The following is a 144,179-nucleotide window of genomic DNA, read 5'->3' on the forward strand; positions in this document are numbered from 1 at the left end:
CAGCACATTTGGAAAGCAGTGAAATGATCGGACAAAGTCAGCATGGATTTGTGAAAGGAAAATCATGTCTGATGAATCTCATAGAATTTTTTGATGATGTAACTAGTAGAGTGGATAGGGGAGAACCAGTGGATGTGGTATATTTGGATTTTCAAAAGGCTTTTGACAAGGTCCCACACAGGAGATTGGTGTGCAAACTTAAAGCACATGGTATTGGGGGTATGGTATTGATGTGGATAGAGAATTGGCTGGCAGACAGGAAGCAAAGATTGGGAATAAACGGGACCTTTTCAGAATGGCAGGCAGTGACTAGTGGGGTACCACAAGGCTCAGTGCTGGGACCCCAGTTGTTTACAATATATATTAATGATTTAGACGAGGAAATTAAATGCAGCATCTCCAAGTTTGCGGATGACACAAAGCTGGGTGGCAGTGTTAGCTGTGAGGAGGATGCTAAGAGGATGCAGGGTGACTTGGATAGGTTGGGTGAGTGGGCAAATTCATGGCAGATGCAATTTAATGTGGATAAATGTGAGGTTATCCACTTTGGTGGCAAGAACAGGAAAACAGATTATTATCTGAATGGTGGCCCGATTAGGAAAAGGGGAGGTGCAACGAGACCTGGGTGTCATTGTACACCAGTCATTGAAAGTGGGCATGCAGGTACAGCAGGTGGTGAAAAAGGCAAATGGTATGCTGGCATTCAAAGCAAGAGGATTCGAGTACAGGAGCAGGGAGGTACTACTGCAGTTGTACAAGGCCTTGGTGAGACCACACCTGGAGCATTGTGTGCAGTTTTGTCCCCTAATCTGAGGAAAGACATTCTTGCCATAGAGGGAGTATAAAGAAGGTTCACCAGATTGATTCTTGGGATGGCAGGACTTTCATATGAAGAAAGACTGGATCGACTAGGCTTATACTCACTGGAATTTAGAAGATTGAGGGGGGATCTTATTGAAACATACAAAATTCTAAAGGGATTGGACAGGCTAGATGCGGGAAGATTGTTCCCAATGTTGGGGAAGTCCAGAACGAGGGGTCACAGTTTAAGGATAAAGGTGAAGCCTTTTAGGACTGAGATAAGGAAAAACTTTTTCACACAGAGAGTGGTGAATCTGTGGAATTCTCTAGCACAGAAAACAGTTGAGGCCAGTTCATTGGCTATATTTAAGAGGGAGTTAGATATGGCCCTTGTGGCTAAAGGGATCAGGGGGTATGGAGAGAAGGTAGGTACAGGGTTCTGAGTTGGATGATCAGCCATGATCATACTGAACGTCGGTGCAGGCTCGATGGGCCAAATGGCCTACTCCTGCACCTATTTTCTATGTTTCTATGTTTCTAAGCGGCCTCATGTGTGGCTACTTATCAAAGGCCTTCTGAAAATCTAAGTACACCACATCTACTGCAAACAATAGGAATTCTGCAGATGCTGGAAATTCAAGCAACACACATAAAAGTTGCTGGTGAACGCAGCAGGCCAGGCAGCATCTCTAGGAAGAGGTGCAGTCGACGTTTCAGGCTGAGACCCTTCGTCAGGACTAACTGAAGGAAGAGTGAGTAAGGGATTTGAAAGTTGGAGGGGGAGGGGGAGATCCAAAATGATAGGAGAAGACAGGAGGGGGAGGGATGGAGCCAAGAGCTGGACAGGTGATAGGTAAAAGGGGATACGAGAGGATCATGGGACAGGAGGTCCAGGAAGAAAGACGGGGGGGGGGGAACCTAGAGGATGGGCAAGGGGTATATTTAGAGGGACAGAGGGAGAAAAAGGAGAGTGAGAGAAAGAATGTGTGTATAAAAATAAGTAACAGATGGGGTACGAGGGGGAGGTGGGGCATCAGCGGAAGTTAGAGAAGTCGGTGTTCATGCCATCAGGTTGGAGGCTACCCAGACGGAATATAAGGTGTTGTTCCTCCAACCTGAGTGTGACTTCATCTTTACCGTAGAGGAGGCCGTGGATAGACATGTCAGAATGGGAATGGGATGTGGAATTAAACTGTGTGGCCACTGGGAGATCCTGCTTTCTCTGGCGGACAGAGGGTAGATGTTCAGCTACAGTAGATTGTACAGTAGGGGGTGGTGTGGCCCTGTGTATGAGAAATAATATTAAATCATTTGAAAGGGATGACATAGGATCAGAAGTTGTAGACCCTATATGGGTTGAGTTAAGAAATGACAAGGGTAAAAGGACCCTAATGGCAGTTGTATACAGGCCTCCAAACAGCAGCTGGGATGTGGATTACAAATTACAGCAGGAGATAGAAAAGGCGTGTCAGAAGGGCGAAGTCATGATAATCGTTGGGGATTTTAACATGAAAGTGGATTGGGAAAACCAGGCCAGTACTGGTCCTCAAGAGAGAGAATTTTTAGAATGTCTAAAGGATGGAACATAGAACATAGAATAGTACAGCACAGTACAGGACCTTCGGCCCACAATGTTGTGCCGACCCTCAAACCCTGCCTCCCATATAAGACCCCACCTTAAATTCCTCCATATATCTGTCTAGTAGTCTCTTAAACTTCACTAGTGTATCTGCCTCCACCACTGACTCAGGCAGTGCATTCCACGCACCAACCACTCTCTGAGTAAAAAACCTTCCTCTAATATCCCCCTTGAACTTCCCACCCCTTACATTAAAGCCATGTCCTCTTGTATTGAGCAGTGGTGCCCTGGGGAAGAGGCGCTGGGTATCCACTCTATCTATTCCTCTTATTATCTTGTACACCTCTATCATGTCTCCTCTCATCCTCCTTCTCTCCAAAGAGTAAAGCCCTAGCTCCCTTCGTCTCTGATCATAATGCATACTCTCTAAACCAGGCAGCATCCTGGCAAATCTCCTCTGTACCCTTTCCAATGCTTCCACATCCTTCCTATAGTGAGGCGACCAGAACTGGACACAGTACTCCAAGTGTGGCCTAACGAGAGTTTTATAGAGCTGCATCATTACATCGCGACTTTTAAACTCTATACCTCGACTTATGAAAGCTAACACCCCATAAGCTTTCTTAACTACCCTATCCACCTGTGAGGCAACTTTCAGGGATCTGTGGACGTGTACCCTGAGATCCCTCTGCTCCTCCACACTACCAAGTATCCTGCCATTTACTTTGTACTCTGCCTTGGAGTTTGTCCTTCCAAAGTGTACCACCTCACACTTCTCCGGGTTGAACTCCATCTGCCACTTCTCAGCCCACTCCTGCATCCTATCAATGTCTCTCTGCAATCTTTGACAATCCTCTACACTATCTACAACACCACCAACCTTTGTGTCGTCTGCAAACTTGCCAACCCACCCTTCTACCCCCACATCCAGGTCGTTAATAAAAATCACAAAAAGTAGAGGTTCCAGAACAGATCTTTGTGGGACACCACTAGTCACAATCCTCCACTCTGAATGTATTCCCTCCACCACCACCCTCTGCCTTCTGCAGGCAAGCCAATTCTGAATCCACCTGGCCAAACTTCCCTGGATCCCACGCCTTCTGACTTTCTGAATAAGCCTACCATGTGGAACCTTGCCAAATGCCTTACTAAAATCCATATAGATCACATCCACTGCACTACCCTCATCTATATGCCTGGTCACCTCCTCAAAGAACTCTATCAGGCTTGTTAGACACGATCTGCCCTTCACAAAGCCATGCTGACTGTCCTTGATCAGGCCATGATTCTCTAAATGCCTGTAGATCCTATCTCTAAGAATCTTTTCCAACAGCTTTCCTATACAGACTCACTGGTCTATAATTACCCGGACTATCCCTACTACCTTTTTTGAACAAGGGGACAACATTCGCCTCCCTCCAATCCTCCGGTACCATTCCCGAGGACAACGAGGACATACAGATCCTAGCCAGAGGCTCAGCAATCTCTTCTCTCGCCTCGTGGAGCAGCCTGGGGAATATTTCATTAGGCCCCGTGGACTTATCGGTCCTAATGTGTTTTAACAACTCCAACACCTCCTCTCCCTTAATGTCAACATGCTCCAGAACATCAACCTCACTTATATTGTCCTCACCATCATCAAGTTCCCTCTCATTGGTGAATACCGAAGAGAAGTATTCATTGAGGACCTCGCTCACTTCCACAGCCTTGAGGCACATCTTCCCACTTTTATCTCTAATCGGTCCTACCTTCACTCCTGTCATCCTTTTTTTCTTTACATAACTGAAGAATGCCTTGGGGTTTTACTTTACCCTACTTGCCAAGGCCTTCTCATGCCCCCTTCTTGCTCTTCTCAGCCCCTTCTTAAGCTCCTTTCTTGCTTCCCTATATTCCTCAATAGACCCATCTGATCCTTGCCTCCTAAACCTCATGTATGCTGCCTTCTTCCACCTGACTAGATTTTCCACCTCACTTGTCACCCATGGTTCCTTCATCCTACCATTCTTTATCTTCCTCACTGGGACAAATTTATCCCTAACATCCTGCAAGAGATCTCTAAACATCGACCACATGTCCATACTGCAAAAACATCATCCCAATTCACATCCGCAAGTTCTAGCGTTATAGCCTCATAATTTGCCTTTCCTCAATTAAAAATTTTCCTGTCCTCTCTGATTCTATCCTTTTCCATGATAATGCTGAAGGCCAGGGAGCGGTGGTCACTGTCCCCCAGATGCTCACCCACTGAGCGATGTGTGACCTGACCTGGTTCATTACCTAGTACTAGATTTAGTATGGCATTCCCTCTGGTCGGCCATACTGTGACAGGAATCAGTCCTGGACACACTTAACAAACTCTGCCCCATCTAAACCCTTTGAACTAATCAGGTGCCAATCAATTTTAGGGAAGTTAAAGTCACCCATGATAACAACCCTGTTATTTTTGCACCTTTCCAAAATCTGACTTCCAATCTGCTCCTCTGTATCTCTGCTGCTACCAGGGGGTCTATAGAATACCCCCAGTAGAGTGACTGCTCCCTTCCAGTTCCTGACTTCCACCCATACTGATTCAAAAGAGGATCCTGCTACATTACCCACCCTTTCTGTAGCTGTAATAGTATCCCTGACCAGTAATGCCACCCTTCATCCCCTTTTTCTGCCTTCTCTATCCCTTTTACAGCACTGAAATCCAGGAATATTGAGAATTCATTTCTGCCCTGGTGCCAGCCAAGTCTCTGTAATGGCCACTGCATCATAATTCCATGTATATATCCAAGCTCTCAGTTCATCACCTTTGTTCCTGATGCTTCTTGCATTGAGGTACACACATTTCAGCCCTTCTACCTTACTGTCTTTACACCATTTATTCTGCTTCTCTTTCCTCAAAGCCTCTCTGTATGTTAGATCTGGCTTTACCCCATGCACTTCTTTCACTGCTCTATCGCTCTGGGTCCCATCCCCCTCGCAAGTTAGTTTAAACCCTCCCGAACCATGCTAGCAAACCTACCTGCAAGGATATTGCTCCCCCTCGAGTTCAGGTGCAACCCATCCAATCTGTACAGGTCCCACCTTCCCCAGAAGAGATCCCAATGATCTAAAAATCTAAAACCCTGCTCCCTGCACCAACTCCTCAGCCATGCATTCAACTGCCATCTCCTCCAATTCTTACCATCTCTGTCACATAGCACTGGCAGCAATCCTGAGAACGTCACCCTTGAGGTCCTGTTCTTCAGCCTTCTGCCTAGTTCCCGAAACTCACACTTCAGGACCTCATCCCTCTTCCTGCCTATGTCGTTGGTCCCAACATGTATCAACGACCTGCTTCTGACAGCCTAGGTGTGACTTCTTTTTTAGAACAGCTTGCTGTTGAGCCCACTAAAGGATCAGCTGTGCTGGATTGGGTATTGTGCAATGATCCAGAGGTGATAAGAGAGTTTAAGGTTAAGGATCCCTTCGGGAACAGTGGTCACACTATAACTGAGTTCACTTTGAAATTTGAGAAGGAGAAACTAAATTCCAATGTGTCGGTATTTCAGTGGAATAAAGGAAATTACAACGGCATGAGAGGGGAACTAGCCAAGGTTGACTGGAAGGAGACATTTGCAGGAAAGACAGAAGAGCAGCAATGGCCGAAGTTTCTGCAAAAAATGAGGGAAATGCAAGACAGATATATTCCAAATGGAAAGAAATTTTTGAATGGAAGAAGGACACTACCATGGCTGACAAGTGAAGTCAGAGCAAAAGTAAAAGCAAAAGAGAGGGCATACAAGGAAGCCAAACGTGAATTATGAAAGGAAGCTGGCGACTAATATTAAAGAAGATACTGAAAGCTTTTTTAAGTAAATAAAGGGTAAAAGTGAGTTGAGAGTAGATGTAGGACCAATAGAAAATGATGCTGGAGATATTGTAATGAGACACAGAGACGGCAGTGGAACTGAATGTGTATTTTACGTCAGTACTCACAGTGGAGACATCTTCAGTATACAAGCGAGTCAGGGAAGTGAAGTATGTGCAGTGAAAATTACAACTGAGAAGGTGCTCAGGAAACTTAATGGTCTGAAGGCGGATAAATCTCCTGGACCTGATGGAATATACCCTCAGGTTTTGAAGGAAGTAGCTGGAGAGATTTTGGAGGCATTAACAATGATCTTTCAAGAATCGATAGATTCTGGCATTGTACCGGATGACTGGAACATTGCAAATGTTACTCCGCCATTTAAGAATGGTGGGAGGCAGCAGAAAGGAATCTATAGACCTGTTAGCCTGATATCAGTGGTTGGGAAGTTGTTGGAATAAATTGTTAGGGATGAGATTATGGAGTACCTGGAGGCACATGACAAGATAGGCCAAAGCCAGCATGGTTTCCTGAAAGAAAAATCCTGCCTGACTAACCTACTGCAATTCTTTGAGGAAATTACAAGCAGGGTAACCTCCAGGTTGAGTTGATGGTGAAGAAGGTGAATGCAATGTTGGCATTCATTTCTAGAGGTATAGAATAAAAGAGGAGGGATGTGATGTTGAGGCTCTATAAGGCACCCGTGTGACCACACTTGTGTGCAGTTTTGGGCTCCTTATTTTAGAAAGGCTATGCTGACCTTGGAGAGGGTTCAGAGAAGGTTCACAAAAATTATTCCAGGAATGAAAAGGTTATCATATGAGGAATGTCTGGCAGCTCTTGGGCTGTACTCCCCGGAGTTCAGGAGAATGAGGGAGGATCTCATAAAAACATTCTGAAGGTTAAAAGGCCCGAACAGATTAGATACGGCAAAGTTATTTCCCATGGTAGCAGGGAGTCTAGGACAAGAGGGCATGACTTCAGGAGTGAAGGACGTCCTTTTAGAACAGAGATGCGGAGAAATTTCTTTAGTCAGAGGCGGTAAATCTGTGGAATTTGTTGCCACGAGTGGCTGTGGAGGCCAGGTCATTAGGTGTATTTAAGGTAGAGATAGATAGGTTCTTGATTAGCCAGGGCATCAAAGGGTATGGGGAGAAGGCAGGGGAGTGGGGATGACTGGAAGAATTGGATCAGCCCATGATTGAATGGCGGAGCAGACTCGATGGGCCAAATGGCCTACTTCTGCTGCTATATCTTATGGTCTTATATTTAAAACTTTCCTAGTGAAAGGTGAGTTACCAGAGGATTGGAGGATAGCTCATGTTGTTCTGCTGTTTAAGAAAGGATCTAAACAGAAACCAGGGAATTATAGACCAGTGAGCCTGACAACAGTGGGAAAGTTATTGGAAGGTATTTTAAGGGACCGGATATATGAGCAGTTGGATACACAAAGACTGATTAAGGATAGTCAGCATGTCTTTGGTGATGGTAAATCATGTCTAAAAAATTTAATAGAGATTTTTGAGGAAATTACCAGTAAAGTTATGAAGGTAAGGCAGTGGATGTTGTCTACATGGCCTTTGGCAATGTCTGCATGGGAGGTTGGTCAAGAAGGTTCAGTGGCTTGGCATTCAAGATGAGGTAGTAAATTGGATTAGACATTGGCTTTGTGCGAGAAGCCAGAGAGTGGTAATAGATGGTAGCCGCTTTGGCCGGAGGCCTGTGATTAGTGGAGTTCCACAGGGATTGTGCTGGGTTGCGACAGTTGTTGTTTGTCTTCTATGATCTGGATGATAATGTGGTTAATTGGATCAGCAAATTTATGGATGACACCAAGATTATGTGTGTAGTGGACAACCAGGAAGTCTATCATGGGATCTGGATCAGCTGTAAAAATGGGCTGAAAAATGGCTGATGGAGTTTAATGCAAACAAATGTGAGGTTTTGCACTTCAGTAGGACCAACCAGAGTAGATCTTACACAGTGAACGGTAGGGCACTGAGTAATGATGTAGAACAAAGGGATATGGGAATACAGGTGGTGTCACAGGCAGGTAGGGTCGTAAAGAAAACTAATGGCACCTTGGCTTTTGTAAATCAAAATATGGAAGTCTGGAGATTGGATGTTATGTTGAGGTTGTATAAGACGTTGGTGAGGCCTAATATGGAGTTTTGTGTGCAGTTTTGGTCACCTACCTAAAGGAAAGATGAAAATAAGTTTACCTGGTTTACTTTTGGAGCCTTTTTTAAACAACGGAACAACATGAGCTACCCTCTAATCCTCCGGCACTGTACCTGTGACTAAGGACATTTTAAATATTTCTGCCAGGCGCCCGTAATTTCTACACTAGTCTCTCTCAAAGTCTGAGGAAGTATCATGTCATGCCCGGGGGATTTATCTACCTTTATTCGCTGTAAGGCAGCAAGCACCTCCTCCTCTTTAATCTCTATATGTTCCATGACACTACTGCTCGTTTCCCTTCCTTCCATATACACTATGCCAGTTTCCTGAGTAAATGCTGATGCAAAAAAACTGTTTAAGATCTCCCCCATCTCGTGAGGCTCCACACATAGACGACCACCCTGAGCTTCTAGGGGACCAATTTTGTCCCTTACTATCCTTTTACACACAATCACTACAACTTGTCCCTGTAGGTTGTCCCCACCAACAGTATCCAAAACAGTATACTTATTGATGATGGGAACGGCCACAGGGGTGCTCTGCTCTTTCTGTCTATTCCCCTTCCCTCTCCTGATAGTCACCCAGCTATCTGCCTCCTGACTCTTAGGTGTGACTGTCTCCCTGAAACTCCTCTCTATTTCTGCCTCTGCCTCACGAATGATCCGAAGTTCATCCAGCTCCAGCTCCAGTTCCCTAACTCGGTTTGTCAGGAGCTGCGGCTGGATGCACCTTTTACAGGTGTAGTCATCAGGGACAATTGTGCTGTCCCTGACTTCCCACATACTGCATACGGAGCATTCGACTGCCCTAACTGCTGCCTCTATTACCTACTCCTAAGTTAATTAAATTAATTAAAGGAACTTACCCAGTCTTACCTCACTGGGAGCAAGCTCGTCCTCAGCCGCTGCTCGCCAAAGCCTCAAAGCTCTAGTCCTACCCTGAGCCACACATGCACTGGCTGCTCCTGCTTCTTCTTCATCTTGTTTTACAGCGGTTGGCACCCAGCTTAATGGTGCTTTACCGCTACCTTCTGCTTCAGAGTGTACAATAGAATTACATTCTAAATCCCTTCACCAAATCACTCACACACACCCACACACATACCCTAACCTACACTTTATCAAATTTCAAATCTCTTACTAGCTCTTCTTTCAGTTAGTCCTGACGAAGGGTCTCGGCCCGAAACGTCGACTGTACCTCTTCCTGGAGATGCTGCCTGGCCTGCTGCGTTCACCAGCAACTTTGATGTGTGTTACTTGAAATTCCAGCATCTGCAGATTTCCTCGTGTTTACACTTTATCCTCCCATCTTTGGCCATCCTAGTACCCTATTGCTGCTTATCCATCATATCCTACCCCAGTATCCCTTAAGAAAGCTAAAAATACCCTGACCTGTGCTCTGTCACCCATGCCCAGCAACCCTTTGAATGTGAATTCCTGCATCCTCAACTCCCTTAATTTATTTCTCATCATCTCTCTCTGTATCCCATACTTCCTGCAACACAAAACTACATGTTCTACTGACTCCTCTTCCTGACATTCCTCACACAATCCTGTCTGGTGTTTCCCTATCACTTTCAATGTTTTGTTTAATGCACTGTGCCCCAGCCTTAACCTAGTCCACACAATTTCCTCTCTTCTGTTTCCATTACCTACCCTAGTAACTGCAACACTCTTTTGTATTTGATATAAATGCCTCCCTTTCCCCTCCCTGTCCCATCTTTCTTGCCACATTTGGTTGATTTTTTTCCCCAGATTACTCACTTAACCTCTGCTTTACTGATACTAATGTGCATTTCTATATTTTCTTTCTTTAACGCCCTCTTTGCCAACTCATCCACCCTCTCATTCCCCTTCACCCCTACATGTGCTGGAACCCATGGAAATTTTACCTGACCTCCCTGATTTGCAATTCTTGTGACTGACTGAAGGACTTCATAAAGTACATCTTGTCGACTGCTTGAGTGAAAAGATCTTAAACTTGCTAGAATGGAGGATGAATCTGAGCATATCAACACTTTGACTTGTCTAGCTTTCTCCACCCATCGCAACGCAACCAACACTGCCAGCATCTCCACTGTATACGCTCTGAATTTTTTTCAATGATTTTAAGTTCCCTGGCCCCCTCTGCTTTATTTTCACCATGGATGTCCAGTCCCTATATACCTCCATACCCCAGCAGGAAGGTCTCAAAGCTGTCTGCTTCTTTTTGGATTCCGGGCCTAACCAGTTCCTCTCTACCATCACTCTGCTCCATCTAGCGAAATTAGTCCTTACTCTTAATAATTTCTCCTTTGGCTCCTCCCAATTCCTCCAAACTAAAGGTGTAGCCATGGGCACCCGTATGGGTCCCAGCTATGCCTGCCTTTTTGTTGGCTTTGTGGAACAATCCATATTCCAAGCCTATACTAGTACCTGTTCCCCATTTTTCCTTTGCTACATCGACGACTGCATTGGCACTGCTTCCTGCACTAATGCTGAGCTCGTTGACTTCATTAATTTTGTCTCCAACTTTCACCCTGCCCTCAAGTTTACCTGGTCCATTTCTGACACCTTCCTCCCTTTTCTTGATCTTTCTGTCTCTATCTCTGGAGACAGCTTATCTACTGATGTCTACTATAAGCCTACAGACTCTCACAGCTACCTGGACTATTCCTCTTCCCACCCTGTCTCTTGCAAAAATGCCATCCCCTTCTCGCAATTCCTCTGTCTCCGCCGCATCTGCTTTCAGGATGAGGCTTTTCATTCCAGGACGAAGGAGATGTCCTCCTTTTTTAAAGAAAGGGGCTTCCCATCCTCCACCATCAACTCTGTTCTCAAACGCATCTCTCCCATTTCACTCACATCTGCCCTCACCCCATCCTCCTGCCACCCCACTAGGAATAGGGTTCCCTTTGTCCTCAACTACCACCCCACCAACCTCCGGGTCCAACATATAATTCTCCGTAACTTCCGCCACCTCCAACAGGATCCACTAAGCACATCTTTCCCTCCCCCCCCCCACCGCTTTCTGCAGGGATCGCTCTCTACGCGACTCCCTTGTCCATTCGTCCCCCCCATCCCTCCCCACCGATCTCCCTTCTGGCACTTATCCTTGTAAGCGGAACAAGTGCTACACATGCCCTTACACTTCCTCCCTTACCACCATTCAGGGCCCCAAACAGTCCTTCCAGGTGAGGCGATACTTCACCTGTGAGTCGGCTGGGGTGATATACTGCGTCTGGTGCTCCCGATGCATCCTTCTATATATTGGCAAGACATGACACAGGCTGGGAGACCATTTCGCTGAACACCTACGTTCTGTCCGCCAGAGAAAGCAGGATCTCCCAGTGGCCACACATTTTAATTCCACATCCCATTCCCATTCTGATATGCCTATCCATGGCCTCCTCTACTGTCAAGATGAAGCCACACTCAGGTTGGAGGAACAACACCTTATATTCCGTCTGGGTAGCCTCCAACCTGATGGCATGAACATTGACTTCTCTAACTTCCGTTAATGCTCTACCTCCCCTTCGTACCCTATCTGTTATTTATTTATTATTTTCCCTTTTTTTCTCTCCCTCTGCCCCTCTCACTATAACTCCCTGCCCATCCTCAGGGCTTCCCCCCCTTTCTTTTTCCCTAGGCCTCCCATCCCATGATCCTCTCCCTTCTCCAGCCTCGTATCCGTTTTGCCAATCAACTATCCAGCTCTTAGCTCCATCCCTCCCCCTGCTGTCTTCTCCTATCATTTCAGATCTCCCCCTCCCACTTTCAAATCTCTTACTATCTCTTCTTTCAGTTAGTCCTGACGAAGGGTCTCGGCCCGAAACGTCGACTGTACCTCTTCATATAGATGCTGCCTGACCTGCTGCGTTCACCAGCATTTTTATGTGTGTTGCTTGAATTTCCAGCATCTGCAGATTTCCTTGTGTTTGCGTATACACCCCTAACTTATTAGATGTTCTTCTGCTGATTCCAATTTCTTTTGCTGGTATAGCCACACCAAACCCTGTCACTCCTGTTTCAGGTTCCTTAGCATCATCCGTATAAATCTGAGTATAATCACTATACTTTTTCCATCACATGACAGTTAAATGCACTAACCAAATCAGTTTTATATTTTCCTTTCCTTTTCACCTCTAACAAATGCCAGTCTATGTCAGGCCATACAAGCTTCCATGGAGCTACAACTGGATAAACTACTGAAGGACTTATCGTTAGATCAAACACTCCACATTCTTTAGCAATATCATTCCCTACCCGACTAAAGGTATCCCTCTGAAACCTCCCATTTTCCCAGCACTCCTGCAACACTCGTTTAGCAGCGTGAGAATCATTGTGCCCCTGCAAGTTAGTCCAGTAGTTTGCCATCAGTTGCATCGTTCTTAGTTCCAAAGGCATTATTCCCATTTCTACCTGTAGGGCTGATACTGGTGACGTTTTAAAAGCTCCACTGCACACTCTCAAGGCCTGAGCCTGAATCACATCCAGTTTCCTTATAAGAGACCTAGCTGCTGATCCATATGCTATATTTCCATAGTCCAACACAGATCTTACTAAAGCCACATACATTCTCTTCAACGCTGAACAACTTGCTCCCCATTCCCTACCAGTCAAACATCTCATCACATTTATTACTTTTTTACATTTCTCCTCAATTTTCCAGATATGGTCTGCCCGTGTTAATCGTGAATCAAATATAACTCCCAGAAATTTAAATGATCCAACCCTTTCTAATTCAATCCCATACATCCTTAACTTCTTCCCTACCTCAATTCTTTTCCTGGTGAAAAATACAGTTTGAATTTTTTCCACTGAAAATCTACATTCCCAGTCATAACCACCACTCCTTGTAGTTTCCTGATTATATGCTTCATGTTCCTGCCTCTTTTCCACAAGTCCCCATCATCCGCAAACAGTGACCTACCTATATCCATTGGTACCTTTGTGAAGACATCATTGATCATAATGATGAAAAGTAACGGACTAATCACATTACCTTGAGGTGTGCCATTTCCCACTATGTACTGATTTGATAATTCAGATCCAATCCGAACTTGAATTTTTCTACCAAACAAAAAATCTTTTATCAAATTAAAAACTCTCCCACCTACACCTATCTTTTGCAGATTAGTTTACAATCCTTCCTTCCACATCATCTCCTGGGCTTTTCTATGTCAAAAAACACTGCAACTACTGACTCTTTATTTGCCTGGGCCTTTCTTATTTCAGTCTCTAACCTTATCACTGAGTCCATGGAATTCCTTCCCTTCCTAAAACCACTCTGATAACTTGCCAGCATTCCCCTATTCTCAAGCTCATACAATAGCTTTTCTGTTATCATCCTTTCCATTATCTGACATACATAGATAAGTCTCCTGGACCAGATGAGGTGCACCCACAGGTTCTAAAGGAAGTGGCTTTGGAGATTGTGCAGGCATTGGAAATGATCTTCCAGGAATTAATAGACTCTGGCATGGTTCCAGAGGACTGGAAGGTTGCAAATGTAGTTCCGCCATTTAAGAAAGCAGGAAGGCAGCAAAAAGAAAATTACAGACCTATTAGTCTGACATCGGTAGTTGGAAAGTTGTTGTTCAAGGACAAAGTTATGAAATACCTCGAGGTGCATGACAAGATAGGCCCAAGCCAGCATGGTTTCCTGAAGGGAAGATCCTGCCTCACCAACCTATTGGAATTTTTTGAGGTAGTCTCAAATAAGATTGACAAGGGAGAGGCTGTGGATGTTGTGTATTTGGATTTTCAAAAGGCCTTCGATACGGTGCCGCAGAAGAGGCTGCTTAATAAGATGAGACCCATGGAATTACAGGAAAGATATTGGAATGGGTGGAGCATTGGCTGATAGGCAGAAAGCAAAGGGTGGGAATAAAGGGATCCTATTCTGATTGGTTGCCGGTTACTAGTGGTGTTCCACAGGGGTCAGTGTTGGGGCCGCTGCTTTTTACAATGTATATCAATGATTTGGATTATGGATTAAATGGTTTTGTAGCTAATTTTGCAGATGACACCAAGATAGGTGGAGGAGCAGGAAGTGTTGAAGAAACAGAAAGGTTGCAGAGAGACTTGGTCAGTTGAGGAGAGTGGGCAAAGAAATGGCAGATGAGATACAACGTTGAGAAATGTATGGTTGTACATTTTGGAGGAAGAAATAATCGGGCAGATTATTATTTAGATGGGGAGAAAATTCAAAAATTGGAAGTGCAAAGGGACTTGGGGGTCCTCCTGCAGGATACCTTAAACGTTAACTACCAGGTTGGATAGGTAGTAAGGAAAGCGAATGCTATGTTGGCATTCATCTCAAGAGGAATAGTGTTTAAGAGTAAGGAGGTGTTGATGAGGCTCTATGGGGCATTGGTGAGACCTCATTTGGAATACTGTGTGCAGTTTTGGGCCCCCTATCTTAGAAGGGTTGTACTGATGTTGGAGAGAGTTCAGAGAAGATTTACGAGGATGATTCCTGGAATACAGGGGCTAACATATGAGGATCGTTTGATGGCTCTTGAACTGTATTCATTAGAGTATAGAAGAATGAGAGGGGATCTCATAGAAACATTTCGAACGTTGAAAGGGTTGGACAGAGTAGATGTGGAAAGGCTGTTTCCCTTGGTGGGTGAGTCCAGGACAAGAGGCCACAGTCTTAGAATTAGAGGGTACCCATTCAAAACAGAGATGAGGAGAAATTTTTCTAGCCAGAGAGTCATGGATTTATGGAATTTATTGCCACATACGGCTGTGGAGGCCCGACCATTGAGGATGTTTCAGGAGGAGATTGATAGGTATCTAATTAGTCAGGTTATCAAGAGGTATGGGGGAAATGCTGGAAATTGGAACTAGATGGGAGAATAGTTTAGCTCATGGTGGAGTGGTGGAGCAGACTCGATGGGCTGAATAGCCTACTTCTGCTCTTTCGTCTTGTGATCTTGTGATTTGGTGTTAATGCTATTGGTCTGTAGCTAGTGGATTTTGACGGATCCTTGCCAGGTTTCCTTATTGGAATTGCTACTGCTTCTTTCCATGCACTTGGTAATCTACCCTCCTCCCACACTCTGTTATAAAAATGCAGCAACTTCAAGAGCACTCCTTCTAGATTTTTTAGCATAACGTAGCATATCAGATCTTTCCCTGGGGAGGTTGGTCTCGATCTCTATATTGCTCTCACTATTTCTGTTAACGTAAATGGATCATCAATTACATCATCAGTTTCTTCCCTCCCGTTTAACACACCTGGGTGTTGGCGCATTATTCTTTCCCTTCTCCTTCTCCCTTCTTTAGACAAATTTTCTGAACCGTGTATCTGTACAAATGACTTGGCCATAATCTCAGCCTTATCCTTACTGTGACTGCTGTTTCCTCCTCAGATATTACTACTGGATATTCCTATTCCCTTCTATCTCCCCCCACCCTCTTAATCATTCCCCATACCTCTCCCACAGGTGTTGTCCTTCCTATTTTGTTGCAAAAACTCCTCCAACTTGCCCTTTTAGCTTGACATACAGTTCTTCTCACCACTGCCTGTGCTTTCTTATATTGAATCAAATGCTGCATATTATGGGTTCTTTTAACTAGCCTGAATGCTCCATTTCTGTTTTTTACAGCCTGACAACATTCCTCTGTCCACCATGGTACCAGTTTTCTATTCATCCTATTTTTACTCCTGGGTATAAATCCTTCTGCTGCCATAATAATTGCTGAAGTCACCTGACTGTTTAATTCATCTACATTTCCAGAAATATCAATCTTTGTCAATGCTTCTTCATTCAACTTCTGGAACTTACCCCAAACTGCTTTTCCAAACACCCACTTTGGGATTCCACCTGGTCTTATTTCAACTCTTTCATGCACTGAACATAAAACTGGGTAGTGATCACTGCCTACTGCTGAAGCAGTCCAAACTCCCCAGTTACTAACCCCAGCTAAGGTATTAGACACAAACATAATATCTAATACCGACTCAGTTCCTGTTGTTATGTTTATCCTTGTTCCTCTACCATCATTCATACACACCAAATCCCTTCCTTCCATCAAATCTTCAATTACCTTTCTATTTGAATCTGTAATTGGATCCCCCCATATTGTGCTGTGAGCATTGAAATCTGCACACCACACTACTTTATGTCTGCTTTGTCCTTGTATCCTTAATAGGCTGTCCAATTCCAACCTTTTACATGGATTGTAGTAGTTAATTATAACCACTCCCTCCCTTCTCTCCCACACTTCCACCACTATGTATTCCTGATCATCTCCCTTTCCCAGTACCCTATATGGCATACCTTGCTTGATTAACATAGCACAACCCCCTCCTCCCCCTAGATTTCTATCTTTCCTTGTCATTGTATACCCATATACCACAAAGTCTAAAGTTGGTTTCAACCAAGTTTCCTGAATACACACTACATCTGGTTTTACAACCGTTTCTTTAATAAAGTGCTTGAATTCTTGGCTATTGGCCAGTAAGCTCCTTGCATTCCATTGCAAAAGAATCACCATAATTAGTATTAACCAACACATGACACTTCCTGGCTTGACTGATTAGTGAGGTTCTCCCTCACTTCTTCCCATGTCAGTCCTACTAACCCTAAATGGTTCACTGCTGCTTTGACCACCGGCTGAATTTTGTCACTTTTTGACTTTACCTCAGCTGTATTATTAATCACTCCTGCAATGAATGTTACTAGAGCCTTTTTGTCTACATAAATCCTGTTATTTGTTCTTTGTTGCATCTCTCAGATCCCTATTACTCCCTGTTCATTAGGAGCATTACTCTGTTCTCTTGACATTCTTACAGCTTCTGCATAAGTGATCTTACTTTTCACTCTTATTTCTTGAATTTTATTCTCCCATCTCATAACCTCACACTCACTATATGCCAAATTATGAGCTCCTCCACAATTGCAGCATTTTGGTTGCACTCCTGTTCCGCACTTTCCATATTCATGATCACCCCCACATCTAGCACATCTCCTCTGCCTTTTACAGTTTTTAGCCACATGTCCAAACCTTTGACAATTATAACACCTCAATGGCTTTGGCACATACACCCTTACTGGGAAACTCATGAAACCTAGGAACACCTTCCTTGGCACTCTTTCTTCTTCAAATTCAATCAATACTGTTTCACTTTCCTTTTTCACTCCCTCCTTTGTTGTTTTCAGTCTTTGAACATTCATTACTTTTCCTCCTTTGATATTCCTCTTTAACTCCTCCATATTTATACTCATTGGTACCCCTGTGATCACTCCTTTACATCCACTACCATTTTGTGCTCCCACCCTCCCTGTGTATTCCACCTTGCATTTTCCTATCTCTTTTAGATTGAGTGCTTTCTCAAGTTGTTCCTCATTCGCACATCTTACCAATAGGTTGCCATCATTAAGGACTTTTGAAAATACTATTTCCCCTATCTTATTTGTCAGAGTTGTTGTTAGCACAAATGGGTTAATTTTCTTCATGTTTCCTTGAGCCTTCTCATTAAACCTAATTATGACAACACCTTCTCTCTGAACCTGTTCATATTCCTCACTTTCAGAGCTCTCTCCACTGTCATTTCTTATTCTTTTATTCCCTTTGTCTCAGTTTTGATTCATCCGTCCCCTCACTATCTCCTCATTCCTTTTATTTCTCCCTTCACAATAATCCATTTCTCCCCAGCTGCCTACCTCTGATCCTGAATCCCTATCCCACTCCTTCTCCACTCTTGCCCTTCACCTCACACGCACGCATCCGCTCCAGCCTCACCGCTGGCCTCCGGGCAACTCCCACTCTCACTCCTGGCTGCTCCTCTTCAGTTTCTCTTCCTTTTATTTGTCCCTGCCAATTACCTCAAGTACTCACTCCCTCTAATCAACAGATCAACACTCCGTTTAACCCTTCAGTTGCCCTCAATGCTCCTTTTAAAGCACACCCACCTCAGCTCCTCAGCTGCTTCCCAGCACTCAGCGCTCCCCTGAGCCCCCCACTACTACTCCTGCTGCGATGGTCCCGTGATCACACTGTCCCGAGTCCCCGCTCCGCGCTCCCTGCTCCCTTTTAAAGCACACCCACCTCAGCTGCTTCCCAGCACTCAGCGCTCCCCCGAGCCCCTCACTACTCCTCCTGCTGTGACAGCCCCGCGATCACACATTATGGCCCACTTAGTCTGACCTTAGTGGTTGGGAATGTGTTGGAGTCGATTAAGGATGTAGTTTCAGGGTATTTCGAGGCACATGAATGTAGTCAGCATGGTGTCATCAGGGGAATTCTTTGAAAAAATGACAAGCAGAATAGACAAAGGAGAATTGCTTGGTGTTGTGTAGTTGGATTTTCAGAAGGTCTTTGATAAGGTGCCACATATGAGGCTGCTTAACAAGCTATGAACCTATGGTATCACAGGAACGATACTAGCATGGATAGAACCTTGGCTGATTGGCAGGAAGCAAATAGTGGGAATATAGGGAGCCTTTTCTGCTTGGTTGCTGATGACTAGTAATGTTCCACTGGGGTTGTGTGGGGACCGATTCTTTTTACATTATATGTCAATGATTTGGATGATGGAGTTGATGGGTTTGTTGCAAAGTTTGCAGACAATATGAAGATAGGTGGTTTTGAGGAAGTTGATAGGCTACAGGAGGACTTAGGCAGATTAGGAGAATGGGCAAAGAAGTCGCAGATGGAATACAGTGCCAGGAATGGAGTACAGTGTTGGGAAGTGTATGGTCATACACTTTGATAGAAGAAATTAAAGGGTTGACTATTTTCCAAATGGAGACAAAATACAAAAATCTGAGGTGCAGTGGGACCTGGGTGTCCTCGTGCAGGATTCCCTAAAGGTTAATTTGCAGGTTGAGTCTGTGATGAGGAGGGCAAATGTGATGTTAGCATTCATTTCAAGAGGACTAGAATATAAAAGCAAGACTGTAATATTGAGACTTTATGAGGCATTGGTGAGGCCTCACTTGAAGTAGTATGAACTGTTTTGGGCATTTTATCTTAGAAAGGATGTGCTGACACTGGAGAGGGTTCAATGGCAGTTCATGAAAATGATTCAAGGATTAAATGGATTTTCATGTGAAGGGGGTTTGATGGCTCTGGGTTTGTATTCACTGGAAGTAAGAAGAATGAGGGGTGACCTAATTGAAACCTATCGAATGGTGAAAAGCCTTGATAGAGTAGATGTGGAGAGGATGTTTCCTATGGTGGGAGAGTCTAAGACCAGAGGACACAGCCTCAGAATAGAGGGGCATCCTTTTAGAACAGAGATGAGGAAGAATTTATTTAGCTGGAGAGTGGTTAATCTGTGAAACTCAATGCTACAGGCAGCTGAGGAGGCCATCTTTATATATATTTAAGGAAGACGTTGATTGATTCTTGATTGGTCAGGGTATGAAAGGGTGAGGGGAGAAGGCAGGAGATTGGGGCTAAAGGAAAAATAGATCAGCCATGATGAAATGGCAGAGCAGACTCGATGGGCCAAATGGCCTAATTCTGCTCCCATATCTTATGGTCTTACGGAGAATTTTGTGCTAGATATGGAGGCTAGTGCGGTGGTAGGTGCTCTCAAAGTTACTTGGTCCATTTCTAACATTTCCCTCCCCTTTCTTGACCTCTCTGTCTATGTCTCTGAACTAATGAGATGTCCTCATTCTTCAAAGTAAAAGGCTTTCCTTCCTCCAGCATCAACACCACCCTCAACTGCATTTCTTCCATTTCACGCACGTCTGCCCTCACCCCATCCTCCTGCTGCCACGCCAGTAATAGGGTTCCTCTTGTCCTCACCTACAACCCCCACTAGTTTCTGCGTCCAGCACACAATTCTTGGTAACCTCTGCCATCTCCAACGGGATCCTGCCATGAAGCACACCTTTTCCAGCCCACCACTTTCCACTTTGCGCAGGGATCACTCCTTACCTGACACCCTTGCCCATTAGGACCCACAGAGTTCCTCCAGTGTTCTTTGTGTTGCAGAGTAATAGAACACTACAGCTCAGAAACAAGCCCTTCAGCCTATCTAGTCCATGCCAATGATTGTTCTGCCTAGTTCCATCGATTCACACCTGGACCATATCCCTCCATACCCCTCCCATCCATGTACTCATCCAAATTTCTCTTGTCATCTAACCTGCATCCACCACTTCTGCTGGCACCTCATTTCTGAGTGACGTCCCCCTCATGTTTCACCCTTAACCTATGACCTCTAGTTCTGGTCTCACCCTCAGTGGAAAAGGCTGCTTTCCCCTTAAATATTATATCCTTTGCAAGAAGCATTCAGGCATCTTGTACAGAATTTTCTGAATGTTAATTACAGAAGCTAAGACGTTTGGTGACGGACAGCGGGTAATGCACAGTGACATCACTGGGGGTGGGGGGTGTTACAGAAGGATGCTGCTGGACAGTTGTTCTACGGAGATGGGAGGTATAGACAGCCTGTTACAGATTGGCCTGAGTTGGATTAGCGATTGCTCTTCATACTCGGGATACCAGCCGCACTTGGAATGATTTCTGTCCTTTGCCTCGTCGGGAATAAACTCTGGGAAGTCTGGAGTAGTGGAGGCAGCACAAGTGTCAGGTAGTTCTGGCCTCAGTATCAGGCCAGGACCGGCAGTCGACCCTGTGCCCAGGGTTCCCGGCCCACTGCCTTTCCCAGCTCTTAGCTGCTGGGCTCTCCTGGTGTTGTTCTTGTCTGGGATGGGCCTTCTCTTGAAATGTCCGCTCCGGAACACTAGAGGCCTCAAAGGCATGCTGCCTGGTGGACGACATCTCCTGGGGTTGGGGTCTGGCTCCACAAGCCGGAAGAAGGGCTTCACCCAACGCCTGCGAAACTGGCTTGGGTCCAACCTTTGCACCGAGGTGACGTTTCCAAGTTCATCGAAGGTCATGATGTTGTTGGATGGGAGGCGGCTGCGTTGAACCTTCATCGCATTCTGGAGGTACAGTGGCACCCAACGGGCCTCACAGGGAACCAGGGGAATCTCTTCGGAGGCTGGTGGTTGGACCAGGTCTGCTTCTCTCTCAAATAAAGGCTTGCTGATATTCCACACTTTCTGTGTGTTGTGAAGGTGTCTCATGGCCTTGAAGCCATAACTCTTCCTGATCGTGATGGCTTCTGGGGTCTGCTCAGGTTCCTAGGGTCAGAGAATATCAGGATTAGCAGCTGGACAAAGTCGTGACCTTCCTGGAACACTATCTTGCTCCAGGAAGGGTAACGATACTTTAGAGAGGATTCACTCAATCCTCCCTGAAGCAATAGAAACATAGAAACCCTACAGGCCAATACAGGCCCTTTGGCCCATAAAGTTGAGCCGAACAAGTCCCTGCCTTAGAAATTACTAGGCTTACCCATAGCCCTCTATTTTTCTAAGCTCCATGTACCTATCCAAAAGTCTCTTAAAAGACCCTATCGTATCCGCCTCCACCACCATTGCCGGCAGCCCATTCCACGCACTCACCACTCTCTGCGTAAAAAAACTTACCCCTGAGTTCTCCTCTGTACCTACTCCCCAGCACCTTAAACCCGTGCCCTCTTGCGGCACCATTTCAGACCTTGAAAAAAGTCTCTGACTATCCACATGATCAATGCCTCTCATCATCTTATACACCTCTATCAGGTCACCTCTTATCCTCCGTTGATCCAAGGAGAAAAGGCCAAGTTCACTCAACCTATTCTCATAAGGCATGCTCCCCAATCCAGGCAGAATCCTTGCAAATCTCCTCTGCACCCTTCCTATGGCTTCCATATCCTTCCTGTAGTGAGGCGACCAGAACTGAGCACAGTACTCCAAGTGGGGTCTGACCAGGGTCCTATATAGCTGCAAAATTACCTCTCGGCTCCTAAATTGAATTCCACGATTGATGAAGCCCAATGCACCAAACACCTTCTGAACTACAGAGTCAACCGGCGCAGCTGCTTTGAGCATCCTATGGACTCGGACCCCAAAATCCCTCTGATCCTCCACACTGCCAGGAGTCTTACCATTAATACTATATTCTGCCTTCATATTTGACCTACCAAAATGAACCACTTCACGCCTATCTGGGTTAAACTCCATCTGCCACTTCTCAGCCCAATTTTGCTTCCTATCAATGTCCCGCTGTAACCTCTGACAGCCTTCCACACTATCCACAACACCTCCAACCTTTGTGTCATCAGCAAACTTACTAACCCATCCCTCCACTTCCTCATCCAGTTCAATAATAAAAATAATGGAGTAAATGTCCAAGGACAGATCCCTGAGGCACACCACTGGTCACCGACCTCCATGCAGAATATGACCCATCTACAACCAATCTTTACTTTCTGTGGGCTAGCCAGTTCTGGATCCACAAAGCAATGTACCCTTGGATCCCATGCCTCCTTACTTTCTCAATAAGCCTTGCATGGGGTACCTTATCAAATGCCTTGCTGAAATCCCATATACACTACATCTACTGCTCTACCTTCATCAATGTGTTTAGTCACATCCTCAAAAAATTCATTCAGGCTCGTAAGGCACGACCTGCCCTTGACAAAGCCATGTTGACTATTCCTAATCATATTATACCTCTCCAAATGTTCATAAATCCTGCCTCTCAGGATCTTCTCCATCAACTTACCAACCACTGAGGTAAGACTCACTGGTCCATAATTTCCTGGGCTATCTCTACTCCCTTTCTTGAATAAAGGAACAACATTCGCAACCCTCCAATCCTCCAGAACCTCTCCTGTCCCCACTGATGATGCAAAGATCATCACCAGAGGCTCAGCAATCTCCTCCCTCGCCTCCCACAGTAGACTGGGGTACATCTCATCCGGTCCCGGCGACTTATCCAACTTGATGCTTTCCAAAAGCTCCAGCACATCCTCCTTCTTAATACCTACATGCTCAAGCTTTTCAGTCTGCTGCAAGTCATTACTACAATCACCAAGATCCTTTTCCATAGTGAATACTGAAGCAAAGTATTCATTAAGTACCTCTGCTATTTCCTCTGGTTCCATACACACTTTCCCAGTGTCACACTTGATAGGTCCTATTCTTTCACATCTTATCCTCTTGCTCTTCACACACTTGTAGAATGCCTTGGGGTTTTCCTTAATCTGGTCCTCCAAGGCCTTCTCATGGCCCCTTCCTGCTCTCCTATTTTCCTTCTTAAGCTCCTTCCTGTTAGCCTTATAATCTTCTAGATCTCTAACATTACCTAGCTCTTTGAACCTTTTGTAAGCTTTTCTTTTCTTCTTGACTAGATTTATTACAGCCTTTGTACACCACGGTTCCTGTTACCTAACATAACTTCCCTGTCTCATTGGAATGTATCTATGCAGAACTCCACACAAATATTCCCTGAACACTTGCCGCATTTCTTCTGTACTTTTCCCTGAGAACATCTGTTTCCAATTTCCTGCCTGATAGCCTTACTCCAATTAAATGCTTTTCTAACTTGTCTGTTCTTATCTCTCTCCAATGCTATTGTAAAGGAGAAAGAATTCTGATCACTATCTCCAAAATGCTCTCCCACTGAGAGATCTGACACCTGACCAGGTTCATTTCCCAATACCAAATCAAGTACAGTCTGTCCTCTTTAGGCTTATCTACATATTGTGTCAAGAAACCTCCCTGAACACATCTAACAAACTCCACCCCATCTAAACCCCTTGCTCTAGGGAGATGCCAATCGATATTTGGGAAAATAAAATCTCCCATCACGACAACTCTGATATTATTACACCTTTCCAGGATCTGTTTCCCTATCTGCTCCTCGATATCCCTTTTACTTTTGGGCGGCCTATAAAAAACACCCAGTAAAGTTATTGACCCCTTCCTGTTTCTAATTTCCACCCACAGAGACTCTGCAGACAATCCCTCCATGGCGTCCACCTTTTCTACAGCCGTGACACTATCTCTGATCAACAGTGCCACGCCCCCACCTCTTTTGCCTCCCTCCCTGTCCTTTCTGAAACATCTAAAACCTGGCATTTGAAGTAACCATTCCTGTGCCTGAGCCATCCAAGTCTCTGTAATGGGCACCACGTCGTACCTCCAAGTACTGATCCATGCTCTAAGCTCATCCGCTTTGTTCACAATACTCCTTGCGTTAAAATAGACACATCTCAAACCTTCGGTCTGAGCGGGTCCCTTCTCTATCACCTGCCTATACTCCCTCTTGAACTATCGATAAGCTTTCTCTATTTTTGAGCCAACCTCCTCTTCCCTAGTCTCTTCAGTTTGGTTCCTACCCCCAACAATTCTAGCTAAACTCTCCCCAGTAGCCTTAGCAAACCTCCCAGCCAGGATATTGGTCCCCCTGGGATTCGAGTGCAACTCATTCTTTTTGGAAAGGTAACACCTGCCCCAAAAGAGGTCCCCGCTCCAATCCCTCAGCCACACATTTATCCTCCACCTCATTCTATTCCTATTCTTACTGTCGCGTGGCACAGGCAATAATCCCGAGATGACTACCTTGTGGTCCTGCTTCTCAACTTCCTTCCTAACTCCCTGTAGTCTGTTTTCAGGACCTCCTCCCTTTTCCTACCTATGTCATTGGTACCAATATGTACCACGACCTCTGGCTGCTCTCCCTCCCACTGCAGGGTATCTTGGACGCGATCTGAAACATCCCGGACCCTGGCACCTGGGAGGCAAACTAACATCCGAGTTTCTTTCCTGCATCCACAGAATCGCCTGTCTGACCCCCTAACTATAGAATCGCCTATCACTACTGTCTTCCTCTTCCTTTCCCTACCCTTCTGAGCCACAGGGCTGGAATCTGTGTCAGAGGCACGGCTACTGTTGCTTCCCCCAGGTAGGCTGCCCCCCCCCAACAGTACTCAAACAGGAGTACTTACTGTCAAGGGTACAGTCACAGGGGTACTCTCTATTACCTGACTCTTCCCCTTCCCTCTCCTGACTGTGACCTATTTGTCTGTCTCCCGTGGCCTCAGTCTGACCACCTGCCTGTAACTCCTTTCTAGCACCTCTTCGCTCTCTCTGACCAGGTGAAGGTCATTAAGCTGCATCTCCAGTTCCCTAACACGGTCCCTTCGGAGCTGCAGCTCGACACATCTGGTTAAGATATGGCCGTCCGGGAGGCTGGGAGAATCCAGGACCTCCCACATCTGACACCGAGCACAGAACACCGGCCTCACACACATACCTCCTCCTTTCCGCAAATAACACAGGTGAACCTACCTCGCCTCGTCCCGTTACCGCCTAAGCCCGTTCAGCCAAAGCCCTATCACTCTGCTGCCTCTCACTCAACTGTCTGCTCCGAACGCTGCCCGCTGGATATGGCGGTCTTCTTTTTAAACCTTTCGCGCTCTACTGGCTCTACGCCTGCGCAGTCTTGCCTCTCTTCTACCCCGAGTAGCGAAAACTGTCTCCGCTCCCGAAATCAGCCATTCATTCGCAGTCTTCTTGCCCCGAATCAAAAACCATTGAAGATTCCTTGCCTTTTTGAACCTTTTGCGCTCTACTGGCTGACGTCACGCGCCTACGCAATCTTGCCTCTCTTTTATCCTGTGTAGTAAAAACTGTCTCCGCTCCTGAAATCAGCTGTTCACTCGCAGTCTTCTTGCTCCGGATCAGTAAGACCTCAGTGAAAACCCTCTTAGAGTAGTTTGTTCGGTTCTGGTCACCTCACTACAGGAAGGATGTGGATACGATTGAAAGAGTGCAGAGGATTTTTCAAAGGATGTTGCCTGGATTGGAGAGCATGCCTGATGAGAATAAGTTGAGTGAACTTGGCCTTTTCTCCTTGGAGCAACAAAGGATGAGAGGTGACCTGATAGAGGTGTTAAGATGATGAGAGACATTGATTGTGTGGATAGTCAGAGGCTTTTTCCCAGGGCTGAAATGGCTAACATGAGAGGGCACAGTTTTAAGGTACAAGAGGTACGTTTTTCACCCAGAGTGTGGTGGGTGCATGGAATGCAATGCTGGCGGCGGTGGTGGAATTGGATACAATAGGGTCTTTTAAGAGACTCTTAGATAGGTACATGGAGCTCAGAAAAATAGAGGGCTATGTGGTAGGGAATTCTAGGCAGATTCTAGAGTAGGTTACCTTAAGACCATAAGACATAGGAGTAGAATTAAGCCATCTGGTTGATCCTTTTCATTTAATATCTCCTCCTCAAACCCAGTTCCCGGCCTTCTCCCGGTAACCTTTGATGACATGTCCAATCAAGAACCTATCAATCTTTGCCTTAAATACACCCAAAGACCTGGCCTCCACAGCTGCATGTGGTAACAAATTCCACAAATTCACTACCCTTTGGCCAAAGAAATTTCTCCACATCTCTGTTTTGAAAGTGCGCTCCTCTATCCTGAGGCTGTGCCCTCTTGCTCTAGACTCTCCCAAAATGGGAAGCATGGAAACTTCCTTTCCATATCTACTCTGTCTAGGCCTTTCAACATTCAAAAGGTTTCAATGAGATCCCCCCTCATCCTTCTGAATTCCAGTGGGTACAGACCCAGAGCCATTAAAAGTTCCTCATGTGATAACCCTTTCATTCCTGGAATCATCCTTGTGAACCTCCTCTGGACCCTCTCCAATGCCAGCACATCTTTTCTGAGATGAGGGGCCCAAAACTGTTTCCAATACTCAAGGTGAGGCCTCACCAGTGCCTTATAAAACCTCAGCATCACATCCTTACTCTTGTACTCTAGACCTCTTGAAATTAACGCTAACATGGCATTTGTCTTCCTCACCACTGACTCAACCTGCAAGTTAGCCTCCAGGGTGTTCTGCACAAGGACTCCCTCCTAAGTCCACTTGCAACACGGATTCCTGGATTTTCTCCCTGTTTAGAAAATAGTCTGCACATTTATTTCTACTACCAAAGTGCAAGACCATGCATTTTCCAACATTGTATTTCATTTGCCACTTTCTTGCCCATTCTCCTAATCTGTCTAAGTCCTTCTGCAGCCTACCTGTTTCCTCAACACTACCTGCCCCTCCATCAATCTTCATATCATCTGTAAACTTGGCAACAAAACCATTTATTCCATAATCTAAATCATTTATATACAGCATAAAAGGAAGTGGTCCCAACACCGACCCCTGCAGAACAACACTAGTCCTGGCAGCCAACCAGAAAAGGATCCTTTTATTCCCACTTGCTGCCTCCTACCAATCAGCCAATGCTCTAACCATGTTAGTAACTTTCCTGTAATACCATGGGCTCTTAAATTAGTAAGAAGCCTCATGTGTGGCACCTTGCTAAAGGCCTTCTGAAAGTCCAAATACACAACGTCCACTGCATCCCTTTTATCTATCCTACTTGTAATCGCATCAAGGATTTCCAACAGGTTCATCAGACAGGATTTTCCTTGAAGGAAACCATGCTGACTTAGTACTACTTATCCTGTGTCACCAAAACCTCCATCACCTCATCCTTAACAATTGACTCTAACATCTTCCCAACCATTGAGGTCAGGGTATAATTCCCTTTCTGCTGCCTTCCTCCTTTCTTAAAAAGTGGAGTGACATTTGCAATTTCCAGTCCTCTGGCACCATGCCAGAGTCCAATGATTTTTGAAATATCATTTCGAAAGCCACCACGGTCTCTAACGCTACCTCTTTCAGAATCCTAGGATGCAGTTCATTTGGTCCGCGTGACTTACGTACTATTAGGCATATTAGCATTTTGAGCACCTTCTCTCTTGTAACAGTAACTGCACCCACTTCTCTTCCTTCACACACTACAATATCAGGCACACTACTAGTGTCTTACACCATGAAGAATGACACAAAATACTCATTTAGTTCATCAGCCATCTCCTCCTCCCCCGTTATTATTTCTCCTGCCTCATTTTCTAGCGGTCCTATATCCACTCTCATTTTTCTTTTTATTTTTTAACATACTTGAAAAAACTTTAACTGTGCAGTTTAGTATTATTTGCTAGCTTGTCTTCATGTTTCACTTTTTCCTTTCTAATGATGTTTTCAGTTGCTCTCTGTGGGTTTTTAATAAACTTCCCAATCCTCTATCTTCCCCTTAATTTTTGCTTTGTTGTATGCCCTTTCTTTTGCTTTTACACAGAACATAGAAATATAGCAAACATACAGCACAATACAGGCCCTTCGTCCCACAAATCTGTGCCGAACATGTCCCTACCTTAGAACTACCTAGGCTTTACCCATAACCCTCTACTTTTCTAAGCTCCATGTAGCCATCCAGGAGTCTCTTAAAAGACCCTATCGTTTCCACCTCCACCACCGCTACGGGCAGCCCATTCCACACACTCACCACTCTCTGTGTAAAAAAAAATACCCCTGACATCTCCTCTGTACCTACTTCCAGGCACCTTAAAACTATGCCCTCTCGTGCTAGCCATTTACAATAGCTTTGTCTTCCCTTGTCAGCCATGGTTATACTATTTTACCATCTGAGTGTTTCTTCATTTTTGGAATACACATGTCCTCCACCTTCCTCATTTTTCCCAGAAACATTCCTGCCAGTATCTCCTTCCAACTTACTTTGGCTAGCTCCTCTCTCTTACCACTGTAACTTCCCTTACTCCACTGAAGTACTGCTGCATCAGACTTTACTTTCTCCCGACCAAATTTCAATTTGAACTCAATCATATTGTGATCACTGGTTCCTAAGGTGTTTTTTTTTTACCTTAAGCTCCCTAATCGCCTCCAGTTCATTGCATGACACCCAATCCAGTATAGCTGATCCCCTTGTAGGCTCAACGACAAACTGATCTAAATAGCCATCTCTTAAACATTCAACAAACTTACTCTCTTGAGATCCATTACCAATCTAATTTTTCCATTCGACCTGCATGTTAAAATATCCCATGATTACCATAACATTGCCCCTTTGACATGCTTTTTCTATTTCCTGTTGTAACCTGTGGTCCACCTCCCAGCCACTGTTGGGAGGCCTGTATATAACTGCCATCAACGTCCTTTTGCCCTTTCAGTTTCTTAACTCAACCCACAAGGATTCAACATCTTCCGATCCTATGTCACATCTTTCTACTGATTTGTTGCCATTCTTTACCAGTAGAGGCACACCACTCCCTCTGCCTACCTTCCTACCCCTCCGATACAATGTGTAATCTTGGACATTCAGTTCCCTGCTACAACCATCCTTCAGCCAGGATTCAGTGATGGCCACAACCTCCTATCTGACAATCTGTAACATTGATCATTTACTTTATTTCTTATACGAGCATTCAGATACAACACCTTGAGTACTGTATTTGCTATCCTTTCTGATTCTGCACCCCTAATGACTTGATACTCAGCCTGTTGGCTGCAACAAGTCCCATAAGGTTACATGGTCAGCACAGCATTGTGGGCCAAATGGCCTGTAATGTGCTGTAGATTTCTATGTTCTATGCTCTGTCTCATGATAGGCGGCTTCACCTCTGCTACGATATCACCAACACTGGTGCTCTGCAAGGTTGTGTTTCCAGCCCCCTGTACACTCACAACTGTGTGGTGCAATTACTCCATCTGCACTGCAGATAATACCCCGTAGTGAGCCGTTTCGCAAGTAATAATGAGTCAATACAGGAAGGAGATGGAGAGCTTCGTAACGGTAAACTCATCAGTGTCTCTACGTCCTCAGGAGGCTAAAAGACATTTGGTATGTCAACGTCAACTCTCGCCATTTTTTTTAATTGATGCACCTATCCAGATGCATAGGCGGGAGGTACAGGAGCCTGACAGAATTGTAGGGTGTTGTAGACTTACCCGGCTCCATCGCAGGCACACACCTCCCCACCACTGAGCACATCTTCGACAGCTGATGCCTCAAGAAGGTGCCATCCAGCCGTAAGGACCAACGCCATCCTCTTTCCATTACACCATCAAGGTGGAGGTACAGGAGCATGAAGACACACACTCAACGTTTCAGCAACAGCATCTTTCCCTCTGCAAATTCTCTGCATCCAATCCCCTCAACCCCTCCACCCTCAAAACCACTATCCTCAACACCTCGACACCTTCACCCCTCCATCCACCTTTGATATCCCACCCACAAACCTCACCCTCGACCCCTCCACACACTTGCCCTCTCCATCCTCGACTCCACTCTGGACAGCACACCCTTGACCTCTCCACCCTGGCAGCACACCCTTGACCTCTCCACTCTGGACAGCACACCCTTGACCTCTCCACCCTGGCAGCACACCCTTGACCTCTCCACTCTGGACAGCACACCCTTGACCTCTCCACCCTGGCAGCACATCCTTGACCTCTCCACTCTGGACAGCACACCCTTGACCTCTCCACCCTGGACAGCACACCCTTGACCTCTCCACCCTGGCAACACACTCTTGTCCTCTCCACTCTGGCAGCACACCCTTGACCTCTCCACCCTGGCAGCACACCCTTGACCTCTCCACTCTGGCAGCACACTCTTGACCTCTCCACCCTGGCAGCACACCCTTGACCTCTCCACTCGGAACAGCACACCCTTGACCTCTCCACCCTGGCAGCACACCCTTGACCTCTCCACTCTGGACAGCACACCCTTGACCTCTCCACCCCGGACAGCACACCCTTGACCTCTCCACCTTCGACCCTCTGCCCCCTACAGCGCGAATGCTCTGGAGTTACGGTACATTTACCATGGCAGCTTCCTCAGGCTCCATACTGACTTGCTTCAAATCTGGGTAAAAGCCTATCTGTGACGATGAGTGGAGTGACCCTTGGGCTCCGTGCTCGTGATCCCCAAGTGTTGAGCTGTGATCAGCAGATGCTGCCTCAGGTTGAAGGTCGACTTCGGGGGGCTCCTGCATCGACTCCTAATTAAAAACAGAGTGTGGTCACTTGAGTATGGTCATTCCCTTTGTCTCACCCGCTGTGGTCTGGTCTTTGGGCTCAGGATCGGCTTCAGCTGCCAAGAGATGGAGGGACTTCCACTCGGTCTTGCTGTGACGAAGATCGCACTGCAATTCTGAGGTGAAGGAATGCCCCCTAGCCTTGGTTCAACTGATAGAAGCAACCCCTGCACCCTCAACCTCAGACCCACAACTCCGCATCCTCAGTCCAATGGACTCCTGCCCTGGGACCTTCATCCCTACACTCTGACCCCGACCATCTGAGGGTGGATGTGAAGATTTATTTTGGAGGGTCAGGCAGTTTGCCCATCTGCAAGTTTCTTTTAAATCCATAACCTGCTGCTCCTTTTCAGAATCATGTGCCATGCTAGTATAGTGGTTAGGCTGACACTACTTCAGCCTGGGGCGGCGGAGTTCAGCGGCTGTCTGTAAGGAGTCTGATGTTCTTCCTGTGACAGGCTGGGTTTCCTCCGGGTGTTCCGGTTCCCTCCCACAGTCCATATACCTTTAGTAGGATAATTGGTCATTGTAAATTGTCTTGTGATTAGCTTCAATAGGTGGGTAGTTGGGCCACATGGCTTGTTGGGCTGGCAGGGTTTATTTCGCGCTGTATGTCAAAAAAGCATGTCTTTTGACAGGGAAGGAGGTGACCAGCAGGTCAGAAGAGCATTAAGTCTCAGAGACAGTTACAGAACCCCACCTGACTCCAGCCCTCTGACCAGCAGAGGCAATTTAATATCAACCCCTCATCCTGCAATGATCATCAGAGACGTTAACCTCGGCACACCCCCCCGCCCCGAGCACCAGAGGCAAGTTAACCTCAACCCCATCCTCATTCCACCCCTCCCGGATCACCAGATTCATTAACCTCAACCCCATCCCCATTCCACCCCTCCCAGATTCATTAACCTCAACCCCATCCCCATTCCACCCCTCCCTGATCACCAGATTCATTAACCTCAACCCTACCCCGATTCCACTCCTCCCTGATCACCAGAGGCAAGTTAACTTCAACCCTACCCCAGTTCCACCCCTCCCTGATCATCAGGGAGGTTAACCTCAAGCCTACTCCAATTCAACCTCCAACCTGATCACCAGAGTTGTTAACTTCTATCCCACCCCAATTCCACCCACACTGATCCCCAGGCATGTTAATCTTAACCCCAACCCCTCCACGATGCCACCCCTCCCTAAGCACCAGAGGAAATTTAACCTCAGCCCCACCTCGATTCTGCCCCTGCCTGAGCACCAGCAGCAAGTTAAGCACAACACTACCCCAGTTCCACCCCTCCCTCATCATCAGAGGCAAGTTAACCTCAACTGCACCCAATTCCACACTTTCCTGATCATCAGAGGCAATTTAACCTTAATCCCACTTGATTCCCCCCCTCCCTGATCATGTGGCATGTTAACCTCAACCCCCATCCCGATTCCACCCCCCTGGTTACCAGAAGCAAATTAACTTCAACTGCACCCAATTCGGCACTTCTTTGACCATCAGAGGCAAGTTAACCTCAATCCCACTCCCACCCAATTCCACACCTCCCTGAGAGCCAGAGGCACTTTAACCTCAATCCCACCCTGATTCCACCTACTCTGATCCCCAGGCATTAACCTCAACCCCACCCCAATTCCATCCCCTCCCTGAACACCAGAGGCAAGTTAAACTTAACCCCACCTGACTCCACCCCCTGACCAACAGAGGCAATTTAACATCAACCCCTCTCCCTGCAATGATCATCAGAGGTGTTTACCTCAGTGCCCCCCCCAACCACCATCAGCAAGTTAACCTCAACCCTACCCCGATTCCAACCCTCCCTGAACAGCAGAGGCAAATTAACCTGTCCACCACACGCTAATCGGGAAGAGGCAGGAGCCAGCGGGAACTCCTGTTGTTACTGGGAGATCTCACAAACTCGAGAGCTACGGCGGGCAGGATTGAATATGGTCAGTGGATCTCTATCTGCTGAGCCATTGAGTTGTCCCTGAGTGTACACGAGAGTTATGGAAGAGTAGGAGAGGGAGGGGAGAAGGGACAGAAATCAGCAGGCCACAATATTTTAAGGGTTCGGATGTATGGGGAGAGGCACTGGTTTGTTCTCTGCCCCCATCTACATCAGGCTCAGAAATCTGTGTGGTTGTCCAGTTCTAGGCTCCCACACAGTCTTCATCATTCCTCTGTCACTGTCTAAAGCTGAGCCATAACAGAGTTCCCTCATGTGGACATGTCTGGTCTGGGTGGCAGTGACTCGTAGCCACCGGTCACCCTGACCTTGGTCTGAGTGTTTGTCTGCAGCTCCAGTGGATGGTGAAGCGAATCGAGGACTGGAGTCACAAATATGCCCAAGCAAGATCTGCCCCAAAAGCACTGGCCATAAGACATAAGACGCAGGAGCAGAATTAGGCCATTCAATCCACCAAGTCTGTCTGCTATTCCATCATGGCTGATTTATTAACCCTCTCAAACCCATTCTCCTGCCTTCTCCCTGGAACCTTTGATGGCCTGACTAATCAAGAAACTATCAACCTCCATTTTAGATATACTTGATGAATTGGGCTCCTCAGCCGTCTGTAGAAACGAATTCCACAGATTCACCACTCTCTGGCCAAAAGACTTTCTTCCTCATTTCTGTTCTAAATGGACGTCCTATTCGGAGGCTGTGTCCTTTGGTTCTAGACTCTCCCACTATAGGAAACATCTTCCACATCCACTCTATCTAGGCCTTTCAATATTTGATAGGTTTTAATGAGATCCCCCCTCATTATTCTGGATTCTCGTGAGTACAGGCCCAGAGCCATATTTAGTCCTCATATGGTTACCCTGTCATTCCCGGGATCATTCTTGCGATCCTTCTCCGGACCGCTCCAAAGCTCGCACCTCCTTTTTTCAGATAAAGGGCCCTAAACTGCTCAGAATACTCCAAATGCGGCCTGACCAAAGGTTTGAAAAGCCTCAGCTATTGATAGAACAGTTGGGATTTAGTTATGGTAACTGTTACTGATAACCTCAGGATTGCCAGTGTCAACCTGAAGGTTACCGGACCAGTAACTCACCACTACACCACCACTAGCAGGCAGCAGCAGTTAACCGGACAGCAGAAAAGGCCTGAAGCTGAGAGAAGGACTTACCTGTCCCTGCAGGAGTGCTGTGTCTGGAAGTCTCAGCACTGGCACTGAGCCCTGGGCCCAGGAGTCAGTGACACTGGCCTGGGGCTCCGCGTCCTCCTGCCAGGAGGGAGTGAGGGTGATGTTGCTCTCGCCAGGGTCGTGGATCAGGAACTGCCACTCGATGATCTGCAGGAGAGCGTCCTTGGCCTGAGTGATGGTGAATGGCAGCAACTGAGGGAAGAAGCACCGCATCAGCCAGATTGGCACAGCCAGCCCCGGCTGCTCCAGCAACAATAGTGGGGGCAGAAAGCTGGAGCTGTGAGAACATATTACGTAGAACACTACAGTACAGGCCCTTCAGCCCAACATGTTGTGATCACCCTTTAACCTACACCAAGATCAATCTAACACTTCCCTCCCACATAACTCTCCATCTTTCGATCATCCACGCGCCTATCTAAGAGTCTGTTAAGTGCCCCGAATGGATCTACCACTATCAGGGTGTCCCATGCACCCATCACAAAAAGAAAAGCCCCAGCTTGCTCAACCTATTCTCATGACACGCTCTCCAATCCAGGCAGCATCCTGGTAAATCTCCTCTGCACCCTCTCTAAAGCTTCCACATTCTTCCTACAATGAAGGACCAAACTGTGCATAATAGTCCAAGCGTGGTCTGACCAGCATTGTATAGAGTTCCAACCTTACCTCAGGGCTCTTGAACTCAGTCCCCTATCTAATGAAGGCTAACACACCATATGCCTTTTTAACCACACCAAAAACTTGTGCAGCAACTTTGCGGGATTTGTGGACGTGGACCCTATGATCTCTCCGTTCCTCGAGACTGCTAAGAATCCTGCTGTTAACCCTGTACTCCGCTTCGCGTTTGACTTCACACTTTTCTGGGTTGAACTCCATTTGCCATTTCTCAGTCCAGCTCTGTATCTTGTCAATATCCTGTTCTACAAGGTCAGTAATGGAGAACGCCAGGCTCTCTGTTGGAGACACAGCTAGTCGTTACTGGGCACTGGGGTACCATCAATATTTTTTTGAAGAATCAGTTGGAGGAGAGTGAGTTTCATGCCACAGTGGTGTTGGGAATTTACAACTACTTTGCCTCCATTATTGACTCTAGTGTCTGCACAGGGTCCCAGAGACACACTGAACAACCCATCGATGCCATGCCAACCTTCAGGATCCATCTGTACTACTCCCATTTGTTAGGAGTATCATCAAAGCATAAAGTTGAAGATATCATGGTTGTAACCATTAACACAAGCCACAACCAATCTCCCTGAACCATTTCATAATGTGACCAACAAGCAGTAATCATTTTTGAAGTGCAAAGCACAGTTGCATTTATAAAGTACAGTGGTTGTGGGAGCAGGTGACGGATTCCCCACAGGGGGTTGCTTCTGAGAGACCGTCTGCAGACTGATGTGATTGTGAGACACTCTCACTTGCATTGGACCACCATTGAGAACATCTTCAAGAGGTGATGCCTCAGGAAGTCGATGTCTATCATTAAGGAACATGCCCTCTTCTCATTACTACCATCAGGAAGGTGGTACAGGATCCTGAAGTCTCGCACACAAAGATTTCTGAACATTACTTCAATATTTCTCTCTCTTTATTTTCCTTTCTGTAACTGAGTTATTTTTATGTTATTGCAATGTACTGCTGCCAAAAAACAACAAATTTCATGTCATGTCAATGATGAGCTTAGGAAGAGACAACGGCTCCTAATGGCGACTCCTTCACTTGCATCTTCGGAAACAGCTCTATTTCCATTTTCAATATCTCTATTTTTCCCTTTCAGGGTTCTGAGCTGGAGTTACACGCTGACTTCGGTTCTTCGTGGGAATGGGACCCGCTCTCGGGGTTTCAAGGCCGGCTGTTATTCGATATGCCAAGGATGCAGCCTAAGAGATTAGCTCACCCTTTGGAGTTCCAGGATCTCGTGACTCTGGAGACAGGTGGACTGGGGGTCGGTGTCTCCGCAGGAATCCGGTGTGTTGTGGGAATACACGGAAGATCGAAAGCAGAGAGCTGGCTGCTGGCTGTGTGCACAGAGACCCGAGTTCTTTGGGCACAGAGCTTGGAAAAAGTGACGCAATAAACTTTTAACATCGTAAACCAGCCAGTTGTTTGTTATGTCTCCCCTTTCACCGTGAAATGGAGACATCTCTTTCTTCCTTATGAGGGAGAGTGAGAGCTGTGGTATGTTGAATTCTGGGAGAACGAGTAGTCTTTGGAGTATTGCAAGTCTGCGTCTTTGCTGATGCTTTACTGCAGGCTTGAGTGTTTGGTGGTGAGTGCTGATGCTTTTGGTTTCCTGGTAGGAGAGGGGGTGATTGTCACTTTGCTGCTTACGGGTAGGAGGGAAGAGCTGGGGGGCTTTGGGGTTCTAACATTTAGGGTTCATTCATTCTTTGTAGACGGTGGAATTGTGTTAGTTAACCTCCATCTAAACTCATAGCAACTCATTACAATTCATGTTCTCAGCATTCTTTGGTCATTTGCACAGTTTGACTTCTTTTGGACATTGGTTGTTTGTCAGAATTTATGTAAAGTGTTTTTGTGAATTTTATTGTACCCTCCTGTACAATGCCTGCAAGAAAATGAATCTCAAGATAGTATATGGTGACAGACATATACTTTGATAATAAATTTACATTAGAACTTTGGTACAACAAAACGGACATCAGATAAATTCATGTGTATACCATAGCGATCAATGAAGATTCCACACAGATTGCTTTGCCAGTCAGCACAGGGGAATAGTGGTTCTGTCAATAAATGGGACAACTTGTGTATCAGCCCCACCCTCTCACATGGACCGTCCGGACCCCACCCTCTCACACGGACCGTTCGACCCCACCCCCTCACGCGGACCGTTCGGACCCCACCACTCACACAGTCTGCTCAGACCCCACCCCCCTCACACGGACCGTTCGGACCCCACCCCTCACACAGTCTGCTCAGACCCCCCCCCACATGGACCGTTCGGACCCCACCCCCTCACATGGACCGTCCGGACCCCACCCCTCACACAGTCTGCTCAGACCCCACCCCCCCTCACATGGACCGTTCAGACCCCACCCCTCACGCGGACTGTTCAGACCCCCACCCTCACGCGGACCATTCGGACCCCACCACTCACGCGGACCGTTCGGACCCCACCCCTCACGCGGATTGTTCTGACCCCACTCCCTCACGCGGACCGTTCGGACCCCACCCCTTCCACAGTCTGCTCAGACCCCACCCCTCACATGGACTGTTCGGACCCCCACCCTCACACGGACCGTGCGGGCCCCACCCCCTCACACGGACCGTTCGGACCCCACACCCCACACGGACCGTTCGGACCCCACCCCTTACACAGTCTGCTCAGACCCCACCCCTCACATGGACTGTTTGGACCCCCACCCTCACACGGACCGTTCGGACCCCACCCCTCACACAGTCTGCTCAGACCCCACCCCCTCACACGGACCTTTCAGACCCCACCACTCATACGGACCGTCCAGTCCCCACCCCCTCACACGGACCGTTCGGACCCCATCCCTCACACTGACCGCTCGGACCCCACCCCCTTGCATGGACCGTTCGGACCCCCACCCTCACACGAACCGTTCCGACCCTACCCCTCACACAGACCGTTTGGACCCCACCTCTCAGACGGACTGTTCAGACCCCACCCCCTCACAGGCCAACAGCTTAGAACATGAATTCTACTGTTCCTTCTGCACCAATACTCACTCAGACCACTTTTCCAATTTATAACACTGAAATAGAGGATCTCCATTGGCCTGATGATCGATCCTTTCTTCGCCCAGCCCCTGGCGTGGGGATTCTTCCTTGTGATGGTGGGTCTCAACAGATTTATCGCTGATAGCGCACTCGAAATTTCCACTTTCATACTCATTTCTTACCAATTCAAATATTGCATTCCAGTGTCATTGGCTGTAGGTCATCTGATTGACCTTTAACACCTTTTTACTGGATCTGCTCCAGGCCAGCATCCATTTATAGACCTCTTCCCAGCAAGTGACAGTTGGTAATTTATGGTTGTTTGTTCTCTTCAGTAAACCAGGTCGAATCACTGCAGGCTGCCACCAACACCAACATTCACAAACCTGCATGTTATGTTATTATCAAAGACACCTCACAAATAACTTCTTATTTGGAAATGATCTTCAGTCCAGCAGATTACCTGGAACATCATTGTGTCTACTTTAAAACACGGAGAGCAAAGCAACTCCATCTCACAAAATGGAGGACGTAAAACAGTTCCACAAAATGGCAGCCTCCATCTCTGAGCATATGGCAGGAACAAAGACAGTTGACTGTCTGCTTCCACTGTTCTTGACCCACTTGAGTTCAACGTTTTCTTCCATATTTTGAATTCACCACGGCCATCTCTAATCTAGATGGCCTTTAAATGTTGGTAATATGGCTACCTCAACTACTATTCCTGGCAGCTCATCCCACCCTTTGCGTGAAGAAGCTGCCCCTGATGTTCCTATCGAATCCCTCTCCTTTGATCTTAAAGCTGTGTTGATTTGTTTATAGCATCCCCACCATGGGAAAAAGACTGCCTTTTCACCCATCTGTGCTGCTCATGATCTCATGTAGCTCCATCAGGTCACCCCGAATCTCTTACGTTCCAGGGAATCAAGTCCCTCTCCTTATAACTCAGGCCCCCAAGTCCAGCTACATCCTACTCCTTACTCTGAATTTATGCCCTCTAGTTTGGAACCTCTGCCTATCCTCTCTGTCCTCAGGATTTTGTACACCTCTGTCATATCATAAAGAAAGCTCTTGGCACACTGGCCTTCATAACTCAAAGTATTGAGTACAGGAGTTGGGATGTTATGCTGAAATTGTATAAGATGTTGCTGAGACCTAATTTTGAGTCAAAAAATTTACAAAGCTGTTGCCGGGTCTGGAGGACCTGAGTTATAAGGAAAGATTGACTAGGTTAGCACTTTATTCCTTGGAATGTAGAGATTGAGGGGAGATTTGATTGAAGTATACAAAATTATGAGGGGTATAGATATGCAAGCAGGCTGTTTCCACTGAGGTTGGGTGGCACTACAATCAGAGGTCATGGGTTAAGGGTGAAAGGTGAGAAATTTAAGGGGACCTTGAGGGGAAACTTCTTCACTCAGAGGCTCGTGGGAGTGTGGAATGAGCTGCCAGTAGAAGTGGTGGACGCGAGCTCAATTTCAATGTTTAAGAGAAGTTTGGATATGTACATGGATGGTAGGGATCTGGAGGGCTCTGGTATCGGTGCAGGTTGATGGGAGTCAGCAGTTTAAATAGTCCAGAATGAGTGGGCTGTTTCTGTGCTACACTTTTCTATGACTCTCTGCCTCCCCGCCTCAGACTGTGAAGCCCCAGGCAAAAGAAACCTGTGCCTATCCATTCTGTCCTCTGGCAGCTTTCGAACACGGAAGAGTGCAGCATAGGAATAGGCCCTCGTGCTGTCCACAATGCCAAACTAAACTCAACCCATCTATGTGCATGTGACCCATGTCCTTCCATTCATGTGCCTGTCTGGATGTCTCAAACACTACCATTGTGTGTAATTCCACCAGTACTCCTGGAAGTATGTCCCAGACATCCACCACTGTGCGCAATAAAAAACTTATTCAAATCTCTCCTTTTTCACCTTAAACCTGGATGTCAACATCTCCAAAGATCTATCCTGGGCTCAACATATTAATGCAATTAAGAAGAAGGCACACCAGTGGCTATATTTCATTATAAGTTTGAGGAGATTTGATATAGAAACATAGAAAACCAACAGCACAATACAGGCCCTTCGGCCCACAAAGTTGTGCCGAACATGTCCCTACCTTAGAAATTACTAGGCTTACCTAAAACCCTCTATTTTTCTAAGCTCCATGTACCTATCCAAAAGTCTCTTAAAAGACCCGATCGTATCTGCCTCCACCACCATCGCCAGCAGCCCATTCCACACACTCACCACTCTCTGCGTAAAAAACTTACCCCTGACATCTCCTCTGTACTTACTCCCAAGCACCTTAAACCTGTGTTCTCTTGTGGCAACCATTTCAGCCCTGGGAAAAAGCCTCTGACTATCTACACGATCAATGCCTCTGATCATCTTAGATACTTCTATCAGGTCACCTCTCATCCTCAGTCACTCCAAGAAAAAAAGGCTGAGTTCACTCACTCAATCTATTCTCATAGGCATGCTCCCCATTCCAGGCAACATCCTAGTAAATCTCCTCTGCACCCTTTCTATGGCTTCCACATCCTTCCTGTAGTGAGGCGACCAGAACTGAGCACAGTACTCCAAGTGGGGTCTGACCAGGGTCCTATATAGAAACATAGAAAATAGGTGCAGGAGTAGGCCATTCGGCATCAGCAAACTTACTAACCCATCCCTCCACTTCCTAATCCAGGTCATTTATAAAAATAATGGAGTAAATGTCCAAGCACAGATCCCTGAGGCACACCACTGGTCACAGACCTCCATGCAGAATATGACCCGTCTACAACCACTCTTTGTCTTCTGTGGGCAAGGCAGTTCTGGATCCACAAAGCAATGTCCCCTTGGATCCCATACCTCCTTACTTTCTCAATAAGCCTTGCATGGGGTACCTTATCAAATGCCTTGCTGAAATCCATATACACTACATCTACTGCTCTTCCTTCATCAATGTGTTTAGACACATCCTCAAAAAATTCAATCAGGCTCATAAGGCACGACCTGCCCTTGACAAAGCCATGCTGACTATTCCTGATCATATTATACCTCTCCAAATGTTCATAAATCCTGCCTCTCAGGATCTTCTCCATCAACTTACCAACCACTGAGGTAAGACTCACTGGTCTATAATTTCCTGGGCTAACTCTACTCCCTTTCTTAAATAAAGGAACAACATCTGCAACGTTCCAATCCTCTGGAACCTCTCCCATCCCCATTGATGATGCAAAGATCATCGCCAGAGGCTCAGCAATCTCCTCCCTCACCTCCCACAGTACCTCTCATCTGGTCCCGGCGACTTATCCAACTTGATGCTTTCCAAAAGCTCCAGCATATCCTCTTTCTTAATATCTACTTGCTCAAGCTTTACAGTCTGCTGCAAGTCATCACTACAACCATCAAGGTCCTTTTCCATAGTGAATACTGAAGTATTCATTAAGTACCTCTGCTATTTCCTCCGGTTCTGTACACACTTTCCCACTGTCACACTTGATAGGTGCTGTTCTTTCACATCTTATCCTCTTGCTCTTCACACACTTGTAGAATGCCTTGAGGTTTTCCTTAATCCTGCCCACCAAGGCCTTCTCATGGCCCCTTCTGGCTCTCCTAATTTCCTTCTTAAGCTCCTTCCTGTTAGCTTTATAATCTTCTAGATCTCTAACATTACCTAGCTCTCTGAGCCCTTTTGTAAGCTTTTCTTTTCTTCTTGACCAGATTTAATACAGCCTTTGTATACCACAGTTCCTGTACCCTACCATAACTTCGCTGTCTCATTAAAATGTACCTATGCAGAACTCCACACAGATATCCCCTGAACATTTGCCACATTTCTTCCGTACTTTTCCCTGAGAATATCTGTTTCCAATTTAAGCTTCCAATTTCCTGCCTGATAGCCTCATAATTCCTCTTACTCCAATTAAACACGTTTCTAACTTGTCTGTTCCTATCTCTCTCCAATGCTATTGTAAGGGAGATAGAATTATGATTACTAGCTCCAAAATGCTCTCCCACTGAGAGATCTGACACCTGACCAGGTTCATTTCCCAATACCAGATCAAGTACAGCCTCTCTTCTTGTAGGTTTATCTACATATTGTGTCAAGAAACCTCCCTGAACACATCTAACAAACTCCACCCCATCTAAACCTCTTGCTCCAGGGAGATGCCAATCGATATTTGGGAAATTAAAATCTCCCATCACGACAACTCTGTTATTATTACACCTTTCCAGGATATGTTTCTCTATCTGCTCCTCGATATCCCTGTTACTATTGGACAGCATATAAAAAACACCCAGTAAATTTATTGACCCCTTCCTGTTCCTAACCTCCACCCACAGAGACTCCGTAGACAATCCCTCCATGGTGTCCACCTTTTCTGCAGCCGTGACGCTATCTCTGATCAACAGTGCCACGCCCCCATCTCTTTTGCCTCCCTCCCTGTCCTTTGTGAAACATCTAAAACCCGGCACTTGAAGTAACCATTCCTGTCCCTGAGCCATCCAGGTCTCTGTAATGGCCACAACATCATAGCTCCAAGTACTGATCCACGCTCGAAGCTCATCCGCTTTGTTCACAATACTCCTTGTGTTAAAATAGACATACCTCAAGCCTTCAGTCTGATTGTGTCCTTTCTCTATGACCTGCCTATCCTCCCTCACGCTGTCTCCAAGCTTTCTCTATTTGTGAGCCAACCGCCTCTTCCCCAGTTCCTTCAGTTCGGTTCCCACCCCCAACAATTCTAGTTTAAACTCTCCCCAGTAGCCAAAGCAAACCTCCCAGTCAGGATATTGGTCCCCCTGGGATTCAAGTGCAACCTGTCCTTTTTGTACTGGTCACACCTGCCCCAAAAGAGATCCCAAAGATTCAGAAATCTGAATCCCTGCGCCCTGCTCCAATCCCTCAGCCACGCATTTATCGTCCACTTCATTGCATTCCTACTGTCACTGTCGCGTGGCACAGGCAGTAATCCAGAGATTCCTACCTTTGCGGTCCTACTTCTCAACTTCCTTCCTAAGGGAGCTAGGGCTTTATTCTTTGGAGAGAAGGAGGATGAGAGGAGACATGATAGAGGTGTACAAGATAATAACAGGAATAGATAGAGTGGATAGCCAGCGCCTCTTCCCCAGGGCACCACTGCTCAGTACAAGAGGACATGGCTTTAAGGTAAGAGGTGGGAAGTTCAAGGGGGATATTAGAGGAAGGATTTTTACTCAGAGAGTGGTTGGTGCGTGGAATGCACTGCCTGAGTCAGTGGTGGAGGCAGATACACTAGTGAAGTTTAAGAGACTACTAGACAGGTATATGGAGGAATCTAAGGTGGGGGGTTATATGGGAGGCAGGGTTTGAGGGTCGGCACAACATTGTGGGCCAAAGGGTCTGTACTGTGCTGTACTATTCTAAGCCTGTTTTCAGGACCTCTTCCCTTTTCCTACCTATGTCATTGGTACCAATATTTACCACAACCTCTGGAGGTTCTCCCTCCCACTGCAGGATATCTTGGATGCCATCAGAAACATCCCGGACCCTGGCACCTGGGAGGCAAACTACCATCCACGTTTCTTTCCTGCATCCACAGAATCGCCTGTCTGACCCCCTAACTATAGATTCCCTTATCACTACTGCCTTCCTCTTCCTTTCCCTACCCTTCTGAGCCTCAGGGCCGGACTCTGTGTCAGAGACATTGGCCACTGTTGCTTCCCCCAGGAAGGCTGTTCCCCCCCCCCCCAAGAAGTATTCAAACAGGAGTACTTATTGTCAAGGGGTACAGCCACAGGGGTACTCTCTAGTACCCGATTCTTCCCCTTCCCCCTCCTGACTGTGACCCACTTGTCTGTCTCCCGTGGCCCCGGTGTGACCACCTGCCTATAACTCCTTCCTATCACCTCCTCGCTCTCTCTGGCCAGGCGAAGGTTATCGAGCTGCGTCTCCAGTTCCCTAACGCGGCCCCCAAGAAGCTGCAGTTCAACACACCGGGTGCAGATATGGCCGTCCGGGAGGCTGGGAGTCTCCAGGACTCCGGATTTGGTATGTCACCATGGACTGTGATAAATTTCTACAGAGAGAGCACTCGAACTGGATGCAACACCATCTGATATGCAGGCACCAATGGACCCCTGCCAAGCCCACCCACTGCATCTTTACCTGATTCTCAATGTAAATTCTGAAGCACTGGTCCAGAGCTTGGCTGATGACGTCCTCGATGATGTCCATCACACTGTTCTCGCCGTCTTCGGCTGCTACCATAGCCTGCCAGTCGTTCTCTGTGAAGCGGCCAGGCACTAGCTCCACCAGGGCAGCCACAGGAGCGGGGGCAGGAACAAGTGCAGCCCTGCTCTTATCCAAACGGGACTTCGGCATCGCCGATCGCGACATGATTCCTTAGTGTAGAGATCAGAGCACCTTATCACTGATCACAGGGCTCTGGCGCAGAGTACCGGTCGCAGTGACCCACTGGGAGTGAGGGGGAAGGAGGGATTACCCTATTCCGCAGGACCTGGGAGTCACTGATTAGGCCAGCGTTTGATTGCCTGTCCCTAGCTACCCAGGAGAAGGAGGTGACAAGCTGCAGCCTCTGAGGTGTGGGGCACACTCACAGTGCTATCAGTGAGGGAGCTCCAGTATTCAGACTCAGTGATGGGAGTGGAACAGTGTGCTATGTCCAAGCTGGGGTTGCATGCGGCTAGGAGGAAGGAAAACGCACGCAAGAGGCAAAAATTCAGGGATCTCCTTACACTGATGGGAGAAACTGAGGGATAGTTATTCTGGTGGGCTAAGAGATCTCCTTTCCCTGAGGATCCCTGAGATTGAGGGATCTTCTCACTCTTGGGGGAGAGACCGAGGGATCTCCTTGCTCTTGGGGAGAGACCGAAGGATCTCTTTACTCTTGGGGGCAGAAACCGAGGGATCTCCTCGCTCTTGGGGGCAGAAACCAAGAGATCTCATCACTCTTGGGGAGAGACCGAGGGATATCCTCACTCTTGGGGGCAGAGACTGAGGGATCTCCTCACTCTTGGGGGCAGAGACCGAGGGATCTCCTCACTCTTGGGGGCAGAGACCGAGGGATCTCCTCGCTCTTGGGGGCGAGACTGAGGGGAGCCTTCGCGAACGGTAAGGGAAAGAGATAGGCCGCGGGAAACCCTCAACCCGGTGGAGGAAACAGATCTAGGAATCCCCCTTCCTCGGGAGGGTAAAACTCAGGGATCTCCTCACTCTGATGGAAGGCGGGGCTGCAGACACAGAGCAACTCTTCCGGGGAATAAGCAGCCCCAGGTATATCACTCGTTGCGGTGGGAAGGGGAACAGACCCAAAGGACCCTCCGTCCTCACTCCGGGAGGGGCTGCACAGCGATCCCTCTCCCCGCCCGCCCACCTGGTTCGTCGGCCTCCCGGTGCTCGCTGCTCGGCTCAGGACCGCGTCCTCCCGCCGTCTCTGGGCAACAGGCTCCGCCCGAGCCCGATGACGTCAGCACGCTCTTCGACGTCAGACGAACGTTCTGGAGACGGTGTCGGTCACCATGGAGCCGGTGAGTGAGGCCTGGGCAGGTTGGGGACGCGCTGGAGGGAGTGATGGCTTCGGCCGATGGGCTGAGGGATGTTGCGGGGTGAAGAGGGGCCGGGTGGGATCGGGGAGCGATTTTGGGAAGGGCAGTGAGATGGCGGGATTACAGGGGCATGAGTTAGTACGGGGGACGGGTGAAGGGAGAGATGGGAAGAGGGTTGAGGGAGTAGAGGGGGAGATGGTAAACCGGACCGCAGGCAATCTGTTCTCCAGGACGTGGTGGTGGGGCAGTTAGTGAGCCTGAGGCAAGTCCTCCCGGGGTTTGAAAGGCAAACCAAACATTCATCTTGCTCAGCCTTGTTTGATTCAGTTCTACTTTGGTCTTTTGATCAGATATTGAGCAAACCCGTCTCCATGTCATCCAGATAACCTTGGTCTCTGGACAACTAGAGACATCTACCTCCCCATGAGCCTCCACATTCGGCGCACCAAGTCCAGCCATTTTCAATGGTATCCTACCACCAAATACATCTTCACCTTCCCTCCCCCACTATCTGCTTTCCACAGGAAATCTCTGTGTCCATCTGTCCCTCTGGTTCCTCCCCTTCTTTCCTGTCTCCCACGGTCCATTCTCCTCTCCAATCAGATTCATCTTATTCAACCCTGTTCCTTTCCCACCAATCACCTCCCAGCTTCGTACTTCACCCCTGCCTTCTCCAGCCACCTGTGTTCCTCTCACCTGGTCACACCTGCCACTTGCCAGCTTGTACGCCTTCCACTCTCCCTACTTTCTTATTCTGGCATCTCCCTTATTCATTTTCAGGCCCAATGAAGGGTCTTGGCTTGAAGCATTGACTGTTTATTCACTTCCATGCTGCCCGACTTACGCAGTCCCCCCAGCTCTTTGTGTGTGATGCACAGATATTATGTCTGCTCTTGATACCCATTCTGCTCTCTGCAGCGTTACCTTCCCATTCTAAATATTCTCTGTTTCTCCACAGGTGTGACTGCACTTGCTGAAGGTCCCCAGTACTTACCGGTGTTGTATCACATTTGACATATATTTTGTGACCTTAAGCAGCAGAACACATGAAGTACCTTTGACCTGATGTGTTGCTTGGTCTCTCCACGGATGCTGCGTAATTGGCTAGGTTCTTCCAGCATTTTCTGCTTCTGTTTCAGATTTCAGAATCTACAGTAATATTTGTTTGCCTGTACCAAGGTAATTGGTTTGTTATGTTTTTCATTTTATTTATAGCTACAGGGTGGAACGGGTCCTTCCAGTCCACTGATGTGTGTATATGTGTGTGTGTGTATATAAAGTCAACGTTCAATGTAGGACTGCCCCAGGGAATTCTGCTGCAGATTTTTACCTCGGGGTTTGTTCCCAAAATCTTCCCCTTAGGTGGGTACAGCCACACAACGCAACAGAGTTTTAAGATCAGAATTTTCCTTGTAGACGAGCTGCCAACCATGACTGATGAGCCCCATCAGCCCAAAGCGACTGGTTTTAAGGTGCCAGTAACCTGCCTTTGCCCTCCTTCTGTCACTAGAAATGGTTCTGCCAGCTCACTAGCTAAGCCACATTTGAAAACCAGGATCAGGACTTGGTTGTCAGTGGCTATTTGAGACACACAGCATTGGGAGCATTTAATAGATAGTGGGAGCTTATCTCCACTACCCCTCTCCCCCTCTCCCCCTCTCCCCCTCTCCCCCTCTCCCCCTCTCCCCCTCTCCCCCTCTCCCCCTCTCCCCCTCTCCCCCTCTCCCCCCAGTTATGACAACCTTGAGGAACCATAAGAGTTAGAAACATAGAAAACATACAGCACAATACAGGTCCTTCGGCCCACAAAGCTGTGCCGAACATGTCCCTACCTTAGAACTACCTAGGTTTTATCCATAGCCCTCTATTTTTCTAAGCTCCATGCACCCATCCAGGAGTCTCCGAAAAGACCCTATCGTTTCCGCCTCCGCCGCTGCCGCTGGCAGCCCATTCCACGCACTCACCACTCTGTGTAAAGAAACTTACCCCTGACATCTCCTCTGTACGTACTTCCTTGCTAGCCAATTCAGCCCTGGCAAAAAGCCTCTGACTATCCACACGATCGATGCCTCTCATTATCTTGTACACCTCTATCAAGTCACCTCTCATCCTTCATTGCTCCCAGGAAAAAAAGGCCGAGTTCACTCAACCTATTCTCATAAGGCATGCTCTCCAATCTAGGCAACATCCTTGTAAATCTCCTCCGCACTCTTTCTATGGCTTCCACATCCTTCCTGTAATGAGGCGACCAGAATTCAGCACAGTACTTATCAAATGCCTTGCTAAAATCCATATACACTACATCTGCAGCTCTACCTTCATCAATGTGCTTAGTCACATCTTCAAAGAATTCAATCAGGCTCATAAGGCACAACCTGCCCTTGACAAAGCCATGCTGACTGTTCTTATTATGCATCTCCAAATGTTCATAAATCCTGTCTCTCAGGATCTTCTCCATCAACTTACCAACCACTGAAGTAAGACTCACTGGCCTATAATTTTCTGGGCTATCCCTACAACCTTTCTTAAACAAGGGAACCACATCCGTAACCCTCCAAATCCTCCAGAACCTCTCCCGTCCTCATTGATGATGCAAAGATCATTGCCAAAGGCTCAGCAATCTCCTCCCTCGCTTCCCACAGTAACCTGGGGTTATCTCATCCGGTCCTGGTGACTTGTCCAACTTGATGCTTTTCAAAAGCTCCAGCACATCCTTTCTTAATATCTACATTCTCAAGCTTTGCAGTCCGCTGTAAGTCATCCCTACAATTGCCAAGATCCTTTTCCGTAGTGAATACTGAAGCAAAGTATTCATTAAGTACCTCCACTATTTCCTCCGGTTCCATACACACTTTTCCACTGTCACACTTGATTGGTCCTATTCTCTCATGTCTTATCCTCTTGCTCTTCGCATACTTATAGAATGCCTTGGGGTTTTCCTAAATCCTGTCTGCAAAGGCCTTCTCATGGCCCCTTCTGGCTCTCCTCATTTCATTCTTAAGCTCCTTCCTGTTAGCCTTATAATCTTCTTGATTCATCTCAATACCTAGTTTTTTAAACCTTTTGTAAGCTCTTCTTCTTGACTAGATTTACACCACAGATCTTGTACCCTACCATCCTTTCCATGTCTCATTGGAACTTACCTACTCAGAACCCCACGCAAATACCCCCTGAACATTTGCCACATTTCTTTGGTTCGTTTCCCTGAGAACATATGTTTCCAATTTATCCTTCCAAATTCCTGCCTGATGGCCTCATAATTCCCCTTACTCCAATTAAACGTTTCCCGAACTTGTCTGTTCCTATCCTTCTCCATTGCTATGGTAAAGGAGATAGAATTGTGATCACTATCTCCAAAATACTCTCCTACTGAGAGACCTGACACCTGACCAGGTTCATTTCCCAATACCAGATCAAGTACAGCCTCTCCTCTTGTAGGCTTATCTACATACTGTGTTAAGAAACCTTCCTGAAGACACCTAACAAACTCCACCCCATCTAAACCCCTCACTGTAGGGAGATACCAATCAATATTTGGGGAATTAAAATCTCCCGCCACAGCATCCCTGTTATTATTACTCCTTTCCAGAATCTGTCTCCCTATCTGCTCCTTGATGTCCCAGTTACTCTTGGGTGGTCTATAAAAAAACACCCAGTTGAGTTATTGACCCCTTCTTATTCCTAACTTCCACCCACAGAAACTCAGTAGACAACCCCTCTATGACCTCCTCCTTTTCTGCAGCCGTGGCACTATCTGTGATCAACAGTGCCACGCCCCCACCTCTTTTGCCTCCCTTCCTATCCTTTCTGAAACATCTAAATCCTGGCACTTGAAGTAGCCATTCCTGCCCCTGCACCATCCAAGTCTCTGTAATGGCTACAACATCATAGCTTCAAGTGCTGATCCACGCTCTAAGTTCATCCACTTTATTCATGATACTCCTTGCATTAAAATAGACACCTCTCCAACCATCGAAGTGCGTCCCTTCTCTGTCACTCGCCTATCCTCCCTTTTGCACCGTCTCCAAACTTTTTCCGTTTGTGAACCAACCTCCCTTGCCTCCGTCACTTCAGTTTGGTTCCCACCCTCCAGTATTTCTAGTTTAAACTCTCCCCCAATAGCCTTAGCAAACCTCCCCGCCAGGATATTGGTCCCCCTCAGATTCAAGTGCAACCCGTCCTTTTTGTGCAGGTCACACCTGCCCCAGAAAAGCTCCCAATGATCCAGAAATCTGAATCCTGATATTACTACCTTTGTGGTCCTGCTTCTCAACTTCCTTCCTAACTCCCTGTGGTCTTTTTTCAGGACCTCCTCCCCTTTCCTACCTATGTCGTTGGTACCAATATGTACCATGCCCTCTGGCTGTTCTCCTTTCCCACTTCAAGATATCGTGGACGTGATCAGAAACATCCTAGACCCTGGCACCTTGGAGGCAAACTACCACCCGCATTTCTTTCCTACATCCACAGAATCACCTATCACCTCGTTGCAGTTAGAGATGGTCGAATAAGGTGTAAGGGCCATGACAAGGTAGAGTGACAGATCAAGAGTTCATCTTTAGCTTGTAAGTGGTGCATTCAAGAATTGGATAACAGCTGGATCGAAACTATCCCTGAAGCTGGTGGTGCGTGCTGTCAACCTTTCATATCTCCTGCCCAATGAGAGGGGAGGGGGTGGCTGACTTCCCGATGCAGCAGGAAGTATAGGCAGTCTCCGTGGATGGGAGGTTGGTCTGCAAGATGGACGTGGCTGTGTTCACAACTCCGCGGTTTCTTGGACAGAGCAGTTGTCATACCAAGTCAGGATAGGATGCTTTCTATGCTGCATCTGTTTAGAACAAAATTGATGAGAAGCGTCGAGGATGTGCTGAATTTTCTTTGCCTTCCAAGCAAGTAAAGGCATTGTTATGCTTTCTTGGCTATAATGTAATCTGTTTTAGAGATGATTCAAAGCTGCGCGGTGCTGTAAACTGATGGGGGATGCTGAGAGTCCTTTGAAGGAAACAGGGTAAGTGAATGGGCATGAGGGTGTCCACTTTAGTCAAATGTGAATGACTTTTTCTCAAAGGTGAGATTGACCTGTGCTAGTTTTTACAGAAAGCTGAATGTCCTTGTATCTAAGTCATTGACAAACGGGTTCTGCAGGATATTAGAAAGGTCTTTGGGACAAAAATTTGTATTGGAAGAGGGTTTGAGTAAAAAATAGTGGTATCGTAATCCAATCACACAGACCAAGTGTGAACGTTGTGTACAGGGTTATTCTTACCGCCAGAAGGATACAAATAAAAGTTGGAATGCCAGGAAGTCACCAGAATCGATTTCTGAGATGGCAGGTTTACTATTTGAGAAGACAGTATCTGTATAGTGTTGAACTTAGAAGAATGAGAGATTCAAAATTATTTAATGTCATTTCTAGTACACAAGTAACGGGGAAGAAAGTAATTGTTACTCCAGATGTGGTGCAGCACCAATAAACATGAAAGATAAAGAACACAATAATAATAAAAATACAATAAATATAAATACATAAGATAGCTTATATACATAGATTGTATTTCCATAAAGTGATGCTGGGCATGAGGTGACAGTGACAGGAAATGATAAAGTAGTGGTGGTTGGATGGGTTAGTGGGTGGAGGTGTAGATCAGCTTACTGCTTGAAATGCATTTGAAATGTACAAAATAATGTGTGACAGGGTAGCTGGGGAGCCTAACATTAGGAAGTTTTTGGCAGGAGCAGGCCACTCGGTCCAACAAGTCTTGCCAAATTCCTATTCACATGGTGTGTTGAAATAACTATTGAGTTTAGATTCGAAAATTTCTAATTTACTACTCTCAACTACACAACTAGGTAGCTTGTTCCATGTGTCCACAACTCGTTCTGTATGGAAATGCTTCCTCATGTTAGTCTGAAATCTCCCTTTAACCAGTCTCCATCTATGGCTCCGTGTCCTTGATAATGGATTAATTTTGAAGTAGCAGCTGGTATCCACCTTACTTATACCCTTCTAGTTCTATAATGTCTCCTCTCATTCTACACCTATTTAGGCTAAAAAGATTTAATTCTTTCAGTCTTTCTTCATAGTTCATGCCCTGCAGACCTAGAATGAGTGTTGTCACCCTTCTCTGAACTCTCTCCAGTGCCTTCACATCTCTCACAAAATATAGAGACCAAAATTGTACACAGTACTCAAGGTGTGGCCTCACAAGCGGATTATACAGTTTAAGGAGACCATCTCTAGACTTGAACTCCACTGAGCACATTATACAGGCCTATATTCTATCAGTCTTCCTGATCGCTTCTGTGCATTGTGTAGATGTTGATAGTGATGAGTCTACCAGGTTGCCCAAACCCTTCTCGTTAAGTGCACTTTCTAACTCAAGACCCCCCCCATTGTATATTTATATCTAATATTTCTACTTCCTATATATAATATTTTACTTTTACTTGTGTAATGGCTTCTCTGTAATGCTCACTGCTGAGGTAATGGTTTCTCTGTAGCAGCAATGTTAGGTTTATGGCTGGAGATAACAGGACTGTGGTATGCATGTTAGCCAATTGGAGATTGTTGCTTTGTCTTGTGTACCTGGAAGGATGTTTTCTGTCGAGGAGAGAAGAAGAGGGAAGACGTGTGTGGAGAGAGCTGGTAGAAGACCGGACGGAGTGGACGGGGATCTGAGGGTCTGAAGGTCGGCGATGCTCGGAGGAAACTGATGGTGGAAGAATGACTACTGAGTGAGCTGCAATGTGAACTTTTGACTTGAATTGGGCCCTTTTTTATTTTCATTACTAACCCTATATTCAGATTAAGATTCATAAAGTTCAATCACTTAATTGCATATGGTGTACTGTCTGATATTTTGCGTTGTGGGTTTGTAACTGGGGGTACGTTACACAGCAACCACACAAACATGATTTCCCAGTTTGGCAGGGCCGAAGGCTGTTTTCCCTCGATGAACACGAGCCTGAGGGTTACAATGGTGGGGGCTGTGTCCTGGATTGATTCCGTTGGATGCTGTGTGATTACCCGTTTAAATCTGTGCTGGTATGGATGCTGCTGGGGTGGAGCACTGGTGTGTCTCCGTGGGGTTACCGGTAACTAATGCGTGCGTGTTGAGTGGGGTGGATATTAGTACCCCCGATGAATTGTTCATTCGATTTTTGAGTATGGTTAAAGCTGTTGGCAAAGTTGAAATCGTAGCGTGAAGATTTGATAAAATGGTGGAGTCAGACCTTGTTTTAGTTCAGACTAGCACTGACGTAACGGTGGTGGGACTGCCAGAGTCTGTCGGTGCCCCAGGTGAGGCAGGGCCATGGCCTGTCCATACCGTCAGGGAGCCCAGCAGGCTGGGTCACAAGCAGAGTTGCCTGCAGTTGGGGGGGGGGGAATGCAGAGATTTCAGAGACAGGGTTCTATCATTCCTGAGGAGTTTTGGGCTGCTTTTGAGGAAGTGTGTGGCAGCATTGGGCCGGATACCGAATTTAAACGAGGGACGGTGTGGTTCACCCAGTTGAAGCCAATGATGGTAAGGCCTGGAGAAGTAGCGAGACTGATGGGGACCCCCAAATTTCCCGGAATACCTGAGGGTGAAGCCCTCTTAGTGGATGCTCCAGACGACCACGAAGGGGAGTTGGGGGTTTCTTGCTGGGGTACCGGTGAGGCGCAGATTGCAGAAACCCCCCCCCCCCCCGTGCCCATCAGCAGTCGGATCGCGCCTGTGAATAGACGCAGCAAACCCACACCCCCGAAGAGACTGGAGCCTCAATCCAGCACACTTCGCACCACTCAGACAGGGCAAAGCATCGGGACTATATACTGCAGAAAAAAAGCTGCGTCTATTCACAGGCCCCGCCTCACCTGGGTCACCGACAGACTCTGGCAGTCCCACCGCCGTTACGTCAGTGCTAGTCTGAACTAAAACAAGGTCTGAGTCTGCCATTTTATCAAACCTTCACGCTACGATTTCAACTTTGCCAACAGCTTTAACCATACTCAAAAATCGAATGAACAATTCATCGGGGGTACTAATATCCGCCCCACTCAACACGCACGCATTAGTTACCGGTAACCCCACAGAGGCACACCAGTGCTCCACCCCAGCAGCATCCATACCAGCACAGATTTAAATGGGTAATCACACAGCATCCAACGGAATCAATCCAGGACGTAACCCCCACCATTGTAACCCTCAGGCTCGCCTAGCTCGTGTTTGTCGAGGGGAAACAGCCTTCGGCCCTGCCAAACTGGGAAATCACGTTTGTGTGGATGCTGTGTAATGTACCGCCCAGTTACAAACCCACAATGCAAAATATCAGACAGTACACCATATGCAATTAAGTGATTGAACTTTATGAATCTTAATCTGAATATAGGGTTAGTAATGAAAATAAAAAAGGGCCCAATTCAAGTCAAAAGTTCACATTGCAGCTCACTCAGTAGTCATTCTTCCACCATCAGTCTCCTCCGAGCATCGCCGATCCTCAGACCCTCCGATCCCTGTCCACTCCGTCCGGTCGTCTACCAGCTCTCTCCACACACGTCTTCCCTCTTCATCTCTCCTCGACAAAAAACCATGAAAAAACATCCTTCCAGATACACAAGACAAAGCAACAATCTCCAATTGGCTAACATGCATACCACAGTCCTGTTATCTCCAGCCATAAACCTAACATTGCTGCTTCAGAGAAACCATTACCTCAGCAGTGAACATTACAGAGAAGCCATTACATTAGCCTTAGCAGTGAAACATTACAAAGAAACCATTACACGCATTAAATTTCATCTGTCATTTATCTGCTATATCTGAATTTTGTTTAGATCTAACTGTATTAATTCTGCTGCCTGGATGTCTTTAGCCCGTCTCCCTAATTTTGTGTTATCTGCAAACTTAACTAGTTTATTCATTATGTACTTAATGTAAATTAATAACAGAAGCGGCCCCAAAACTGATCCCTGCGGAACCCCACTTTTAACATCTTCAAGGTGTGAAAACGTTGCTGTCATCATAACTCGTTATTTTCTGTTTTTGAGCCGATTCTTCTCACATTCACAAGATCACAAGACAAAGGAGCAGAAGTAGGCCATTCGGCCCATCGAGTCTGCTCCGCCACTCCACCATGAGCTAAACTATTCTCCCATCTTGTTCCAATTTCCAGCTTTTTCCCCATATCTCTTGATAACCTGACTTAATTAGATACCTATCAATCTCCTCCTTAAACACTCTCAATGATCGGGCCTCCACAGCTGTACGTGGCAACAAATTTCATAAATCCATGACCTTCTGGCTAAAAAAATTTCTCCTCATCTGTTTTAAATGGGTACCCTCTAATTCTAAGACTGTGGCCTCTTGTCCTGGACTCACCCACCAAGGGAAACAGCCTTTCCACACCTACTGTGTTTCAACATTCGAAACGTTTCTATGAGATCCCCTCTCATTCTTCTATACTCTAATGAATACAGTCCAAACAACAAACGCTCCTCATATGTTAGCCCCTGCATTCCAGGAATCATCCTCATAAATCTTCTCTGAACTCTCTCCAACATCAGTACATCCCTTCTAAGATAGGGGGCCCAAAACTGCACACGGTATTCCAAATGAGGTCTCACCAGTGCCCCATAGAGCCTCGTCAACACCTCCTTACTCTTATACACTATTCCTCTTGAAATGAATGCCAACATAGCATTTGCTTTCCTTACTACTGATCCAACCCGGTGGTTAACCTGCTTCACACACCTTATCCTGAATCCCTACTGCCTGTAATTTGATAATTAACTTCTTATGGGGTACCTTGTCAAAAACCTTCTGAAAGGTCAAGTAAGTGATATCAACCACTCTATTGTTACCATAAATTTTAGTTGCCTCATCATAGAACCCCAGCATATAGTAAACACATGATTTCCTCTTTCTGAACCCATGCTGGCTTTCTGCTAACATGCCTGTTCTTATCAGCTGCGTTTCCAGCTCATTCTTTATGAATGTTTCCATTATCTTACCTGTGATACACATTAAGCTTACTGGTCTATAGTTACCAGGGTCAGTGCAGTCACCCTTCTTATATACCTGGATGTTAGCCCATTTCCAGGCCTTAGTGATTTCACCGGTCTTCACCGACTTTTGAAAAATAAATGTTAGGGGTTTGTATATGTAACAACAGACCTCTTTAAGTATCCTTCAATATATGTTGTCTGACACTGGAGATTCAATAACTTCCAGCTTTTTCAGTGGAAATAGGATCTCAGTTTCTAATATATCTAAGTCACTTAAAACAAATTTATTTTTCTCTATAGTTAGTGACATATTGCTAACATCTTCGCAGGTGAATAGCAAAATATGAATTAAGAGTATCCACTATGTCCTATGTCCTCTGCATAATTTATCACCCCACTATTATTCCTAATACACTTAACTTCCTCAACATTTCTTTTACTACTAAAGTATTGAAGAAAATCTCTTGGGGTCAATCTTAGCATTATCAGCAATATCCTTCTCAACCTGCCTTTTGTCAATCAGAATTTCCCTCTTGACTATAGCTCGCATATTTTCATATGCCCTATGGCTAACATCATTACTATTTTTTCTATATTCCTTATATAGCTGTCTTTTTTTCAACCAGAGGTTACAGTCTCTAACCTCTGAGCATTCAGAACAGGTGGGAAGGGATTTTTTTTAATCCACAATGCTTTGAATCTTTGGAATAGTTTCACAAAGAAGGTTGCGGAAGATATTAAAGCCAGTGATCTATGGATCTATATGGATATTGTTGGAATGCCAAGAGGACGGGGTGTAGGGTCAGCTGTGGTTATCAGGGCAGACACAACTGAACTTTTAGCTCCTACTTCACACAATGATGCCTATGAGAGGTAATTGTGGATTTACAAGGGTGTCTGAAGGCCACAATGCATGTTCCTGTGGGTCTTTGATAGGATATGAGAGTAAGCTGCCCTAATAATTCTTTAGTGACCAGCAAGCTGCTGGAGGAATTCAGTGGATCAGGCAGCATCTGTGGGAGGAAAGGAACTGTTGGAGTTTGAGGTCAAAATCCTGCTTCAGGATTGATATCTCCTTAAGGATTTTGATAATTGTTTTCATCAGATGCTTTAAGATGTTTTTTTACTAAGATAAAAGGATTATATGAATGGAATCAGATTTAATATCAGTAGCGTATGTTGTGAAATTTGTTGTTTTGGGCAGAAGTACATCGCTCAATAATAAAACTATAAATTACAATAAGTATATATTAAAAGCAATTAAATAAGTAGTGAAAAAAAGAGGGGAAATACTGAGGCAGTGCTCTTGGACCATTCAGAAAGCTGACGACAGAAGGGAAGAAGCTGTTCCTGAATCACTGAGTATGTGTCTTCAGGCTCCTGTTGGTAGCATAGAGACATAGAAAACTTACAGCACAATACAGGCCCTTCAGCCAACAACACTGTGCTGAACACGTCCTTATTTTAGAAATTACCTGGGGTTACCCATAGCCCTCTATTTTATTCTAAGCTCCATGCACCTATCCAGGAGTCTCTTAAAAGACAGTGAGAACAGGACATATCCAGGGTGATGACGGTCGTTAATGATAGAAGCCATCTTTGTGATGCATAGCCTTTGGAAGACGGTACATCTGTAGAAATTTGTGAGTGTCTTTATCTTTGGGATTAGGAAAATAATTTGGAATATTGAATGTTAAATGTTGATTTAATTGTAGATTTCAGTGTGTTCAAGAAAATTGATAGATAGATGGAGGAATTCCGGTGAATGGCAAGTATAAGGGAATTTGCTGATAATGTTGAGGCAGTCTAGGTTATATATGCTACAAACTGATGTTAGCTTAGTTGATACTGAAACATGTGATACATATGTTTGGAACATAGAAAGGTCTAGCACAGGAACAGGCCCTTCAGCCCACAATGTTGTGCCGAACCAATTAGATTAGTAATCAAATGGCCAACTGAACTAATATCTTCTGCCTACATATTGTCCATATCCTTCCATTTTCCTCGCATTCATGTGCCTATCTAAACATCCCTTAAAAGCACCTAGTGTATCTGTCTCTACCACCACCCCAGGCAGGACATTCCAGGCACCCACCACTCTGTGGGGGGGGGGGGAGAAATATTTGCCCCTCACAGTTCCTTTGAAATTACCCTCTCTCACCTCTGGTATTAGACATTTCAATCCTGAGAAAAAGGTACTGTTTGTCTACTCTATCTATGTCTCCCATAATCTTATAAACCTCTGTCAGATCTCCTCTCAGTCTCCACCGCTCCAGAGAAAACAACCCAAGTTTGTCTAACCACTCGTTATAGCATATGCCCTCTAAACCAGGCAACCTCTTCTGCACCCTCTCCAAAGTCTTGGCATCCTTCCTATAAAGAGGTGAGCAGAACTGTATGAAATACTCCAGATGTGGTCTAAAGCTGCAACATAATTTCCTGACTTTTGAACTCAATGCCTTGAGTGAAAAACAAGCATGCTTCTTAACCACCCTATCAACCTGTGTAGCCATTTTCAGGGAGTTTGGAACTTGGAACTCAAGGTCCCACTGCTCATCAACACTGTTAAGGGTTTTGCCCATAACAGTGTACTGTCTCTTTACATTTGACTTACCAAGGTGCAATACTTCACATTTGGCCAGTTAAACTCCATCTTCCATTTCCCTGCCCATATCTGCAACTCCTCCGTATCATGCAACACACACAAAATGCTGGTGAACGCAGCAGGCCAGGCAGCATCAATAGGAAGAAGTACAGTCGACGTTTTGGGCCGAGACCCTTCGTCAGGACTAACGGAAAAAAGAGATAGTAAGAGATTTGAAAGTGAGAAGGAGAGGGGGAGACCCGAAATGATAGAAGAAGACAGGAGGGGGCGGGATGAAGCTTAGAGCTGGGAAGTTGATTGGCAAAAGGGATACAAGGCTGGAGGAGGGGGAGTAGCATAGGATGGAAGGCCTTGGAAGAAAGAAGGGGGGAGGGGAGCATCAGAGGAAGATGGAGAACAGGCAAGGAGTTATTGTGAGAGGGAAAGCAAGAAGAAGAAGAAGAAAAAAAAGAAGGGATGGGGTAAGAAGGGGAGGAGGGCCATTAATGGAACTTAGGGAAATCAATGTTCATGCCATCAGGTTGGAGGCTACCCAGATGGAATATAAGGTGTTGTTCCTCCAACCTGAGTGTGGTTTCATCTCGACAGTAGAGGAGGCCATGGATTCTCGGAATGGGAATGGGACGTGGAATTAAAACGTGTGGCCACTGGGAGATCCTGCTTCCTCTGGCGGACAGAGCGTAGGTGTTCAGCGAAACAGTCTCCCAGTCTGCGTTGGGACTCACCAATATTTAGAAGGCCACACCCGGGGCACTGGACACAGTTTATCATACCAGCAGACTCACAGGTGAAGTGTCGCCTCACCTGGAAGGACTGTCTGGGGCCCTGAATGGTGGTGAGGGATGAAGTGTAAGGGCAGGTGTAGCACTTGTTCCGCTTACAAGGATAAGTGCCAGAAGGGAGATCGGTGGGAAGGGATGTGGGGGGGCGAATGGACAAAGGAGTTGTGTAGGGAGTGATCCCTGCGGAAAGCAGAAAGTGGGGTGGAGGGAAGACGTGCTTGGTGGTGGAATCCTCTGTACCATACTTTTGACCAATAAATTACATGAGAAGATGTGGTTAACTCCACAGGAGCTACTTGACATACTGAGTATGTCCAACATTTTCTTTTGTTTCTGTTTTGGATTTCCAGTATCTGCATTGCTTTTGATTTTCTTGTCTTGGGGAAGGTTGAGCACAGACGAGTTGAGATCTCAGACTCTGGGTGTTGAATACCCCCCTTGTGTTTCCCTGTCCATTGAGATGACTGTAAGAGCAGTCAGGGTTTATCATGAAGGAACGAGGGGAGAAAAGTGCCAACACTAAACCGGTTAGTAGTGAATATGCGTGGAGGATGCGCTGGGTAACCCACACTTATGCCACTGACATAGCATACCCATAACTTCCTAACCCAAAGAGAATTCTTTGTTGTTGTTGTAGGATGTACAAGAAGGAGAAAGGCATACAGATTAAGAGCAGTGCATCTGCCCTTTATAACAACCTCAGCGTGCTGCCCATCACACACAAGAATCTCACCTACTTTGCTGTGATCCACGGTGGCCTGGTAAATATGGTGAGCGCCTCTGCTGATGGCCTGAACTTCTCTCACAGGCAGCTGCAGTCCAAGGAGGGAGGCATGGGACATGGCACCTCCTTAATCATGCAGGTACGGGTGCACTGGTTTGCCTGCTTGCACGATGGGCTGGGTGGTCAGTACCCTCCACGGGAAATTGGGCAGGTCTAGGCTGAGCTCTGAAGGCCCATGGCCTTTTCTTAAAGACCGTAAGATATAGGAGCAGAAGTAGGCCATTCGGCGCATGGAGTCTGCTCCACCATTCAATCAGGGGTTGATCCAATTTTTCCAGTCGTCCCCAATCCCCTGCTTTCACCCCATACCCTTTGATGCCCTGGCTAATCAAGAACCTATCTATCTCTGTGTTAAATACACCCAGTGACTTGGCCTCCACAGCCGCTTGTGGCAACAAATTCCACAGATTTACCATCCTCTGACTAAAGTAATTTCTCCACATCTCAGTTCTAAAAGGACGTCCTTCAATCCTGAAATTGTGTCTTCTTGTCCCAGGATCCCCTACCGTGGGAAGTAACTTTGCCATATCTAATCTGTTCAGGCCTTTTAACATACGGTAATCCTTTCATTCCTGGAATTATTCTCGTCAATCTTCTCTGAACCCTCTCCAATGTAAGTATATCCTTTCTACAATAAGGAGCTCAAAACTGCACAGAATACTCCAAGTGTGGTCTCACGATGCTTTATACAGCCTCAACATCACATCCCTGCTCTTATCTTCTATACCTCCAGAAATAAATGCCAACATTGCATTCGCCTTCTTCACAACCGACTCAACCTGGAGGTTAACCTTTAGGGTATCTTGCACAAGGACTTCCGACTCCCTTTGTATCTCTGCATTTTGAATTCTCTCCCCATCTAAATAATAGTCTGCCCGTTTATTTCTTCCACCAAGTGCATGACCATACACTTTCCAACATTGTATTTCAGGGGTCCTCAACCTTTTTTGCACGGCAAACCGGTTTAATATTGACAATATTCTTGCGGACTGGCTGACTGGGGTTCGGGGCAGGGGGCGGGTGGTGTTCAAGTAGGGTTAAACTCACCTCAACATGTCTTTTACAGTTAGGGTTGTCAACTTTCTCACTCCCAAATAAGGGACAAAAGTAGCAGTCAAATTCTGGGACACTTTACCCCAGGAAAGACTACCATGACCATGAAGCCTTGCACGGGCATCTGTTTGCGCGTGCGTGCCATGCGCATGTGATGTGCGTACGTGCTGATTTTTTTTCCCACAAATCACTTTTGCCTTCATCTTCCCGACTATTCTGTACATACATTATTTCTACTTTGTATAGGCTGTATATTTATCATATCATTCCTGCTTTTACTATATGTTAGTGTTATTTATTTTCGGTTTTATGTGTTATTTGGTATGATTTGTTAGCTTATTTTTTGGGTCTGGGAATGCTCAAAAACTTTTCCCATATAAATTAATGGTAATTGCTTCTTTGCTTCACTTCATTTCGGCATGAAAGGTTTCAGAGGAACGCTCTACCTTAGCGGGGGAAATACGGGACAAGGGCGGTCCCATATGGGACAGACCAATTTAGCCCAATATACGGGATGTCCCGGCAAATACGGGACAGTTGACAGCCCTATGTTCAAGTTCAACAGTGCGTGACAGGGAATGAGGAAAGGTGCAGCTGACTCATATCGTTTCCTCACAGCCCGGTAGCACATGCTTTGCGCCGTGGTACCGGTCCAAACACCGACCCCTGTGGAACTCTACTGGTAACTGGCAGCCAGCCAGAATAGGATCCCTTTATTCCCACTCTCTGTTTTCTGCCAAGCAGCCAATGCTCCACCCATGCTAGTAACTTCCCTGTAATTCCATGGGCTCTTATCTTGCTAAGCAGCCTCGTGTGCAGCATCTTGTCAAAGGCCTTTGCATCTCCTTTGTCTAGCCTGCTTGTAATTTCCTCAAGGAATTGCAGTAGGTGTAGGTTTGTCAGGCAGGATTTTCCTTATAGGAAACCATGCTGACTTTGGCTTATCTTGTCATGTGCCTCCAGGTACTCTGTAATCTCATCCCTAACAATCGATTCCAATAACTTCCCAACCACTGATGCCAGTCTAACAGGTCTATAGTTTTCTTTCTTCTGCTTCCCACCCTTCTTAAATAGCGGAGTAACTTTTGCAATTTTCCAGTCATCTGGTAAAATGCCAGGATCTATCGATTCTTGAAAGATCATTGTTAATGCCTCCGCAGTCTCTCCAGCTATTTCCTTCAGAACCCGAGGATGCATTCCATCAGGTCCAGGAGATTTATCCACCCTCAGACCATTAAGCTTCCTGAGCACCTTCTCCGTCTTAATTTTCACTGCACTAGCTTCACTTCCTTGATACTCTTGAATGTCCGGTATACTGCAGATGTGTTCGACTGTGAAGACTGATGCAAAAAACGCATTCAATTCCTCTGCCATCTTTGCATCTCTCATTTCAATATCTCCAGCGTCATTTTGTATTGGCCCTATATCTACCCTTGACTCTCTTTTACCCTTTATATACTTAAAAAAGCTTTTAGTATCTTCTTTGATAATAGTCGCCAGCTTCCTCTGATAATTCATCTTTTCGTTCCGAATTACTTTCTTACTTTCCTTTTGCAAGTTTTTCATTTTCATTTTAAAATCTTTTTTATTAATTATTATTGAAAATCAACAACAAAAAAAATACATCAAGATAATCAAGATAACATACCCATATGTAGAATAAGAGTTAAACTATCAACCAAACTGAACAGTTTATCAATAATAAGTCAAATCTAGGATCAAAAGTTTGACTTATAATTTTTTCCAAACTAAGACATAACATCACCTGAGAGAACCATTGTATCAAAATGGGAGCAGAGGCATCTTTCCATTTTAATAAAATAGTCCTTCCAGCCAATAATGTGACAAATGCAATTACATGTTGGTCTGATATAGAAATACCGTGAATATATTGAGGAATTATACCAAACAAAACTGTCAATTTATTAGGTTGTAAATTGATTTTTAAAGCTTTAGAAATTGTAGAAAAAATAGATTTCCAAAACTGTTTCAATACAGAACACAACCAAAACATATGTGCGAATGTAGCTATCTCAGTTTTACATCTATCACACTGACTATTTACATTAGGAAGTATTTTAGACAATCTCTCCTTTGTCAAATAATAACGATGTACAATTTTAAATTGAATTAGAGAATGACTGGCACAAATCGAAGAAGAGTTGATCAACTTCAAAATTCGCAACCAATCCTCTGTTATCAAGGTCATGTTAAGCTCTTTTTCCCAATCTTGCTTAATCTTAAGTAAAGGATAGTTATCCTGTTGTAATAATAAATTATAAATTTTCCCAATGAAACCTTTCACTAAAGGGTTCATTTTTAAAATAACGTCTAACAGGTCAGAGTCTTGTATATATGGAAAATTACTTAAATATTCTTGTAAGAAATGTCTGACCTGAAGATATTGCAAAAAATGTGAATATGAGAGAGAAGATTTAGTTACTAATTTCTCAAAGGACATCAATCGGCCTTCTTGAAACAAGTCCATAAAGGAAAAAATTCCTTTATTCCTCCAAAGAGAAAAGGTAGGATCACTAAGTGAAGGTTTAAATAAATAGTTTCAATAAATTAAACTAAAAAGGTTAAATTTTTTAAGATTAAAAAACTTACGAAACTGGTACCAGATTCGTAATGACTGCTTAATCATAGGATTTATATTTAGAATAGAAATTTTGGCTAATTGTACAGGTAAAGGAGCTCCTAATAACTAAGTTAAACAAAATTGTTTCACAATTTTCAATTCCAGATCAACCCATGGTGATCATTCCTTTTTATAGGTCCAATATAACCAAGAACACGCATAACGTATATTAACCGCCCAATAATACATTCTTAAATTAGGCCAAGTAAGACCTCCATCCTTTTTTAATTTTGTAAAGGACATTTTCCAATTCTTGGTCTTTTATTATTCCAAGCGAAAGATGAAATAATAGAGTCAACCTGATCAAAAAACTTCTTGGAAAAATAGGAATATTTTGAAATACGTATAAAAATTTTGGTAAAATCATCATTTTAACTGCATGGAATTCGACCGGCTAACGAAAGTGTAAGTGGATTCCATCTGGGAAAAAATTGCTTCATAAAATCCACTAAGGGAACTAAATTAGCTCTATAAAGGTCTCCATAATTTTTAGTGATAATAATACCTAAATATTTAAAAGAATCTGTAACTTTAAAAGGAATGTCATCATATATAGAGAGCAGAATCATTTAAAGGAAATAATTCACTTTTATGCAGGTTTAATTTATATCCTGAAATCAATCCAAATTCATTTAATAATTTCAATAAACTAGGAATAGATTCTTCAGGATTCGAAAAATAAACCAAAAGATCATCCGCATAAAGAGAAATCTTACGAATAGTTCCATTTATAGAAATTCCTTGAATATCTTTAGCTTCACGAAGTGCAATAGCCAAAGGTTCCAACATCAAATTAAATAACAAAGGGCTTAACGGACATCCTTGTCTCGTACCCCGTGAAAGTCGGAAAAAGGGGGAGCTACTGTTATTAGTAATAACAGTGGCAATAGGGCTTTTATATATCAATCTAATCCATTTATTAAAATTAGTACCAAAGCTAAATTTCTCTAAAACTTTAAATAGATATTTCCATTCAACTCTATCAAATGACTTTTCAGCATCTAGAGAAACAACACATTGGGGAGTCTTAGAGAGGGATGAGTATATAATATTTAACAGTCTCCGAGTGTTAGAAAAAGAATAATGGCCTTTTAGAAAACCTGTTTGATCCTGAGAAATAATTTTAGCTAGTATATTCTCCATCCGATTATCCATTATTTTTGAAAGAATTTTAGCATCCACATTTAATAATGAAATAATGAAATATGAAGCACAATCAGTAGGGTCTTTATCTTTCTTAAGAATTAAAGAAATAGAAGCTTCATAAAATGTGGAAGGTAACTCTCCTAGCAGAAAAGAATCTTTAAACATTTCCAACATATAAGGAGTACGCAAATCTTCAAATTTTTTATAAAATCCTACAGAAAAACCATCCAATCCAGGAGCTTCATCAGATTGCATTGAAAGAATAGCTTTCTGAATTTCTCTTTCAGTAAAAGGAGCATCAAGAATTTGCTGATCTTCAACAGATATTCTAGGAAAATCAATCTTTTGTAGAAAGGCATACATATTAGAAGGGTCAGCTGGAAACTGAGATTTATAGAGTTCACTGTAATAGTCTTGAAAAATTTTATTAATATCTTCATAAGTACAAGCTAAACTACCATCTCCCTTACGAATTTTTAAAATTTGTCTTTTAGCTCTAACTGCTTTAAATTGAGATGCTAATAACTTGTTACTTTTATCTCCAAACACATAAAATTGACTTTTTAATTTAAGCAAATTTCTTTCGATAGGATAAGTTAATAGTAAATTGTGATTGAAGTTCAACCCTTTGTTTAAATAAATCAACATTAGGAGAAACTGCGTAAGTGTTATCCAGATCTTTAATTTGGTTTGAAATTCTATCGAACTCTATTTTTGTCTGTTTCTTGAGCTTAGCCAAATAGGATATTATCTGACCTCGCAAATATGCTTTAAATGTATCCCATATAATCAATTTCGAGACATCTCCCGTATTATTAAAAAGAAAGAAATCTTTTATCTGAATCTCTATAAATTTGACAAAGTCCGAACTTTGTAATAAATTTTCTGGAAAGTGCCAAGGCAAATTTACATTACTAACATCATTTAACTCAAAAGTTAAGCTTAAAGGTGCATGATCCGAGACAGCAATAGCATCATATTCACATTTCTGGACTTTGGACAAAAATCGGAAATCAGCTATAAAATAATCAATTCTTGAATATTTATTATGAATATGTGAATAAAAAGAATAATCTCTATCATTAGGATGTAAATTTATCCAGATTTCTATCAAACCATAATCAATTAAAAAGGAATTAATAAGTGTTGCCAAACGACTCAGAAGCTGCTGATTGGTTGAACTCTTGTCAATCAAAGGGTTTAAACAACAGTTGAAGTCACCTCCCATCAGCAGCATATATTCATTTAATCTGGTAATAAACCAAATACATTTTTAAAAAAGAAGGATCATCTACATTAGGTCTGTATAGATTAACCAGGACAATTTTTCTATTACAAATTGTTCCTTTAATAATTAAAAATCTGCCATTATTATCTGAGACGATGTCTTCTTGAATAAATAAAATATTAGATTTAACAAAAACAGATACTCCCTTTGTTTTATTTTGACAAGTAGCATGGTATTGAAGGCCCTTCCACTTTTTAAAAAATCAATTTTGATTGCCCGTTCTGATATGCATTTCTTGAGCAAAAATTACATCGGGATGGAATTGATTAATAATTTTAAAAGTCTTCCTTCGTTTAATAGGGTGATTCCAGCCACGTACATTCCAACTAATAACGTTTATCTGTTTAAGTACCATTGGATATTACTCTTAAACACAACAATACACGCATACCATCGTGGGCTAATCAAAGATGGTGGTGATGAGTATAACCAAATAGAAAATGAGTATGCTCCGGAACTCCATAATGGGAAAAAATACAGGAAATGTGTAAATAAAAAATAAAATCCCACAATAAACCCCAATTTAATGCAAAAATACCCCCAAACCTCCCACCATCCCCAAATATAGAAATCCGGCAAAGGAGAAAAAAGGCCGGAACGCATCCCCAAGAAGAAAAGCAAAAGGACGGAACTCCACGTGCTGCTCAATTTAAATAATGATTTAAAGGTTTTTACTCTCAATTCCCCCCTCCTCCTTACAAAGAAAATACATAACCTTAAGAAAGCCCAGCAAAGGAAAAAAAAAGTTTATACTTAATCATTGAAAATAAACTAGAGAATGCAAAAACAGTCTCCAAAGACGTCAAAGCAATGCTATTAACCCAAACAGTATAATCTCTAAAAAGAGCCATTATTCTTTAACTTACTACCTTATTTAACAAAAGAACTAAAGCTAATTATCTATTACTAAACACTCCATAATATAAGAAAAAAGTCTATACAGTATAAACTGTAAGCAAACTATCAGTTAATTAATAAAGGAAGATAGAAACAGATAACCAAACCAGTTAACAATCTATCCGCTGTATTAATTCACTCCGTATACTAAACAGACTTCAAAAAAAGTCATTTTTTAGTTAAACCAAGAAGTTCACCTCTTCTTTAAGTAATCCATCGATCAAAGGATATCTTCAGCATACAGAAATCTTCAAAGCCTGTTTTCTTTCAGAAAATTATTCAGCAACTCTAATATCCTTCATACATCAGCCGATTCCACAATAGAGTTGACAAAATCCAATGCCGCTTGGGGATCCAAGAAGACACGAGGTGTAGAATCTTTAGGAAATAATTTTAATCTCACTGGGTATCTGAGAAATGGAAAAAGTCATTTTTCATGGGCTACCTTCATGACAGATATGAATTTGATCCGTTGTTCCATAACTTCCCGTAGATAATCTTTGTAAAAACGGATCTCGGAACCGTCAAATTTAAAAACTTTCTGTTTTCTTGCATATTTTATGATTTGGTCTTTAATTTTAAAGTGAAGAAAGTTGACTAAAATTGGTCGAGCTTTATCTGATGAAGTGAAAATTCTGTGAGCTCTTTCAATATCGGGAGGCTGAGATAGAATATCCGGAAACAGAGTTTGAAACAAATTGGCAAAATAATCCAATAAATTCCCATTCTCAGCACCTTCTTGAAGACCCACAATTCGAATGTTATTTCTATGCAATTTTGCCTCTAAATCGACAATTTTGCATTGAGCCTGTTCCAAGCGGTTTGTAATATCCACAATCTGATGTTTCGATTCTTTAAACTCAGTATTCAAGGAAACAATATTTTCCGCAATAGTCTGTAAACTCTGTCGGAATGACTTCAACTCAGAAGTGTTATTGTCCATTTTGTTGTCGAGTCCCATCAATGCATGTTCCAAACGCTCAGCCCAGACAGGCATATCTTCTGATTTTTCTTTCGAAGTTTTTCCCTTTCTATTGCTGGGTTCAAAAAGCTGTTTTCCACTTCTTAAAAGATACAACATAATGACCACTATTTCCCTCCAAGATCCAAAAAATAGAAGTTAAACAATTCAAAGTTTAGACTGGGGAAAAGGAGGAATTAAAGGCAGCCACAAAATTTATGTATTACTCCATTGAGCTGCAGGTGGAAATCCCTGCAAGTTTTTAAAAACTCCCCAATTCTCTATCTTCCCACTAGCTCTGGCTTCTTTGTATTCCCTCAACCTTGGCCAGTTCCCCTCTCATGCCATTGTAATTTCTTTTATTCCACTGAAATACCGACACATTGGATTTTATTTTTTCCCTCTCAAATTTCAATGTGAACTCGATCATATTGTGATCACTGTTCCCTAAGGGCTTCTTAATCTTAAGCTCTCTTATCACCTCCGGATCATTGCACAACACCCAATCTAGCACAGCTGATACCCTTGTGGGTTCAACAACAAGCTGATTTAAACAGCCATTCCTTAGACATTCTGCAAGTTCTCTCTCTCGAGGTCCAGTACTGGCCTGGTTTTCCCAATCCACTTTCATGTTAAAATCCCCAATGATTATCGTGACATTGCCTTTCTGACACACCTTTTCGAGTTGGAATCAGAACTGGGTTTATTATCACTGATATATGTCGTGAAATTGTTTAGCGGCATCAGTTCAATATATGAAATATATTTCTTATTATAAATTATATTATATTTTGTATATTGCACTGCTGTGTTAATTGTTAATTATTAATATATATTTTTTATTATAATTTATAATTAAGTAAATACAGTAAAAAGAGATCAAAATAGTAAGGTAGTATTCATTGACTGGTTCATTGTCAATTTAGAAATCTGATGATGGAGGGGAAGAAGCTGTTCCTAAAATGTTGAGTGTGGGTCTTCAGGGTCCTGTACCTCCTCCCTGATGGTAGTAATGAGAAGAGCGCATGTCCTAGATGGTGCAGGACCTTAATGATGGGGCATTGCCTTTTGAAGGTGTCCTGAATGGTCAAGGCTAGTGACCTTGATTCAGCAGGCTGAGTTTGCAACCCTCTGTAGCATTTTCTAATCCTGTGCAGTGGCCCCTCCATACCAGACGGTGATGCAACCAGTTAAAATGCTCTTCACAGTACATCTGTCGATGTTTGCTAGAGTCTTTGGTAACATACCAAATCTCCTCAAACTCCAAATGAAATATAGCTGTTGTCATGCCTTCTTTGTAATTTCATCAATGTGTTGAGTCCAGGATACAGTAGATCCTCAGAGATGTTAAGACCTAGGAACTTGAAACTGCTCGCCTTTCCACTCCTGACACCTCAACGAGGAGTGATGTTGTTCCCTTGACTGAAGTTCCCCATCAGTTCCTTGGTCTTACTTGATTTTGAGTGTAAGGTTGTTGTGACACCACTCAACTAGCAGATCTACCTCATTCCTGTAAATCTCCTGAGGCTGATCCAATCATGGCCTCAAAACCAATATCTCCCTCTTTGCCCAATCTTCTTTACTCCCTTGTACTTCAAATATTTGTTAGTCTCCATCTTCATTATATTCAGTGCCTTACCTCCAAAGTTCTCTGGGGTAGAGAAGACCAGAGATTTACAGTCCATTGAGAGAAGGAATTCCTCGTTGTCTCCATCTAAATAGGCAACTCCTTGTCCTGAAATGAGATAAAGCCATCAGCTTTAATTGTCACATGTGCATCAAAATGTTGCTTGTATCAAATCAAATTAGTGGGGATTGTGCTGGAGGCAGCTCACAAGTGTCACCACACTTCCGGCACCGACATGCTCACAACTCACTGTCCCTAACCTGTACATCTTCGGAATGTGGGAGCACCTGGAGGAAACCCACACGAGAATGTCCAAACCCCTTACAGACAGTGGCAGATCCCAAGTGGTGATTGTGGGTGCTGTAAAGCCTTGTGCTAACAGCTACACTACCTGAGTCACCCTTTACTGTACTGTGGCATTGATCTAGATCCACCAAGAAGAAGAAACCTCCTCTGCATCTGCCCCATGCAGTCATAGAGTCATGGAGAAGTACCGCACAGAAACAGGGCCTTCAGCCCACCTGGTTTATGCTGAAACCATTTAACCTGCCTTACTGTGTAAGACCTACCCTTGTTGGTCCTACCAAAGTCCATATCCTTACTATCCATGTACTTATCCAAAACTTCTCTTAAACGTTGAAGTTGAGCTCTCATGCACCACTTGTGCTGGCAGCTCATTCCACACTCTCACATCCCTCTGAGTGAAAAAGATTCCCCTCGTTCGCCTTAAACTTCTCACCATTCACCCTGAGCCCATGACCCACCCAACCTCAATGGATAAAGCCTGCTTGCATTTACTCATATCCCTCATAATTTTATATACCTCTATGCAGTCTGAACTTATTCAATCCTCCCTATGACTCGGGTCCTCCAGACCTGTCAATATCTGTGTAAATTTCCTCTGCACTCTTTCAACCTTTTTCAACCTTACTTCTTTCCTGTAGGTAGATGACCAAAACTACACACAGTACTTCAAATTAGACCTCACCAATGTCTTATACAAGTTCAACATAACATTGCATCTTCTGTACTGAATGCGTTGATTTATGAAGGCCAATGTGCCAGAAGCTTTCTTTATGACCTTATCTACTTGTGATGTCACTTTCAATGAATTATGGACCTGTATTCTCAGATCCCTTTGTTCTACTACACTCCTCAGTGCCCTGCCGTTCACTGTGTAAGTCCTTCCATGGCTGGTCCTATCGAAGTGGAAAACTTGGCATTCATATGCATTATATCATTTCTGCCATTTTTCAGCCCATTTTTCCAGCTGATCCAGATCCTTCTGCAAGCCATGATAGCCTTCCTCACTGTCCACTACACCCCCAATCTTGGTGCCATCTGCAAATTTGCTGATCCAGTTAACCACATTATTATCCAGATCATTGATATAGATGACAAACAACAATGGACCCAGCACTGATTCCTGCACAACTAGTCACAGCCTCCCATCAGAGAGACAACCATCTATTATCGCTCTCTGGCTTCTCCCACAAAATCAATGGCTAATCCAATTTACTACCTCATCTTGAATGCTGAGCACTGAACCTTCCTGATCAGCCTCCCATGAGGGACCTTGTCAAAGTCCGTGTAGACAACATCCACTGCCTTGCATTTGTCAACTTTCCTGGTAACTTCTGTGCCATTTACCTGTCTCTAAAATTATTCTGTCAGAATATAAAAGTTGAGATACATGTTGTTGCTAAATATTTTCTCCCTGATTTTCCTCAGGCATCGTGGTGTGTGTTACCTTCTCGAATTCTCCTGGTGTTGGCATCACAGAAAGGCATTCAGGTGAGGTGGGCAAGGTGAAACGAGATAATTGGTGAACATTTTCTTGTTGCTTTTTCAGAGGCACTACAGTCGGATGATATCCACACATGAGCTTATACAACTGGTGTTCCTTCACTGTCAAAGTGTCCCAGAAGCATCACTGCAGCTTTTTTCGACACCACATCATTCACAACAGCATCATTTAGGTCTAATGTGTATGTGTGAATGAAGTGAGGTGTGATCTGCCGAAGGATTGATGTGCAGGGATATGTCAGTGGGACAGATATACACAGGAGAGTAGTTGAGGAGGGGCTGAGAAAGACCGTAAGATATAGGATCAGAACTAGGCCATTCAGCCCACCGACTCTGTTCCGCCACCTCATCATGGCTGAACCAGTTTTCCTCTCAGCCCCGATCTCCTGCCTTCTCCCCTTATCCCTTCATGCCCTGACCTCTGCCTTAAATATACATAAAGACTTGATCTCTACTGCAGCCTGTGGCAAAGAATTCTACAGATTCACTACTTTCTAGCTAAAGAAATTCCTCCTCATCACCATGCTAAAAGAATAACCATCTATTCTGTGACTGTGTCCTCTTGTCTGAAAATGTCCCACCAAAGGAAACATCCTCTCCACATCCACTCCATCAGGACATGTGATACAAAGGTGGGGACGGAATGTGGTGAGCAGGTACCCGGCCTCTATCTATGCATGTTTAATTGTCAATAACGTAGAATATAGAATGTAGACCACTACAGCAGAGGAACAGGCCCTTTCACCCACAATCTTGTGTGCAACCAATTACATTCGTAATCAGATCACCTACTAAACTGCTGGCAAAGGGGAAGAAAGCAATTTGCCATTAGAACATCTGGGACACTTTGCCTGCACAATAGACAATAGGTGCGAGAGTAGGCCATTCGGCCCTTCAAGCCAGCACCGCCATTCACTGTGATCATGGCTGATCATCCACAATCAGTACCCTGTTCCTGCCTGCTCCCTTGACTCCGCTATCTTTAAGAGCTCTGTCTAACTCTTTCTTGAAAGAATCCAGAGAATTGGCCTCCACTGCCTTCTGAGGCAGAGCATTCCACAGATCCACAACCCTCTGTGTGAAAAAGTTTTTCCTTAACTCCATTCTAAATGGTCTACCCCTTATTCTTAAACTGTGGCCTCTGGTTCTGGACTCCCCCAACATTGGGGCCATGTTTCCTGCCTCTAGCGTGTCCAATCCCTTCATAATCTTCTATGTTTCAATCAGATCCCCTCTCATCCTTCTGAATTCCAGTGTATACAAGCCCAGTCGCTCCAGTCTTTAAACATATGACATTCCCGCCATCCCTGGAATTAACCCAGTGAACCTACGCTGCACTCCCTCCATAGCAAGAATGTCCTTCCTCAAATTTGGAGGCCAAAACTGCACACAATACTCCAGGTGGGGTCTCACCAGGGACTTGTACAACTACAGAAGGACCTCTTTGCTCCGATACTCAACTCCCCTTGTTATGAAGGCCAACGTGCCATTAGCTTTCTTCACTGCCTGCTGTACCTGTATGCTTACTTTCAGTGACTGATGAACAAGGATACCCAGATCTCGTTGTACTTACTCTTTTCCTAACTTGACACCATTCAGATAGTAATCTGCCTTCCTGTTCTTGCCACCAAAGTGGATAACCTCACATTTATCCACATTAAACTGCATCTGCCCACTCACCCAACCCGTCCAAGTCACCCTGCATTCTCATAACATCCTCCTCACATTTCACACTGTCACCCAGCTTTGTGTCATCTGCAATTTGCTAATGTTACTTTTAATCCCTTCATCTAAATCATTCATGTATATTGTAAATAGCTGCGGTCCCAGCACCGAGCCTTGCGGTACCCCACTAGTCACCGCCTGCCATTCTGAGAAGGACCCGTTAATCCCTACTCTTTGTTTCCTGTCTGCCAACCAATTTACGATCCATGTCAGTACCCTACCCCCAATACCATGTGCTCTGATTTTGCCCACTAACCTCCTATGTGGGACCTTATCAAAGGCTTTCTGAAAGTCCAGGTACACTACATCCACTGGCTTTCCCATGTCCATTTCCATAGTTACATCCTCAAAAAATTCCAGAAGATTAATCAAGCATGATTTCCTCTTCGTAAGTCCATGCTGACTGGGACCTATCCTGCTACTGCTATCCAAATGTGCCGCTATTTCATCTTTTATAATTGACTCCAGCATCTTCTCCACCACTGATGTCAGACTAACCGGTCTATAATTCCCTGTTTTCTCTCTTCCTCCCTTCTTGAAGAGAGGGACAACATTAGCCACCCTCCAATCCACAGGAACTGATCCTGAATCTATAGAACGTTGGAAAATGATTACCAATGCGTCCACGATTTCTAGAGCCACCTCCTTAAGTACCCTGGGGTGCAGACCATCAGGCCCTGGGGATTTATCAGCCTTCAGTCCCATCAGTCTATCCAACACCATTTTCTGTCTAATGTGAATCTCCTTCAATTCCTCCATTACCCTAGGTCTTCCGGCCATTGGGAGATTATTTGTGTCTTCCCTAGTAAAGACAGATCCAAAGTACCCGTTCAAGTCATCTGCCATTTCCTTGTTCCCCATAATAAATTCACCCTTTTCTGTCTTCAAGGGCTCAACTTTGGTCTTAACTAATTTTTTCCTCTTCACATACCTAAAGAAGCTTTTACTATCCTCCTTTATATTCTTGGCTAGCTTACCTTCGTACCTCATCTTTCCCCCCCGTATTGCCTTTTTAGTTATCTTCTGTTGCTCCTTAAAAGTCTCCCAATCCTCTGGCTTCCCGCTCATCCTTGCTATGTTATACTTCCCCTCTTTTATTTTTATACTGTCCTTGACTTCCCTTGTCATCCACGGTCACCCCTTACTCCCCTTAGAATCTTTCTTCCTCTTTGTAATGAACTGATCCTGCACCTTCTGTATTATTCCCAGAAATACCTGCCATTGTTGTTCCACTGTCATCCCTGCTAGGGTATCTTTCCAGTCAACTTTGGCCAGCTCCTCCCTCATGGATCCATAGTCCCCTTTGTTCAACTGTAATACTAACGCTTCCGATTTTCCCTTCTCCCTCTGAAATTGTAGATTAAAACTTATCATATCATGGTCACTACCTCCTAATGGCTCCTTTACTTCGAGTTCCCTTATCAAATCTGGCTCATTACACAACAGTAAATCCAGAATTGCCTTCTCCCTGGTAGGCTCTAATACAAGCTGCTCTCAGAATCCATCTCTTGAGGCATTCCACAAACTCCCTTTCTTGGGGTCCAGTACCAACCTGATTTTCCCAGTCTATCTGCATGTTGAAATCACCCATAAGAACCGTACTATTAGCTTTGCGACATGCCAATTTTAACTCTTGATTTAACTTGCACCTTATATCCAGGCTACCGTTTGGGGGCCTGTAGATAACTCCCATTAGGGTTTTTTTGCCCTTACAATTTCTCAGTTCTATCCATACTGACTCTACATCTCCTGATTCTATGTCACCCCTTGCAAGTGACTAAAATTTCATTCCTCACCAACAGAGCTACTCCACCCTCTCTGCCAACCTGTCTGTCCTTTCGATAGGATGTATATTCCTGAATTCATTTCCCAGCCCTGGTCCTCTTGCAGCCATATCTCTGTTATTCCCACAACATCATACTTGCCAGTTTCCAACTGAGCCTCAAGCTCATCCACTTTATTTCTTATACTCCATGCATTCATATATAATACTTTTAATCCATTTAAAGTAATTCTTTTACTCCCCTCACCTTTCACATCGATTCCTATTGCACTTGGCCATATGCTCCGATCACTTCCTGAGCTTTCTGCCCGGTTAATTCTGTTGTCTTTCTTAACTTTTTTTATTCTCTCTTTCCCTTTAACTTCTTCCTTATATTTCCTCCCCTCCCCCCCCCCCCCCCCCCACTACTTAGTTTAAACACACCCATGTAGCAGTGGCAAACCTGCCTGCCAGAATACTGGTCCCCCGTCTGTTAAGATGCAACCTGTCCCTTCTGTACAATTCATCCTTACCCCAAAACAGATCCCAGTGGTCCAAGAATCTAAATCCCTGCCTCCCACACCAGCTCCTCAGCCACACATTCAGATCCCCAATCTCCGTGTTCCTGCCCTCACCAGCACAAGGAACTGGAAGCAAACTGGAGATAACCGCCCTGGAGGTCCTGCTTTTCAGCCTTCTTCCGAGTTCTCTGAAGTCACGCTGCAGAACTTCTTTCCTCTTCCTCCCGGATTCATTTGTGCCGACATGCAGTACCACTCCTGGCTGTTCACCTTCACCTTTGAGGATGCCCTGCAATCGGTCTGTGACATCCTGGATCCTGGCACCAGGGAGGCAACACACCATCCTTAAACCCCGCCTGTTGCCGCAGAAACCCCTTTCTGTACCTCTCAATAGCCATATCCTTCCATTTTCTTCACATTCATGTGCCTATCTAAATGTCTCTTCAGTCTCAAATGTATCTGTCTCTACCCTTACCCCAGGCAGTGCATTCCAGCCAGCCACCAAATATGTTTTTATAGAAAACCTGCCCCTCACATCTCCTTTGAAATTACACCCCTCACCTTAAGTGCATGACCTCTGGTATCAGAAGGTATTTTTCATGGCTCATTCTAGCCAATTTCTACAGGAGCTCCATCGAGAGTGTCCTAACCAGCTGCATCACCTTCTGGTGTAGAAATTGCAAGGTATCTGACTGTAAATCCCTACAAAGAATTGTGAGGACTCTTGAGAGCATCATCAGGGTTTCTCTTCTACCTGTCAGAGATGTTTAACAGATGTGCTGCATACACAGGGCCCTGATTTCTCCCAACCATCCAACAATCTCTTTGACCCCCCCCCCCCCCCACCATCAGGCAAGGGGTACTGTAGCATTATGACAAAAGCTGTTCGGATGGGAAACAGCTTCTTCCCCCAGGCTGTGAGACTGCTGAACTTCCCTGTGTCACGTATGAAGCACCAGTACAGTAGCATTATACTATTTACTTTTTAACTTGTATCATAAATGCCCCTTGTTAATTTGTTAATTTATTTCTGGTAATATTACTTTATGTGTTGTGTGTGAGTTATACGTATTGTGCTGTGCACCTTGTTCTGGAGGAATGTTGTTTTGTTTGGTGGTATATATGTGTATGGTTGAATGATAGTAAACTGAACTTGAATTCTTGAGAGGTAGTTGCAGACACTTTCAGTAAAGTGGTTAATTTAAAAAGAAATTGAATGGAGGAGCCAGAATCTGTTACTTACTGAAATGAGTGTGTTGATGTTGCCAGTACACTGACTGTGTGTGTCCTGTCCTTCCAGATGTATGAATCAGATGGCTCCATCATGGTCTACTGGCATGCAATGGATACCCCAGAAGCACAAACAGGTAACAGCGTGGGCTGTTCAGAATGTACGCTGATGCAGTGACAGGGTTTCTAGAGAATGGCAATGGAACTCCTCTTCACTGTCCCTCTCATCGATCAGGAGAGCAATCGACATTAAATAAACAGGCAACAGCAGTCTCTGCGGGGGAGGGTGGACCCACCTTCCACAGCAGCGTCCTGTGAGTGAGTGTATGAGACCCTCTGACTGATGTGCAGGGAAGGGCTGTGGGAACAGTTCAGCCTGCATCGACACTCATTTCTAACCCACCTTCCCTGCTGGACCCTTCCACAGCAGCGTCCTGTGAGTGAGTGTACGAGACCCTCTGACTGATGTGCAGGGAAGGGCTGTGGGAACAGTTCAGCCTGCATCGACACTCATTTCTAACTGAGACGTATTATCAGCACAGCGGCACCAACGGCCGGGTTCAATCTCTGCTGCTGTTTGTAAGGAGTTTGTACATTCTCCCAATGACTGTGTGGGTTTCCACCAGGTGCTCCAGTTTCCTCCCACATTCCAAAAACATACAGGTTAGTAGGTTAATTGGGTCTAATTAGGCAGTGTGCGTTCATTGGACCAGAAGGGCTTGTTAATGTACTGCCTCTAAATAAAAATAAAGCTCGTTGCTTGATTCTCATTGAGACTGCATTCAGGAACTTGCCCACTCATCTTTGTGAGAAAGCTTGCAATGGGTCAAGATGGAAGCTCAGCACACACTGAGAGCGCTGAAGGCATGGCTATGGTCGCTGGCTTTGCTGGCGAGACCCACATCATGTAAACCTGACAGAGTGCCAATGCCACTTTCGTTTCGAGCAGCAATTGGCCAATTACAACTACTCAAGCCTAGTGGTCGTATTTTGGCAATAACTTCCTCTTAAACTGTAAGTCAGAAACAGATTTTGCAGATGCTGGAGGAATTCAGCGAGTTCAGATTCAGATTAATTTGCCACATGTATGTACGTTAACAACCAGCACACCAGGGGTGTGCTGGGGGCAGCCTGCAAGTGTCGCCAGCCTAGTATACCCACAATGCTCAGCTGCAATGTTCCATCCTGGTCTAGGGTCTCGACCCAACACATCGACTGATTTTTCCTCTCCATAGAAGCTGCCTGACCTGCTGAATTCCTCCAGCATTTTATGTTTGTCACCCTTGAACTGCAAGCTTTCTCCCACCTTTCAAATTGTCCATGTTCTCATTCAGCAGATGGGGGTAGTTCTGTTGTAGGGGTTGGAATGGGATGCCTTTTGCATTCACACTGTTTATGCGGAGACAAGGGACAATGTCCTCGATATTCTAATGGCAAATTCCTTTCTTCCCCAATGTCAACAGATGCTGTTTTTGCCCGGGGTATTGCAGCAACGAGGAGTAACTACATCTGTGTGGGTATGTACTGCTCTCTGCATTACACAGAACATTCAGCCTGTCCTATTCATGCTACACGCACGCTAATCCTTATAGTCACTCTTTCTTCACCCACCTATCCACCCGTTCTTTTTGGTGACATCAAGTCGAGCTTATTGTCATTTAACTATTTACATGTATATAACGTATATGACTATATAAAGTATACAGAAATGAGACAATGTTTCTCCAAAACAATGTGTAAAGCACAGTGTCTCTGCTCAGTTGCTGTTTCTAGTAATGCATTTCATTGCTGTCCTACCTCTGTCATCTGTGAAATTACTCCCTGCCCCAAGTCCTTTATTAGAGAGAAATGGATCAGCCATGATGAGCAGACTCAATGGGCCAAATGGCCTAACTCTGCTCTCATGTCTTACAATCCTTGTCTTTTATTTTTCACTTTCTGTTTCTGTAGAAGATAATAAATCAACCATGATGGAGTGGTGGAGCAGAGTCGATGGACCAAATGGCCTAATTCTGCCAATGGCTTGTGTTCTGATTGTCTTAAACAGTTTTTCTAATGTATTGTAGCAATGGCACTAGAGTACACTTTTGACAAGGGTTCCTGTCCCTGTTCATACGTAAATTGCATTGTTATTGTCACATGTATAGAGGTACAGTGAAAAACATTTTATTCTGTACACCATCCAGACAGATCATTTCATCACATCCATACATCAAGGTAGCACAAGGGAAAAGCAGTAACAGAATGCATTATAAAGTGGTACAGTTACAGAGAAAGTGCAGTGCAGGCAAACAATAAGGTGCAAGGTAGATTGGGAAGTCAGAAGTCTACTTTAGACTGGAGGACCGTTCAATAGCCTTATAAGAGGCTCTCCTTGAGGCTGGTGGAACATGTTTCCAACTCTGGAAGTGTGGGGGTTCGGGAAAAAAGAAAGAATGTCTGGGGTGGGTCAGAGTACTTGATTATGTTGGCTGTTTTACTGAGGCAGCAAGAAGTTTAGACGGAGTCCATGGAGGGGAAGCTGGTTTCTGTGATGTTTCAAGCTATGTCATTAGCCTTCTGCAATTTCTAGCAGTCCTGGGCAAGGGGGTTTCTGTACTAAGCCATTATGCAGAGTCCATGGAGGGGAGGCTGGTTTCTTAGATGTGCTGAGCCGTGTCTATAACCCTCTGCAGTCACGGGCAAAGCGGTTTCTGTACGAAGCCAAGAGGATACAGAGGCGCTGGTGAGCTTTCTTGGCATGCTGCCTATGTGGTCAGATCAGGACAGGCTATTGGTGATGTTAAACACAAAAAAATTCTGCAGATCCTAGAAATCCAAAGCAAAACACCCACAAAATGAAGGAAGAATTCATTAGGCCAGGCAGCATCTATGCAAATGAAGAAACAGTTGATGTTTCGGTCTGAGATCCTTCTTCAGGACGGTGATGTTTACTCCTAGGAATTTAAAACTCTCAATCCTCTATAGATCTGAGCACCAGGAGCATGTGCACCACTAACCACCCCACACTCCCCTTTCTGAAGTCACTGACTTTTGTTTGCTGACATTGATTAAGGTTGTTATAACACCTTGTTTCTAAGCTCGCAATCTCCTATATGTGCTCCAACTCATTCCCACTACAGTGATATCATCTGCAAACTTATAGGTAGAGCTAGAGCAGAACCTGGCCTTGCAGTCACGAGTGTGTAGGGGGAGAGTAGGGGTTGCGGACACAGCCCCGTGGAGTGCCAGTGTTGAGGATAACTGTGGTGGAGGTGTTGCTGCTTATCCTTGCTGATGTCAGTGTGTTGGTCGAAAAGTCGAAGATCCAGCTGCAGAGAGAGGCGTAATCTGTTCTGGGTAGAATTGACAGCACTTCTCCCTCTGTTGGTCTATTCTTTTATTGATCCATTTTATTTAGAAATACAGCACAGTAACAGACACTTGCAGCCCAACTAACCCGTGGCACCCAATTACACCATGTGGCTAGTTAACCTACTAACCCATACATTTTTGGAAGGTGGGAGGAAACCAGAGCACATGGAGGAAAGTCACGGAGAGAAGGTACAAACTCCATACTCAGAGCAGCAGGAATTGAACCTGAGTTGATGGTGCTGTAATAGTGTTACACTAACTGCTATGCTACTGTGCCAACTCAATTCTTATAAAGCTAATCTGAGGAACTAGACTCGTCCGTGGCAATCTCCATCATGGCTAATTTATTAACCCTCTCAATCTCATTGAAACCAAATTGATGTAACTGCTATCTGTATCTGAAATACACATATCCCACCATATCCTTAATGTTTGACACTCATTGTCTGTGGGTTGAACTCTGCTAGTTGTTGATGGGCACCACTCAACTGAGCGACCTGTTTTGTTCTGTTGTCCCACATGGCATGGTAGTTGTCATCTCTGTCTCAGTCTCCCGACTAAGCACTGCTTGTGTCATCTCTGCCAGTTGATTACAGTCTGCTGACCCTGATGTTACTCTGGGCCTCCAGCTATCAGTGACAACATAGTTCAACTCCAAACAATTGGGGTTAGACCATAAGACAAAGGAGCAGAATTAGTTCATTCGGCTCATTGAGTCTGCTCCACCGATGCATCATGGCTGAATTACTATCCCTCTCAACCCCATACGCCGGCCTTCTCCCCATAACCTTGGACGCTCTATCAACCTCCACTTTAAATATATTTCATGATTTGACCTATCAAGAACCAATCAACGTCCTCTTTAAAAATACTTAATCACTTGGCTCCACAGCCACCCATGGCAATGAATTCCAGATTAACTACCCTCTGACGAAAGGAATTCCCCCTGATGTCTATTTCAAATGGACACACCTCTAATCTGAGGCTGTGCCTTCGGTCCTAGACTCACCCACTATAGGAAACGTCCTCCCCATATCCACTCTGTCTGGACCTGTCAATATTCAATAGGCTTCAATGAGATCCTTCCCTCATTCTTCTAAACTCCAGCAGGTACAGGCCCAGAGCAATCAAATGCTCCTCTTTCATTAAACTTTTCATACCCAGGACCATTCCAAATCAAACACATATTTTCTCAGATAAAGGCCCGAAAATGCTCACAATACGCCATGCAGCCTTATAAAACCTCACCATTACATCCTTGCTTTTATGAGAATCAGGCTTATTATCACTGGCATGTGTCATGAAATTTGTTAATTTAGCAGCGGCACTACAATAAAATTCATGATAATATAAAAAGGAAAAATATATTAATAATTTAATAAATTGGTTACAGTGTTGAATTGAATTGGCTTTATTTCTTACATCCTTCACATACATGAGGAGTAAAAATCTTTGTTACATCTCTGTCTAAATGTGCAATGTGCAATCATAGTAATTTATAATAAATGGAACAGTCAATGTAACATAGAAATACACTCAAATCAGCGTGTTAATCAGTCTGGTGGCCTGGTGGAAGAAGCTGTCCGGAGCCTGTTGGTCCCGGCTTTTATGCTGCAGTACTGTGGATGGTAGCAGCTGGAATAGATTGTGGTTGGGGTGACTCGGTTCCCCAATGATCGTTCAGGCCCTTTTCTCACACCTGTCTTTGTAAATGTCCTGAATAATGGGATGTTCACAACTGCAGATGTGTTGAGCTGTCCGCACCACTCTCTGCAGAGTCCTGCGATTGAGTGAAATATAGTTCCCATACCTGGCAGTGATGCGGCCAGTCAGGAGACTCTCAATTGTGCCCCTGTGGAAAGTTCTTAGGATTTGGGGGCCCATACCAAACTTGCTCAACTGTCTGAGGTGAAAGAAGCACTGTTGTGCCTTTTTCATCGCACAGCTGGAGTGTACAGACCATGTGAGGTCCTTGGTGATGTGGATGACAAGGAACTTAAAGCTGTTTACCCTCTCAATCCCAGATCCATTGATGTCAGTAGGGGTTAGCCTGTCTCCATTTCCCCTGTAATCCACAACCAGCTCCTTTGTTTTTGTGACATTGAGGGAGAGGTTGTTTTCTTGAGATTAGGCCAATCAATGTAGTGTCGTCAGCAAATTTAATTAACAGATTAGAGCTGTGGGTGTACAGGGAGTAAAGGAGTGGACTTAGTACACAGCCTTGAGGGGCTCCTGTGTTGAGAGTCAGAGGGGTGGAGGTGATTCTTACCACCTGCCGGTGATCTGACAGGTAAGTATATAAATATATATTGAATAAATTAAAACAGTGCAAAAACAGAAATAATATATATTTTTAAAAAAGTGAGGTAGTGTTCATATGTTCAATGACCATTTGAGAATTGTGTGGCAGAGGGGAAGAAGCTGTTCCTGAATCACTGAGTGTGTGCCTTCAGGCTCCTGTACCTCCTTCCTGATGGCAGCAGTGAGAAGAGGGTATGTCCTGGGTGATGGGGGTCCTTAATAATGGAGGCCCAAGCAGCGTCAGGAGCAGAGCACTTTGAAGAGGTTACTTGCAGGTCGGCGGAGCTTGTTATAAAAGGAGAGCTTTGTGGGTGTTTGGGAGGTCAAAACAGTGTTGGAAGCTGAGCACTGTGAATTAAGTAAAAGTACAGAAGGGCCGTTGGTGTGCCATTGTTGGGAGTAGTCCAGCAGTGAGACGAGGAGCATCAGGCTTTAACTCAAGAGGCTTCGATGAGGCTGAGGCCAAAGAAGCAGGTTAGAAGATTTGGTCTTGGTTGTCCATTGTACAGTGAAGGCAGGATGGCAGACATGGCAGTGGAACGTTCCTCCTGTAGGATGTGGGAATTCATGGAACCTGATAGTCTCCCTGATGACTACACCTGTGGGAAGTGCAGACAACTCCAGCTCCTGAAAGACCGCACTAAGGAGCTGGACCTGAAGTTGGGTGAACTTAGGATCATCCGGGAGGCAGAGCATTTGATAGATACGACTTTTGAGCAGGTGGCTACACCCAGAGTGCAGAATTCAGGGAGTAGATGGGTGAACACCGAGAGAGGTAAAGGGAGAAAGAAGTCAGTACAGGGTCCCCCTGTGGCCATTCCCCTCAGTAACTGGTTTACCCCTTTGGATATTGCTGTGGGGGGGGGGGTGGGGTGACCTATCTGGACGAGGCAGCTGCATCCAGACCAGTAGCACTGTGGTTGCATCTGAGCCTCAGCAGAAAGGTTGGGTGAAGTCAGGTGGAGCAATAGTAATAGGAGACATGATAGTTATGGGGACAGATAGGAGATCCTGTGGCAGCAAAAGAAACGCCAGGATAGTGTGTTACCTCTTGCATGTTAGGACCCAGAATGTCTCTGAGCAGTTGCAGAATATCCTTGAATGGGAGGGTGAGCAGCTGGAGGAAATAGGGGAGCTAGAAGGGGCTATGAGGAGGCCTGGTGAGCAGGATTAAGGAAAAATCCCCAAAGCATTCTACAAGTATGTGAAGAGCAAGAGGATGAACCGTATGAAAATAGGACCTCTTAGGTGCAATAGTGGAAACATGCATGGTGGTAGCAGAGGTACTTAATGAATACTTTGCCTCAGTATTCACCAGTGAAAAGGACTTTGGCAATTGTGGGGATGACTTACAACGGACTGAAATGCTTGAGTGTATAGACATTAAGAAAGAGGATGTGCTGGGACTTCTGAATGGTATTAAGTTAGATAAGGTGCCGGAACCGGACAAGATATACCCCGGGGAACTGTGAGAAGCAAGGGAGGAGATTGCTGAGTCTTTGGCGATGATCTTTGCATCATCAATGAGGACGAGAGAAGTACTGGAGGATTGGAAGGTTGCAAACATATTTCCTTCGTTCAAGAAAGGGAGTAGAGATAGCCCAGGAAATTATAGACCAGTGAGTCTTACCTCAGTGGTGAGCAAGTTGTTGGAGAAGATCCTGAGAGGCAGGATTTATGAGCATTTGGAGAGACATAATGTGATTAGAGATAGTCAGCATGGCTTTGTCAAGGGCAGGTCGTGCCTTACAAGTCTGATTGGATTCTTTGAGGATGTAACACAACACATTGATGGAGGTAGAACAGTGGATATAGTGTATATGAATTTCAGTAAGGCATTTAATAAGGTTCCCCATGCAAGGCTCATTCAGAAAGTAATGAGGCATGGGTTCCAAGGGGACCTTGCTTTATGGATCCAGAATTGGCTTGCCCACAGAAGGCAAAGTGTGATTGTAGATGGTTCGTATTCTGCGTGGAGGATGGTGACCAGTGGTGTTCTGCAGGGATCTGCTCTGGGACGACTCCTCTTTGTAATTTTTATAAATAACCTGGATGGATGAGGAAGTAGAAGGGTGGGTTAGTAAGTTTGCTAAGGACACAAAGGTTGGAGGTGTTGTGGATAGTCTGGGTTGTCAGAGGTAACAGTGGGACATCGATAGGATGTAGAACTGGGCTGAGAAGTGGCAGATGGAGTTCAACTCAGATAAGTGTGAAGTGATTCATTTTGGTAGGTCAAATTTGAAGATGGAATATAATATTAATGGTGAGACTCTTGGCAGTGTGGAGGATCAGCGAGACCTTGGGTCCAAGTCCACAGAACACTCAAATCTGCTGGGCAGGTTGACATTGTTGTTAAGAAGGCATATGGTATGTTGGCCTTCATCAACTGTGGGATTGAGTTCAAGAGTCATGAGGTAATGTTACAGATATGTAAGATCTTAGACTCTGCTTAGAGTACTATGTTCAGTTTTGGTCACCTCATTACAGGAGGGATGTGGATACCATCGAGAGAATGCAGAGGTTTACAAGGATTTTGCCTGGATTGGAGAGCATGCCTTATAAGAATAGCTTGAGTGAATTTGGCCTTTTCTCCCTGGAGCAACAGAGGATGAGAGGTGACTTGTGTAAGATGATGAGAGGCATTGATCGTGTGGATAGCCAGAGGCTTTTTCCCAGGGCTGAAATGACTAACATGAGGGGGCATAGTTGTAAGGTGCTTGGAAGGAGATAAAAGGGGGATGTCAGAGGTGAGTTTTTCACACAGAGAGTGGTGGGTGCATGGACTGCACTGCCAGTGATGGTGGTAGAGGCGGATACAATAGGGTCTTTTAAGAGACTCGTCAATTGTACTTGGAGCTTAGAAAAATAGAGGGCTATGCGGTAGGGAAATTCTAGGCAGTTTCTAGAGTACATAGTCACCATAACATTGTAGGTTTCTATGTTTCTATGTCTCTATATTTTTAATGTAGCTTTTCTGAGGCGTCACTCCTTGAAGATATATTGGATACTATGGAGGCTAGTACCAAGATGGAACTGACTAATTTGACAACTTTCTGCAGCATCTTACGGACCTATGCAGTAGTAACCCCCCCCCCCCCCGCCATACCAGACAGTAATTCAGCCTGTCAGAATGCTCTTCACGGTACAGCTATAGAAGTTTTAGAGTGTTTTCATTAACAACCCAAAACTCTTCAAACTCTTAATGAAATCTAGCTGCTGTCTTGCCTTCTTTATAGCTGCATCAATATTTAGGGACCAGGGTAGATCCTCAGAGATCTTGACATCCAGGAGCTTGAAATTGCTCTGTCTCCACCTGATCCCTCTATGGATTGATTGTGTTCCAATGTCTTGCCCTTCCTGAGGTACACAATCAGCTCTTTCATCTGACTGACATTAAGTGCAAGGTTGTTGCTGCAGCACCACTCAGCTAACTAGTGTATCTCACTCCTGTATGCCTACTCATTACCATCTGAGATTCTACCAACAATAGTACTACAGTGTATTATTAGTAAATTTATAGATAGTATTTGAGCTATACCTAGCTATACAGTCATAGGTATAGAGAGAGTAGAGCAGTGGGCTAAGCACACACCCCTGAGGTGTGTCAGTGTTGATTGCCAGCAAGGAGGAGATACAATCACAAATCTGCTCAGATTGTGGTCTTCTGGTTAGGAAGGTGAGGATCCAATTGCAGAGTGAGGTACAGAGGCCCAGGGCTATGGGAATTCTAGTTCACTTGAAAGGAGTGTTTTGCCTGCAAGTTAACCCTTAAGGAATCCTGCACAAGGATTCCCATGTCCCTTTGTACCTCCCCCCCCATTTAGAAAATAGTCTATCCCTTTATTCCTTCTACCAAAGTGCACTACCATGCACTTCCCTACACTATATTCCATTTGTCATATCTTTGACATTTCTCCCAATTGGTCTAAGATTTTCTGCTAACTCTCTGCTTCCTCAACACTACTTGCCCCACTACCTATCTTTGTATTGTCCGTAAACTTGACCACAAAACTATCAATTCCGTCATCCAAATCATTCACATATAATACGAAGAGAAGCAGTCCCGACTCTGACCCCTGTAGAACACCATTAGTCACTGGCAGCCAACCAGAAAAGGCTCCCTTTATTCCCATTCTTTGTCTCCCACCAGTCAGCCAATCTTCTATCTTTACTGTAATACCATGGGCTGTTATCTTGTTAAACAGCTTCATGTGGGGCACTTTGTCAAAGACCTTCTCAAAATACATGTAAGCAACATAATGTGACTCGAGACTTGTTTCCTCAAAAACTTCCAACAAATTTGTCAAGCAAGTTTTCTCCTTAAGGAAACCATGCTGACTTTGGCCTGTTTTATCATTCGGGGTATAAGTACCCCGAATCCTCATCCTTAATAATGGACTTCAAAATCTTCCCAACTGCTGAAGTCAGGCTAACTGACCTATAGTTTCCTTATTTCTGCCTCCTTCCTTTCCTGAAGAGTGCAGTGATATTTGCAGTTTTCCAGTCCTCTGGAATCATTCCAGAATCTAGTGATTCTTGAAAGATGATTACTGATGCCTTCACAATCTCTTCAGCTATTTTTTTTTGGAACCCTGGGGTGTAGTCCATCTGGTCCAAGTGATTTATCCACCTTCAGACCTTTCAGTTTCCCAAGCACCTTCTCCTTATTAGTAGCAACAACACTTCTGCCCCATGACACACTCGAATTTTGGTACACTACTAGTGTCTTCCATAATGAAGACTGATGCAAAATACCTTAACAAGTTCCTCCTGCATTTCTTTTTCCCCCATTATTGTGTCTCCAGCATAATTTTCTACCGATCCAGTATCCACTCTCACCTCTCTTTTACTCTTTATGTATTTGAAAAAGCTTTTGGTATCCTATCTGTTCCTAGGAAATATCATTTCAGACACTTCCCTCCCGTTTCTTGATCTCCCTGTCTCCATCTCTGGAGATATTCTGTCTACCGATACCGTAAGTTAAGAGCCCAGGAAAGATACTGGCATGGATGGAGCATTGGCTGATTGGCAGAAAGCAAAGTGTGGGAATAAAAGGAGCCTTTTCTGGTTTGCTGTCAGTGACTAGTGATTTCCCACAGGTGTCTGTGTTGGGACTGTCTCTTTTTACATAATGTGTTAATGATTTGGGTGAAGGAATTGGTGGGTTTGTGGCCTTGTTTGCAGATGATATGAAGATGAGTGGAGGGCCAGCTAGTTTTGAGGAAGCAGAGGTGCTACAGAGGGACTTCGACAGATTAGGAAAATAGGCAAAGAAGTGGCAGTTGGAGTAGAGTGTCGGAAAGTGTGTGGTCATGCACCTTGGAAGAAGAAATAAAAGCATAGACTATTTTCTAAATGGCAAGAAAATTTAAAAAATGAAGGTGCTAAAGGACTTGGGAGTCCTTGTGCTGGATTCCCTAAAGGTTAGTTTGCAGATTGAGTTGGTGGAAAGAAAGGCAAATACAATGTTAGCATTCATTTCGAGAGGACTAGAATACAAATGCAAGGAAGTAATGTTGAGGCAATGTAAGGAGTTTTGTGAACAGTTCAGGCTCCCTTATCTAAGAAAGGGTGTTCTGACATTGGAGAGAGTTCAAAGGTGATTCACAAAAATGATTCCAGGATTGAAAGCCTTATCATGTGAGGAGTGTTTGATGGCCCTATGCCCAGACTTACCGGAATTCAGAAGAATAATGGCGATCTCTTTGAAAACTCTCGAATGTTGAAAGGCCTCAACAGAGTTGATGTAGATATGATGTTCCCTATGGTGGGTGAGTCTAAGACCAGAGGACGCAGCCCCAGAATAGTGAGGCATCCATTTAGAACAGAGATGAGCAATTTCTAAGTAAATTTGAAGAATTTGCTGCAACAGGTGATTGTGGAGGCCAAGTCGTTGGCTCTTTTCTTGCTGGTGCCATCAAGTAGAAGGTGCAAGAGCCTCAAGACTCACAACATGAGGTACAAAAAGAGCTACTAACCCACAACAATCAGCATCTCGAACAATGGGGATAACTGTCAGGAGAGGGCAGGGGGAATGTCAGATAGTGGAGAGCACCCCTGTGGCCATCCCCCTCAACAATAAGTACTCCATTTTGAGTACTGTTGGAGGGGACGGGACGCCCTACCTGGGTGAAGCAGGAGTGGCTGTGCCTCTGCTGCTGGGTCTGGCCCTGTAGCTCAGAAGGGCAGGGAACTAAAAAGGGTGACAACAGTAACAGAGGACTTTATTGTCAGGGACAGGTAGGCAATTCTATGGGCGTGAAGAGGAAACACGGATGGTAGTTTGCTTCCCAGGTGCCAGGGTACGCGAGGTTTCTGAATGCGTCCACGATATCCTGAACAGGGAAGGATGAGCAGCCAGAAGACGTGGTACATATTGGTACCAACAACATGGGTAGAAAAGGGCGGAGGTCCTGAAAAAAGAATACAGGGAATTAGGAAGGCTGCTGAGAAACAGGACGTCAAGAGTAGTAATCTCGGGATTGTGGCTTGTGCCACGTTACAGTGAGGATAGGAATAGAGTGAGGTGGCAGGTAAATATGTGGGTGAAGGATTGGAACAGAGGGCAGGGTTTCGTATTTCTGGATAACTGGGGCAGATAAGACCTGTATGACAGGGGCGGGTTCCACTTGAATCTGAAGGGGACCAATATTCTTATTGGAAGGTTAACTAGAGCTGTTGGGAGTGATTTAAACTAATATGGTGAGGGGATGCAAACCAGTATGAGCCAACAGCTTAACAAGTAGATGATAGATGTAACATGAATGTAAGAAAGGACAAGCCAATGATTGAGTATAAATGTAGACAGAGCAAAGTTAAGTTATACTACAGAGGCAAAATTCAAAAGGGTGAAGATTGCAGGTCTGAAGCTGTTGTATTTAAATGTGCATAGCATTCAGAATAAAGTGAATGAACTGGTAGTGCAGTTAGAGATTGGTTGGTATGACGTTGTGGGCATCTCTGAGTCATGCTTGAAAGAAGGCCATAGTTGGGAGCTTGACATCAAAGGATATACTTTGTATCGCAAGGTGTAGGCGGTGGTGTGTTTCTGTTGGTAAGAGATAGAATTACATTTTTAGAAAGAGGTGACATAGCGTCAGAGAATGTTGAATCTTTGTGGGTGGAGTTAGAAACATAGAAAACATAGAAACACAGAAAACCTACAGCACAATACAGGCCCTTCGGCCCACAAAGTTGTGCCAAACATGTCCCTACCTTAGAAATTACTAGGATTACCCATAGCCCTCTACTTTTCTAAGCTCCATGTACCGATCCATAAGTCTCTTAAAAGACCCTATCGTATCCGCCTCCACCACCGTTGCTGGCAGCCCATTCCACACACTCACCACTCTCTGAGTAAAAAACTTACCCCTGACATCTCCTCTGTACCTGCTTCCCAGCACCTTAAACCTGTGTCCTCTTGTGGCAACCATTTCAGCCCTGGGAAAAAGCCTCCGACTATCCACACGACCAATGCCTCTCGTCATCTTATACACCTCTATCAGGTCACCTCTCATCCTCCGTCACTCCAAGGAGAAAAGGCCAAGTTCACTCAACTCGTTTTCATAAGGCATGCTCCCCAATCCAGGCAACATCCTTGTAAATCTCCTCTGCACCCTTTCTATGGTTGAAACTGCAAGGGTGAAAAAACTATTATGAGAATCATATATAGGCCTCCAAATAGACAAGATATGAAGTTGAGATTGCAAAAGGAGCTGGAAAAGGTATGTAAAAAGGGTAATGGCACAATTATAAAAAGGGACTTCAATATGCAAAAGGATTGGGAAAATCAAGTTGGTGTTGGATCACAAGAGAGGGAATTTGTTGAATGCCTACAAGTTGCCTTTCTAGAGCAGTTTGTGCCAAACTCAGGGAAAGGCCATCTTACATTAGGTGTTCTGTAATAACTCAGGTCTTATTAGGGAGCAAGATCTAAAGGAGCCCTTCGGAGGCAGTGATCAGAATATGATTGAATTCTTACTGCAATTTGAGAGGGAGAAGCTTAAGTCACGTATCAGTATTGCAATGGAATAAAGGGAATTACAGAGGCATGAGAGAGGAGCTTGCCCAGGTGGATTGGAGAGGGATACTGGCGGGGTTGATGGCAGAGCAGAGATGGCTGAAGTTTCTGGGAATAGTTCACAAGGTGCAGGATATGTCCCACAGAAGTTGTTCTCAAATGGCAGGGGTAGGCAACCATGGCTGACAAGGGAAGTTAAGGACTGTATAAAAGCCAAGGAAAGGGCATATAAGGTAGCAAAAGTGAGTGGGAAGTTGGATGATTGGGAAGTTTTTAAAATCCAACAAAAGGCAACTAAAAAAACTATAACAAGAGGAGGAGGAGGAGAAGGAACTTTGACTCAGACCATGAGAGGCCTGCGTCGGGCATTTTCATGCCTTACAAGGCGCAGATTGGAAGTCTGTGTGGGGCGCCACTCCTCACACAGACACTAGAGCAATGTGTGATTAAGTGCCTTGCTCAAGGGCACAAACACACTACCACAGCTGAGGCTCGAACTAGTGACCTTGAGGTAACTAGACGAACGCTTTAACCACTTAACCACGTGCCCAACACAAGAGAAAAGATTAAATATGAGGGCAAACTAGCCAATAATATAAAACAGGATACCAGAAGTTTTTCCAGTTATATAAAGAGTAAAAGGGAGGTGAACTAAATGGCAGATGAACTTAATGGGTACTTTGCATGTCTTCACTGTGGACGTCACCAGCAGTGTGCCAGAAGTCCGAGAGTGTCAGGGAGCAGGAGAGAGAGCCATTGCTGTTACAAAGAAAAAGGTGCCAGGCAAACGGAAAGATTTTAGGTGGATAAATCACTGGACAAGATGGACTACATCCCAGAGTCCTGAGAGAGGTTACTGAAGAGATAACGGATGCATTGGTCCTGACCTTTCAAGAACACACTTATTTCTGGCATGGTCCTGGAGGACTAGAAGATTGCAAATGTCACTCCGTTCTTTAAGAATGGAGGAAGGCAATTGAAAGGAAATTATAGGTCAATTAGCCTAACCTCAGTGGTTGGAAAAGTGTTGGAATCTATTACTAAGGATGAGGTTTCGGGGTACTTGGAGAATAATGATAAAATAAGGCAAAGTCAGCATGGTTTCTGTAAAAGGAAATCTTGGCTGACAAATCTGTCAGAGTTCTTCGTGGAAGTTACAAGCAGGGTGGACAAAGGAGAGGCAGTGGGTGTCATTTACTTGGATTTCAGAAGGCGTTTGATAAGGTGCCACACAGGAGGCTGCTTAACAAGATAAAATCCTGTGGTGTTACAGGAAAGGTACTGGTGTGGATAGAGGGATGGCTGACAGGCAGGAGGCAGTGAGTGGGAATAAAGGGGGCCTTTTCTGTTTGGCTGCCAGTGACTAGTGGTGTTCCTCAGGAGTCAGTATTGGGACCACTACTTTTCACATTGTTTGCCAATGATTTGGAAAATGGCATTGATGGCTTTGTGGCAAAGTTTGTGAAGGATACAAAGATAGGTGGAGGGATAGGTCGTGCTGAGGAAGCAATGGGATTGCAGCAGGACTTAGACAAATTGCAAGAATGGGCAAAAAGGAAGGAGTAGCGGACCGCACGACCCAATTTACATCAGTGGTGCGCAAGTAGAACAGGTCAAAAGCTTTAAGCTCCTCGGGGTCAATATCACAAATGACCTGACTTGGTCCAACCAAGCGGAGTTCACTTCCAAGAAGGCCCCCCAGCCCCTTTACTTCCTGAGAAAGGTAAAGAAATTTGGCCTGTCCCCTAAAACCCTCACTAATTTTTATAGATGCACCGTAGAAAGCATTCTTCTAGGGTGCATCATAACCTGGTATGGAAGTTGTCCTGTCCAAGACCGGAAGAAACTGCAAAAGATTGTAAGCACAGCGCAGCACATCACACAAACCAATCTTCCGTCCTTGGACTCACTTTACACCGCACGCTGTCGGAGCAGTGCTGCTAGGATAATCAAGGACACGACCCACCCAGCCGACACACATCTCGTCCTTCTTCCCTCCGGGAGAAGACTCAGGAGCTTGAAGACTCGTACGGCCAGATTTGGGAACAGCTTCTTTCCAACTGTGATAAGACTGCTGAATGGATCCTGACCCTGATCTGGGCCGTACCCTCCAAATATCCAGACCTGCCTTCGGTTTTTTTTTGCACTACCTTAGTTTCCCTTTTCTATTTTCTATTTATGATTTATAATTTAAATTGTTAATATTTACTATCGATTTGTAATCCAGGGAGCGCAAAGCGCAGAATCAAATATCGCTGTGATGATTGTACGCTCTAGTATCAATTGTTTGGTGACAATAAAGTAAAGTTAAGTAATGCATTTTGGTAAAAAGGAATAATAGTACGGACTATTATCTAAATGGGGAGAAGGTTCAAACATCAGAGGTGCAGAGGGACTTAGGAGTCCTTGTGCAAGACCCAGAAGGTTAATTTACAAGTTGAGTCTATGGTAAGGAAGGCAAATGCAATGTTGGTATTTATTTCAAGGGGAGTAGAATATAAAAACAAGGAGATAATGCTGAGCCTCTATAAGACACTAGTCAGGCCGTACTTCGAGTATTGTCAATGGTTTTGGGCCCCATATCTCAGAAAGGATGTGTTGTCATTGGGGAGAGTCCAGAGGAGGTTCACAAGGATTATTCCAGGAATGAAGGGGTGAACGTATGAGGAGCGTTCGGCAGCTTTGGGCCTGAACTCACTGGAATTTAGGAGAATGCGTGGGGATCTCATTGAAACTTACTGAATGTTGAAAGGACTAGATAGGGTGAATGTGGAGAGGGTGTTTCCTACGGTGGGGGTATCCAGAACTAGAGGGCACAGCCTCAAAACTGAGGGGTGACCTTTTAGAAACATAGAAAATAGGTGCAGGAGTGGGCCATTTGGCCCTTCGAGCCTGCACCGCCATTTATTATGATCATGGCTGATCATCCAACTCAGAACCCTGTACCAGTCTTCCCCCCATACCCCCTGATCCCTTTAGCCACAAGGGCAATATCTAACTCCCTCTTAAATATAGCCAATGAACTGGCCTCAACTGTTTCCTGTGGCAGAGAATTCCACAGATTCACCACTCTCTGTGTGAAGAAGTTTTTCCTAATCTCGGTCCTAAAAGGCTTCCCCTTTATCCTCAAGCTGTGACCCCTTGTTCTGGACTTCCCCAACATGGATTCTTAGAACAGCTTGTACTGGAGCCTACCAGAGAGAACGCAATTCTAGATTTAGTGTTGTGCAATGAACCGGATTTGATCAGGGACCTCGAGGTAAAGGAGCCATTAGGAGGTAGTGACTATAATATGATAAGTTTTAATCTACAATTTGAGAGGGAGAAGGGAAACTTGGAAGTGTCAGTATTACAGTTGAACTAAGGGAACTATGGTGCTATGAGGGAGGAGCTGGCCAAAGTTCAATGGAACAATACCCTTGCAGGGATGACAGTGGAACAGCAATGGCAAGTGTTTCTGGGAATAATGCGGAAGATGCAGGATCAGTTCGTTCCAAAGAGGAAGAAAGATCCTAAGGGGAGTAAGGGGAGGCCGTGGCTGACAAGGGAAGTAATGGACAGTATAAAAATAAAAGAGAAGAGGTATGACATAGCAAAGATGAGTGGGAAGCTGGAGGATTGGGAAACTTTTAAAGAGCAACAGAAGGTAACTTAAAAGGCAATACGTGGAGAAAAAATGAGGTACGAAAGTAAACTAGCCAAGAATATAAAGGAGGATAGTAAAAGCTCCTTTAGGTACGTGAAACGGAAAAAAAATAGTTAAGACCAAAATTGGGCCCTTGAAGACAGAAGTGGGTGAAATTATTATGGGGAAGAAGGAAATGGCAGACGAGTTGAACAGGTACTTTGGATCTGTCTTCACTAGGGAAGACACAAACAATCTCCCAGATGTAATAATGGCCAAAGGACCTAGGGTAATGGATGAATTGAAGGAAATTTATATTAGGCAGGAAATGGTGTTGGATAGGCTGTTGGGTCTGAAGGCTGATAAGTCCCCGGGACCTGATGGTCTGCATCCCAGGATACTAAGGAGGTGGCTTTAGAAATCGTGGATGCATTGGTAATCATTTTCCAATGTTCTATAGATTCAGGCAACACACATCAAAGTTGCTGGTGAACGCAGCAGGCCAGGCAGCATCTCTAGGAAGAGGTACAGTCGACGTTTCAGGCCGAGACCCTTCGTCAGGTCTCGGCCTGAAACGTCGACTGTACCTCTTCCTAGAGATGCTGCCTGGCCTGCTGCATTCACCAGCAACTTTGATGTGTGTTGCTTGAATTTCCAGCATCTGCAGAATTACTGTTGTTATGTTTTTTTCTATAGATTCAGGATCAGTTCCTGTGGATTGGAGGGTGGCTAATGTTGTCCCTCTCTTCAAGAAGGGAGGAAGAGAGAAAACAGGAAATTATAGACCGGTTAGCCTGACGTCGGTGGTGGGAAAGATGCTGGAGTCAATTATAAAAGATGAAATTACGACACATCTGGGTAGTAGTAACAGGATTGGTCCGAGTCAGCATGGATTTACGAAGGGGAAATCGTGCTTGACTAATCTTCTGGAATTTTTTGAGAATGTAACTATGAAAATGGACAAGGGAGAGCCAGTAGATGTAGTGTACCTGGACTTTCAGAAAGCCTTTGATAAAGTCCCACATAGGAGATTAGTGGGCAAAATTAGGGCACATTGCATTAGGGGCAGAGTACCGACATGGATTGAAAATTGGCTGGCTGACAGAAAACAAAGAGTAGCGATTAACGGGTCCCTTTCGGAATGGCAGGTGGTGACCAGTGGGGTACCGCAGGGTTCAGTGCTGGGACCGCAGCTGTTTACAATATATATTAATGATTTAGATGAGGGAATTAAAAGTAACATTAGCAAATTTGCCGATGACACAAAGCTGGGTGGCAGTGTGAAATGTGAGGAGGATGTTATGAGAATGCAGGGTGACTTGGACAGGCTGGGTGAGTGGGCAGATGCAGTATAATGTGGATAAATGTGAGGTTATCCACTTTGGTGATAAGAACGGGAAGGCAGATTATTAACTAAATGGAGTCAAGTTAGGAAAAGGGGAAGCACAACGAGATCTAGGTGTTCTTGTACATCAGTCACTGAAAGCAAGCATGCAAGTACAGCAGGCAGTGAAGAAAGCTAATGGCATGCTGGCCTTCATAACAAGGGGAATTGAGTCTAAGAGCAAAGAGGTCCTTCTGCAGCTGTACAGAGCACTGGTGAGATCACACCTGGAGTACTGTGTGCAGTTTTGGTCTCCAAATTTGAGGAAGGACATTCTTGCTATTGAGGGAGTGCAGCGTAGGTTCACAAGGTTAATTCCCGGGATGGCGGGACTGTCCTATGTTGAAAGCTTGGAGCGACTGGGCTTGTATACTCTGGAATTTAGAAGTCTGAGAGGGGATCTTATTTAAACATATAAGATTACTAAGGGATTGGACACGCTGGAGGCAGGAAACATGTTCCTGCTGATGGGTGAGTCCAGAACCAGAGGCCACAGTTTGAGAATTAGGGGTAGGCCATTTAGAACGGAGTTTAGGAAAAACTTTTTCACCCAGAGAGTGGTGGATATATGGAATGCTGTGCCCCAGAAGGCTGTGGAGGCCAAGTCTCTGGATGCTTTCAAGAAAGAGATGGATAGAGCTCTTAAAGATAGCAGAATCAAAGGTTATGGGGATAAGGCAGGAACTGGATACTGATTGTGGATGATCAGCCATGATCACAGTGAATGGCGGTGCTGGCTCGAAGGGCCGAATGGCCTACTCCTGCACCTATTGTCTATTGTCTATTGCCTTGAAGTCTGGTGTGGATAGCTCTGTGCCGCCAGCTGGTTACAGGCTCAGAGCCATCACATGCTCCTGATACATTAACCCTTTCTTTCCCAGAATCATACTCGCATATCTGAGTGTTTGACTCTCTCTCATTGCAGGCACTTCGACGGGATCCATCCTTGTCTTTAATATTCCTCCTAAAGGGACCAATATCACTATGTCAGAAGTTCTGGAGGAGCACAGGGACCCAATCACTGATATTGCATGTGACTCCTCTGAAGATAAGGTAACCAGGATACCATTCATGAGAGCCTCGAAACCTTGTCCAACCAATTAATTAGATGAGGCCTGATCAACACCAATCTGGGGCAACTTGATTGGAATCTGGGGGAAATAAAGAATGGATTGATGTAGGATTAGTGTAAATGGTTGGTCGACACAGATTTTGTGGGCTAAGGGCCTGTTTCCGTGTTGTGTATCTGTGGGTTAAAGTTTATTTTTGAAAATTACAAATAAATTTATCATCAAAGTACATATATGTCATCAGATAGTACCATCTTGCAGACATTCATGTAAATAGAAAGAAATACAGTAGTATCACACACACACACACACACACACACACACAGACGGACAAACAACAAATAGGCAAAATACAAAACTATGCAAATACAAAAGGAAAAATAAATAAATAAGCAATAAATATTGAAAACATGATTTGTAGAGTCTTTAAAATAGTAGTCATAGTCATAAGTCATACTTTATTGATCCCGGTGGAAATTGGTTTTTGTTACAGTTGCACCATAAATAATAAATAGTAATAGAACCATAAATAGTTAAATAGTAGTATGTAAATTATGCCAGTAAATTATGAAATAAGTCCAGGACCAGCCTATCGGCTCAGGGTGTCTGCAGCTTCAACGTGTTACCGTGAGAAAATAAAATACAACAAATAACTAAGTTAATAAGTTTAAAAGTAAGAAATTACGGAGCAACTGTAACCGGCTGCATGCACGACCGGCACATGTGCACTTATGTGAGTCCATATGTTGTAGAATCAGTCTGGTGTTGGGGTGAGTGACCCAGAACAGATCCTCTGAAATGATAATGTTGAGGAATTTAAAGTTGCCTACTCTTTCTACCTCTGATTCCCTTATGAGGACTGGCTCATGAGGAGGGCTTTACCTGTAATGGACTGGGCCTTATTCACTACTCTTTGTAGCTTTTTATGTTCAGAGACATTGGTGTTCCCATACTCGGCTGTGATGCGACCAGTCAGTATATTCTCCACAGCACCTATATAGAATTTTGTCAACGTTTTAGATGACATGCCAAGTCTGTACAAACTTCTAAGAAAATAGATACGATGCCATGCCTTCTTTGTGATGGCAGTTAAGTGTTGGACCCAGAACAGGTCCTCTGAAATGATAATGCCAAGGAAATTTCAAGTTGCTGGCTCTCCCCCTCTGATCCCTTGATGAGGATCAGTGCACTCTCAATCTCAAATGCAATATTCTCCCATCTCCCCGTTCTGGTGTGTTTATCTGACAGTAGGCTGCGTTGAGACAGACTGACGTTGTTTTGAATTTACAGGGCTGCAATGCAGATATGGTGACGGCTGATGACTCCGGGCTCCTCTGTGTCTGGAAATCAGGAGAAGATTTTACACTCATCAACAAGATTTCATCTTACGGGTGAGTGGTGGCAGAAACATTTCAGTTTATCTGTAACAGAGAAATGTATGGGTCATTGATAATTAATAGAGGGATAATAAGAGGGATAAATGGTGCTTGAGCTAAAAATCTTACTTAGGACCATAATACAAGGAGCAGAATTAGACCATCTGGCCCATCGAGTCTTCTCTGTCATTCCACCATGACTGATTTATTATCCCTCTCAACCCTATTCTGCTTTTTCCCCATAACCTTTGATGCCCTTACTAATGAAGAGTCTATAAATCTCTGTTTTACATATACCTAATGGCTTGACCTCTCAGCCATCTGTGCTAATAAGTTCCACAGATTCTTCACCTCTAGCTAAAGAAATTCCTCCTCATCTCTGTTGTAAATGGACAGCCCTCTATCCTGAGACTGTGTCCCATGGTCCTAGACTCCCCCACATCCTCTCTACATTCACTCTATCCAGACTTTTCAATATTCGATAGGTTTCCATGAGATCCCCTCTCGTTCTTCTAAACTCCAGCAAGTACAAGACCCAGAACCATTAAACCCTCCTCATATGTTAACCCCTTTATTCCCAGAATCATTCACATGAACCTCCTCTGGATCCTGTTCAATGCCAGCACATTGTTTTATTTGAGCAGGGTCAAAGGGCCGAATGGCCTAATTCTGTTCCTCTATCTTATATTCTTTTAGATAAGAGGCTCAAAACTGCTCACAGTACTCTAAATGCAATCTGACCAATGCCTTAGAAAGTTTCAGCCTTACATCCTTGCTTTTATATTGTAGTTCTCTTGAAATGAATGCTAACATCACATTTGTCTTCCTCAACTCAAACAAATAGCAGTGAGCCTAGAACTGACCCTGAGAAACACCACTAATCATGGGCCTTCAGGCCGAGAAGCTACTTTTCTCCACCACTCTCTGCTTTCTTTCATCGGGAAAAATTTGTTTCGAGTTGTCTAGCTCTCCCTGGATGCCATGTGATCTAACCTTAAAGAGCAGCCTATCATGTGGAACCTTATCAAAAACCTTACTCATGTAGACCATGTCTACTGTCTTTCCCTCATTAACTTCATCAAAATATGGGGTGTCAGTGGTGTGTGGCAGTTAATGTGACAATATTACAGCTTGGGGTCAGAGTTCGGAGACCAATTCCGGTGTCCAACAAAGAAATTTGTATGTTCTTGACGTATATGTGTGGGTTTCCTGCCAAAGTCCAATGAATATCAGTTAGTGGGTTAATTGGTCATTGTAAATTCTCTTGTGATTGATTGGCATCCGTCTGTCTCAAAGGACAATGGGTGATGATGATCATCATCACAAGCCTGGGCAGAAGGTATGGAGATCTTGAGATGCCCAGTCCTTGAGATGCCCAGTCGTCTAGATACCCCTCTTGGTTTATGTTTGGCACCAGCTTGGCTACAGGAGCTGCTGGAAGGATGTTCAATGATGTCCAGCTGACTTGGGAGTTCCACTCTGGATTTGCTGTCTGGGTTTACTCCCGTAGTCTTCGTCTCTCCCAAGGCTGCCCACAAGGCAGTGGGGGATCTGGTTCACAAGCAAAGGGCATGTCCATACTCCGGTAAGCCTGTGTGTTACATTTGCAGGGGCTGAACCTGCTCCTCATCCTCTGTAGTTCAACCTGAGTCCAAAAGAAGTTCAGTTTCCGTGTGTCGCCTGTGAGGAGGCACTGGATCAGGAGAGGCTGTGTACTGGCAGGGAGAGATTCCGTTTTGCAAGACTGCTAGCCGGCGGTGGAAGCTGAAAGCGGCAGCTTCCATACTAGGTGCATCACGATAACTTATGATTAGGCTAAGATTAAATAGGCGGGTTGCTGGGCAGGGCAGCTCAGGTCCAGTTCTGTGCTGGGTCTCTAAATAAATAAATAAAAGTCAATTGGAGTGTATTGTCATGTGCACAAACAGAGTGGAATAAAAAGCTTCCTTGTCGCAAGCATGTAGAATCAGACAAAACACAGAGCATAAACTCTTAAGGTGAAGAAAAGAGTATGCAGGACTTTAGTGCAAAAGCACAATTAAAAGCAATCTATGGTAGCAGGTGGCCCATTGTGATCTGTTGCTGAGGTTGAGATAGAATTGTGCAGCTCTGTTCAAGAACCTGGTGATTGCAGGGAAGTAGCATAATGGATGAAATTTTTGATGGCTAAGACCATGAGATATAGGAGCAGAATTAGGCAATTTGGCCTATCGACTCTGCTCCACTATTTCATCATGGCTGAACCAATCTTCCTTTTAGCCCCAATCTCCTGCCTTTCTCCCAGTATTCCTTCATGCCCTGACCAATCAAGAATCTATCAACATCTGCCTTAAGTATAGATAAAGACTTGGCTTCCGCAGCTGCCTGTGGCAAAGAATTCCACAGATCCACCAATCTCTGGCTAAGGAAATTCCTCCTCATCTCTGTTCTAAAAGGATGCCACTCTATTCTAAGGTATGTCCTCTGGTCTTAGACTCTCCTACCACAGGAAACATCCTCTCCATATCCACTTTATCAAGGCCGTTCACCATTTGATTGGTTTCAGTGAGATCACCATCATTCTTTTGAGTTCCAGTGAACAGACCGATCAAACACTCTTCATGTCACAAGACATTTAATCCTGGAATAATTTTCATGAACCTTCTTTGAATCATCTCCAGTTTCAGCACATCCTCTTGAAGATAAGGGGCCCAAAACTGCTGACAATGCTCCAAGCAAGAGCTTGCCAGTGCTTTATAAAGTCTCAATGTTACATCCTTGCTTTTATATGAACCTGGTCAGGTGTCAGATCTCTCGGTGGGAGAGCATTTTGGAGGTAGTGACCACAACTCTTATCTTCTTCACCATAGCGCTGGAGAGGTATAGGAGCAGACAATTTCAGAAATCCTTTTATTGGGGTAGGGGTAAATATGATGCTATTAGGCAGGAACTTGGGTACATAAATTGGGAGCAGATGTTCTCAGGGAAATGCACGGCAGAAATGTGGTAAATGTTCAGGGAACATTTACATGAAATTCTGCGTAGGTATGTTTCATTGAGGCAAGGGAAGGATGGTAGGGTCGAAGAACCATGGTGTACAAAGTATGTAGAAAATCTAGTTAAGAAGAAAAGAGAAGCTTACAAAAGGTTCAAGAAACTAGCTACTGTTAAAGCTCTAGAAAATTACAAGGGTGCTAGGAAGGAGCTTAAGAATGGAATTTGGAGAGCCAGAAGGGGCCATGAGAAGGCCTTGGTGAGCAGGATTAAGGAAAACCCCAAGTCATTCTACAAGTATGTGAAAAGCAAGAAGATGAGGCATGTCAGAATAGAACCCAATCAGGTGCGATAGTGGAAACGTGTGCATGGAGTCGGGGGAGGTAGCAGAGGTACTTAATGAATACTTTGCTTCAGTATTCACCAAGAAAAAAAGCCTTGGCAATTGTGGGGATGCTTACAGCGGACTGAAACGCTAGAGCATATAGTCATTAAAAAAGAGGATGTGCTGGAGCTTTTGAAAAGCATTAAGTTAGATAAGTCACCGGGACTGGATGAGATATACCCTAGGCTATTATGGGAAGCGAGGGAGGAGATTGCTGAGCCTCTTGCGATGATCTTTGCGTTATCAACGGGGACGGGAGAGGTACCGGAGGATTGGAGGGTTGCAAATATTGTTCTTTTGTTCAAGAAAGGGAGTAGAGATAACCCAGGAAATTATAGACCAGTGAGCCTTACTTCAGTGGTGGGCAAGTTGTTGGAGAAGATCCTGACAGGCAGAATTTATGAACATTTGAGAGCCATAATTTGATTAGGGATAGTCAGCATGGCTTTGTCAAGGGCAGGTAGTGCCTTAGGAGCCTGATTGAATTCTTTGAGGATGTAACAAAACACATTGATGAAGGTAGAACAGTGGATATAGTTACGTAACCGACAACAATGAATATCAATTGAAACAGATTGTATAAAAACAACCAAACATTTATTAAACATGGATAAACGATAAAAAAAACAAACAAAAACCTTAACCGGAAGTTAACCACAATGCAGCCGTTCAACAAGTCGTCACTGGGCACTGGTTCTTAAAGCGTTAAATGGGAAAACAGTTCTTAAAGCAGTAAAGTCAGATATAGTTCTTAAAATGGTAAATTCGGGGGAAGTCCAACAGATTTATATGTTCAATTGGGAGAGACTTCTCTGGAGAAGGATTTCTTCATAGATACGACTTTCCTGTTGGTTCTGTCCAAAGGATTCACGATGCAGGAAATAAACAGTTTAAAACAACTGACCTTAAATTCTAGAGAGCACCTTGCATGAACTTCCTTTTCTTTTGGCAAGAGTTATCTTCGATGCAGGTCACTACTCCTTCAACGAAGACTCAATAAGGTTGATCCTTTGTTAAACTGCTGAACGATGCCGACTCATCTCAATCCTTCGAGTCCTGTACTTCGATGAAGTCTTCACTCTCCCATACTACTGCTGGAATAAGGTACATCAACATATCTTGCAAAAATTGCCAATCCAGCACTATTGTACCTTGCAACAGAACGTAACAACCGTTTTAAAAATGAAGCTGCGTCATAAAAACAAATACGCAACAGAAACGGAGACACGGTACGTTCTAGCTGGATACTAAAAACTAAAAACTAACTGCGTCATCTGGGGTCTTGCCTTATATACCCGTGGTGCACGTGTCATCACGTGACCTCACATCGGTGGGAAAATTACATCAGGTGACCTCCAAAAGACCATTACATCATTCTCACAAAAAAAAATCACGGATCTCCTTGAGGTATGTAACAATATAGTGTATATAGATTTCAGTAAGGCATATGATAAGGTTCCTCATGCAAGACTCCTTCAGAATGTAAGGGGGTATGGGATCCAAGGAGACCTTGCTTTGCAGATCCAGAATTGGCTTGCCCACAGAAGGCAAAGGGTGGTTGTTGATGGTTCATATTTTGCATGGAGGTCGGTGACCAGTGGTGTTCCACAGGGATCTGTTCTAGGACCCCTCCTCTTTGTGATTTTTATAAATGACCTGGACGAAGAAGTAGAAGGGTGGGTTAGTAAGTTTGCTGATGACATAAAGGTTGGGGGTGTTGTGGATAGTCTGGAGGGTTATCAGAGGTTACAGCGGAACATCGATAGGATGCAGAACTGGGCTGAGAAGTGGCAGGTGGACTTCAACTCGAATAAGTGTGAAGTGGTTCATTTTGGTAGGTCCGAATTGAAGACAAAATATAATATAAATGGTAAGACTCTTTGCAGTGTGGAGGATCTCAGAAATCTTGGGGTTTATTTCAATAGGACACTCAAAGCTGCTGCGCAGGTTGACAACATTGTTAAGAAGGCGTATGGTGTGTTGGCATTCATCAATCGTGGGGTTGAGTTCAAGAGCCGCGAGGTAATGTTACAGCTATATAAGACCTTGGTCAGACCCCACTTGGAGTAATGTGTTCAGTTCTGGTCATCTCACTACAGGAAGGATGTGGATGTCATAGAGAGAGAGTGCAGAGGAGATTTACAAGGATATTGCCTGGATTGGAGAGCGTACCTTATGAGAACAGGCTGAGTGTACGTGTCCTTTTCTCTTTGGAGCGACGGAGGATGAGAGGTGACCTGATGGAGTTATATAAGATGATAAGGGGCTTTGATCATGTGGATAGCCAGAGGCTATTTCCCAGGGCTGAAATGGCTAACACAAGGGGGCATAGTTTTAAAGTGCTTGGTACCGAGGGGATGTTAGGGGTTGGTTTTTCACACAGAGTGGTTGGTGCATAGAATGCATTGCCGGCCCTGCTGGTGGAGGCAGATACGATAGGGTCTTTTAAGAGCCTCTTAGATAGGTATATGGAGCTTAGAAAGATAGAAAGCTATACACTGGGGAAATTCTGGGCAGTCTGTAAAGTAGGTTACATGGTTAGCACGATATTGTGGGCCAAAGGGCTTGTAATGTGCCATAAATTTCTATGTTCTATGTTCTGTTTTGAAGTCCTCGCATATCAGCAGAAATGTTCACATACAAGGATTTGTAACAGGCACACATTATGTTAGTGCTTTACCACCATCTACAGTAATCTGAGATTGCAGGTGGTAAACAAATATACTAACAGTGAAAGTTTAGAAACCAAGCAGCCACTCAGTCATTTTGCTTTTGGTGATCGGAGGGAGTGATGTTGGCACTGATTGGTTCTCTGGTCCTCTGGTAGTGGAGTGGGCTGTGAATGTTGGTGACTGTGCTAACCTGCAGCTGATCCCTAGGGTTACCTGCTCATCTGTGAGGATGTGGAATGGGATGATTGCAGCTGGTTACGGGAGTGGCCAGATCCAGATCTTCGATGCAGCGACTGCTACGGTACACTTGGCGGTGAACGCTCATGCCCGCTGGATCAGCACACTTGATATTGCACCCCAAAATGGCAAGGTACCCTGGTTGCTCGTGGGCAGCCTGTTCTTTTCCAGCCTTTGTGATTCTCCAGGATCTGAGCTCTTTCAGGTGACATTACTAACTGCACTTTTCCTTTACAGCTGTTGTCAGGGGCTGAGGATTCCTTCGTCCACATTTGGAGACTCTTTTGGAACCTGGAGTCCAAAACCATTGAGGTAAGGAGGCTGAGAAGTGGAGGATTTCTCAGGGTTTCCAGTGCGTTCTGTGCTGCTGATGGCAACTGTGCTCCTTGTTGGGTCAAGCCAGTTTCTAATTGCTGCCACTTTAGGAAGTTTGTAGCATGTCCACACAGAGTTGGGGAACTCTCCCCGAGTCTCCGGCTGCACCTGGGGTCTCCTGGCTGGAATGAAATTCTGTCAGTAACCTGGTTCGGACCAAGCTCTGTCTCCACACCTTAATGAGCTCTGCTTCCTCCAACCCATTCCTTGTGAGGGATCACCCTTCCACTGCTCACCCATAACCCAACCCTGTGTCTCTGCACCACACTGCCGAGCCACATCCTGTGTCTCTGCACCCACTGACCACCCACACTCCATTCGGCTGATCTCCACACTGTCCACCAAGCCACCCATCTCCAGTCTCTACACTTCACTGTCCACCCCCATCACCTCGTCCCGCTCCGCCTCTGCACTCCACTGGACATCCCCCACCCTGCCCTTCCCATGGTCTCTGCACTCCACTGGACATCCCCCACTTCCTCTGTCTGCACTGCACTGGCTTCCTCCCCACCCTCTCATTCCTCTTGTCTTTCCTCTGCCCCCAACATGGGATAAGCAGTAACGGAGTGGTCTGGGCTGACTTGTAGGTGTGTTTCAGGAGGTGCCGGTTTCAGCCCAGTGACAGGAATCAACCCACAGGCCGAACAGTTGTTGCTTTCCAATGTATAAAGCCGTGACTTTCGACAGGTGGAGCATTTGCACACGGAGTGTGTGACCGATGTTCAGGTCTGCGGAGGCAAGTTCTGTGACCTCGAAGGAAGTGCCTTTGCAGTGACCGGATACGACCTGAGTGAGATTATTCGTTATGTCCAGGTGTAAGTACTGCAGAAGGAGAGTCGATGTGCAGATGCCAGCAGCTCTCCAAGAGAATACAGCCTGTCTGTAAGTTCCTTCAGACAGGATACATGGAACTCGTTCCCTCATTGTTCAAGTTCAAATTCAAGTTTATTGTCATTTGACTGTACATGTAAACAACCAAACGAGACACTGCGTTCCTCTGGACCACAGTGCATCCACACAACGTATATCACACAGAGCACATAAAACAAAATATTACCATAAGTAAGTTAATAAAATATAATTCAAAACTGTGCAGCAGAAAAGAAGCCATACAGTAAACAGCAACTCTGCCCTAGTGAGCAGACCTCAGCGGTGTCAGGGGATTAATTGGTCTCATAGCCTAAGGGAAGAAGCTGTTACCCAGCCCAGCAGTCCTAGTCCTGATGCTCCTGTACCTCCTTCCTGATGGTAGTGGGTCAGAGAGATTGTGGGATGGGTAGAAGGGATTCTCAACAATGCTTTGGGCCCTTCACCAGGAATGCTGCAGGTAAATATCATAAATGGGGGGAGGGAGACCCCTGTGGTCCTCCTGGTGGACCCCGTGCTTAGCAGGTGGCACTGATATGTAGGGTAATTGGAGCCCTCTATTCATCTGTGGGCTCAAGACGTAGCACAGACATTGGTGACTTTGAATTAAATGAAAAAATCCAATGCTAATTTCACTAAAAGTGTGGCCAGTGTGGCTCATCTAAGCTCTTTCCCAGTATGCCCAAAAATTGTTTCCAAATTATCAAAAGGATGGATTAGGGTATGGACAGCAAACACTGATAATTAATTAATTAGCTAATTAATAGTCTGTGTAAAAATGCAAAATGAAACCAGTTAGTTTTGTTATTTAATATTAAAGTTTGGTGTTTCTTTGTCTGTTTAAAGATATTTGAATGCTGTTGTAAAGAGAAGACTGTTTATTTGTCTGGTGGTGTGCAAGTTATCTGCTTTCTCCGAGGAAACATAGTATTAACACTAATTTACGTGAACAACATTTACTGTGCAGTCACCAAACACTGACAGACCTCTACAGACTGGTTGTAAAATGGATGGGTATGGCAATTACAGCACATACAGTGGTGCTAGAAAGTTTGTGAACCCTGTAGAATTTTCTCTATTTCTGCATAAATATGACCTAAAATGTGATCAGATCTTCATGTAAGTCCTAAAACTAGATAAAGAGAGCCCAACTAAATAAATATCACACAAAACATTATACTTGTTCATTCATTTATTGAGAAAGATGATCCAATATTACACGTATTTGTTTGCTTTCAGTAATTGGTGCCCCTCCCGTGTACAGCAATAACTTCAACCAAGCATTCCCAGTAACTGTTGATCAGTCCTGCACATTGGCTTGGAAGAATTTTAGGCCATTCCTCCTTACAAAACTGTTTCAACTCTGGGATGTTGGTGGGCTTCTTTGCATGAACTGCTTGCTTCAGGTCCTTCAAAGGTTCAAAGGTCAAATTTAATGTCAGAGAAATGTATACAGTATAGATCCTGAAATGCTTTTTCTTCACAAACATCCACGAAAACAGAGAAGTGCCCCAAAGGATGAACGACAGTTAAACGTGAGTACCCCAAAGTCCTCCCCAGCTCCCCCTCCTGTGCGTAAGTGGCAGTGAGCAACGATTCCCCCCTCCACCCACCAGCAAAAAAAAGCGCTTTGGTACCATCACCAAGCCCAGGCATGTGCTAAGCAATAGCAAAGACACAGACCAAAGTTACCCCAAAGACTTCACATTTCATCTGACATTCGACAAACCACATGCTCTCTCTCTGTCTCTGGCAAAGGAGAGGGAGGTGTCCCCCATTTTCACAGCGTGCAGGAGATATGACAACAACTTGCTGGTTTATGAAGTCAGTTTCGTCGCTTTTTTCTTGAGCTCTGAGTCAGAAGATCTCAAAAGACCTTGGGCCCACAGTGAAAGATTGTCCAGCCTCCCCGACGGCACACAAATCTCCTGCCGTGACACCGACCCTCGATCTGCCCGTCTCCAGAGCCCTGAGATCTGAGATTTCTGAACACGATCAAGACTCTCAGGCCAAACCCTTGGCATGTTGAATAACAGCCAGTCATGGAACCCCGAGAATGGGTCCCATTCCCACAAAGAACCGAAGCCTGCGTGTAACTCCAGGTCAGGGTCTTCAAAAGAACTCTGAAAGGGAAAAATAAAGATATTAAAGGTAGAAACAGAGCTGCTTACAAAGATGCAAGCAAAGGAGTTGCCATTAGGTGTCATTATCCCTCCTAAGCTCTGCTTCCACAACATTTCTATGGAATTACGGTCAGGACTTTGACTTGGCTATTCCAAAGTATAAATTTTCTTCTTTTTAAACCATTCTGTTGTTGATTTACTTCTGTCCTTTGGATCATTGTCTTGTTGCATTATCCAACCTCTATGGAGCTTCAGGTGGTGGACTGCTACCCTGGCATTCTCCTGCAAAGTGTCCTGATACCATTTTGAATTCATTGTTCCCTTAACAGTGCAAGCTGTCCAGGCCCTGAGGCAGCAAAGCAGCCCCATGGTGTTCCTTCCACCATACTTCACAGTTGGGTTTGAGGTTTTGGGTGGTGTGCAGTGCCCTTTTTCCTCCAAACATAGCTTTTCTACCAAAAAGTTTAACTTTTGTCTCATCTGTTCACAGAACATTGTCCCAGAAGCATTATAGAACACCCAGGTGGTCTTTTTCAAACTTGAGACATGCAGCAATTTTTTTTTTGGAGAGTTGTGGTTTCATCCGTGTTGTCCTTCTATGAATACCATTCTTGTTCAGTGTTTTTCTTATGGTGAACATATGAACAAAGATTTTAGCAAATTCTAAAGATTTCTGCAGGTCTTTTGCTTTTACCCTTGAGTTCTTTTTTCACCTCCTTCAGCATTGCACATTGTGCTCTTGGTGGTATTTTTGCAAGATGCCCACTTCTAGGGAGAGGAGCAACAATAAAGTGTCCCCCACTTTTCGAACGTTCGCTGTACGAAACCTCTGTGTTACAAAAGACCTGCATTAGTTACCTGTTTTCATTAACAGAAGGTGTTTTCACTGTTACGAAAAAAGGCAGCGTGCGATAAAAGGCAGTGCCTGCCCCGAGCAACCAAGCTCCTCCCCCGGAATTGCATTCTCGCCGACATTGCTTAAACAAGTGCCTGTGAGCAGCCGTTTGCAAGATGAGTTCTAAGGTATCGGAAAAGCCTAAAAGAGCTCATAAGGGTGTTAAACTTAGCGTAAAACTAGACATAATTAAGCGTTTTGATCGTGGCGAACGAAGTAAGGACAAAGTGAGTTTGGCTTGTGGAAGTTGACAAAGATGATGTTGAAGAGGTTTTGACATCCCATGACCAAGAACTGATAGATGAAGAGCTGATGCAATTGGAAGAGGAAAGGATAACAATCGAAACTGAATGCAGTAGCGAATGGACCGAAAGTGAAGTCGTCCAGGAACTGAAGCAACTACGTGAGATTTTCACTGCAATGATTGCAGAAAAGTACGACTTTAATTTTGAAAGGGTATGTCGGTTTAGGGCATATTTGCAGGATGGTTTGAGTGCTTACAAAGAACTGTATGATAGAAAAATGCACGAGGCTAAGCAGTCAAGCATACTGTCGTTTTTCAAGCCTTCCACATCAGCCACAGCAGATGACGAACCTCGACCTTTGACATTGAGGCGGGCAGACATAGAAGAAGATGACCTGCCTGCCCTGATGGAAATAGATGATGATGAGATGACACCCCAGTGTCCCACCACCCCAACCCCTGGGCCGCGGACCGATACATTGCCGCAGAGAATGTGGCAATAGCCGGGACGCACCCAGCACATCTTTAAGAAAAAAAGCCAAAATAAACAAGTTAATTAATTAGGTGCCGCCTGGCACATAATTGTCGGCCCAGATCAGAGGTGATTGCTGATTGTGTCACCTCTGATCTGGGCTGACATTTATGTGCCGGGTGGCACCTAATTAATTAGCTTGTTTATTTTGGCTCTTTTCTTAAAGATGTCCTGGGTGCGTCCTGGCTACCGCTGTACCCCTGCATGCTTCGCAGATCAGTATCGGTTGACGGCCTGGAGGTTGGGGTCCACTGCACCACCCCAACCTCCGACGACTCAGCCTAACACACCATCATCAGTGTGCTCGATGTCTTCCCGATTCCGGTAAGTGATACTACACTGTACATACATTATTTCTACTTTATATAGGCTGTGTATTTTTATGCGTTATTTGGTATGATTTGGCAGCTTCATAGCTTAAAGGTTACTGGAGAGAGTGTTTCTGCCGAGAGCGCTTGCGTGAGATTTTCGCTACGGAGAACAGTGCGGCAATGATTGTAGAAAAGTATTTCTACTTTACATAGGCTGTGTACTTACCATATTATTCTGCTTTTACTATACGTTACTGTTATTTTAGGTTTTATGTGTTATTTGGCATGATTTGGTAGGTTAGTTTTTGGGTCTGCGAACACTCACAAATTTTTCCCATATAAATAAATAGTAATTGCTTCTTCGCTTTACGACATTCCAGCTTATGAACCGTTTCATAGGAACTCCCTACCTTCGGATGGCGGGGGAAACCTGTACTGAGTTTCCTCCATTTGTGGAAGTCGAACCTGGATAAAGTCACTCAGAAACCGTATAAGTACAAACTCTTTATTCAAAGCACCCGGGGCTTACTCAGTTAGTTGCTCAAACAGGAAGAGTCTGTCTGTGACTGTTCCTGCCCAATCCACCAATTAACTAACAATTCCCCTTACAACACAGATATATTTGTTCAGATACCCCCGACACAAGACAGGCTGGAGTCAAAGTTATCCACTACATGACAGCCCCGAAAGACAAATTACAGAATAGGCAGAATGGACAGAACATACACAAACAGGCTGGAGTGGTCCTATCTCTATGCATCAGTACACAAGGAGATGAGCATCCTGAAACCCTAGCTAGCTACCTTCAAGAAGTAATATGGCTCAGCGTATCTGTTGATCATCAGCGGTTTCTTTCAGAAAACAGGCTGTTATTGTTTAACGAAGTGTTAACCCTTTTACATACTTTATCATTCCCACCTTTTGATCATAACATGATCAACAAAGCAATAATTTTTTTTTACAGAGAAAGTGACCGAGTACAGCACTGAGTTATCAGTGGATAAAAACAGTGTACATAGTCATAGTCATACTTTATTGATCCTGGGGGAAATTGGTTTTCATTACAGTTGCACCATAAATAATAAATAGTAATAGAACCATAAATAGTTAAATAGTATGTAAATTATGCCAGTAAATTATGAAATAAGTCCAGGACCAGCCTATTGGCTCAGGGTGTCTGACCCTCCAAGGGAGGAGTTGTAAAGTTTGATGGCCACAGGCAGGAATGACTTCCTATGACGCTCTGTGCTGCATCTCAGTGGAATGAGTCTCTGGCTGAATGTACTCCTGTGCCCACACAGTACATTATGTAGTGGATGGGAGACATTGACCAAGATGGCATGCAACTTAGACAGCATCCTCTTTTCAGACACCACCGTGAGAGAGTCCAGTTCCATCCCCACAACATCACTGGCCTTACGGATGAGTTTGTTGATTCTGTTGGTGTCTGCTACCCTCAGCCTGCTGCCCCAGCACAGAACAGCAAACATGATAGCACTGGCCACCACAGACTCGTAGAACATCCTCAGCATCGTCCGGCAGATGTTAAAGGACCTCAGTCTCCTCAGGAAATAGAGACGGCTCTGACCCTGTAGACAGGCTCAGTGTTCTTTGACCAGTCCAGTTTATTGTCAATTCGTATCCCCAGGTATTTGTAAGCCTCCACCATGTCCACGCTGACCCCCTGGATGGAAACAGGGGTCAGCGGTACCTTAGCTCTCCTCAGGTCTACCACCAGCTCCTTAGTCTTTTTCACATTAAGCTGCAGATAATTCTTCTCACACCATGTGACAAAGTTTCCTACAGTAGCCCTGTATTCAACCTCATCTCCCTTGCTGATGCATCCAACTATGGCAGAGTCATCCGAAAACTTCTGAAGATGACAAGACTCTGTGCAGTAGTTGAAGTCCAGGTGTAAATGGTGAAGAGAAAGGGAGACAAGACAGTCCCCTGTGGAGCCCCAGTACTGCTGATCACTCTGTTGGACACACAGTGTTGCAAGCACACGTACTGTGGTCTGCCAGTCAGGTAGTCAAGAATCCATGATACCAAGGAAGCATCCACCTGCATCGCTGTCAGCTTCTCCCCCAGCAGAGCAGGGCGAATGGTGTTGAACGCACTGGAGAAGTCAAAAAACATGACCCTCACAGTGCTCACTGGCTTGTCCAGGTGGGCGTAGACATGGTTCAGCAGGTAGGCGATGGCATCCTCAACTCCTAGTTGGGGCTGGTAGGTGAACTGGAGGGGATCTAAGTGTGGCCTGACCATAGGCCAGAGCAGCTCCAGAACAAGTCTCTCCAGGGTCTTCATGATGTGGGAGGTCAATGCCACCGGTCTGTAGTCATTGAGGCCGCTGGGGCGCGACGTCTTTGGCACAGGGATGAGGCAGGACGTCTTCCACAGTACAGGAGCCCTCCGGAGCCTCAGGCTCAGGTTGAAGACATGGCGAAGTACTCCACATAGCTGAGGGGCACAGGCTTTGAGCACCCTGGTACTGACACCACCCGGTCCTGCAGCCTTGCTTGGGTTGAGACGTTTCAGCTGTCTTCTCACTTGTTCAGCTGTGAAGCCCACCGTGGGTTGTTACAACAGTAATTATAACAATGATAAGTTCAACTGTTAGGCTATTATGGAATATTATGCCCATGTTTTACTGAACAGGCCTTCGAACGACCACCATTTAGACCACTCGGTAAGCCTGTGTAAACCCTGCCCTACTTTCTTAATGTTGTCGATCTCCTTGGCAATGTGCTCAGAGGGGGATGTAAATGTTAGTAGACTCATCAGGGATATAGGTGCATCATTCTGTGCAATGATAGCACAGGTTCCCCCTTTCTTGGCTGGGATAAAATCTAAAGCCATTTGATTCTGTAGGGCTGTTTTGTCGGATGGCTAACATTTCCGTGATCCCCTCAGCCGCCTGAGTCTGGGTGCCTAACAGAGCGCTGGCTGTTTCATTTGCCAATTCCTGCAGGTCAGCTACCAACTTAATGATTTCTCAGGAGTTCCTAGTCTCTCTGATTCCGTGATTCCCTGTTTCCGCTTCTGCCAGTGGGGGTGGTCCTGCAGCTCGGGCACTACCCTTAGGTTGGGGACTAGGTAAGCTAGATAACAGCAGCTGCTCCATTTCTTCTGGGGCGGCTGCAGGTCCCACCCATAGGTTGCCTCCCTGGGTAGCCACAAGTAGGCTTTATCACCACTAACCCAATAAGGCCTGAGGGAAGGGCCCACTATTAACATTATAATTATAGATGCCGCAAGTGCTGTTTCTCAGGAAAAGTTTCCCTTGGCAATTACAGTAACAAGTTGTATTCGTTACCCGGGCACGGGGTACATGTAGGTGTTGCCAAGAGGCTGCAGGGGAGGAGGACATATTCAACGGTGACCAAGGTACCACCCTTCAAATCACTAACATCTGCAATTGCTCAGGGTCCCCTTGCAGTTCTGGACTTCACTAACCCAGGTGTTATTAGGGAATCCCCAAGCCGAGTGTTCCTCACTGGAATTAAGGGGGATCACTGACAACTGTACCATAGTCTTTCCATGTGGGGGTACTTGCACACATAGCCAACATACCCCTGCTTCTTAGTGTTTGGCATAGTTGTAGCAAAGGGACAGGGAAGTGTTATGGGAGACAGTAGGGCATGTTTTGGCCAAGGCACTTGGGGAACTGTGTGGGCCTTGGGGAAAAGACAGTTCTAACCTGAGGGGAGCTGCCACGTCTTCGGTGGCCACTGTTCCCGCCCTTATGTATGACTCTAGTTGACTAGAAGCCCGCAAAAAGAAGGCAAAAGACAATGGCCCAGTACATGGTGAAGTCCGTAAATTCTTTTACAGTCAATACCATGTATCCTTCGCAGTTGTCCTTCCAACTTGACTGCCGTGGGCGTGATGAGCAGTACTTAAAATGGTCCCTTCCTCCATTGTTCTAATTTGCCACCGCACCAGTTCTTAATTAGTACATAGTCCTCAGGTTTGATGTTAGGGTAGTCACCTTCTCTTGTCGTATCGTCTTTGTCCTCGTATGCCTGATGCACCTGTGAATGTAAGGCTCGGAGAATCTTAGTTAGGTAGCCCGTTTATATCAAGAATGGGAGGTCCCACAGAACCCCATGGAGTCCTTAGGGGCTTTCCAAAGATGATTTCAGTTGGTGACAATCCCGTTTTTTTTTCTCGGGGGGTGGCCCTCATATGGAATAATGCTAAGGGCAATACCTTTAATCAATTAAGCCCCCTTTCCTCCGTAAGTTTTGCCAATTTAGTTTTTAATGTACCATTTGCCCGTTCCACTATACCTGCAGTCTGGGGATGGTGAGAGCGATGGAATTGTTGTTTGATGGATAAGGCATTGCAGATTTCTTTAACTTTGCTACAAAGTGGGGACCATTATCTGAACTCAACATTGCTGGTAGCCCATACTGAGGGATTACTTCTCGCAACAGTATTTTAGCTGCTGTCAGGGCTTATTAGGAGCTTAAAGAGATTTGGCATGTCAATAAATAGACTCATAGTTGTACCATGGAGAGCATTCTGACAGGCTGCATCATTGTCTGGTATGGAGGGGCTACTGCACAGGACTGAAAGAAGCTGCAGAAGGTTGTAAATCTGCTCAATTCCATCTTGGGCACTAACCTACAAAGTACCCAGGACATCTTTAGGGAGTGGTGTCTCAGAAAGGCAGCAACCATTATTAAAGACCTCCAGCGCCCAGGGCATGCCCTTTTCTCACTGTTACCATCAGGTAGGAGGTACAGACGCCTGAAGGCACACAATCAGTGATTCAGGAACAGCTTCTTCCCCTCTGCCATCCGATTCCTAAATGGACATTGAATCTTTGGACACTACCTCTCTTTTTTAATATACAGTATCTGTTTTTGCATTGTTTTAAATCTATTCAATATATGTAATTGATTTACTTGTTTATTTATTATTATTTTATTTATTATTATTTTCTCTCTCTGCTAGATTATGTATTGCATTGAACTGCTGCTGCTAAGTTAAGAAATTTCACGTCACATGCCAGTGATAATAAACCTGATTTTGATTATTCGTGGCAGGGATTGCCTCAATCCATCTGCTAAACACATCTATGATCACTTGTCACGGTTCCAATCATTAATTCCCTATCTTGCTCCTAATTTCCTCTGATTGTGCCACAGTTCTAACCGTTAATTTCCCAATTGCTTCTAATTCTCTCTGATGACGGCACACCTGGTTTCCATCCAGACCTGTAGCATAAGAACCCCAGCGTTACAACCACTAGTCGCCAGATTGTTGGTTTTGCCTGTGTGGTGATTAACGTTTCCCGGCCGCTTAGGACCGTGTATTCTAAGTTTTGCTCCAGTTTCAGGGTTTGCCTATGAAACCCCGCATCTCTATGTCAAGGCTCCGTGTCAAGGTCCCTCCTGTTTGCTGTAGAACGTTCAGGTCTGCGTAAGCATCCTACCTTAATCTCCGTGCCTGTGTCCTGCACTTGGGTTCGCCTCAGTCACACATTGCAACAGAACAATCTGGCCACTATGAACCCAGCGGACACGAAGACCCTGCAACAAGCCCTCGCCAGCCAGGGCTCCCTACTGTGTCAGCACGATCAGCTTCTCTGGGATGTCATGGAGAACCTCTGTTCCCTGCCTGCTAACGTAACGAAGATCGGTGCCCAGGTGGACCATGTATCCACTCAATTTACCCCGTCCACTCCAGGTACTCTGTCTAACCAGCCCAGACAGCCTGTAGTGGCAGCTATGTGTCAGCAACACCCTCACCAAGAGAGCCGCACATACCTGAACCAGAGCACTACGCTGGAGATTTGGGGAAGTGCCAGGCCTTCCTTCTTCAGTGCTCCTTGGTGTTTGAACAGCAGTCATCCACGTACTCCACAGATATGTCGAAGGTAGCTTATATCATGGGGTTGTTGTGAGGAAGTGCCTTAGCGGGGACTATTACAGCTGTTTGGGAGAATCAACCGGATATCTGCTCTTTCCCCATCTATATCACGGACCCCATCCATGGTAAAGGTGTTGCTAAGCATTTACTCACTCTCCATCAGGGCTCTCGCAGTGTTGCCGAGTATTCCATGGAGTTCCGGACGTTAGCGGCCGACTTGGGGTGGAATGACGAGGCACTCCAAGGGATATTCCGGAATAGTCTCAGCAACATGGTGAAAGATGAGTTGGTGGCAGGGGATGACACCAACAGCCCGGATTCCTTGATCTCCCTAGCCACCAGGTTGGACAATCGTCTTCGAGAACGCCATAGGGAAAGAACTGGTCGTCCTCCACCTTTGGCCATTCCACCGCACTCATTACCGTCTCCCACCAGCACAAGCCTCTCTTTTCCTGTTCCTAGAGTAGCTCCCAGCCCGGCCGTTTCCACCACCCCGGGAGAGGAACCCATGCAGCTGGGATGGAACCATCTTTCTCTCACAGAGCGACTCCAGAGATTGAGAGCGGGTGAGTGTCTCTATGGCGGCTAATCTGTCCACTTCTGTGCTACCTGTCCCCTTCGGCCAAAAAGGGAGGGCTCACCAGTAGCAAGGGGGACCCTGGTGAGCCAGACAACATCTCCTTCCGTTCCCCGAACCCGGATGCATATCCAAGCTACTTTACGTTACGACCAACAGTCCCTGCCTCTTTCAGCTGTCGTGGACTCTGGTGCTGAGGGAAACCTGTTGGATGAAAACATAGCTTCCTGGGCTGGAATTCCTCGAGAGCCGTTGAGTACCCTCTGGAAGCCTGGGCACTGGACGGTAGACTTCTGGCCCGAGTCACTCACTGCATACCACTCCTGCCTCTTATTCTCTCTGGGAACAATTGGGAACAGGTACAATTTAACCTAATTTCCTTTCCTCAAGCTCCTATAGTTCTTGGGTACCCCTGGATAAGCCGCCATAATCCCCACATTGACTCGTCTACCGGGAAGATAGACAGCTGGAGTCTGTTCTGTCACTCCACTTGTCTACAATTGACCCTTTCCCCAGTGATGGTCACCACGACCTCGTCTGCTGCTGAAACCCCCGACTTATCCAAGCTTCTAGCTGAGTATCACCACCTGGGACAAGTGGTTAGTAAACAACGGGCCTTACCCTGCCTCCACACCGACCTTACGATTGTGCAATTGACCTTCTACCGGAGCCCCTCTACCCACCAGTCGGCTGTATAACCTGTCCCATCCAGAAAGGGAAGCAATGGAGGCTTACCTAAATGACTCTCTCGCGGCGGGCATTATCTGACCCTCATCCTCCTGTAGGTGCAGGTTTCTTCTTTGTTGGGAAGAAAGGCGGTTCACTGCGCCCCTGCATTGATTACCAGAGCCTAAATAACATCACCATAAAGAACAAGTATCCACTGCCCCTTATCAATTCTGCTTTCGAACCACTTCACGGAGCCACCATCGTCTCCAAGTTGGACCTACGAAGTGCCTACCACCTGGTCAGGATAAGGGAGGGAGATGAATGGAAAACAGCATTCAACACCTCTCTTGGTCACTTCGAATACCTGGTCATGCCATTCGGGCTCACCAATGCCCCCAGTGTCTTCCAAGCCCTGATAAACGATGTCCTTAAGACTTTATTAACTGTTTGGTTTTTGTTTATTTGGACGACATCTTCATCTTATCCAGCTGTCTACAGGAACACATCCACCATGTCCGTAAGGTTCTGCAAGGCTTTGGGAGAACAAACTATTCATTAAAGCTAAGAAGTGCGAGTTTCAAGTCCCCTCTGTCGGGTCCTTAAGGTACATCATCAAGAGCGGGCAAGTGAGGGCGGATCCGGAAAAGATCCGGGCGGTGCCAGAGTGGCCAAAACTCACGACACTCAAGCACCTCCAGCGATTTCTGGGATTTGCAAACTTCTATCGTCGCTTCATTAGGGATTACAGCCGGGTGGCAGCGCTCCTTACTCGACTCACCTTGCCAATGACCCCTTTTCACTGGGACCCCGAAGTGAACCCTGCCTTCTCGGAGATGAAGAGGTGTGTCACCTCCGTGCCCACCCTGGTCAGACCAGACCCTTCTCACCAATTCATTGTGGAGGTCAATGCTTCTGACTCTGGGGTGGGAGCAGTCCTCTCCCAATTTTCCAGCCCTGACCAGAAACTTCATCTCTTCTTGCTGGCTGTCCCCCACCGAATGAAATTACGATGTAGGGAACCAGGAGTTACTGGTGGTCAAACTTGCTTTGGAGGAGTGGAGGCACTGGCTGGAGGGAGCGGGACAGATCACAAGAACCTCGCATACATCCAAACCGCCAAACGCTTGAATTCCCGCCAAGCCTGTTGGGCATTATGTTTTGGCCGTTTTAGATTCACACTCACCTATTGTCTGGGGTCCAAGAACAGGAAGCCCAATGCTCTCTCCCGTCAATATGTGTCCGAGGAGGGCCTTCCCAACCCCAAGACCATCCTTCCACCATCCTGTGTAGTGGCTGCCCTCACCTGGGAGATCAAATCCATAGTCAAAGCGGCCCAACGGACTCAACCTGACCCAGGCAATGGAACCCCCCCCCCTACCCAGTCGCCTCTTTGTACCTGACTCTGTTTGGTCTCAGGTTCTCCAATGGGGGCACACTTCTCGTTTCACCTGCCATCCCAGAATCGATCGAACTCTTGTCCCTTCTGAAGAGACATTTCTGGTAGCCCACCATGGAGGCTGACATCTGTTCCTTCGTCTCTGCCTGTTCTGCTTGTGCCCGCGGAAAAGCCTCCCACCAACCACCTGCTGGACAGCTTCGTCCCCTACCTGTCTCTAGCCACCCTTGGTCTCACATTGCGCTGGATTTCGTTACGGGACCACCCCCTTCATATGGGAACACAGCCGTACGCACTGTGGTGGACTGCTTCTCCAAAGCTGTGCACTTCGTAGCCCTTCCTAAACTCCCTGCAGCCCGTGAGACAGCCGACCTCCTTGTTCATCACGTCTTCTGCCTCCGTGGAATTCCCTCTGACATCATTTCTGACTGGGGTCCCCAATTCATCTCTCAAGTATGGAGATCCTTTTGTCAAGTCCTTGACCCTCAGTAACCCTGTCTTCCAGCTTCCATCCACAGACTAACGGTCAAACAGAACGAGCAAACCGGGATTTGGAAGCAGCACTGCACTGCATAACCGCCAACAATCCGTCATCGTGGAGCACCCATCTCGTTTGGGTCCAGTACACCCACAACTCCCTAGTCAGCATCGCCACCAGAATGTCTCCCTTCGAATGCTCCCTCGGTTACCAACCCCCTCTGTTTCCCCCACATGAAGGTGACATTTCTGTGCCTACTGTTCAGGCCCATCTCCACCGGTGCCACAAGATCTGGAAGGATGCACACGTGGCCCTGCTCCATTCAGCCGACCACAACTGGAGGATTGCCGATCACCATTGGATTCCTGCACCTGATTATCCGTCTGGGCAGAAAATTTGGCTCTTGTCAAAAGACATCCACCTCAAGAATGAACCCAAGAAACTCGCCCCTCGCTACCTGGGACCATTCAAGATTGAGGGTGTCACCCAGATCAAACTGCCCAGATCCATGCACGTTCATCCCACGTTCCAGGTCTCCCAATTGAAACCTGTATCTGTCAGCCCTTTGTGCCCTCCTGGCGAACCCCCTCCACCCACCTGGATCATTGACGACCACCGTCCGGCGAATACTGGATGTGCGCTGCTAAGGCAGAGGCCTCCAGTACCTGGTCGATTGGGAGGGATACGGCCCAGAGGAACGCTCCTGGATTCTCCGTTCCTTCATCCTGGACTCTTCCCTCATCCATGATTTCCATCGAGACAATCTGGACAAGCCTGGTGGTTCACCCGGAGACTCCCGTGGCGGGGGGGGGGGTGGTTTGGGGGTACTATCACGGTCGCAATCATTAATTCCCTATCTTGCTCCTAATTTCCTTTGATTGTGCCATGGTTCTGATCGTTAATTTCCCATTTGCTTCTAATTCTCTCTGATGACAGCACACCTGGTTTCCATCGAGACCTGTAGCATAAGAACCCGCCATTACACCCACTAGTTGCCAGATCGTTGGTTTTGCCTGTGTGGTGATTAACGTTTGCCGGCTGCTTAGTACTGTGTGTTCTAAATTTTGCTCCAGTTTCAGGGTTTAGCTATGAAACCCCGCACCTCCATGCCAAGGCTCTGTGTCAAGGTCCCTCCTGTTTGCTGTGGAACATTCAGGTCCGCCTAAGCATCCACCCTTAATCTCCGTGCCTGTGTCCTGCACTTGGGTTCGCCTCAGTTGCTCATTGCAACATCACTAAGCAATATTTGTAACAATGCACACTCCAGGTAGTTTAATAGAATCAATTTGTAAATATGCAAAGGGGACTCCAGGTAAGGGAGTGGGGCCCGACACACAGGGTGTCCCCTTTCCCGTATTATTCTTACAGCATATTAAACATGCTTTTGTTGCCGCTTGCTGCAATTTCGGATGCCACTATGTTTGCAGCAAACTGTTTACCATCCCCGTCTTTCTGAGGTGAGTACAAGTATGAATATAATCAAGGAGGATTGGTAGAAATTGAGTAGGGACACAGACCTGTCCCACAGGGGTGTACCAGAGGCCCGTCACGGGTCCCACCTTACAGCCCATCTGTGACCATAGTCTGCGTTCCTCCTCAGGGGCGTCCCCCTGAAATGTACGTACGACTTGCGTGTCTCGCATACCCGTGCAGGTGGGGCCCCGAAGGGACTATAATTTTGAGCGTCTGGCGGCTTTGGCAGCATCATCAGCCATGGCATTACCGGTGGAGACTTTATCAGTCTGGTGGACATGAGCGGAGCATTTGATAATGGCCAATGTTTTTGGAAGCTGCAAGGCAGTGAGGAGAGCCTGTACAAACGTAGCACTGCTAACAGGATGTCCTGAGGAGATGAGGAAACCCCGGCATTCCCAAAGCGCTCCGTAATCATGAGCTACCCTGCAGGCGTATCGAGAATCACCGTAGATGTTTGCACGTTCGTTGGCGGCAAGGATGCAGGCACGAGTGAGGGCAAATAACTCAGCTTTTTGTGCCGACACGGCTGGTTGAAAGGCTGCCTGCTCGAGCACCATGTCGTCTGTGACCACAGCATAGCCAGAACATCTCTGGCCTTGAGGGCCCATGAAAGAACTACCATCGACGTACAAGGTTCTGTCGGGGTCCTGTAGGGGTTGTCCGTGAGGTCCTCGTGGGCTGTAGTCAGGAGTTGATTTTGCAGCACGCAATCGTGTTCTGAATTGTTTGTAACCTGGAGTGGCGATGTTGGGAAAGTGGCCGGGTTTAAAGTGGAGCAGTGAGAAAATGTCAGCAGCGGGTTGCTCAGGAAGGCTGTCTCATTGCGATTCTGTCATGCCTGAGTGAGGAGCTGTGTCTGTCGAGAGGTGAAAAGCTCCACCACCGAGTGGGAAGAGAGCATACTGACAGGCTGATGTAGGGTAATATTGGAAGCCGCAGTTACCAGGATATATACTGCCTTCCCTGAAACTCCACCCCTAGGAATCGTGTCCGTTGGTACGCTCGTTCAGACCTCTCGGACCCCAAGAGGGCAATGGTGGATTATGCTGGGTTCCTCTTGCGGGTCGCTACTTACAACGGGCAACATTTTCGAGGGTCAGTTAGCAAAAGGATTCTTCATGGAGAATGGGGTGACGGTCCGGTTTGAAACTGGGCGTCTCTGCTGTCCCCAGGGGCCCCTTGCCTTCCAGTGTCCTGGTCGGCCACTGTCCAGGCTGAGCTGCCCCGAGCATGGGCGCTCTCTGGGGTGGCCCATTTCTTCACTCGGGGATAAGGTCGTTGGGGTCGTCCCCTTATTGCCATCAGCTGGCCGGATCCTGGGGCATTTGGACCATCATGGGGAAGGGGTAAGGCCAATCAGGGAATTGATCCCAATCCTGGTTTCCTGGTTCCCGCGGATGGTTACGATACCAGCCATTATCTGACCCCCGTCGGTGTCCCTCACCCCGTTGGACATATTCATACTTAACTGCAACTCCCTTTGAGGAGGTTCTGGCCTCTGCGCTGGGATCCCAGTAGTAAACTACGGCTCGTCGTATCCGATTACGGTGCAGCCATATTGTTGGTCTTAATCATCGGGGCTAACTTAAAAGACATTGGAGTAGCAGCGCATTACATTGAGGGGAAGTATTCCCGTTATTGAAGATATGGTCTCACGCATGTCTCCTAGCATGGTACAAAACGCTCCCAGTAAACCGACCTGATTCCCCACGTTTCCGGTTACATTCTAATACTTTAGTGATGTAAACAGGCTGCTGGAGTGTTTTTTCCAAACCCTGGGTTATCTGGTTGGTCTGATCCTCATCGTGTGGCAACCCCCCTCTCAGTTCTTGGCAAGTCTGGTATCCCAGTTCTGCCTTCCATTTCCGTCCCTCATCCGCAGATAATATCATTCAACAAAGTCCGAAAAGATCCTGGGGTGGCGGTGGTTAGAATTATATATCTGAATTGTGCTCCGCACATATTGTACGAAAAGTGCCGGTTTCTCCTTTCTGTCAGGGCCTGATTCGTTATCATGATCATCTCTTGTGGCTTCCATGGGGCATAGCCAGGGATAACCGCCGGCTGATCTTGCTCCCCCGCCCTGGGGTAAGGCATCAGTCGGGTAGGTTGCTGTCTCTGAGGTTCGGGCGGGGGACTTTTCTTGGGGACTGAATTTATCACCTCGCAGGATGGCTGGATATAGGGGCTCTGTCCTCTCCCTTTCCCTTTGTTTCACCCGTCCTCCCACGGTGTTAGAGAACCCTGGTGAATTTTCGGGTCCCATGGCTAGTAGCAGCTCCCGATACGGTGGTGGGGGTCTTGTCACTAGCCAGTCCTCATCGCGATCACTCTCATCAAACAGGGTCGGCAAGCCAGCCATGCTCCCGGGATCCCGTATTTCATTCCCTATTTGTCCCCCGGGTTTTATTCCTTGATCCAGGTTCTGCATTTATTACCACTGATCTTTTTCTGGACTGTTTTTACAGCTTGTTCACAGCTTGTCACATCCCAAGTCCTTCCCCATGGCCACACTTCATCCCCCAATTTCTTACGTAAAGTACCACTTAAAACACGTAAATCTCTCTCTTTATCATGAAACAACTCGTACGTTTTACCTAGTGAAGTTCCTGTACCTTTTTATCGCACAACAGATCTTGTCCCACGTTTTTGTCTTTTTTCCCACGCTCAATTCTCCTGTTGAATCTTACCTGACTTTAATTTTTTCACCCGCTACTTGCGCACGGTATCGACTGTTCAATTTTCCCGATTCGTTTACCCAACTTTAATTCTGAGACGACTTCAAATTTAACCTAATCTGTGCCATCCGTCCAATTTTATCCTTTTTTTTACCAGACACAGTGTGTCAGCTGTCCCATTTTTCAAATAATTATCCTTCCTTATACAAGTCTCTTGGCAGATTTGACCCGGGTCCTGTCAAGGTCCTGTGCTGAGGTCCAGGCGAGGGGCAGAGACTCACACCTGAATCGCAGGGAGCGACAACGACTTTGCGGGCCCGATCAGTCCCCGTGTTTGGTCTGTCACTGACTCAGCCCGCCTCCGTGTTACAGTCCCTATGTTGGTACCCTGCTCGCAAGCGCCAAATATGGAAGTCGAATCCGGATAAAGTCATTCAGAGACCGTATAAATACAAACTCTTTATTCAAAGCACTCGGGGCTTACTCAGTTAGTCGCTCAAACAGGAACAGTCTGTCTGTGACTCTTCCTGCCCGATCCACCAACTAGCTAACAATTCCCCTTACAACGCAGATATATTTGTTCAGATACCACCCCCCCACACACTCACTCACACACAAACAAACACACACACACACACACACACACACACACACACACACACACACACACACACACAAAACAGGCGGGAGACAAAGTTAGAACATAAGAAATAGGAGCAGGAGTAGGCCATCCGGCCCGCCGAGCCTGCCCCGCCATTCAATAAGATCATCAGCTCCATCTACCTGCCTTTTCTCCATAACCCTTAATTCCCTTACTATGTAGACCATAAGACCATAAGACAAAGGAGCAGAAGTAGGCCATTCGGCCCATCGAGTCTGCTCCGCCATTTTATCATGAACTGATCCATTTTCTCCTATTTAGTCCCACTCCCCTGCCTTCTCACCATAACCTTTGATGCCCTGGCTATTCAGATACCTATCAATCTCTGCCTTAAATACACCCACTGACTTGGCCTCCACTGCTGCCCGTGGCAACAAATTCCATAGATTCACCACCCTCTGACTAAAAAAAATTTCTTCGCATTTCTGTTCTGAAAGGGTACCCTTCAATCCTTAAGTCATGCCCTCTCGTACTAGACTCCCCCATCATGGGAAACTTTGCCACATCCACTCTGTCCATGCCTTTCAACATTCGAAATGTTTCTATGAGGTCTCCCCTCATTCTTCTAAACTCCAAGGAATACAGTCCAAGAGCGGACAAACGTTCCTCATATGTTAACCCTCTCATTCCTGGAATCATTCTAGGGAATCTTCTCTGTACCCTCTCCAACGTCAGCACATCCTTTCTTAAATAAGGAGACCAAAACTGCCCACAGTACTCCAAGTGAGGTCTCACCAGTGCCTTATAGAGCCTCAACATCACATCCCTGCTCCTATACTCTATTCCTTTAGAAATGAATGCCAACATTGCATTCGCCTTCTTCACTACTGACTCAACCTGGAGGTTAACTTTAAGGGTATCCTGTACGAGGACTCCCAAGTCCCTTTGCATCTCAGAACTTTGAATTCTTTCCCCATTTAAATAATAGTCTGCCCATTTATTTTTTCTGCCAAAGTGCATAACCATACAGTTTCCAACATTGCACTTCATTTGCCACCTCTCTGCCCATTCTTCCAATCTATCCAAGTCTCTCTGCAGACTCTCCGTTTCCTCAGCACTGCCAGCCCCTCCACCTATCTTCGTATCATCAGCAAACTAAGCCACAAAGCCATCTATTCCATAATCTAAATCGTTGATGTACAATGTAAAAAGAAGCGGCCCCAACACTGATCCCTGCAGAACACCACTGCTAACCGGCAGCCAACCAGAATAGGATCCCTTTATTCCCACTCTCTGTTTCCTGCCAATCAGCCAACGCTCAATCCATGTATGTAACTATTCCGTAATTCCATGGGCTCTTATCTTGTTAAGTAGCCTCATGTGTGGCACCTTGTCAAAGGCCTTCTGAAAATCCAAATATACAACATCCGCTGCATCTCCCTTGTCTAGCCTACTGGTAATTTCCTCAAAAAATTGTAATAGGTTTGTCATGCAGGATTTAAATCCATGCTGAGTTCTGCCTATCTTGTCATATGCCTCCAGGTACTCTGTAACCTCATCCTTGACAATCGACTCCAACAACTTCCCAACCACGGATGTCAAGCTAACAGGTCTATAATTTCCTTTTTGCTTCCTTGCCCCCTTCTTAAATAGCCGAATGACATTTGCAATTTTCCAGTCCTCTGGAACCATGCCAGAATCTATCGACTTTTGAAAGATCATCGCTAATGCCTCCGCAATCTCCACAGCTTCTTCCTTCAGAACACGAGGGTGCATTCCATCTGGTCCAGGAGATTTATCTACCTTTAGCCTATTCAGCTTCCTGAGTACTTTCTCTGTCGTAATTGTGATTGCGCACACTTCTCTTCCCTGCCACCCTTGAGTGTCCGGTATACTGCTGTCTTCCTCAGTGAAGACTGATGCAAAATACTTGTTCAGTTCCTCTGCCATCTCCTCATCTCCCATTACAATTTCTCCAGCGTCATTTTCTATCGGTCCTGTATTTACTCTCACCTGTCTTTTACTCTTTATATACTTGAAAAAGCTTTTAGTATCCTCTTCGATATTATTTGCTAGCTTCCTTTCATAGTTAATCTTTTCTCTCTTAATGACCTTCTTGGTTTCCTTTTGTAAGGTTTTAAAAACTTCCCAATCCTCTCTCTTCCCACTAATTTTTGCTTCCTTGTATGCCCTCTCTTTTGCTTTAACTTTGGCTTTGACTTCTCTTGTCAACCACGGTTGCATCCTTTTTCCACTCGAAAATTTCTTCTTTTTTGGAATATACCTGTCTTGCACATTCCTCATTTCTCACATAAACTCCAGCCACTGCTGCTCTGCTGTCTTTCCCACCAGTGTCTCTTTCCAGTCAACTTTGGCCAGTTCCTCTCTCATCCCACTGAAATACCGACACATCAGATTTCGGCTTCTCTTTTTCTAATTTCACAGTGAACTCAATCATGTTATGATCACTGCCTCCTAAGGGTTCCTTCACCTCAATCTCTCCAATCACCTCCGGTTCACTACACAATACCCAATCCAGTACAGCCGATCCCCTAGTAGGCTCAACAACAAGCTGTTCTAAAAAGCCATCTTGCAGACATTCTACAAATTCTCTCTCTTGAGATCCGGTGCTGACCTGATTTTCCCAATCTACTCGCATGTTAAAATGCCCCACAATTATCATAACACTGCCCTTCTGACAAGCCTTTTCTATTTCCAGTTGTAATTTGTAGTCCACATCCCTGCAGCTGTTTGGAGGCCTATAAATAACTGCCATCAGGGTCCTTTTACCCCTGCTATTTCTTAGCTCAACCCATAAAGATTCTGCACCTTCCGATCCTATATCACCTCTTTCTAATGATTTAATATCATTTCTTACCAATAAAGCCACGCCTCCCCCTCTGCCTACCTTCCTATCCTTCCGATACACCATGTATCCTTGGACGTTCAGCTCCCAGAGACATGCGTCCTTTAGCCAGATCTCAGTGATGGCCCCAATATCATACCTGCCAATCTGTCGCTGTACAACAAGATCATCCACCTTATTCCTTATGCTGCGTGCATTTAAGTACAACACCTTAAGACCAGTATTTGATACTTTTTGCTTTGATTTCACTGCAACTTTATTGCACTGCAACTCATCCCAATGGCTACAAATTTGCCCCATCACCTGCCTGTCTTTCCTGACATCTTTACTGCTCACTATCTTAGATTTATTTCTGTTTTCCCCTTCCTCCGCTCTATCATTCCGGTTCCCACCCCCCTGCCAAATTAGTTTAAACCCTCCCTAACAGCTCTATTAAACTTTCCCGCCAGGATATTGGTCCCCTTCGGGTTCAGGTGTAACCTGTCATTTTTGAACAGGTCATACTTCCCCCAGAAGAGATCCCAATTATCCAAGAATCTGAAGCCCTGCCCCCTACACCAGTCTCTCAGCCACAAATTCATCTGCCTGATCCGACTACTCTTGCCCTCGCTAGCATGTGGCACAGGTAGCAATCCGGAGATTACTACCCTGGAGGTCCTGCTTCTCAGCTTCCTTCCTAACTCCTGGAAATCTCTCTTCAGGACCTCCCCCTTTGTCCTATCTATGTCATTGCTACCAACATGTACCAAGACAACTGGCTGCACACCCTCCCCCTTTAGAATATTCAGGACCCGATCCGAGACATCCCGTACCCTGGCACCTGGGAGGCAACACACCATGCGGGTATCTCTGTCAGGCTCACAGAATCTCCTGTCTGTTCCCCTGACTATGGAATCCCCTATGACTACCGCATTTCTCTTCTCCCTCCTTTTCTCCTGCACAACAGCGCCAGGCTCAGTGCCAGAGACCCGGTCACCGTGGGCGTCCCCCGTCAGGTCATCCCCCTCAACAGCATCCAGAACAAGATATTTGTTGCTGAGGGGGACAGCCACAGGGGTGCTCTCGGAAGATCCATCTGATCCTTGCTTCTTGTAATATGTAAAAACCTATCTAACTGTTTCTTAAATATATTTAGTGAGGAAGCCTCAACTGCTTCCCTGGGCAGAGAATTCCACAGATTCACCACTATCTGGGAAAAACAGTTTCTCCTCATCCCGCCACCCCCCCCCCATTCAGGAATAGCTTCATCTCCAAAAGTTCAAGTTCAAGTTTAATTGTCATTCAACCATACAGGGATACCCATGAACACATCCAAATGAAACAGTATTCCTCTGCTACCAGGGTGAAAACACTACCAAAGGTCATACACAGCACAAGGCCCATATAGCACATATAAAATAGCAGCAAACATACAGTCACACAAAAAAATATAATATAGCCCAAGTCCTTGAGTGTCATGTCCTTGATGCCGCGTGGATGTCATTGGCAAGAGCAAGCCAGTGCAGTCTGCAGACAAATGCAATTTGCCATGTGAGCACTGGAGGGCAGCACCAACAGGAAGGCCAATCCCCAAGCAGCATGGACTCCAGTGGCCCACGAAACCTGGACTGAAGGATGGATAAGCAGAGAGGAATATGGGGCCAACACAGGAGCACAGATAAGTCAGGAACCACCAGTTTCTTGCACAACCCCACCCCTACTTCAGCAATGGAGCAATATCATGGACTCCTTTCTAGCTCTATTTTTGTACTAATATTTTGTTTTTCCTGAGTATTTTCTTCACTTTCTGAAGTAATAATATAATTATTAGAATGGATATAATCAATCAGCCATGATGAAATGGCAGAGCAGATTCGATGGGCTGAATCGCCTAATTTAACTCCTCTGTCTTATGGTTTCATAGTCTACTTTTTGTATAACTTCTGTGTTTGAATCCACGTGCCCTTCAGCCCACAATGTCTGCCAAATCAGACAATTGGGCCTTGTTCCAGGGAAGGTGGGACCTGTTCCGACAGGACGGGTTGCACCTGAACTGGAGGGGGACTAACATCCTTGTGAGAAGGTTTGCTAGTGCTGCTCGGGGGGGTTTAAACTAGATTTACAGGGGGAGGGAAACCAGAGTATTAGAGCAGATAGTGAGGTGGAGGAGGATAAAAGTTATGCGAGAACTGCGAGTATAGTACATGGAGTAAAGCCAAATCTAACATATAGAGAGGCCTTGAGGAAAGAGAAGCAGAATAAACGGTGTAAAGACAGTAAGTTAGAAGGGCTGAAATGTGTGTTCTTCAATGCAACAAGCATCAGGAACAAAGGTGATGAACTGAGAGCTTGGACACATACATGTAATTATGATGTAGTGGCCATTACAGAGACTTGGCTGGCACCAGGGCAGGGATGGATTCTCAATATCCCTGGATTTCAGTGCTTGAAAAGGGATAGAGAGGGGAGAAAAGGAGAGGTGGGGTGGCATTACGGGTCAGGGATACTATTAGAGCTACAGAAAGGGTGGGTAATGTAGCAGGATCCTCCTTTGAGTCAGTATGGGTAGAAGTCAGGAATAGGAAGGGAGCAGTTACTCTATTGGGGGTATTCTATAGGCCCCCTGGTAGCAGCAGAGATACCGAGGAGCAGATTGGGAGGCAGATTTTGGAAAGGTACAAAAAATAACAGGGTTGTTATCATGGGTGACTTTAACTTCCCTAATATTGATTGGCACCTGATTAGTTCCAATGGTTTAGATGGGGCAGAGTTTGTTAAGTGTGTCCAGGACGGATTCCTGTCACAGTATGTGGACAGGCCGATGAGGGGGAATGCCATACTAGATCTAGTACTCGGTAATGAACTGGGTCAGGTCACAGATCTCTCAGTGGGTGAGCATCTGGGGTACAGTGACCACCGCTCCCTAGCCTTTAGCATTATCATGGAAAAGGATAGAATCAGAGAGGACAGGAAAATTTTTAACTGGGGAAGGGCAGATTATGAGGCTATAAGGACTTGCGGGTGTGAATTGGGATGATGCTTTTGTAGGGGAATGTATTACGGACATGTGGTCGATATTTAGGGATCTTTTGCGGGATGTTAGGGATAAATTTGTCCCAGTGAGGAAGATAAAGAATGGTAGGGTGAAGGAACAAGTAAGGTGGAGAATCTAGTCAGGTGGAAGAAGACAGCATACATGAGGTTTAAGAAGCAAGGATCAGCTGGGTCTATTGAGGAATATAGGGTAGCAAGAAAGGAGCTTAAGAAGGGGCTGAGAAGAGCAAGAAAGGGGCATGAGAAGGCCTTGGCAAGTAGGGTAAAGGAAAGCCCCAAGGCAATCTTCAATTATGTGAAGAACAAAAGGATGACAGGAGTGAAGGTAGGACCGATTAGAGATAAAGGTGGGAAAATATGCCTGGAGGCTGTGGAAGTGAGCGAGGTCCTCAATGAATACTTCTCTTCAGTGTTCACCAATGAGAGGGAACTTAATGACGGTGAGGACAATATGAGTGAGTTGATGTTCTGGAGCATGTTGATATTAAGGGAGAGGAGGTGTTGGAGTTGTTAAAATACATTAGGACGGACAAGTCCCCAGGGCCTGACGGAATATTCCCCAGGCTGCTCCACGATGCGAGGGAAGAGATTGCTGAGCCTCTGGCTAGGATCTTTATGTCCTCATTGTCCACGGGAATGGTACCAGAGGATTGGAGGGAGGCGAACGTTGTCCCCTTGTTCAAAAAAGGTAGTAGGGATAGTCCGGGTAATTATAGCCCAGTGAGCCTTACGTCTGTGGTGGGAAACCTGTTGGAAAAGATTCTTAGAGATAGGATCTGTGGGCATTTAGAGAATCATGGTTGGATCAGGGACAGTCAGCATAGCTTTGTGAAGGGCAGATCATGTCTAACAAGCCTGATAGAGTTCTTTGAGGAGGTGACCAGGCATATTGATGAGGGTAGTGCAGTGGATATGATCTACATGGATTTTAGTAAGGCATTTGACAAGGTTCCACACGCTAGGCTTATTCAGAAAGTCAGAAGGCATGGGACCCAGGGAGGTTTGGCCAGGTGGATTCAGAATTGGCTTGCCTGCAGAAGGCAGAGGGTGGTGGTGGAGGGAGTACATTCAGATTGGAGGGTTGTGACGAGTGGTGTCCTACAAGGATCGGTTCTGGGACCTCTACTTCTCGTGATTTTTGTTAACGACCTGGATGTGGGGGTAGAAGGGTGGGTTGGCAAGTTTGCAGACGACACAAAGGTTGATGGTGTTGTAGATAGTGTAGAGGATTGTCAAAGATTGCAGAGAGACATTGATAGGATGCAGAAGAGGGCTGAGAAGTGGCAGATGGAGTTCAACCCGGAGAAGTGTGAGGTGGTACGCTTTGGAAGGACAAACTCCAAGGCAGAGTACAAAGTAAATGGCAGGATACTTGGTAGTGTGGAGGAGCAGAGGGATCTGGGGGTACATGTCCTCAGATCCCTGAAAGTTGCTTCACATGTGGATAGAGTAGTTAAGAAAGCTTATGGAGTGTTGGCTTTCATAAATTCAGGGATAGAGTTTAAGAGTCACGAGGTAATGATGCAGCTCTATAAAACTCTGGTTAAACCACACTTGGAGTATTGTGTCCAGTTCCGGTCACCTCACTATAGGAAGGTTGTGGAAGCATTGGAAAGGGTACGGAGGAGATTTACCAGGATGCTGCCTGGTTTAGAGAGTATGGATTATGATCAGAGATTAAGGGAGCTAGGGCTTTACTCTTTGGAGAGAAGGGGGATGAGAGGAGACATGATAGAGGTGTACAAGATATTAAGAGGAATAGGTAGAGTCGATAGCCAGCGGCTCTTTCCCAGGGCACCACTGTTCAATAAAAGAGGACATGGTTTTAAGGTAAGGGGTGGGAAGTTCAAGGGGGATATTAGAGGAAGGTTTTTTTACTCAGAGAGTAAAAGTCAGTGCTGGAGGCAGATACAACAGTGAAATTTAATGGACTACTGGACAGGTATGCGGAAGAATTTAAGGTGGGGAGTTATATGGGAGGCAGGGTTTGTGGTTCGGCACAACATTGTGGTCCGAAGGGCCTGTACTATTCTGTACTATTCTATGTTCTATGTTCAAATTAAACCCTCCATTTCATGCATAATCATGTGCCTAATAGCTTCTTGGACAGCAGTCTCATATCCTTTTTTTCTCCAACGGCGTTCAGAGAGGCGGGACTGCGCAGGCGTGTGACGTCGGGCAGTGCAGCGCAGCAGATTAAAAAGGAACAGATCCTCATACAGCGGGCAGCGGAGTTTGCGGGCTGTGGAATGAGCCGGGAGCAGAGTGAAGGCTTAAGGGCTTCGACTCAACGGGCTTAGGCGGAAACGGGCGAGTCAAGGAAGGTTTGGTATTCATTTTCTGTTGTTATTTGAGGAGAGGGGCAGTATGAGTGTGAGGGCAGTTTGTTGTTCTCGGTGTCGGATGTGGGAGGCCCTGGAGTCTCCAAGCCTCCCGGATGTCTACATCTGCGCCAAGTGCATCGAGATGCAGCTCCTAAGGGACTGCGTTAGGGAACTGGAGCTGCAGCTCGATGACCTTCGTCTGGTCAGGGAGAGTGAGGAGTTGATAGAGAGGAGTTACAGGCAGGTGGTCACACCGGGGCCACGGGAGGCAGATAAGTGGGTCATGGTTAGGAGGGGGAAGGGAAAGAGTCAAGTAATAGAGAGCACCCCGGTGGCTGTGCCCCTTAACAATAGGTACTCCTGTTTGAGTACTGTTGGGTGGGACAGCTTACCCGGGGGAAGCGACAGTGGCCATGCCTCCGGCACAGAGTCCGGCCCTGTAGCTCAGAAGGGTAGGGAAAGGAACAGGAGGGCAGTTGTGATAGGGGACTGGATAGTAAGTGGGTCAGATAGGTGATTCTGTGGACGCAGTCCAGAGACCTGGATGGTAGTTTGCCTCCCTGCTGCCAGGGTCCGGGATATTTCTGATCGTGTCCAAGATATCCTGAAGTGGGAGGGTGAGGAGCCAGAGGTCGTGGTACATATAGGTACCAATGACATAGGTAGGAAAAGGGAAGAGGTCCTGAAAGGAGAATATAGGGAGCTAGGAAGGGAGTTGAGAAAAAGGACCGCAAAGGTAGTAATCTCGGGATTACTGCCTGTGCCACGCGACAGTGAGAGTAGGAATGCGATGAGGTGGAGGATAAATGCGTGGCTGAGGGATTGGAGCAGGAGGCAGGAATTCAAGTTTTTGGATCATTGGGACCTCTTTTGGCGCAGGCATGACCTGTACAAAAAGGACGGGTTACACTTGAATCCTAGGGGGACCAATATCCTGGCAGGGAGATTAGCGAGGGCTACTGTGGTGACTTTAAACTAGAATGGTTGGGGGGTGGGAATCAAATTAAAGAGGCTAGGCAAGAGGAGGTTAGTTCACAACAGGGGGATGGGAACCAGTGCAGAGAGACAGAGGGGTGTAAAGTGATGGTAGAAGCAAAAAGTAGTAAGGAGAAAAGTAAAAGTGGCAGGTCGACAAATCCAGGGCAAAAATCAAAAAGGGCCACTTTTCAACATAATTGTATAAGGGCTAAGAGAGTTGTAAAAGTGCGCCTGAAGGCTTTGAGTGTCAATGCAAGGAGCATTTGTAACAAGGTGGATGGATTGAAAGTGCAGATTGTTATTAATGATTATGATATAGTTGGGATCACAGAGACATGGCTCCAGGGTGACCAAGGATAGGAGCTCAACATTCAGGGATATTCAATATTCAGGAGGGATAGACATGAAAGAAAAGGGGGAGGGGTGGCATTGCTGTTTAAAGATGAGATTAACGCAATAGAAAGGAAGGACATAAGCCGGGAAGATGTGGAATCGATATGGGTAGAGCTGTGTAACACTAAGGGGCAGAAAACGCTGGTGGGAGTTGTATACAGGCCACCTAACTGTAGTAGTGAGGTTGGAGATGGTATTAAATAGGAAATTAGAAATGTGTGCAATAAAGGAACAGCAGTTATAATGGGTGACTTCAATCTACATATAGATTGGGTGAACCAAATTGGTAAGGGTGCTGAGGAAGAGGATTTCTTGGAATGTATGCGGGATGGTTTTTTGAACCAACGTGTCGAGGAACCAACTAGAGAGCAGGCTATTCTAGACTGGGTTTTGAGCGATGAGGAAGGGTTAATTAGCAATCTTGTCGTGAGAGGCCCCTTGGGTAAGAGTGACCATAATATGGTGGAATTCTTCATTAAGATGGAGAGTGACATAGTTAATTCAGAAACAAAGGTTCTGAACTTAAAGAAGGGTAACTTTGAAGGTATGAAATGTGAATTAGCTAAGATAGACTGGCAAATGACACTTAAAGGATTGACGGTGGATATGCAATGGCAAGCATTTAAGGATTGCATGGATGAACTACAACAATTGTTCATCCCAGTTTGGCAAAAGAATAAATCAAGGAAGGTAGTGCACCCATGGCTGACAAGAGAAATTAGGGATAGTATCAATTCCAAAGAAGAAGCATACAAATTAGCCAGAAAATGTGGCTCACCTGAGGACTGGGAGAAATTCAGAGTTCAGCAGAGGAGGGCAAAGGGCTTAATTAGGAAGGGGAAAAAAGATTATGAGAGAAAACTGGCAGGGAACATAAAAACTAACTGTAAAAGCTTTTATAGATATGTGAAAAGGAAAAGACTGGTAAAGACAAATGTAGGTCCCCTACAGACAGAAACAGGTGAATTGATTATGGGGAGAAAGGACATGGCAGACCAATTGAATAATTACTTTGGTTCTGTCTTCACTAAGGAGGACATAAATAATCTTCCAGAAATAGTAGGGGACAGAGGGTCCAGTGAGATGGAGGAACTGAGGGAAATACATGTTAGTAGGAAAGTGGTGTTGGGTAAATTGAAGGGATTAAAGGCAGATAAATCCCCAGGGCCAGATGGTCTGCATCCCACAGTGCTTAAGGAAGTAGCCCAAGAAATAGTGGATGCATTAGTGATAATTTTTCAAAACTCGTTAGATTCTGGACTAGTTCCTGAGGATTGGAGGGTGGCTAATGTAACCCCACTTTTTAAAAAAGGAGGGAGAGAGAAACCGGGGAATTATAGACCGGTTAGCCTAACGTCGGTGGTGGGGAAACTGCTGGAGTCAGTTATCAAAGATGTGATAACATCACATTTGGAAAGCGGTGAAATCATCGGACAAAGTCAGCATGGATTTGTGAAAGGAAAATCATGTCTGACGAATCTCTCAGAATTTTTTGAGGATGTAACTAGTAGAGTGGATAGGGGAGAACCAGTGGATGTGGTATATTTGGATTTTCAAAAGGCTTTTGACAAGGTCCCACACAGGAGATTAGTGTGCAAACTTAAAGCACACGGTATTGGGGGTAAGGTATTGATGTGGATAGAGAATTGGTTAGCAGACAGGAAGCAAAGAGTGGAAATAAACGGGACCTTTTCAGAATGGCAGGCAGTGACTAGTGGGGTACGCAAGGCTCAGTGCTGGGACCCCAGTTGTTTACAATATATATTAATGACTTGGATGAGGGAATTAAATGCAGCATCTCCAAGTTTGCGGATGACATGAAGCTGGGCGGCAGTGTTAGCTGTGAGGAGGATGCTAAGAGGATGCAGGGTGACTTGGATAGGTTAGGTGAGTGGGCAAATTCATGGCAGATGCAATTTAATGTGGATAAATGTGAAGTTATCCACTTTGGTGGCAAAAATAGGAAAACAGATTATTATCTGAATGGTGGCCGATTAGGAAAAGGGGAGGTGCAACGAGACCTGGGTGTTATTATACACCAGTCATTGAAAGTGGGCATGCAGGTACAGCAGGCGGTGAAAAAGGCAAATGGTATGCTGGCATTTATAGCGAGAGGATTTGAGTACAGGAGCAGGGAGGTACTACTGCAGTTGTACAAGGCCTTGGTGAGACCACACCTGGAGTATTGTGTGCTGTTTTGGTCCCCTAATCTGAGGAAAGACATCCTTGCCATAGAGGGAGTACAAAGAAGGTTCACCAGATTGATTCCTGGTATGGCAGGCCTTTCGTATGAAGAAAGACTGGATGAACTGGGCTTGTACTCGTTGGAATTTAGAAGATTGAGGGGGGATCTGATTGAAACGTATAAAATCCTAAAGGGATTGGACAGGCTAGATGCAGGAAGATTGTTCCCGATGTTGGGGAAGTCCAGAACGAGGTGTCACAGTTTGAGGATAAAGGGGAAGCCTTTTAGGACCGAGATGAGGAAAAACTTCTTCACACAGAGAGTGGTGAATCTGTGAATTCTCTGCCACAGGAAACAGTTGAGGCCAGTTCATTGGCTATATTTAAGAGGGAGTTAGATAAGGCCCTTGTGGCTACAGGGATCAGGGGGTATGGAGGGAAGGCTGGTGCAGGGTTCTGAGTTGGATGATCAGCCATGATCATAATAAATGGCGGTGCAGGCTCAAAGGGCCGAATGGCCTACTCCTGCACCTATTTTCTATGTTTCTATGTTTCTATGTTTCTATCTACTATCAGCACCACACTGGGCAGTGTGACTGAGGCACCCACTGCTCTCTGTGCATATATAAAAAATAATCATTTACCACACACATCTTCTTTAAACTTCCTGCTCTCACTGTAAGTACATACCCACTGGTATTTGATATTTCAACCTGTGATAAATATTCAGGCTGTCTACCCTATTTATGCCTCTCAGACTTTTATAAACCTTTAGGTCTCCTCAGCCTCCATTGCTCCAGAGAAAACAATTCAGGTGAATCTAACCTTTTCTAATAGCACGTACCCACAAATCCAGACAACATCCTGGTAAACCTCATCTGAAACCTCTCCAAAGTTTTCTCATCCTTCCTGTAATGGCATGACAGGAACTTCTCACAATACTCAAGGTGCAAACTAACCAGAGTTTTATACATCTGCAGCATCACCATTCTTGTGCATTTGACAAGAAAACCTGAATTGAAAAGAGCCTTGTCCAGAGCAGCCAGGATTCAAGAACAAGAGCTTCTCTCAACATTGGATCCTTAGGCTGAGTAGGTTTTTCCTTCAGGCTCTCACGCTGTACTGCGGCCAGCAAATGACACAGCTTGTGTCAGTGATAAACCCCATTCTGGGACAAGGACGTCTTGAAGATTGTTCATTCTCATTGAGATGCCCGGAAGACTGATAAGGTTCATTCAGTCATGTAGCCATATTCAGGGGGCAACTTCTTCCAGGTATCAATCACATTCCATATTCATAATGAACTCTAAAGAGACGCCTGTTCCATTGATCCTGTACTTACTGAGTGAGCAATGTGTGGGAGAGAATAAACAGGAATGGTCGTGGCTGCGTGATGGGTGGTGATCTCACTTTATCTTCCCTGGATACGGAACAAGCTCCCCGATCCTCTGAACCTGTGTGAACACCGAGGTGGAGCTGCCAGTTGGGGAGGAATCTGGTGGCTAGTTGAATGAACCCAGTGAAGTCTCCCACATGATGTGGAATGCCACATGGTCACCAGGCAGGCAAGACCACAGCATGTTGGAGATGAGCTTCATCACTCTGAAGTGTTTGGTGTCACCCCTCCATTACACATCAGAATCCTGGCGTCACCTCTCAGTTACACATCAGAATCCTGATGTCACCCCTCAGTTACACACCAGAATCCTGGTGTCACCCATCAGATACACACCAGAATCCTGGCGTCTCCCCTCAGTTACACACCAGAATCCTGGCGTCTCCCCTCAGTTACACACCAGAAGCCTGGCGTCACCCCTCAGTTACACACCAGAATCCTGGCGTCACCCCTCAGTTACACACCAGAATCCTGGCGTCACCCCTCAGTTACATACCAGAATCCTGGCGTCTCCCCTCAGTTACACACCAGAATCCTGGCGTCACCCCTCAGTTACACACCAGAATCCTGGCGTCACCCTCAGTTACACACCAGAATCCTGGCGTCACCCATCAGATACACACCAGAATCCTGGCGTCACCCCTCAGTTACACACCAGAAGCCTGGCGTCACCCCTCAGTTACACACCAGAATCCTGGTGTCACCCCTCAGTTACACACCAGAATCCTGGCGTCTCCCCTCAGTTACACACCAGAATCCTGGCATCTCCCCTCAGTTACACACCAGAATCCTGGCGTCACCCTCAGTTACACATCAGAATCCTGGCGTCACCCATCAGATACACACCAGAATCCTGGTGTCACCCCTCAGTTACACACCAGAAGCCTGGCGTCACCCCTCAGTTACACACCAGAAGCCTGGCGTCACCCCTCAGTTACCATAGAAACCATAGAAACTACAGCACAGAAACAGGCCTTTTGGCCCTTCTTGGCTGTGCTGAACCATTTTCTGCCTAGTCCCACTGACCTGCACACAGACCATATCCCTCCATACACCTCCCATCCATGTATCTGTCCAATTTATTCTTAAATGTTAAAAAGAACCCGCATTTACCACCTCATCTGGCAGCTCATTCCATACTCCCACCACTCTCTGTGTGAAGAAGCCCCCTGTAATGTTCCCTTTAAACTTTTCCCCCCTCACCCTTAAACCATGTGCTCTGGTTTTTTTCTCCCCTTGCCTCAGTGGAAAATGCCTGCTTGCATTCACTCTATCTATACCCATCATAATTTTATATACCTCTATCAAATCTCCCCTCATTCTTCTACGCTCCAGGGAATAAAGTCCTAACCTATTCAACCTTTCTCTGTAACTGAGTTTCTCAAGTCCCGGCAACATCCTTGTAAACCTTCTCTGCACTCTTTCAACCTTATTTATATCCTTCCTGTAATTTTGTGACCAAAACTGATCACAATACTCCAGATTCGGCCTCACCAATGCCTTATACAACCTCATCATAACATTCCAGCTCTTATACTCAATACTTTGATTAATAAAGGCCAATGTACCAAAAGCTTTCTTTACGACCCTATCTACCTGTGACGCCACTTTTAGGGAATTTTGTATCTGTATTCCCAGATCCCTCTGTTCTACTGCACTCCTCAGTGCCTTACCATTAACCCTGTATGTTCTACCTTGGTTTGTCCTTCCAATGTGCAATACCTCACACTTGTCTGTGTTAAACTCCATCTGCCATTTTTCAGCCCATTTTTCCAGCTGGTCCAAGTCCCTCTGCAGGGTCTGAAAACCTTCCTCACTGTCCACTACACCTCCAATCTTTGTATCATAGAATCCAGGTGTCCCATTAGAATCCAGGTGTCACCCCTCAGTTACACACCAGATCCTAGTGGAGCCTTGTGTTTCCCCTTAGTTGCCTGCCAGAAGCCTGGAGAAGGTTTACGTCTCCCTTCAGTTACACAATACGCCAATTGGCACTCTGTAGTGTTCAGTATGTAGCTGAAAAGGGACAAAATTTCAGGTCTTCTGAGAAGGAGGGAGATGATGAGAGTAATGCACCATTTGCATTTTGCTTTTTTTCAGAGGTAGCTTTCGGGGTGAAGGTATAGAGGCTTTCAGTCTTTCCCCCAACGGTCCAAAGGGAATATCTGCCCATTGCATGTCCATCTCCCCCTGGGCTATTTCACATTTCCTAGTCATCGTCATGCAAGTAAGAGGAGACATGAAAGTGAGGTGAACTGTACTTTCTAATGATAGGGAAGGAATGACGTGAAACACCTTCAACCATAGCAAGTTCTCCTGCTGGTTGGACCAGTATCTGTGAAAGGGAATGTTGACATTTCGAGCTGACCGAAGGCAGATCAGAAGGAGGGGGGCCGGAGGGTACACCAGAGGGGTGGGTTACCTGAAATTGGAAAATTCACTGTTTGGACCTTTACCCAGGGGAATACAAGGTGTCATTGCTCTGGTTTGCACTGGGCCTCATCCTGGCAATGGAGAAAGACGAGGACAGAGAGCTCAGTGTAAGAATGGGAAGGGTAATTCAAAGAGCGTGTGACTGGATGCTCCGGGTGGTCATTGCGGACAGAGTACCACCAAATGAACTCACACGGTCTCTGCAGCAGCTAGCAAAAGAGTGTCTGAGATACGCCGAATGAAGCTTTTAAGGGACCCTTCTCTTGCTACCCTCACTTCAACTCTTCTTACTCTCCGATCAGTGTTGTCACAGAGCCATGAGCCAGTTGTTTCTTTTTGTTTGATGGTCTTTAAGGATGGCATGATCGCTCACCATTCCACCTACCATTCTGCACGTCTTTGTAGGAGAGGCAGGTACTTGTGCTCCCAGCGGTGGCGAGGCTTTGAACCTGCCTCCATTGCTGACGGTGGAGTTCGTTCTCCCCAAAGTCTCCTAATTCCAAGGTACATGCATGTGACAGCAGTCGCCAACTTGAGAACCTCTCAAAGCGTTTAAGGTCTAACCAGTTCCTGGAGATGTTAGCATGGCATGTGACCTGTGGGCAGATCTCAGCATCTGATTCTGGGTCAATCAAGTCAAATAGCGGAATGGTGGCCTCTGTCTTGGCTGACCTGAACAAGAACGCTGGTCCTGTTAACCATGTGCTCTGAGTTAGATTGCTAGCCGGAATTGATCTTGTGCCATGATCTGCAGGGTTCTGGTCAGTAGGGACAAATTTCCGCTGGTCTCCTTATGCACTACACCCTGTTCATGTTCACATCGAAGCATCTGCATTAATTGCGAATGTACCTTGGAATTAGAGTAGAATGTGAAGTTTGTCAACGATTTTATCAGTGATCACTTCTGTCACTTCTACCACTGAGTAGAGTTCAAGTTGTGGGGCAGTAATTTCAGGACATGGGGCAAGCTTGGCCTTGCCAAACATTGATCTGTCATCTCCATCAGTGATCCAGGTAACTTATGGCAGGGATGACAGCCATGAATGTATCACTAAAAATGCACATTTCCTCTCTGTGTGCTTGCCTGAGAGACAGAGAGGTGTACGTACATGGACATTTAGCTTGTTCAAACTCCACGGCTTCCACTCCCTGAACTTCTTATCCCAGTCACTGGTCTCCAAGATAAGTTCTCTAAGGAAAGAGCCTCCCTGAATGGTTACTGAGGCAGCAAATCCAAGTGGATCAAACAGGCTGTTCACTTCAGACAAAACCCCACGTTTGCTGTTGGGCTTCTCAACTGATGACACCTGGAAGGTGAACACGTCTTTGGTAACATCCCAACTTATGCCTAAACTTCTGTGAATAGGAGGGCAGTAGGTCTAAGTCCAGGTCTTTTAACCCTTTCACAAGGTTGTCTGGAGGAAATACACTCAGGACTTTCACTTTGTTGGAGGCGATCTTGTGCAATCACAAGTTGGAAAGGGCGAGCATGTTTTGGGTGTTTCAGAGAAGAGGAATAGCTTCCTTCTCTGCAGGCAGAGACACCAGGCCATCATCCACAAAGAAGTTCCTGGCATCTTCTCCATAGCCCTTGTCAGCCAAGGCAGCTCTCTGAGGCTCTGCACAGTGACAACTGGGGGGGGGGGGGGGGGGGGGGGGCTGGAATCCAAAACTCCGTGATTTCTTCATTCAGGTGGTTGTTGTGATACCATAAAGAGAGCAAACATTTCCAATGGCGATCATGTACTAAGACGCAATGGGACATCTGCTGCACGCCAGCTGTAACAAGCTCTGCTTCCTTCCTAAACCACAGCCCCGGGGCCCCCCCCCCCCGGGCATATTGTTCATACTGGGGTGCATGACCAACATGCACTTAAAGACTTTCCATGATGCCGGGCACTGGAATTGAAAATGACTCGTATCTGTTTGGGTTTTTGAGGGTGGTATACCCCAAAGATTATGCAGGTACCAGGACTCACTCTGTCATGTAGGGCTACTTCAGCATGCCCATCATTAATGAACTCAATGAAGTGTTCCTGAGCATGTGTGCAGGTGAAGCAAGGCAGCTTGCTTGCTCACGGTTGTTTGGTAGGCATTGTTGGGGGTCTATGGAAGGGGAGTGGTGCTACCCAGCTGCTTGAGCTGTCTTGATGGAACCCGTTATCATCTCCCTCAGGAAAGTAAGGTCATCCACTGAAAGAGCTCTTTTGTAGTCATCCTTTGCACGGACAAAGACAGATTCACCCATTCCACTGTGTCGCTTGTCAAACCTCTTTGTTGTGAGGTCAAGGCTGGAGAGGCAGGAGGCTGGCAGGACTGACCGAAGCTCTCCTTGATGTGCACCCTGCTCAGGCAGGGAGTCGTGAGACTGGGGCACCCACTTTCTATGTTAGTTCTGAAGATGTACACAGGTGAGGGTTTCTGTGCACTCCCTAGGCAGACGTCTCCTACTATGACCCACTCAAGTGCTGACCTCTGCTCAAAGGGAGCATTTGGGGGCAGATTACATTGCTTGACTACTTTGTGTACCTGTAGGATGTCTCTCCTTAGCAGAAACAGGATCTCAACCTTGAGTCGAATACCTTGTGTCTTGGAGATCAGGAGCTGAAGTGAGGGTGCCGAGTCGCTGCTTCTGGTTTGGGGAATTTCTTCCTGTTTTCTGGAAGTTCATCACACCTAGTGAGTGTGGGGAGAGCTAAATAAATCTTTTCATCAACAGATTCGACAACAGAGCCAACCACTGGCTCCTCACCCAACCATCTGTGACACGTCTGCGCATGTCTTACGTGTGTAAGCTGAGGTGTTATTGGTTGTGTTGAAGACGCTGAAAAAAGATAATTTAGGTGGAGACTTGTTGCTCTGATCATTCAAGACATCATACATCCTCGCCCTCTTCTCACGGTGGCCTTCTGAGTAAACAGTGACGAGGTAGATCTGTGAACATGATTTACTGGTGGAGTTTTCCCCACAGACCTCAATACAGAAACCTGCAGAGCTTGTCTTCTGCCAAGCGAACACTGGCAGGGGAGGGGACAGAACCAACTCCAGTTTGAACACTGCACCACACTGTCCCCAGTGGAGTGTAGCAGCTCTGACTCACACTGTGTCACACTGTCACCAGTGGAATGTAGCAGCTCTGACTCCAGTTTGAACACTGTCGCCAGTGGAGTGTAGCAGCTCTGACTCCAGTTTGAACACTGTCGCCAGTGGAGTGTAGCAGCTCTGACTCACACTGTGTCACACTGTCACCAGTGGAATGTAGCAGCTCTGACTCACACTGTGTCACACTGTCCCCAGTGGAGTGTAGCAGCTCTGACTCACACTGTGTCACACTGTCCCCAGTGGAGTGTAGCAGCTCTGACTCCAGTTTGAACACTGTCACCAGTGGAGTGTAGCAGCTCTGACTCACACTGTGTCACACTGTCACCAGTGGAATGTAGCAGCTCTGACTCACACTGTGTCACACTGTCCCCAGTGGAGTGTAGCAGCTCTGACTCACACTGTGTCACACTGTCCCCAGTGGAGTGTAGCAGCTCTGACTCACACTGTGTCACACTGTCCCCAGTGGAGTGTAGCAGCTCTGACTCCAGTTTGAACACTGTCACCAGTGGAGTGTAGCAGCTCTGACTCACACTGTGTCACACTGTCACCAGTGGAATGTAGCAGCTCTGACTCACACTGTGTCACACTGTCCCCAGTGGAGTGTAGCAGCTCTGACTCACACTGTGTCACACTGTCCCCAGTGGAGTGTAGCAGCTCTGACTCCAGTTTGAACACTGTCGCCAGTGGAGTGTAGCAGCTCTGACTCACACTGTGTCACACTGTCACCAGTGGAGTGTAGCAGCTCTGACTCACACTGTGTCACACTGTCACCAGTGGAATGTAGCAGCTCTGACTCACACTGTGTCACACTGTCCCCAGTGGAGTGTAGCAGCTCTGACTTCAGTTTGAACACTGCACCACACTGTCACCAGTGGAGTGTAGCAGCTCTGACTCACACTGTGTCACACTGTCACCAGTGGAGTGTAGCAGCTCTGACTCACACTGTGTCACACTGTCACCAGTGGAGTGTAGCAGCTCTGACTCACACTGTGTCACACTGTCACCAGTGGAGTGTAGCAGCTCTGACTCACACTGTGTCACACTGTCACCAGTGGAGTGTAGCAGCTCTGACTCCAGTTTGGACACTGTGTCACACTGTCTCCACTGGCGGTACCGGCTCCAATTCCTCTCTCCCGGTGGCTGTAAACAGGCATCACCACGGCTTGGGGCCTACTCCTCACCATGACCAAGTTCCCCGCCGTCCGCCCCGCTCTCTGCCAATAAATCAGTGAGCCGAACTTGCGGCAATCCACATTAACAATGTCCAAAAGGGTCTTGCGATCACAAGAAAAGCGACCAAGGCGGTCATTGTTATCAGACCATAAGCCTCCTTCAGTTCAGCCAGCAGCACGATGCACAGCTCCTTCTTTTCCTTCGCCAGCAAGCGACTTGCTGATGGTGTCGTCCTGCGGTACAGTGTAGGCAGCGTCTATGGAAAAAAGTAGAGTCAACATTTCAGGCTGAAACCCTTCAGCAGGACTGAGTTCTTCCAGCATTTTGTGTGTGTTGCTTGGATTTCCAGCATCTGCAGATTTTCTCTTGTTTGTGATTGGATCTTATCCACTATGCATGGAATCACCATTCAGAGTGTCCTTTTACTATTCTGCCCTCACTCAGGAGTTTCCGCCTTTTTCTCAAGCTAAACAGACAGCTAAACTCCAGTTGCGGCAGAGTTGTAGCTGGAAACATAGAAAACCTACAGCACAATACAGGCGCTTTGGCCTGCATTGCTGTGCCGAACATGTATGTCCTTTCGAAATTACCTAGGGTTACCCATAGCCCTCTATTTTTCTAAGCTCCATGTACCTATCCAGGAATCTCTTAAAATACTATCGTATCAGCCTCCACCACCATTGCTGTCAGCCTATTCCATGCACTCACCACTGTCTGCATAAAAAAACTTACCCCAGACATCTCCTCTGTACCTGCTTCCAAGCACCTGAAAACTGTGCCCTCTCGTGTTAGCCATTTCAGCTGTATTTAGGAAGGTGGGTTTATTATTCACTACGCATTACAACACATAAGGAGCTGAGTAAAAAGCCAGTGCCTCTAGGTGTTCTCAAAAAAGATAGATTCAAATATTGGTTAAAATTCCTTTGACTCATAATAAAGTGCTTCTAACTAATAATGTATAAATTAAATGTACAAGTAATATGAAAAAAATGGCAGCCCTAATGTCAAAGGTCAATTGCTTAGCAATGCGGTAATAAGTAATAAACAATAGCTCTAACCTTACAAGTAAGCATTGACATCTTGTGGCTAGAAATAAAATAGCAAACCAAATCAGAAGGGAACTAACAGTATTGGTAATGGCTCAGGTCACCAGTCTTGTAAAGACACTGCCCAGACGAAGGCAATGGCAAATCACTTCCTTAGAACATACTGCCAAGAATAATTATGGTTATGTAGACCATGATCTCCCAGGTCAAATGACACATCATGTGATAATGATGATGAATGTAGAGGAGCCAATCAGGAGCAGGCTCACCACATTCCCTCCTCCTCTCCTTCACAGGTCTCCTACCTTTGGTATTTGGTGTCTATCAACTGCAGAAGCGACAAGCCTTCCTCTCCCTTCCAAGGTCTGAGCAGAACAAGAGTTGCTCTCCACAGCCCT

General features: G+C 45.5%; 2 protein-coding genes across 5 annotated transcripts; one reads left to right on the plus strand and one right to left on the minus strand.

The window, feature by feature from the left end:
- Positions 1–30,072: 30,072 nt before the first annotated feature.
- Positions 30,073–46,464, minus strand: LOC134346010 (uncharacterized protein C2orf81). The gene is made up of 6 exons (XM_063047349.1): positions 46,457–46,464; positions 45,361–45,575; positions 44,133–44,368; positions 34,273–34,482; positions 30,931–31,107; positions 30,073–30,151 (listed from the first exon to the last, which is right to left on the minus strand). The coding sequence occupies exons 1-6, from the start codon at positions 46,462–46,464 to the stop codon at positions 30,113–30,115; spliced, it is 885 nt and encodes a 294-aa protein (XP_062903419.1). The 3' UTR covers positions 30,073–30,112.
- Positions 45,458–106,178, plus strand: wdr54 (WD repeat domain 54). 4 transcript variants are annotated; one of them, XR_010017597.1, is made up of 12 exons: positions 45,458–45,514; positions 46,491–46,711; positions 59,548–59,773; positions 71,039–71,101; positions 76,422–76,488; positions 77,815–77,868; positions 95,961–96,088; positions 97,396–97,496; positions 103,719–103,881; positions 103,986–104,060; positions 104,811–105,005; positions 105,837–105,974. XR_010017597.1 is itself a non-coding variant. In XM_063045165.1 (12 exons), the coding sequence occupies exons 3-12, from the start codon at positions 59,549–59,551 to the stop codon at positions 105,916–105,918; spliced, it is 1,086 nt and encodes a 361-aa protein (XP_062901235.1). In that variant the 5' UTR covers positions 45,458–45,514; positions 46,491–46,711; position 59,548; the 3' UTR covers positions 105,919–106,178. The 4 variants fall into 4 exon arrangements, 3 of the variants coding, with proteins under 3 accessions (XP_062901235.1, XP_062901236.1, XP_062901237.1); XM_063045165.1 differs by having other exon boundaries at positions 104,811–104,938; positions 105,837–106,178; XM_063045166.1 differs by lacking the exon at positions 104,811–105,005 and having other exon boundaries at positions 105,837–106,178.
- Positions 106,179–144,179: the final 38,001 nt, after the last annotated feature.

Source organism: Mobula hypostoma, chromosome 4, assembly GCF_963921235.1.
Source record: "Mobula hypostoma chromosome 4, sMobHyp1.1, whole genome shotgun sequence".
Classification (NCBI taxonomy): Eukaryota; Metazoa; Chordata; class Chondrichthyes; order Myliobatiformes; family Myliobatidae; genus Mobula; species Mobula hypostoma.

What these genes read in the sequence shown, in the direction of transcription:
- wdr54 (XM_063045165.1), top strand. Translation starts at nt 59,549, where the DNA reads ATGTACAAGAAGGAGAAAGGCATACAGATTAAGAGCAGTGCATCTGCC. An exon ending in CATCACAGAAAGGCATTCAG is followed by an intron (nt 71,102 to 76,421) that starts GTGAGGTGGGCA and finishes CTGTCCTTCCAG; the next exon opens with ATGTATGAATCAGATGGCTC. An exon ending in AACAAGATTTCATCTTACGG is followed by an intron (nt 97,497 to 103,718) that starts GTGAGTGGTGGC and finishes GCTGATCCCTAG; the next exon opens with GGTTACCTGCTCATCTGTGA.
- LOC134346010 (XM_063047349.1), bottom strand. An exon ending in CAGCACTCCTGCAGGGACAG is followed by an intron (nt 31,108 to 34,272) that starts GTAAGTCCTTCT and finishes GTTTTTAATTAG; the next exon opens with GAGTCGATGCAGGAGCCCCC. An exon ending in AGCCTGAGGAAGCTGCCATG is followed by an intron (nt 30,152 to 30,930) that starts GTAAATGTACCG and finishes TAATGGAAAGAG; the next exon opens with GATGGCGTTGGTCCTTACGG.